Source organism: Zeus faber (genome assembly GCF_960531495.2).
Source record: "Zeus faber genome assembly, chromosome: 18".
NCBI classification, from domain to species: Eukaryota; Metazoa; Chordata; class Actinopteri; order Zeiformes; family Zeidae; genus Zeus; species Zeus faber.
Genome location: NC_137210.1, coordinates 11,477,454 through 11,621,632, shown reverse-complemented (window position 1 = coordinate 11,621,632; position 144,179 = coordinate 11,477,454). Strand labels below are relative to the sequence as shown.

The 144,179-nt window shown below is 45.4% G+C and overlaps 7 protein-coding genes across 8 annotated transcripts in view; 3 read left to right on the top strand and 4 right to left on the bottom strand.

The window, feature by feature from the left end:
• Nucleotides 1-3,262, top strand: part of dachd (dachshund d) — a gene marked incomplete at its 5' end in the record, with an annotated part of 104,846 nt that extends 101,584 nt beyond the window's left edge. Inside the window, one exon of the mRNA XM_080019054.1 lies at nt 3,033-3,262. Within this exon, the coding sequence (XP_079875180.1) occupies nt 3,033-3,070 (38 nt within the window). The 3' untranslated portion in view covers nt 3,071-3,262. The remainder of the gene's footprint in view (nt 1-3,032) is intronic.
• A 14,366-nt stretch (nt 3,263-17,628) lies between these two features.
• Nucleotides 17,629-18,645, bottom strand: gpr18 (G protein-coupled receptor 18; the record flags this gene model as incomplete). The annotated part of the gene is made up of 1 exon (XM_080019551.1): nt 17,629-18,645. The coding sequence occupies one exon, from the start codon at nt 18,643-18,645 to the stop codon at nt 17,629-17,631; it is 1,017 nt and encodes a 338-aa protein (XP_079875677.1).
• Nucleotides 18,646-22,193: 3,548 nt separating this feature from the next.
• gpr183a (G protein-coupled receptor 183a) lies at nt 22,194-27,545 on the bottom strand. 2 transcript variants are annotated; one of them, XM_080019058.1, is made up of 2 exons: nt 27,429-27,545; nt 22,194-23,780 (listed from the first exon to the last, which is right to left on the bottom strand). In XM_080019058.1, exon 2 carries the CDS (start codon nt 23,776-23,778, stop codon nt 22,672-22,674), a length of 1,107 nt encoding a protein of 368 aa, XP_079875184.1. In that variant the 5' UTR covers nt 23,779-23,780; nt 27,429-27,545; the 3' UTR covers nt 22,194-22,671. The 2 variants fall into 2 exon arrangements, with proteins under 2 accessions (XP_079875184.1, XP_079875185.1); XM_080019059.1 differs by lacking the exon at nt 27,429-27,545 and adding an exon at nt 26,151-26,269.
• Nucleotides 27,546-35,142: 7,597 nt separating this feature from the next.
• LOC307244402 (G-protein coupled receptor 183) lies at nt 35,143-36,997 on the bottom strand (the record flags this gene model as incomplete). The annotated part of the gene is made up of 3 exons (XM_080019550.1): nt 35,143-35,370; nt 35,467-35,981; nt 36,643-36,997. The coding sequence occupies 3 exons, from the start codon at nt 36,995-36,997 to the stop codon at nt 35,143-35,145; spliced, it is 1,098 nt and encodes a 365-aa protein (XP_079875676.1).
• A 16,564-nt stretch (nt 36,998-53,561) lies between these two features.
• clybl (citrate lyase beta like) lies at nt 53,562-118,306 on the top strand. Its single transcript, XM_080019061.1, has 8 exons — nt 53,562-53,621; nt 91,049-91,262; nt 102,377-102,565; nt 108,850-108,951; nt 110,962-111,055; nt 111,329-111,496; nt 115,421-115,545; nt 117,141-118,306. The coding sequence occupies exons 1-8, from the start codon at nt 53,578-53,580 to the stop codon at nt 117,234-117,236; spliced, it is 1,032 nt and encodes a 343-aa protein (XP_079875187.1). The 5' UTR covers nt 53,562-53,577; the 3' UTR covers nt 117,237-118,306.
• A 15,686-nt stretch (nt 118,307-133,992) lies between these two features.
• zic5 (zic family member 5 (odd-paired homolog, Drosophila)) lies at nt 133,993-137,028 on the bottom strand (the record flags this gene model as incomplete). Its single annotated transcript, XM_080019055.1, has 2 exons — nt 133,993-134,435; nt 135,921-137,028. The coding sequence occupies 2 exons, from the start codon at nt 137,026-137,028 to the stop codon at nt 133,993-133,995; spliced, it is 1,551 nt and encodes a 516-aa protein (XP_079875181.1).
• Nucleotides 137,029-142,210: 5,182 nt separating this feature from the next.
• zic2a (zic family member 2 (odd-paired homolog, Drosophila), a) overlaps nt 142,211-144,179 on the top strand; it is a gene marked incomplete at its 5' end in the record, with an annotated part of 2,928 nt that continues 959 nt past the window's right edge. Inside the window, one exon of the mRNA XM_080018635.1 lies at nt 142,211-143,186. Coding sequence (XP_079874761.1) covers nt 142,211-143,186 — 976 coding nt within the window. The remainder of the gene's footprint in view (nt 143,187-144,179) is intronic.

Sequence of the window (144,179 nt, the reverse complement as noted above, 5' to 3'; positions counted from 1 at the left end):
CCTCCGCCCAAATCCCCTCTTCCTTTCCTGGTAATTTTATCTCTTCTGAGTACTCGCATCCGGTATCTCACCTCCTCTCGACAAACCGATAACGTCTCGTCAGCGCCCCCCACCCTCAACAGGCGTAAACGGGCGGCCATCTTTAAATCTCCCGGAGGTGGTGTGTGTGTGTGTGTGTGTGTGTGTGTGTGTGTGTGTGTGTGTGTGTCAACATTTCGCACCCCATCCCCTCCCTCCCTGGGTTTATTTTTACTGTTAGCGTAGCGTTGGTGCTGCGGTGACTTTTAGCCACAGCTCTGCGGTGCAGCCTGGGAAGAGGCAGCCGGAGTGCGACGCCTCAGAGACCTGCGGCGGCGCCGGCTAATTAGCCCGTGTGTGTTTGTCGAAAAGCTGCCCCCCCCCCTCCCCCCCATCCCCCAACCCCCCTCCATAAACAAGCCTTTGTTCTCTTCCCGCTGCCAGCGTGACACTACGGAAGCCCTGAAAGGCCCCGTGTCCGTATGTTTTATTTGCTCCTTTTTGCCATGATCATTATTCCTTTAATTTTGGTATTAAAATTTATTTAATTTAATTTTATTTTATTTAACTTTCTTTTATTAGATGTTATTCAACATTGTTTATTTGATTCGTTTTATTTTATTTTATTTTATTCATTTTATTTTATTTTGTCATTATCGCACTAGAACAGATATATGAGATAGAGATAATTCCACAAGATCATTTCATCAACGTCTTCAGAGAACCAAACTTTGTTATCATCAAGATAGCAAGAGGATTGGGTTGTTTTTTTTTGTTGTTTTTTTTGAATTTATTTATTTATTTAAAAAAAAAAAAACACATTTGAAAACCTCTCATTCTACGTAGCCACGTCAGGGTGGAGTCAGAGGAGACGGATACTGATCTCAACCCAATTTCAATCCTGGCCTACAGGGCTAATCCTCGCCTAGCCCATTAACTGCATGAAAATGTAATAACTGTGGTTTATTTAACTAACCCATCGCCACCATAACTACCACACATATAAATATTTATGTTAGACGCGCAACCGCTGGTCCACAGGACCCGCCCACTATTCATCCATCTTAAAAAGAAACAGTGGAAAGTACTGGCCCCGGAACCCAAAAAAAAAGGAACATATTTTGGCGGCTTTTGTCTGACCGAGCGATCGCTGACAGTTGTAAATGAAAAGCACGAACCCAATTTCAAAGGTAAAAAAAAATACCGCTCTAGCGCGGCCACAAGCAGCTCTTTCTCGGCCGTGTCCTGCGCCTCTGGAGGATTCAGAGGTTCCTCGCTGACGTTGCGACACCCCAAAACCGCTGGGACTTTCCCGCGTTACGCTTTCCTTCGCGGAGAAAGAGGCGCGGCACCGGCAAACGGTGGCAGGCATGGCAGAGGAATGTCTGCATTTTGGGGCTGGGACCACAATGCGTTATCTTCCGATTCCATACTATCACCGTACTATCACCGCGCCGATTGAATATTTATTGTGATTCTTATGTCATGCCGTTCAGAGTATTGCGATCCGATATTACCATTTATTGCATAATTATTTTTGGCGACTTTTTTAACACAAGACCACGGGAAAAATTTCGACCATCCACTTCGAGAGACTATCATGAGGCTTATTTCCAAAAATCACGCACACCCCAGCCAGTCAGTCTTTCTCACTTTGGTTTGTGCAGCATCATATACTACATTTGGAAAGTGGTAAATAAAATGTACATGTACAATAGAATGAATTAAAAAGAAGTGGTAGACTAGTCTATTGTAGTGGGTGTACTGTGATACTGGGGGTGGATCTTCTGGTCATTCGATTTTCCTTCCAGAAACGGGTTTTAAAGAACATCGAGCACCCACGGGAAAAATGCAGAGGGAGCGGGAGACAGGGAGAGGGAGACAGGGAGAGGGAGACAGGGGCGCCCCGTGGGTGCTCCACCTTGTCTCAGGTGCCCGAGCACCCACGGGATCGGTGCCTCTGGTGCAGGTCGTATCCCCTCCGGGCCTCAGACCCCTTTTCTTGAAACGGACAAGACGTCACTTTACTCACAGGTTACAACAAAAAACGCGGTAACTTCTTTCCACCTCCGTCTAGACTGAAATGAGGCAAACTGAATTTTGAATCATATCGATTCAGGCGTTAAAAGATCGGCCCACCCCTACTGCTCCTCTTGCTTCTTTTTCTTCTGTTTGTCCCGATACACTGCCACAGCGGGGATGCATACAGGGCGTACGCGCCGCTTCACGGCACCGGTGCGCTATCCGGTCGGAAATGTTGTGTTGTGTTGTGTTGACGATCAAATATGCATGCGTTTGTCCGTTCGTATTTGTAGAATTTGTGGTCAAACAAAATGGCCCAACACCCTCCCTGACTCCTTTCAGGACGCCTCCTTGTCTTTGGTTCAGTTCCTCAGTTCCTCTCCCACTTCTCCCATGCAAATACTAATTCTAACACAACCTAGTGGTGATGCTACTTAGAAACTACAATGGAGTATTTAAAGAGGTGAACGCAGAATGTGTCCAATAATAATAATAATAATAATGATGATAATGATAATCAGTAATAATAATAATAATCATAATTATGATCATAATCACAACAATAATAATAAATATATAATAACATTAGTAACAGTGAATAGGTTTGTTATATGTAGGGAATAGGGGTTTGTTTTTGGAGAGAGAATAGTTGACTACGTTGTGGGCTAAGTAAGTAGACGTGTAATAATCGGGATAACGTGCAGCGTGCCGCTCGTTACCGTTAAATTATCCCCTTCAGAGTGATACTGTCAGGGGTTATTTTGCGATAATGGCCAGCCAGCTGCACATTATCCCTGTTGTATTTTCATAGTTAGTACCATCTCGCTTCACAATAATGTCACCGTCGGTATCGCAACTTCAAAATGGACGGCCAGGGGGCAGCGTCGCGAGCAACGGCTCACAAACAGCCGCATCCGCCACGGCGCCTCGGCGTCAGCAGGATGTTGGCTGTCGGCTAATCCCGCGCTGCTCGCTTGTGTTCTCTGTTGCAGATGGCAGACTGTTCCTGAAAACCACGGTGATGTACTGATAAGGACCGCGGAGAAAGAAAGCCGGGGGATAGGATGCGATGAGAAGGAAAAAAGAAGAGGAACGGGGAAAAAAAAGAAAAGCCCGCGAAGATTCCTGGGAGCCCGTAACCGAGCGTCCGATTTAGTGCTTGGGAGCGGAGCTGCTTTGCGGGAGTTTCAACGGAAGTCGCTGCGTTCAGCCAAACGCTGTCTGAATGTACAACACGAAATTCCTTCTTTTTTTTATTTTTTATTTTTTTCTTCCTTTTTTTTTTTTTTTCTTTTTTCTCACAGACGCCGACGTAAAAGTAGGTTTGGTAACAGAGAGTTAAAGCTGAAGGATTAAAAAAAAAACGAAAACAAAAAAAAGTATTGAGCACAGGAAAAAAAAAAAAATAGCGTGTACGTTTCGCTGACACGTACACGTCGGTAATAACTCACATTAATTCACAGCACTGAAGATTTTTTTTATACTGTATCTCAACCAGCGAGAAAAGCTCTGAAAAAAACCATTCGACCCCGAAGTCGCTTTCACATTTCAATTCAATTGAATTTTCCGAAGATGACAAAAACAAAACGACACCTGGAGGTGAACCTTGTGTGTGTGTGTGTGTGTGTGTGTGTGTGTGTGTGTGTGTGTGTGTGTGTGTGTGTCTGTGTGTGTGTGTGTGTGTGTGCGTGTGTGTGTGTGCGTGCGTGTGCGCGTGTGCGCGTGCGTGTGGGTGGGTGGGTGGAAAAATGTGAATCTCTCCACGTGTTGGGTCAAAAGACGAGACTGCTGTTTGATTTTAATGTTTTCTAAATTAGATGAGAATACAATCAATTTTTTTTCCCCCTTTTTACCATTGTTGTGTATATATACAAACGATAATGATAAGGGAAACTATGGGGGAGCTGGCCCTGTCGACAAGCCGAGTGGATTGAAAGGTGTGTGTATATAAAGTTAAGAGGTATTGTGTATGCAGTAGAGCTATTAGGCAAACAATACCACCATTTATATAAACTTATAGTTTTGTTTTTGTTCTATTTCTGAGCCATCATCCTTTCAAATAGCTGCCATTTTGGTGAGAAAGCATGCAGGCATGTAAATGTTTGTCCTGGAATTATGATATTTAATAAATCCTATATTGTGCTCAAAGAAATACGAAAGGGGTTGACTCACTCGAGCCCGGGGGTAAATTTTGGAAAAATCACCAGAAAAATGTCACTTTCCAATAAAGATTTTTGCTGTCAATAGTACTGTAATCTTTGTAACAGAGGTAAATATTCCTTTTTCTTTTTTTTTCTTTTTTTTTTTTTTGCTGTGCGTACATTTTACTTTTATCATGCTCAAAATCGACGTGTCCCCCCCCCCCCCCCCCCCTTAAATGAAAAAAAATCCAGTATATTAATAATCACGTGTCATTTTCAAGAAGCAGAAACAATCAAATCGTGGCACAACTTTTACACGAACCCAGCGCCGTTTGATTGCTTTGCTCCGAAACCTCCAGACGCACACGGACGCGGATGAACTTTTCTTACAAGTGTGTTTCATTCATCTTCAAGAGAAGAAAAAAAAAAACTCACCATAGATAACCATTTGCTTGTGACTTTCCCTGAAGACCCTTTTTATTACTATTTTTTTTTTCCCCCCTCCACAATTCCCAGTGTAAACGTATACTCTCTACTAGACATGGGCTGATGTCGCAAAACCCTTTTTAGCCGCAGCTTTTTTGACCTGATATGTGTTTTGGATCGGGGGAGGAAGGAAGCCTGTCCCATGTCCACGATGTATCTGTTCCTTTTGTTTTTTAATGGAAGTATCTAGGTCTGTTGTCAACCTGTCACTGATAACTTATATAGCTTCTCAAAATCATCTCTTCATTGTACTTCAAATTGAAAATAAAGTTAATGTTGATGATAAACGATGTGAGTTAACTGTGTTGACGCAGGTCTCGGGACGCTTTGTTTGAAACTTGGATGAAAGAAAGTTCAAATATGCTGATGACATCTGCTTCCACCTTAATAAATGGTTCAATTTTATCTGATGATTATTAGAATTATTACTATTATCATTGTTATTATTATTATTACTTTTTATTATTATTAATAATGTTATTATTGGTGTTGTTTCATATTATTATTACTATTATTATTGTTACTATATTTATTATTATTATTATTATTATTATTATAATAAAATGATGATATATTTGTTTTTTAACCATGCCAGGGCCCCCATGTTCAGCTTGATCTCATATTCTGTAAATGTCAGATTTAGATAAAAAGGAAAATCTGACCCGCTACTTTTGAAAAACCTTTCAACCCGAAACCCCAGCGTACTTTACTCTCTATTCGCTGCGGCGAATAAAACCATTTATGGAGCAGTAAAAGAAAACAAAAATAAAAATAAATAGTATGGGGAATCGATTCAAGATAGGGAGAAGTACGAGTAGCAACGCGAGATACGAGATGAGGACGTCATGTGGAGGCCTTGCTGGAGATTTGTTTGTGTGTGTAAAAAAAAAAAAAAAAAAAAAAAGAGATCTGTAAATAACAATAGTAAGACTAAGCTCATTGTACAAAAAAAAAGATAAATTGTGTGTATATTGAACTGCGATTGCATGACACCGATTCAACAAATCGGTGTGTTGCTTTTGTTTTTGTAAAAACTTGTTTATCTCCATCGCCAGGCCCTTTGAGGATTCACGTCGACATGAAGATCTTCCTTCAACGCTATTATCCACAATTTATTTGTGCTGTGTTTTGCAATTGTAATACTGTCCCTGTTTGTGGCACTCCTCTGTCATGAATACTGACCTTGTTTTCATACAGACTTCTTCCCTATTTCCCCCCTTGTGTTTGTAATGATTATTGGGTACCGACGGTGTTGCTTCGATTTTCCACCAAAGGGTACGAATGGAAATCCGAGGCGGTCGCATCACATCTCCCCGGAACCACTACACGCCTTTAAAAAATACATAAGCGAAGAAAATACATATACAGTACAGAGAATCGACATTGAGGAGACAAATGTCCGTAGTAAGCGATTCCGAGCGAAATGTGTTGACGCAGCCCGACCCGGTCGGCTCCCGGTTTGCATGCTTTTTAAAGCGTGGCCGTAACACGGGCGCAGGGATGAATAATTGACCGATTGCTACATAATTCAACACAGCATTGTAAGAAAGAGAAGAAGAAAAAAAATCCCAAGGTCTGAAATATCTCATGCTTTTCTTCTTCTTTATATATATGTATAAAAAACAAAAAACGAGGTTAAACTTTCAATCAACCTTGAAAGAACAACATGACACGACAATGGGCAATCAATCACGCCGCGGTACTTCTCGCTGACTTCATTCACCGGACCCCGCGACCTCGACTCCGAACCTTAAATCTCAAACGAGGGGAAACTCTGACGGCGGCTCCAACGTTTCCTCCTCGTTTTCTCACCATCTTCTGTTTATTTTTCTCGATCTGACGCCTCTGGTGCTGCATGGTCGCCGTCGGGGCCCGCCCCGTAACGCATTTAATTCGGTACATATACGACCACGTGGCACAGGAAACGCCGAAAGAGCCGGACGCGCCGTGGCGGCGAAGCGGAGCGACCGGGGCCCGCGTCCGCTCGGCTCGGCGCCGAGACGCGCCTCGCGGAGACGTGGTCCAGAGGTGATTATTCCGCCTGATCCCGTCCAGATTGGGCAATGTGAAGTTGGGCAAGAGAGCAGCCTAACGACACATTTCCCAATTTGCCGCCGCTCGGCGCTCACTCGGCTCGCTCGGAGATCAGTTTAAAAAGTGCCACGGTCAGTGATGCACGACTCGCAAGCGATTCTTTCGGAGCCAGCAAATCCCCGCAATGACTCCTGAGTCGGGAGTCACTGCCGAGATTCGCAGAGATCCGATGAAAAAGAGGATTAAATGAACGTGAAAATGGTGTTTTTTTGGTATATTTAATAGTGAACGCGGTTCACGCCTGCCATTTCGATTCACAACTCAGAGCCGACCCTTCTGACCCTCGTTCCACCGACTGAATCAAACTTTCCGTCTGAAGTGACGTTCAGACATCCAGGCCGATTTTAGCCGACCTTGAAAAAAAAAACAAAAAAAAAAAACACTGAAAGAAAAGTTTGCCCCGGATGAAAATGAGCTTTTATTTATCCGGGACTATCGTGTCAACTGCGTCGTTAACCTCCTTGATCTCGGGAAATTGCCTTTTTTTTTTTTTTTCCGTCTTACTTGATAAACTTGGTGCCCCGAGTCCGTGGAGAAGGGTTCCGAACATTACCGAGGTCCTCCCTGATCTGCAGAAAAATGGAGGCTAATGTCTCCTAATCAGATAGGACCATTATGTATTAGCGGAACTACTACAAAACAGTTCTATCTTGACAAGGGCCGGGCCACATTACCTAAATTAACATTTCACCGGCGTTGAGCGGCGAGGACCGCGGCGGCGCTATAGGAGGGCTGCGGGAACGCGGCCTTGCGCTTAGACATTTGCCGGTAATTATTAATTTATGATTGTCTCTGGTCTTAATGAAAATGAAAGCCAGGGAAAGAGAACAGGGAGGGATAATGTGGCGTGAAATTGAGTTTCATTTGTACAGGGGCCACCTTTTAACTCCACGCTTCTTAGGCGGAAATGGAGCTGAGCGCTCCTCTGCCGGTCCGTCTGACTCTCCCTCTCTCTCTCTCTCTCTCTGCCTCCCTCCCTCTCCCCGGAGAATGTATTTCAGTGTTTTTTTTTTTTTTTTTTCACGTCGTTTCCTCCTTCCTTTCAGTCTTTCAGTCAAGACGTGTTCATATCCTCTGATCCTGTTGTGATATTTAGAGCCAGCGCGGCCTTTAACATCTCCATTACCGTCGCGGGGCCCTTTTCAAAATGACACAAGGCTCTCTGATGTGCGATAACTATGTCAACAATTTTCCTTGAATGGAAATGTTTCCCCCGCCGCCGCCGCCGCCGCCGCCACCGCCACAGCTCCTTTAATGTCAGCGACGGGAACCCGGAAAGGTCTTTGCTGAAGTATTGGAGGAACGGGGTCTTAAGGAAGAGAGGAGGAGGGCAGAAAGACACGTAACAGTCATTTGTGCGAGATTGTGCAGCGCGCCGTAATAACGCCTTATTGTTACCGCAAAAAGAAAAGACGGGGCCCCGGCGGCTGCCGCTGTTTTTCTTATACCGTGACACGTGTCATTTCAGATCCTATACGCTGAGATGATAATGGGGATGCAAAGCGGGAGCGGCGGCGCTGAAAGAAGTGTGACATTAACCTAAATAATGAACACCACAGGTGAGATGTTTACCGTGATATAAACAGTATATTCTATTAGTGGGAAATAATAATGAAACTTTATACACCAAACTAGGATTTGACATGATTTTGATCATACTTCAAGCAGTTGGGGTCACATGCAGCTAGTCCGTCATTATCGCTAAATAATCCCCACCAGTGTGGTCAGGACTTCTGAGTGAAGGATATCGAGTAAAAATAAATCGTCGTGCGTCATCCTGAAGGGGGTTATTTTACGATAATGGCCGGCTGGCTGTTCATTATCCTGCTTATTACACGACCACTTACTACAGAGAAGAATACATGGAGAGGGAACATTTCAAATGATTTACAATTAACATGGCTAGTTTAAATTGCCCTCAACAACTTTGCAAACTATTAAACCTCAAGAAGAAAGCAGTCAAACCAAATCCCTGCTATCCACAATTGTCTCTTCAAGCCTCCCATTGTAATTTCTAGATATCATATCATCATTTCCATCCAAGGGCCCTGAAACAACGGACATGAATCCAGGTAGAGAAGTGGTCGCCCATAGCAACGATCATAATTCAGAAATAACTGACCGCTGATGGCTGCTATTGTCACAATAAAGTATTTTGCAGAGCCGTGTGATGGACAGCAATACTGTATCCGCTGTTGTTTTGTTGTGCTTGTTGCTTTTGTTTTTGTGTTTTAGGAAGCGTTCCATTTGTTCCGAGCATAAAGCCTGTTGAATGGCAGTTGAATGAATTAACAAACGTAGCGCCATTTTCTGGGTCGGCCCGCGGGCCGTCGCCAAAAGGTCTCAAAACACATCTCCTGAAACAGGTGGTTTTGACCAAAAAACAAGACAGTGGATGAATTGATCACAGACTTAAAGCGCGAGTACGGCGAGTAGGATTTTTTTTCTTTGCGATTGGCCCCCAGAGTGTCGCGATCTCGGGTGTGTGGTTGTATTAGCCAATTACATTTCTACAACTGTGAGCGAGGGATGGTTAATTTGGTTTGACCCCAGAGCCCCCCCACCACCCCCACCACCACCACCTTCCCCACCCCACCCCCGACACTCCCCCGGACGGCAGATGGATGAGTCCGGCGGCCGCGGGCGTGAGGGAGTGTTTGTGAGCCCACAGGATTAGTCTTCATTTGGTTCCTCTGTCATAAAGGAGGGAGGACCCAACGCCGCATGGCGGAGCAAAGCAAACACACACACACACACACACACACACACACATAGATACATACATGTACACACACACACACACACACACACACACACACACACACACACACACACACACACGTACACACACTATTAACCTCCCCCCCAGCTCATCAACTTTATTTTGCAATCTTCCCTCAGAACCATTAGAATACCCTGAAGAAATGACTTTCCAATTAAAGGGGATCTAGGAGAAGAAGGTCCTTTTTATCTCTGGCTCCTGGAGTTCTTTATTCCAATAATTTAAATTGGAATTGATTTTTCAATTTAGCCGCTGACTGCTACGGACACAGCGCACGGGGCCCCAAATAGAGCTCCCGCGTTTCCCGGGATGTGTCGCCACTACGCGCTAACATTGCCGGCGACCTCCCACAAGCTAATGCCTTTCCCTCCTGTCGGAACAATTAAAGCAGGACAACAGATTTTGGCCTGTGTGCGTGCGTGTGTGTCTGTGTGTGCGTGCGTGTTTGTGCGTTGTCTTGGTTTTTTTTGGCCTTGTTAGTTGAGAAAACACGCTCATACACTTAGACTGCGGAAGAAAAATGATCACTTGCCACTTTCTAATTCCACTCTTATCAGCTAATTATTTCGACGGCGCGTGTTGCATTTTAATGCAGGTTTTCGGTCTGATCAGACGCGTCTAATCCCAGACAGCCAATTATCTCGTGTGTGGTCCAATCGACGGAGACGATTCGGAGGCCGGCGTCCGATAGAGGCGGCGGCGGCGGCGGCGGCGGGCGGAGGTTGACTCCTGCGTGATAACCGTCCAAACCCCACCGGAGCCTGTGGTTTGGACTGTTCCAGAGGCGGGAAACAGTAGTCGCACTGCGAGGGCCTCACATGTGTGAGTTTGATCAACTGGGCCTATGAACCCCCGCAAAAAAAAAAAAACCAAGAAAAAAAAAAACCCCGAAAGAAACATCAGTTCCAGCTGCTTTCTAATGAGCACTTATTGTATCCGCTCGGCGGGACGGCCTTTATGGGGCCCGGTTCAAAGCCGAGTCGACCCGCTTTACAGATGCGTCGCAAAATCCAAGGCTTTTTCTGTTTCTGAGGACGAATGGCTGTGTCTGGGGCTGGTGACAGCTGCGCGGGCTTGTTGTGCGCGCTCTCCTGAGTTGTTTTAATAAAGTTGTGCTGCAGGAATAGTGGGAGAAGATTAATGGACGCGCAGGAAGTGTGGCAGTTGTGAGAGGATGCAGGACAGAGCGGGCCAGCTGCCATCTGTTCCCCTGCTTTACAGCTCTCTTAATGGAGGAGCAAACCAAACAACACAGAGCGGGGCCCGCCACATACACACTCACATACACACACACACACACACACACACACACAACGCACGCACACACACGCGCACCGGCGTGCACGGACACACACACACGCAGTCACGACTCAAGTCACAACACATACACGCCTGTAAAAAAGACAGGCACACATTAATATACACACCCAGACTCACTTTCAAATGTTTAACACACACATGCACGCACATAGAGTGCACATGCACATAAAGAATACACAACGTAGGTACACACAAACACATTGATATACACACACCCCAACGAACTTTCAAATACATGCACATTCGCACAGTCTCACACACACACACACACACACATAAAAATGTGCACGCAGAAGCACATCCACACACACACACACAACATAGCCACAAACACACACGCACACACACATAAACGTGCACATACCCAGGAGCACATTCGCACATACACACACACAGAGTGAGAGCACACACACTCGCACGTAACACACAACATAGGCACAGACAAGCATGAATATGCACGCACCCAGAAGCCCTTTCACACACACACATTTAAACACGAAACATCACTTAACTTGACAGACACGAGAGCTAAGCTTTTGTCATTGTATTCCCTCCCCTGTGTGTGTGTGTGTGTGTGTGTGTGTGCGTGCGTGTGTGTGTGTGTGTGTGTGCGTGTGTGTGAGCGTGCGTGTGCGTATGTGCTCTTTTTTCTTTTTCCTCCCTCCTTCTACCTTTCAGCGAAATAAAGTTGGGTGCTGGCCACGGCGCGGAGAGCGGGATGAAAGACGGCGCCTGGATGGAACGTGATTAAGAGACGTGTTCTCCAGGCAGGAACAGGACTTGGCGTTTGTTGAGACGGAGCCTAATCGAATGAAAGCAAAACGCCGCCATTGTTGTGGAGTGCGAAACCGAGCGGTGTACAATTGATATTGGGAGTGGAGGGGGGGGGGGGGGTGGGGGTTGTCCATACCGTGGGATAGCGGAGGGGGTCCTAATGATGATGCCTGAAGGCCTTTATGAGGCTGTTCATATTGTAGGCATGGAGCTGGAGCTAATTATTATTATTATTATTATTATTATTATTATTATTATTATTATCATTAACGTTTTATTAAAAAATATATATTTAACAAATATGGGTGTTAAAAATCTCCATACAAGCCAATTCTTCTGTCAGAGAAAATGGCGGCTGCAAACGCCACGCTCTCACAAATTGCAACATCTTCTGGCACCTATGTATTTATAATTATGGCCACATAATGAGATCGATAGTCAAACGGTTTGTTTTGAATAAATGAACGTGGACCATGTCACGTTAAATGACAACATACACCCTCTCTTTCTCTTTCTCTCTCTCTCTCTCTCTCGCTCTCGTCCAGTGAAGACATCTGTACGACATGATGAAGTTTCCTCTCCGAGTATCATTCCTGTAATTGAGCTCTGGGAGCGGCGACGTGATTAGCACACAGAGGCCACTCTCGCTGCACTCATCCCCCACTCCGCTCCCTCTCTCCCTCTCTCTCTCTCTCTCTCTCTCTCTCTCTCTCTCTCTCTCTCGCTCGCTCTCTTTCCCCCTCTCCTACTCTTTCTCCCTCCCTCCCTTCCATCCATCCTGCCTCATCCTCTGCTCGCCTCTCTGCTTCTCTCCCGCTGCCCCGCCCTCGCTCTCTCTACAGAAGTCAGTCACTCTCTCTCCCTCTCTCTGTATGTCTCTCGTCTACACACACACACACGCGCGCGCGCACACACACGCACACACACACACACACGCGCACACACCTCGTAGTTCTGTGTTTGCCAATCAACCCTGTCTTTGCTGGAAGCCGGGCAATCGGGGAGTTAGTGTTATAGCGTCTCCTGCACTCGCCCTCCTCCGCCGAGGCCCGAGCCGAGGTGGCGACGGAGCGACGCGCCCGCTGCACTTCCTCTCGACAAGTTGTTCACGATGTTCTACAACTGCGTGGCCCACGTCTCTTTTAGCGCTCTTATTTCCGGCCGTTGCAGCGCCGCGCGGATCATGGGAGAACCGAAGTGAAGCCGGATTAAATATTAACCCCGTCTGATACGGAGACCCCTGACGGAGACCCCCTCGCCCCCACCCTCACCCCACCCATCCACTCCCACCTCCCACTCCCTTCCCCGTCACGTGATACAATTAGAAACATTCCCACGCGCGCCCATCGCGTCCCCTCCGTGCTCCGTCCAGAACACCCCTCCTCGCTCTCTTTAAGCGCCTCAATCTCGTACCCCTCTACGGAGGAACCTGAGCAAGGAGGAGTCCAAGGTTTGCAGCCACTTAGCGGAGTGTGGAGGAGGACGAGAACAGTCCTCTACATTATTTATACGCGCTAATGGTGGCGCGCGCGGATCGTGTGTGGATGCAGAACAATCTGCTAAAACAGACACGCAGCTGTAATCAAGGCCGTGCGTTTTCCTCTCCCTTCCCCGCCGACGGTGGGGTCGATTACAGTCGCCCGGGTTGTGTTTGCCCTCCTAATGGAGACAAAACGCAGCGGCGGTCGGTGGATTCCTGAACACCCGAAGAGAAAGGATGGAGTCCACCCAGCCGCCGCACAATAGGTTGGTGTACGAGCGGCGTAACACGTGTATACATCACACCGTCGCTGTGAGACACAGCGGCGTAACCTACTTTGCTCCACAAAAGGCTTCCATTAGTCTCAATGCCGTCACGGGGGGGTAGTGGGGGGTTGTTGCACCGCCAGATACACGCACATGTGCCTCTCATTTCCGATGGTAGTCCCGAAGTATTCTTCAACATCCTATTGTAAAGTTTACCAGGGGAGAGGTTGTGTGTATTAAAGCGCCCGGAGAGGAAAACGCTAAATGATGTAAATGCAGGCAGCTGCTCGTGCTAATGCCCTTCTGTAGGTAGGGAGGCCCAGGCAAGCAGCGTGTGTGTGTGTATATACGTACATATATATATATATATATATATATATATATATATATATATATATATATATATATATATATATATATATATATATATATATATATATATATATATATATACAGTTTATTTATATGTGTATTTACGTGTATATGTATGTTGATGTACATATACAGTATATGTGTGTGTATATTTGTGTGTATATATGTGTATATATGTGTCTATATGTGTGTGTGTGTGTGTGTGTGCGTGCGTGCGCGCTGTATATATATATATATATATATATATATGCGCTGTCTTGGATCTCTTTCATGTCTCAATATGCTCTAATGGGAACAAGATGAAGACTAATGGCATTGTAAAAGTGTAGGAACAGTCCCTGCAACTACACCGTTATGCTGTGGTTCCACCTAACAGCACGATTTGTGGCACCAAAAAAAGGTTTAAGTGGAGTGGGGTTTTTTTTTTTTTGTTTTTTTTGGGGGGGGGTTTTTGTAGCAATGGCACAGTTTGTTTAACATTCAAAGTGGTAATCCCTAAGAATATTTTGTAAAACAACCCTCATATTTGATACTCTTTTTTTTTTTACGAAACTGCCATCCGATGTATTTGCGTTATGCTCTGCTCTGTGCTGTTTGCAATGCTGGCGGTGGGGTCCGCCTTCCCCGCCTGGATACCTAGTCTGGTCTGGTCTGGTCTACCTTGTTTATTATTATGTCAATAGAAGAAGGCAATAATTCACCCAACATCTAGTATTTCGTAAATGCAGTTTAGCTTCGGGGGGAGTAATTGTTTTCACTGTAGCTGTTTCATCAAGGCTCCACCACTAATATTAAAGTGGTAATCTGTAAGAACATTTTATAAAGAAAAAAATCCCATCGTTGATATTGATACCATATTTATTTAGTCAGTACTGATTAAGAAACAGCAATTCAATGTATTTTGCGTTATTTGCTGTTTGTGCTGTTTGTGCCGATGGTGGCGGGGTCCGCCAATGTAAAGATCAGGCACGCGCAAGATGTAAAAGGCAGCTGCAGTGAACTCGATGAACCAGCGTAGTTAGCTGTGGTCAGTTAACCGTTAAACATTAAACAAAGTGACCAAGAAAAAAAAAAAAAAAAAAAAGACCAAATCAATTGATCACGACAAGGCCAAACCCCTGACGCCTTTCAAGAGTTTGACAGTCAAACGGAATTCTGGGACTCGAGGCGCAATCCATCAAACGCAGACGGTCTGGCGGATTCCCACTTTAATCTTGATGACGGCGCGGTGGTGATAATGAAAATGGTGTAAATTTGGGGTAAAACTCTCCAAAGCGTATTCTTTGAGCCCCGGAAGACTGATAGCCCAATAAAGCGCTGTTTGGGAAGCAGATCCGTGGGTCTCTGATCATCATTTGATAGCGCGCTGACACACAAAACTCTATTAAGCTGTCTTCAAATATGCAAAAATGATATGATTTTACAATGATTACATATTCACTTCCCCAGCTGGCTGGCTCCGAGCATCTCCATTTGTCATCGACTATTGTGTCCAATTATATGATTAGCTTTGAACACTCCAGCACTTCGAGAGCTCTCGTGTGCTCCGCCGCGCCGCGCGACTCACAAACAAAGTCATTACAACATGTATTCACACATATCAAATAACAAAACAGATGGCCGCTGCGCTCGCGGCCTGATTTGTTTTTCCACGCGAGCGGCGGAAGGAGAGAGGGGAGGGAGAGAGAAAAAAAAACAAAAAAAACAACAACTATTTTCTCTGAGCTTTGTTTAATGCTGACTGTTTTATTTTTTGTTTTTTTTGGTTTTTTTTTTATTCCCAAAGAAGAGCAGCTGGCTGTCGCGCTGTTAGATCAGCGCCTATGAAAGACAATCTTGTTTTCATTAATTTTTCTACAACAAAGGCACTTGTTGTGAAGATTTAGAATTACAGGCGGGTAAGCTTCCGGATAATTCATCACAGGGGCTTGACAGGAAACTTAATTGTTTTAAATGCCAGTTGCTGACTGGAGCGTGGTCGGCTTCTTCTTTGATGTCTAACAGGTGGGACAGATAGACGACCCTCTAATGTTTCATTTGACCTCCGACCCCGCCGCTTATAAATCCCCCCTCATAGTCCGGCGGCCAATAAACCTATCATTATGTGATGAACTGCGGTACCCAGAGTTCCATGTAAGATGAGAATATTCCACTGGATCCTCGCTGCCCGCGACCAGAAACAACCAAGCGGACGGAGGAAACACCGTCGTAGCCTTTATTTGGGACCAACAGTGATAAGAGGACACAGAACACCTTATTTACAACTGTTAAGGACAATTATAACGGGGAAGGCATGGGGGGAGAACCTTTATACATCATATATTGTACACAGCCCATGATGACTGGTCATCCCACGCCTTAACAGTCCATCGACTATGGAGCGCCCTAGACCCAATGTCGGTGACGGTCCACGGTCTTTGAGATAGTTGCCGGGCACCCAAGGACCCTCCTTCAGCTCCTACAAACTCACTTCTCGCAGCCTTGGGGGGGGGGGGGGGGTTCTTTCGGGCATTTCCACCAACGAGGCCGTCTTCTCCCGCCAGAGATTAAGCGCGGTGATTTCGTCGCGGAACAGCCATCCCAGAGCTCCGGCCCCGCATAACCGCTGGACAGGAGCCCTCCCAACCCCACCCCACCCTCCCCCACCCTCCCCCAACCCCCCTCGCTCTTCGTTTGACTATGAACAGCCCCGCTCTTTCTTCTGAAGAGTCGCCGGGCTGTTACGCGCTTAATATATCATTTGTCTCTCACCCCAGGAAATTACACTTCAAGATCCCACATCTTAGATTCTGCTCTCTGGGCTCCATTTATACAAGGGAGGGAAAAAAGAAAGAAAAAAAAAACGTTGACAGCCTGAGCCTGTATGGGAAGGGCCTTTCTCCCGAGCTGAACGGCCCTCTCCGACGTCTCGGGGCTGACGTTACGGTAAAAGCACTTCGGGCGAGCGCTAAAATCAATACTGTTTGTGTCATCTGCATGGTATATTTCCACCGGTGTCGCCGGTGTACGCCGGCGTAGGAAACAACGCTGTGAGCGAAACGGCGTCCCGGCGTTTCCACCGGACGAGCGGCTTCGAAAGGGGCGCAGTTGATGAGGCTTGTAAACGGGGGGGGGGGGGGGGGGGGAGTTAATGAAATACAAATGCGTGGCGCCGCCGCACTTCATTCCACGCTTCCACTTTCAAAACTATTCCCCCGCAGAAACTTTCCCAGCTCTCTTGACCTGTGTTTTCTGTTATATGCTGCCATCACATGGTGTGGATGTGAACTCCATCGCGCCCAGCTGCTGGAGCCATCCTCCCGACAGCCACCGGCGCTGCAGATGTGCAGAATCAAACTGTATAGAAAGTATGTTGAATATAATGATATACCACATCACTTCAACATCCCTGCTTGGGCTGTGCAGTGTGTTCTAAAGCTTTTATGTTTTTTTTTGGTTTTTTTTTTAGTACATCCACCCTATGAAGCCTTTTGCTTTTTCGTCCCAGATGTGCGTGGGACACGGAATAAATTGTGTCGCGAAATGAAATGCTAAGTCTGGTAACATGGCTAATTGTTTTTTTACCCGCTTGAACATGCACGAGATGCCGCCGCTTTGCCTTTAAGCAACGTTAAAATCACTCCTGCTGCAAGTCTCGTGGGTGAGTCAATCAACGCGGAGAGCAGATGTTTCCGCCGACAACACAGGTAGTCCCATACTGTGAGCGTGGATTATTATTTTTTTGTTTTTATCTCCGATGTGAATTGCAGATACCTATCCGTTCAATAATGAAAAAATTATACATTGTTATACGTCTATAGCCGAAGGGGGCATTGGTGCGTCGCAGAAAACCGTCTCACACACGGGTGGCACCTATCGCGCGGGATTCGCGGCTCAGATCATGGCGCTTGTGAAGTTGCTCGATCGGAGGCTGCCCGTGTTTGTGTGTCGGCTCTTCCTCCTCACGCTGCGCAGGTAGTTCCTGTACAGGATCACGCTGATCACCCGGGCCTGGAACTGCTTGGAGACGATGTAGTACAGAATGACGTCCAGCACCGTGCTCAGGTTCATCAGAAAGGTGGTGAAGACCGCCCAGGTGCTGTAGCCGCCGCCGTCGCCTCCCCTCAGGAGGAGGGCCACCTGACACAGGTGGAAGGGCACGAAGCACACCAGCACCTGGACGATGAGCGTGATGATTATGCGGATGGACTTCTGCTTCGTTTTGGGCTTGAGTTTGGACGTGCGCCCGTGGACCAGGTTGTCCACGATGACGACGTAGCAGCCGATCATGATGCAGATGGGCACCAGGAAGAAGAACACCAGGCGCACGTAATTGATGGGACTGTCGTGGTGGAGGTACGGTATGTCGTCCATCTTGACGCAGGTGGTGAAGTTGGAGACGCGGTCGGGGTCGGGGTCTCCCTGGGGGACGAGCAGGGGCAAGGTGCCGCCCAGCGTCATGACCCACACCCCGACGCAGGCGACCAGGGCCTTGGGGATGTTCTTGAGCTCCTTGAAGTGCTTGGGCTGGACGATGGCGACGTAGCGGTCGGCGCTGATCAGGGCGAACAGCCACACGGCCATGCAGGGGTACAAGACGGAGAGGGCGGTGCTGATCCGGCAGAACAGGTCCCCGAAGTGCCAGTGGTCGTGGTGGTGGTAGACCATCCTGAAGGGCAGCAGGGCGATGAAGATGAGGTCTATCACCGCCACGTTGATCATGTAGATGCTGATGGAGTTCTTCCTCTTGGTGGTCAGGGTGAAGACCCACAGAGCCGTGAGATTGACCGCCACGCCGATGGCGAAGATGACGCCGTAGAAGACCAGGCCGGCGACATGGTACTCCCTGGGGGGCTGCGCGGCGGAGGCCGCTGCGGCCATGTTGGAAAGGTTGTAAAGATCCGAATCCATGCTGTGGCTTTCACAAGACAGCAGAGAGAAGGTTCTGTTAACAACCGTGGTCAAGGAAACACAAACACTATTACATTTTTCGCTACGTGCCATTAGTTGTTTAGATGTTGTGGTGAGGTCCTCTAGTCAGGGTAGTTAAAATACACCCTCCTAATTTCATCGATAAAACTCATGAACAAACGAAAAACTCTCGACGGAGAGGAAAAACAAGGAATAGTTCATTTAAAGTGGAAATCCATAAAATGGTCTGACTTGGGTGGATTACACTACAAGTCCCAGAATACCGTTCAAAACTCCAACGGCTGTTTTCAACATCCGGCTCGTCGGCCATTTCATTTTCTAAAAAGGTTTGCCTCCTACTGATCAATCGATTAGTTTAGTATTTTCTCGGGGCTGGGGAAGGGGGACCCCGCCACCAACCATGGAAACAGCACCAAGAGGAGCCCATACATAAGGAAGTACATTGAATATCTGTTTCTTAAAAAGTGACGGCTAAATTGTGTAATTTTGCACCTGAACTAGTAATAGAACCGTGTTGTACTCATCATATTATGGGAAGCCAGTTTGCTCATTGAGTGCCGGAGGAATCACAAAGACGTGAACCGCCTCCTTGTGTTGATGTTATTTAAGGAAAGACAGAAAGACCCATCCGCGTTTGCACGGAGAAAATCTTTTTCAATATTTTGAAACAAACAAGTTGCCGGAGTTAAGTGTGGAGGGTGAGACGGCCGGGGGCGCGTTCCCCAGCGCGTCTGTAATTCACCTGCATGCGAGATGATTTGAATAGTTATATTTAAACGGCGGTGCAGCTGCGGTGTGAAAGCTGGAGGAAGGCGCGTTCCACACCGCGCATAGTTTTTCGTGTCATATGCAAAAAAAAAAAAAAATGTATAATAATAAACAAGTAAACTGATGTACATTTAGTTTTACTTTGAAGAAAAGGGAAGGCGCGATACAGGGGGGGGGAAGAAAAAGGAGATTAAATCACTGTTTCACTCTTCGCCATCTGGATGGGAAATCATGTGACACGGGGTTAAGATAGAAAACAATTGAAAACGATATGAAGGCAACAACAAAACGTATGCGGTGCGGTTACAGCGTCCTCCGTCAGTCAGCACGGCGGGATAAACGGCCTAAAATTAGATTTGAGAAATTGTGGGTTTTCTCATTAAAATCTGAAGCATTTGAAGAGAAAAAAAAATTAAAAATAAAGGAGAAGAACAAAAAAAAAAAAAGAAAAAAAAAAATGGAGCTCCGACTCCTCCATTCCGCTGTAAACGACTTCACTTACCGTGGCGGAAACTCTTTATAAAACCATCCCTGGCCGCCGAGCCGCCGTCGACAACGCCAGAAGGTTTATGAAATGGCGTGGCCGCCTGCCATCGCTCCGGGTTCACGCTTCTGACGGCCAGAAGGAGGAAGCGAACACTTTCATCTTGTTTCAGGGGGTTAGGAGTAGCGAAAATAGTGCGGTGACACCAAACACAGGCTCCTGTAGCTTCCTGTGTCGGCTCTGCAGCCGCACAGTACCTACGGTGGAAACGCTAAAGGTTAAAGTTTGGTTTATTTTTTATTTTTTTGCATGCTGCAATTACACCCCCTTAAAGAAAATGATGTACCATTAGAAGTGGGAGTGTGTTTGGCAGGCAGAGCGATGGCAGATTTAGGGCGAGTTATTGATTGGAAAAGTGGGGTCTGTCACAGCACATTAGTTCTCAGGGGAGTAATCCACAGCAGGTTGCTGCGAGAAGCATCTGCTGCCGGAGAGAAGTAATTAAAAACAGGATGTTGATGCAGTTGCCATATAAACAGGAAATAAGATGGCGGTAATAGACACTTCACGCTGATACTGCGACATGCTTTTTACACCACGTCGACTTAATGGATGCGGCGCGCATACCTCAGGTGAAAAGCACAAAGTCAAATCTGGACACTCATTGAATACAGATTAATGTGTCTGTAGGTCTGTGTCTCTAGATTGTGTGTGTGTGTGTGGGGGGGGGGGGGGGGGTGGGGGTGGGTGTCTGCATAAATAGTATAAAAGGACAACACACCTGAATACCCACCAGCATTATGAGGCCTTTCGGATTGTCTAATAATGCTGTTTCTTTCAAGCATTCATAAGTCGTTTAAGATATTTAATATGCATCTCATGATTTACTATAATGGTTCAAAAATGTTATAGTGCTGTCTACATAATCCCATGTCATTCTGTTTTTGAAGGTTTTTAGATGTGTGTGTGTGTGTGTGTGTGTGTGTGTGTGTATGTGTGTGTGTGTGTGTGCGTGCGTATGTGTGTGTGCATGCGTGCGTGTGTAATACGATTGGTTGGTTACAATCATGCATTGATAAGGAGATAGGCTTGCTAAAGTGCCTAACATAAGGTAAGGATACGTGTGTGTGCGTGTGCGTGTGCGTGTGTGTGTGATACAATTGGTTGGTTCCAACTAGAAGGAAGGGGTGCCTCTTTCCCCTACCGACCGCAGCCTGTGCCCTACAAACGTATTAAAACCGAAACTCTTCCCCCTCGCCATGATGACATTTTCGCCCCAGCCGCGCCCACTTGACGACCCTCCACACTCCATTCGATCTCTGCAAAAGGTTACGTCGAATCGTCACACAAATTTTCCTTTGATGAGTCGGGTTCAATGGCCGACCCGCCCGGCCGCCCCCTTTGACACCGGGGGACCCGCTGCTCCGAGAGCTCCCGGAACCCACGGTTTAGGGGGGTGACCCCCTGGCTCTCGGTGTGTTCAATCTCGTTCCTATTCCGGTGAAATAATCATCTGTCTGCTCGTCCTCTCAGTGCGTCTTGAAAGTCTCCAAACAGATGGCACTTTGTGTTCATTGCAATATGTTGTTATGACAACCGTCTGTGTGTTCCTCTCTCTCTGATACCGATCACGCGGCTGTTGTTCAGATGCCTTCTCTCCATCATGAACGCCTCGTCTCAATTAATCAAATCATTGTATGGCTAAACACCACGGACGAGTCGGTGATTTTTTTTTTTGTTTTGTTTTTCTGCACAAGCGAGGCTGTGGAAAAACTCCAGAAAACTTCAATTTATGACTCCCCAGTTTCCCTCCAACCGCTTTCCATTGCTTGCCTGATAATTCCATTGCATTATTTTTCATCATCCGTCCAGGTGATGAATATTCTATGCATTTTTTGTATTGCTGATTGGTGATGAATGTTTTTGCTTTTGATTTGTTCCGGAGTCCATCAGTTCAATTCAATAAAAAGTCCAACTGATAAAATTGATATTGATGGATGGATTTTAGAGTTTTACAGCTTTACCCCTTCAGCACAATGCTGCCCTCTAGCGGTTGAAATATATCAGTGCAAGGTCTTTCAGGGTTTATGCAGTTATACAATGTGTTCCGTGCAGCTCAACAAATCCCAGACAACTAAATAGCAAACAAGTACTTTTAGTTTATTTATAAACATATACTAAAAATGGTTACTCACAATGGATTCATTTTCATTTGTAAGAAAAAAGTTTAATGTCATCCCTTCACAAAAAAGGGAAATAACTTTTTTAGCACGAAAGCGATGGTAGAACTGGAACACGCTGTGAAATATTCCAAGTTGTCTGCTCTGTAACCACAGTTATTAGTTTCAAAGCAGCTAAACTCTGTTCCTATTCTTTATTTCCTCTTTTCGAGGCAAGGTCACATCCGTGAGTTCATACTAACACGAGTATGAGCAACTGCCCCCGTAGCAGCGAGCAGTGAACAGCGACACAATAGAACGTTATAATAACAGAAAGTCTGACAGCAGAACAGAGAACTCCAGCTGGAGACTCATTGTAAAACCTCTGGATTTGGTGATCTCCTTCATCTGCTTTATTCGGATTCTCGGAGATGTAAATAGAAAGACAAAAGCAAGCAAGGAACCTCCCGCCATTTCGATAACGGTCGATTCCGTTCCAAATCGAGATCGTGTTTTTTCAAAGTGGCGCGCCTCCACAGTCCTGGTTTGGAGGAGGCCCGGAGCGTCCGCACGCAACCGCGTCGCGCGCACCTTTCAATCCCCGTCCCTGGAATTGAGGTGGATCTTGTTGCTGTCGATGACCTCCCTGGAGGAGCCCTCGGGCGAGGTCCTCACGGCGCTGGAGAAGGACACGCTGGCCTGCCACCTCAGCAGCTTCAGGACCTTCCTCTTGTAGCCCTTGCACGCAAAGAAGTAGATGAAGGGGTCCAAGCAGGCGTTGAGGTTCATGAGGCAGACGGTGAAGTGCAGGGACACCTGGAAGGCCGTGAGGTCGGCGCAGTCCTGGCTGGACACCAGCTTGCGGACCATGTACTGCAGGATGTCGATGTGGTAGGGGCTGTAGCAGACCACAAACACCAGCGTGACGCAGCAGATCACGCCGATGGCCTTGCGGCTCCTGCCAGACTTCTCCGTCAGGTGGTTGTTCTTGGCGCTGCGGCGGAGCTTGGAGCACAGGATGGTGTAGCACACCAGGATCGTCACCACGGGGATGACGTAGCCCAGTAAGACGGCGCCGATCAGGATGACGGCGATGTTGTCCACCTTGTCAAAGCTGGGGTACTCCATGCAGGTGACGTAGCCGTCAGGCTGCCGCTGGGTCATGGGCATGCCGATCAGGGGGAGGGTCTGGGCCAGGACCAGCAGCCACACGCCGCCGCAGATGTAGCGCACGTTGCGGACCTTGCGGAAGCGGCCGAAGCGCAGCGGGAGGACGAAGGCCACGAAGCGGTCCACGCTGAGGCAGGTCATGAAGTTGACGCCGGCGTAGGTGTTGATGTAGAAGATCAGGCCACTCACCTTGCAGAGCACATCGCCCAGGGGCCAGTGGAAGCCCATGGCGTAGTAAAAAAGCCGAAACGGCACTATAATTGTGAAGAGGATGTCGGAGATGACCAGGTTGAGGGAGTACATGGTGGTGGGGTTCATCTTCTTCAGGTTCGGGCGGATGACGTGTAGGGCCAGGACGTTCCCAACCAGCCCCACGGAGAATATGACGGAGTAGCACAGGGGGATGAGGACCCTGGCGTATTTTCGGTGGGAGTATAGGTTGCTGCACGAGTCGTTGCCCCTGGGCGAGTAGGTCGTCGTTGGTGGGAAAGTGAAATGCGCAAAATGCAACGTGACGTTTGGAGAAGCCATAGCTGCAAAAAAGAGAAATAAAATGTTTTAATGCTTTGTCTTAGCTCCCACTTTTTACTCTTTTCATTTCATTAGAGGCATTAAAGGACTGGCTCATCAAGGCTTGTCACCTGAGAAACGCACATTATGTCTTACCCAATAGGATACCCAATTTTTGTTGTTCTAAGGGCAAAACATCTGGGTTTTCTTTTGTTTTTGTTTTTAATAAGAGCTTTGCTCTCAAAAGGGAAGTAAAACAACAGTTCCTTCTCAATACCACTTTCCTGTCTGCACAGAATGTTGAAAGGTGTTTCACGTCAAGCACAACAATAGTGTTTACAGTGATGACACAACACAATGCACTTGATGATGGTTCATATATATGGAGTAGAGCGGGATAAATTAGATATTTTTATGATAAATCATTTGGTTGGCTAAAATGACTATTGACAGAGATTATTAAACCATTATGTGGTTTATTAGTGAAGAGGGAAGATGTTTATTATTTTTCATTTCTTCATTTCATTCCTCTATCATTGTGGTACCATAGCGGATAAATAGGATGCAATGAGGATAGTCAGGGAATGACCACCTGTAAATCAAATGGATGTGTTCAGATCACCCAGCTCCTACAGTACACATGTGCTGTGTGTGGCGCAGCGCCACCTTGTGGTAACTGTTTGTCATGAGCAAAGCAGCGCGCCAAACAAACCACGTGCACTCTTGAATTGTATATGAAATATTATTATTATTATTATTATTAATATTGAGACCAGTGGTTCCCTCCAGCTGTGTACCCCTTCTTGCACCCCCCCCCCCACACACACACTATACAATTATTATCCAGCTTATATAAGTGCAAGTTATCAGTTTTTTCTCTTTATTTAGCCATCTCACGTATAAAACCCCATGTGCCCACCAGATCACACATATTTGAAATTGTGAATTGTGAGGTTTCAGTCTGAAATTGTTTTCTATTCAGTCCAGATTCAGTTGATTCAAGCGAGAGAGACATCACCCCAATGTTTGAATGTATGGCCGGTTTGAAAGGCCCTGAAATAGCCTTGGAGCAGCTCCAGACTTATTATATTCATCACCGCCCCGAAAAAAACCATTTTAATATGGACAGTCCCAAATTTAAAATGTTGTTTCCTCACATGGTGATGACTTCATAAGTACATTGTAATTAGTTAAAAGCCATCTTGACATAAATGCAAGACAATTTAAAGGATTAGGAAATAAACAACTGCATTTTATGTATATGTGGTTTCATGCTGCATGTTGACTGAAAGTAAACTTTCTTTTACCTGTATAGATCAACAATTAGTCATTTGCCACTTGATGGGAAAATTGTTTTATTTTAAAATTTGAAATGTAATTTAATTATTTATTTTTAAATCTGATCCCGGTCACAAGTAAGTCTCGAGCCCTAGATTGTTCGAAAATGTAAATCGCATTTTTTTGCCGTGCCCCGTCACATCACGACACGTACCCCCTATTTGAAATAGTATTCAGAGAAATATTTGGAATAATATTTTTAAATATATATTTGGAATAGTATTTAGAAAGATATTTGGAATAATATTTTAAAATATTTTTGTAATAATATATTTTTTAAATTAATTAAAAATATTCTCATGATTTTATTTATATTTTGAATATATGTATGTATGTATGTATGTATGTATTTATTATTATTATTATTTATTATATATTAAGTGTTTTCTATTCACTAACGAGGTGATTTGACTTGCTCAAATTAGTCATTCATCCGTGTCCTTGTTTTTAGCACCGTGACGGAAGTCTGTGGAACAATTCCAGAGCTGTAGTTTGATTGTAAATACATCTGTGTTGCTCACAATCACGGTCCCAAAAAAACCCTGGTGTTGAGAGACAACATTGTATATGAGGAAGTGTGTTTCCTCGGGGCCCCTCTGCCCTGGAACCTGTAGGAAAAGTCATATTTTCTGAGCCAGAGTCTCACCCGGCCTGGACGCAGCTATCTGCAGGAGCACATTGAGCACCGAAAAAAGCAGGTTTCCTGTGGCGTTGGCACGACTGATTGAGCGGCTCAGTCTTATTACCTGGACATACTTTCTTATTTCTAGGCTGGAGGTGCTATGAATATGCTGTGAAATGTATTTCAGCGTTTCAATTCTAATGAGAATAAAAGCCACCGTAGCACTTTACACCGTATTATAGACTGTGTTATAGCAGAGACACTGGCTGTGACCAGGAGGTCTACTTCTACCCTTGTCATATTTTAAACACCACGTGCGTCCCTCACTGCACCTCAGCTGTCACCCATATAACCTCCTGGGTTCCGATGTATTTTCTAACAGTCAAGCCAATAAGCCATAAATCACGAATTGTGATTAGTAGAGGGTACTCACCCGATGGATGTTATATTGTCAAATTCAAAGAGTGCTGCTGCCGTATCCTCATCTGTTGCATCTGCTGGCACCTCGACCGCACACACCAGGCGCTCAGGTCTGACAAAATATCCTGTTCTAGTCATCTCTCTCGCTCTCTCTCTCTCTCTCTCTCTCTCTCTCTCTCTCTCGCTCTGCCTTCTCTATCTCTTCCATCTCTCTCTGCTTCCTTTACCCCACTCTTTCTCTAGCTGGAATTGAACTTATTTTGAGTATAATATCTAATTACTTTCATGAAATGCTTTGCTTTTGCTTGTTTGTTGTTACCTTTAATATTAATAATAATATTTGATGGCCTTCTATTAATGTAAAGCACTTTGAATTGCATGTTGTGTATGAAGGTTGTTGTTGTTGTTGTTGTTGTTGTTGTTGTTGTTGTTGTTGTTGTTGTTGTTGTCGTCGGTTATTTAAAAGTTCCAATTACAAAACACTCCATTTTAATTTGCTGATAGCCCTCTTTTTTGGAGTTTGTACAGTTTATACTCTTCGCCTCAAAACAAAAATAATCCCAAATGAATGTTGTGCGTCATTTTGTGTGCACGGTGGAAGGATGTTCCTTCATGCGGTAAGAAGAGTGCAAATTTGTCATTCTGTTGGTGAAGTTGTTTCGATGGTGGTCATGTATCTGGGTACGATGCCCTGCAATTGCAAACTAGTTATATCAATTACATTTTGAGTAATTTTTCAAGGTGTTTTTTTTCTGTGAACAAAGTGTGTCAATAACAATTGAGGAAGTTCTCTTTCGGTCTTGAAAAACGTATGATTTATTTTGGTCGTTTTCCACTCGGGCTGCTACAACTTTCACACCAGTGAAAAGCCAGTGTTAGTTTGAAGTCTTGGCGCTTTCATCCGTTTTTTTTAACTGACATTACATTTTCTGTCACGTATCTCTGGCGGTGTGTGAGACAATCGGCTTTTCACGAATGATCAAAGTTAATAAACAAATGAAAACTCTGTGTTAAAAGGAGAAGCTTTGTTCAGATCCCCTCCGATCGGGGTCCGTGTGGTTTTCACACCTTTGAGACACTCCCGCCAATATGTACGAGTACACACCAAGGTTTAAAAATTATGGTGTGGGATACAACTGAAAGATAATCATTTGGAAAATGTGCAAACGACACCATTCGTGTTCTTAGTATGTAATATTTTAAATCAGTATTATTAAGATGACTCCATCTATCAATTCATTCAACGCTCGAGAATAAACGAAAATAAATACTGAGAAATTAAGTCGCTTACCAGGAAATTACTGTCGGTGCAAACCGCAATGAAACTCACTGTCTTTTCCAGTTACCCTCAAGATAACAGAGCGCCTTGCAAAAGAACTGCGAGAAAAAACAATTCTCGAGACGAAGGAATAAGTGTCAAACCGGACATTTCACAGATTTCACTACAGAGAATCACAGAAAAATGGCCTGCATGCAAACAGACCCTGGTGTCTGTATGAAAATCCTCCCTCCTTTTGGAGCCCCGTTGCTGGGTTTGGAGCAGTGTGGCCAGTGGGGGATTTGAAGCAGGGGAAGGAGCTGAACTTCCTCGTGCCCCGACCTTGTGGCGCTGACTCACCGGACCTCAGAGCCGGCACTGGCGAGCTCTCTTCCAACTCTATTCATAGCAGAAGGACGAGCAGCTGCAATCAAAAATAGAGGGTTTTGTGACCAACTCTCGTCTTTTTATATGGATCCTACCTCAATGCAAGCCCCGGCCCTGGCATTCATCTTTGCCAGAAGATCCAAAAAGAAACGCTTTTTCAACCGTATAAAAAGATCAGTGTATTCTGGAATTGAAAAAGGGAGCATTTTTCTCTTCCACAATGACATAGGTACTTTCTTGCCAACTTGCTTTGCTTACAGCAAACCTCACTCCAACCATAGTATTGATTATATAGTAAAACTATTTGCTATTAAATGTACTTAAAGTATTAAAAGTAAAAGTACTCTACATATCCAGGGTCCTCTCACTTTGGCTTCCTTTTGATTTATACAAATATGAATCCAGATTTTTTTGGATTAGAGTCCCCTTTTATCATAAACTTGTATGCAAAGTAGCAACCTGGTTCCCTTTCGATGCGTGCTTTAGAGACTAGTGATTCTGAGTAAGCGGTGGAAGTTAATGGAGCGTGGCCTGGCCTGTGAGCTGGGCCCTGGGTGCTGTTCATATATCGCCACACCTTGTGCACAAAATAGGAAGTTATGAAGGAGCAACTTAAAAAAAAGGACATCCTCTCGATCTGTCTCTGATCAAATCAGCCACTTGTGAAGAAAACATAAGCATACGATTACAGCACTATCGTTTGTCTGCTATTTAACGATTTAGATGCTCACTCAGTGATGTGTGCAACGTGTTTGAGTAATTCAGGCTTATGTTTCTTTATTTTTCTACTGATCCACGAAGGTGAAAATGTGCCTTTCATCCAACACCACCCAGTACACAAGCCACATGCTGAAGTGGAAGATAGACCCTTTATCAATAATACACTACATTGTATTATGTTGTCATTTTAGATGTTGACGTTGGAATTTCATGGGAGATCCCAGTACACTACCCAAAGTACCGCAGAGGTACCCAGTACAGTACCCAGAGGTACCCTATACATTGCCCAGAGGTACCCAGTACAGTACCCAGAGGTACCCTATACAGTGCCCAGAGGTACCCCATACAGTGCCCAGAGGTACCCAGAACGGTACCCAGAGGTTCCCTGTACTGTTCCCAGTACAGTAGCAAGAAGTACCCTGTAAAGTACCCATAGGTACCCCGTACAGTAACCAGAGGTACCCTGTACAGAAACCAGAGGTACAGAACCTAGAGGTTCCCTATACACTACCTATAGGTACCCCATACAGTACCAAGAAGTGCCCTGTACAGGACCCAGGGGTATCCAGTACAGTAGCCAGATCTACCCATTACAGTACCCAGAGGTACCCTGCACAGTGCCCAGGGGCATCGGTACAGTACCCAGATCTACTCATTACAGTACCCCAGAATAATATCGCCCCATCAAGAAACCACTGAAACATGAAAACTTGGTCCTTGATAATTAAAAAATGTCCAACACCCCTTTCCCAGCTGCACTGAAAGTCGTAAATATACAATGCAATGTTCCGTTTGTGTGGCGTAATGTGGGAAAAGGAGTAAGTGTCGATGTTCCTCAGTGGGTTAGTAGTGAGTATTTGCGAATATTTATTTTGTACAAATATTTCCAAAGTTATTTGTTTTCGGGAAGAAAAACAACCATTCGGAAAAATGGCGAATCCAATCCGTGGCATTTGGCTGCAAAGACGAGAAACTGACACATGTCCAGTCTCTACGGAGACCGATGTTTTTATTCTCAAATATTATTTGTCTTCTTCTTAAAAATGCCACCCAGACCCTGGACGTGCATTGGCATCAGGCTCAAGTACTTCGCTTGCCCCCCGGCTGCTCCGGAGCACGGAGCCAGAGAGGGGGCGAGCGGACAGGGAGAGGTGGAACGGGTGGAGAACATTCTTTGTCCGGGGCAGAGAGTGTAGCACAGGTTGAAAATGATTACACCGATTGGGTTAGGGTTAGGGTTATTGCGTGTGGGAATGGGGGCTCTGTCCTTGGTCCGTCAGTGGAGGGAACAGAGCCCGTCCGGGACGGGCGGGGAGACCCGGAGGTGGAAACCGAAGGGTTGCTCTCTGAGAGCCAGGATAAATGGAAACCGATTCAGATTGTACATCCATGCCCGACAGACTGTCCAAACGATCGCATCTACACTGGACTTCACGTACTGACCCAAACCCACTACGTACTGGATCCATGAAAGTCATCTAATGTGGGAACATTAGATGACTTTCAGACAACTAGACTTTAGACTTAGACAACTTTGATGATCCAAGCTGAAACCAAATCTATGGCGCAATACCCGTACTTTTAATTTATTACTGTACACTCCACTCCAGGATGCTGTTATTACTACTTTATTATTACATTGCATTTAGCAGACGCTTTTATCCAAAGCGACTTACAATTATTCAAACACCGACGGACGCAGCCATCAGGAGCAATTAGGGGTTAAGTGTCTTGCTCAAGGACACTACAGCATGCTAGCAGGAGGAGCCTGGGATCGCACCAGCAACCTCGCTGTAATGTGCTACAACCAATAATGCAGCATGGCCTTTTGAATATGTCACCTTGTTGTGCCACACATGGTGAGATTGCAACAGTTGCACAGGAAATCTCTCTGCGGTTGTTGTCGCTGACAAAAAAAAATTAATCATAAGCCGTCTTCATGGAAAAAGTAATTCATGATTTAAAATGTTCACATTTTTTCACATATTTCGAATGTTTTTGCATTTTGCTAATTAAATACTGTTTTGGGACTCATCAATGCTGACATATACTGAGTAGATCACTGTTATTTATGGCTGAATATGTTCACAAATATTGGAAGCTGCAGTATGCGAATGGAAACATATAATTAAATAAAAGAACTTGAACTATGAACTATGTATTTAATGGCAGATAACATCAATTGCAAGGGTATTTTTTTTACAGTATACATCTGCAGCAAATGGACACTTCGCCACCAGAATTTTGATAATGCCACGCTATGGCATAATCATTAATTGGGTTCATGGGGATGTTTTATATGAATCTGAGGAGGATTTCGAGGAGATGAAACTGAGAACAATTCTGCTTCCAGAAGCCAAATCACCTGTGATTATTAACCCAAAGCCCTGATGTGAGTAACAGCTCTTCCCTGTGAGTAAGAGAAGAGTGGTTGGACTTATGCTGTGACTTCAAGAAGACACAGGATGGCAGCAGTGTATTTACTGAACAGCGAGGGCTCCTTTTCCTTCACATTGAAAACAATGGCCCGGATAGTGGGAGAATAAAGTACACAGGTGTGTTTGAATAGAATTCTGGATAAAATGTATGACATTTCTTATGACGCAGCTATGGTAACACCCATCAATAACCTACATATGTTTTCCCTGAAGGCGCCCATGTTACATAACCCTAACCCTTACCAGCAAAATGTGTGTTAGATAACGGTTCTTCATATCCTGCGACCCACATCGTCTACGTGCTGTGGTTCTCCAGCAGCCCTGTCTTTAGATTAGAGCTGATCTAGTTTTCGTTGCAACTTGCGAGGTAACGTTTTTGCAACACCTGTGGTTGCGGGAGCCATCGGTCTCTATCTATCTTAAATGGACTTGAGTATTAAAATTTTAAGTACCTGTTCAACATCACGACCCCATATTTCCGTCTGAAGACATCTTCCGACCTTAATGCATTCCCATCTATTGGTTAAACTTAACAAGATACCGGCCCCGGTTTCCCTGCGTTGTGGACCCGCACAAACTCAAGCGGGGCCGCATGACAAAATTGCCGTCTTGGAGGAGCGCGAATCAAAATCTGCAGAACAGACGGACAGAGTTTTGTGGTACTCCAGCACTCGGGGGACAATGCGTCTTCCAGCGAGAGGAACGTCTTTCAGAAGCCCGCCCTCGCCGACGCGTTGCTCTCTTTGGCTTTTCCGTCGTGCAGGCGCGTGATCTCATTAGTTGTTTGAAAAAATTGCCGTTGCGATTTGAGTCTTCGACGCACACTCAAATCGTTGCCAAGTAGGGTAGGGTAGTAGGGTAGGGTAGTAGGGTTACCCCCCGTTGGGATCATGTGGTCAGAGTACCAGAGAAGCGGTGACGTTAAAAATGGCTGGAGGTCACACACAGAGGGTGGAGGGCAAAAATCAACTAATTTATTTACAAAATAAATGTGTCCAAAAACCCTTGTCAGATTTGCCCTTTAAGTTGGCGCCGCAACAATAACAGAAAACCAACCTGAAACAGCCTCGCAGCAAGCTGTACACACAATTATCGCTCTCTGGCCGCCGCCCTTCATTGGAACGACCCATTCTTGAATGAGAGTAGGGGGGAAGCCACAAAACGATGATCCAATCACACATAATCATTCAAATGTAAAATAAATAAATCGATAAAGATGAAGAATAAATATATATTATATATGTCAGTTATTATGTTTGAGCACAACTCTTCTGCCCTCCCCACGTGAACTATGCCGCGAGCTAAACACTCTTCCAATAAGTGCCTGGAGACGTGATCTCACTTTGGTGTTTTTAATGAAAGCGGTGTAGAACTGTGGAACAATACAGAAATATGCAGATAAACGACCAGTCCCCATGCAGATGAAGATAACAATACGTCGTCGTTGTCGACGTATGACAGATTGCGCTTTCTCAAGGGCAGTGCTGAGGCTGATGGGAGCGATGGGAATCCTGGGACGTGATCAGATTGACTGCGTGCGTCTCCGTCTGCCGAGGCCTGCTGTGATGACAGTGTCGTCACAGTGCCCCGATGTCGCAACACAGACTGGGGGAGGGGCTTCTGGGGGCAGATTTAAATAACTAAGTATTGAATCCATGAATCTGAAAACAATTCTCCCTTTGCACTTATTACCGTGAACCGGTATGACATGATTATTGTATGGTTTGGTTTGTGAGTTAGATAAGGCCTGTTTATGGAAAATTTGAATTGTGTATGTTCCCAGTCATTAATACAGTAACTTTGAAAATATATGATGTGCTCATTTTATTATTGGGGAATGTGTCAAGTGGAAAGCTATGGAGAACCTTTTAAGATACTGAAAGCCGTGAATTTTCAAGGCAATGTTCGGTATTGGCGTCGTGTGGTAAAGGGATCGGGCGTCTACGTTCCGTAAAAGTCGTCATATCCGGGAAAATGCCGGTACGACTGTGATTGGAAGTGTGTCAATGGAAGCAGTAACACTGCTGGCCCAAGCTGGTAAATTAGGGGTGGAGCCAAATCCTAAATACCGTGGGGTTTTTTTTAAACAAATACTCATTTCGTACAAATATTTCAAGCCTTATTTGTTTGCGGGAAGGAAAAACAACAAAACATTTTGGAAAAATGGTGAGCAAGAACCGTTGCGCTCGGCTGCAAAGACCAGAAACACCTCCGGTCTCCACGGAGACAGGTCCTTTTATTCTTTTTCCTCTTAGAAATGCCGCTCAGACCCCGGACCTGTCTTTTAGAGTTAGGGAGTAAGGGGTGCGATGGAACGGTTGGAGAACATCTCTCATGCCTCCTTCTCCGGAGGCAGAGACTATAGGACAGGTTGAAAATGGTCACACTTGAGTCGCCCTGCTCCGTCAGCTGAGGGAGCCGATTGCGTCCGGGAGGGGCGGGGAGGCGGGGAGGTGGAAACCGATGCGCTGCTCTCTGACAGCCAGGAAAAAAAAACGAAACAGATTCAGATTAAACGTCTGTGCCGACAGACTGTCCAAACACTACACTGAACATACTGATCCAAACCCACTACGTACTGGATCCATGAAAGTCATCTAATGTGGGAACAGACTCCGTACGGAACTTCTCCGTAAAGGAGGCCAATGTGTGAATGACTACCTACTGCCTTTCCCAGGTATTTATTATCCAGCGAGGTTATGGATTCCATGTGGGAAAGGGGCTCAAAAGTAATGTCATATTTCCCACCTAATAATTTTGGTGATCCAAGCTGCGAAATGTGAAATTGGACATATGGCACCTCTTGGAGTCTTCCACTGTAGCTTCTATGTTGCATCACAGGTTGTCAGCGCTAGTTTTTGCATCCGCAGGTCGGCTGTGTGATACCACAAAGTAAACGAAACTCGTGTACGTTCAAGGTTCAATTTAGAGAACCAACCTCTATGCACCTTCTCAAAGAAGGCGCCGGGGCCATGAAGCCAGAACGGATGCCTTTCAGTGGTGGTCGCGTTGGGGGTGGTGGTTGGAGGATGTGGTGGCGGCATCACATCCACCAACGCTCGCTGAGAGATTGTGATGGAGAACCACGTATGTCGCGAGAAGCCGCCTGGATAGGCGCCGACGGAGAGCCCGGACGGGCGTGTGCTGGCTCTTGCGTCCCGTGCGGTGTTTAATGCGGTGGTGACGGTGGTGGCGGTGGTGGTGGTGGTGGCGGTGGCGGCGGTGGTGGAAGTGAAGCGGTGGGGTGGCTGGGGGGTGAGGGTAAGATCAATGGCGTTTGACAATTGCGGCGTTGCCGACGTAATATCAGTCACTTCATCTGGAGACGCTAGGTTTAGCGTCCGAGCGCTCGGTGTCTCGGCCTCGCGGGACGAAAGAGCGGGAGATGGGTGAGGGGGGCGGGGGAGTCGGGGACGGGGAGGCCGAGAAGAAACTGATGACATCCAATTACACGCTTTGCTAGATACTAATTGTTTCCACTCGACTTGAACCACATATTTATTTCTTGCCAGACGGAGAGTAAATCAGCTCATTATTGTACCCCGTTTAATGACCACAGAACTTTCACAGATCGACAGTTGACAAAACAAGCCTCCCCGCCGGCGCCCATTCCCCAGTCTAGCTCGCTTTTGTGTGGTTTGCCGAATCCGACCCTCTCTCTCTCTCTCTCTCTCTCGCGCGCGCGCGCAAAAGGTGTCGTTCGGCAAAATCCAACGGCTCTAAAACGTTGTTTTTTTAAATTTTTGTAATAACAGTGTTGCAGCGGCTGTACGATCCGCGTGGGCGTCCATCAAAAGACTCTGAACCCGAGCAGCTCCAGCATACGTCCTCGTCCCGTCGACACACACATCCTGCTCACACGCAGGATGAGGGCGGGCGCACACGCACACACACACGCACACACACACACACACACACACACACACACACACACACACACACACACACACACACACACACACACACACACACACACACCACAACTGCCACAACATTTCTTTCATGTATTTCAAAAACGTTGCACATTTGCTCTCGCTATTTTTAGAAATAGCGAGACATGGTCGCCATCATAATGTAGTATGATGGTAACTGAACAGGGTACTACAAACGCGTGGGTGGGTTGGAGACCAAACCCGGTCTTTCAGGAGCTCTTATACAAACAAAGTGAAAAGTCCAAACAAATCTCTCACAAGGTAGCCGCGTCAGTTTCCGGATGACTGGTTGCAGCTTTCGGATTTCTCCCCGTGGGGTCGTGGGCTTTTCTCTCCGCCGTTGCCGCTGCTCTCCCTCCTTGACGTCTTGGAACGAAAATCGGAGGCGGACAGACGACCCCGAAACAGGCTCATCACCTTCTGCTTGTACTTCTTTATGGCGAAAAAGTAGATAACCGGATCCAAGGCGCAGTTGAGGTTCATCAGCGAGACGGTAACCTGCCGGGATAACATTGGAGGGGTGAGCGTCAAGTCAGAGCTGAAGGCATTGCCGCGGTTCTGAGGTGTGGGAAACGACGGCAGGACCTACTGTACCCGTAAGGACACCTTGAACGCTCTCTGCTCCCGGCACGTCGGCATCTGGAGGATCGTCCTCACCATGAACTGCATGACGTTGACGTGGTACGGGCTGAAGCACAGCACAAACGTGAGGAGGATGAGGATGGTGATGGCGTTGGCCCTGTGCTTCCTCCTCGAGCCTCCGTTCAGAGGGTTCCGCGCGGCCGCCGCTCTGAGCTTCAGGTTGATCTTGGCGTAGCAGCCCACGATGACCACGAGCGGGCAGCAGAAGGAGAGGACGCACGCCAGGAGGACGACGTGGGGCGTGGCCCGGAAGCCCTCGATGTTGAAGAACTCCATGCAGGTGTGTCTGCCCAGGAGGTGCTGGCGCGTGATCAGGAAGAGCAGCGGCGCTGTCTCCGCCGTCACCAGGGCCCAGACCAGGCAGCAGACCCGCCGGACCACCCTCACGCTCCGCAGGCTCTGCAGGTGCTGGGGATGCATCACGGCCAGGTAGCGGTCCAGACTGATGCAGGTCATAAAGGCGATGCCTGTTAATCAAGGAGGGCAGAGAGCAGAATACCTTGAATCTTTTCGTTCTATACTCACCTCTCATGTAATGCTTAGGTAGCTTCTGACCTTTCCTCCATACCGGCCTGTCCCTCCATTAGGAGTTCAATGTAAGTAATAGGGGACAAATCCACAATTTCCATTCAGTGTGAAAACTCTGCATTTCAGGCAAAGCTACCACGATACCACGGCGTCATGCGTATTCGCTGCACATCTCAAATATTTTTGTCCACAAAGATGAGAAAACGGTAGCTTGCCACAAGAAAATTGAGAAATGCAATAAATACGCAAGCGAAACAGCGTCACACAATTCGACAGGTCGCCCATTTGGATGTGACACCTTTAACAACGCTGTGGCACGGCAATGGAAGTAGTGCCACCAAACAGTGACTACAACTGCATGTCATTTAAAAAAAAGAACTACTGAAATTTGCAAAGTCAGACTTTTTTTTTTTTTTTTTTTTAGCATTGACTGCAGATTATGGATTTGCCCCCTATTACTTGCATTGAGGGACAGAGCCGAGGCCCAGTTTGGAGAAAAGTCTGAAACCTACCTAACGTACTACATGAGGGTTGAGTATAAAACAAGTTTTGACGCTGTTGGAGGCTAATCTCCTTTCATCGCAGACACAATTATATTACCTGCGTATGTGTTTGCGAAGAAGAAAATGGAGGTTATTCTGCACAGGAGATCACCGAAAGGCCAGTTGAAGTTGAGGCTGTAGTAGATGATCCTTGCCGGCAGTGCCAGCGTGAACAGGCTGTCAGACAGCGCCAGGTTGAGCATGTAGATGGAGGTGGAGTTGCATTTGTGCTTCCTCTGGCAGATCACGTAGAGAATCAAGCCGTTGCCGCAGACGCTGATCAGGAACAACAGCGAGAGGAAAACCGGAAAGATGACGGCGGTGGCACTCTGGTCGACAAAGGTGTCGCAGCGGCTCAGGTTGGCGCCGCCATGGAAATACGGCGGCTCCAGAGCGGGGTTGTCGGCAGCCATCCGACCTCTCGTGAAACAAGACAAAAAAGTCCTCTGTAAATACTTCACTCTCCTCTATGAAATCCACTGTAAGGGACAAAACGAGATAGGAAACAGTGAAAGGTAATGTAGAATTAACCAGAACCACCGGTACTCTCGGAAACCGCTGGTGGAACTCTTTACCTCAACGTGTTGCAGCGCCTTGACAGGCTGATGCTGATATGAGGCTGGTTGCTGCGAACACCTCAAAAATGTTTGTTCCAGGGTGTCAAACCCCACCCCTGCAGGTGGAGATCAGATCTTTGTCACAGTTTATCAAAACTGTGTACTTAAACAGAGGCATACCTCCTCGCCAGCATATCTCATTTTACCCGGTAGTATTAGAAAAATATTAATCTTGCAACAGCGTTATCTATCATGTGTTTGAGTTGATTTGATCATGCAACAGCTAAGGAAACATTTCAGTAGGTAACTGTGTATTGTCACTCTATCATGCACATACAGTTTATTTAAAGAAAAACAGTTTTAAAGTGATTGTGACGTTATCAATCCAACCTTTAAAATATTTTTTAATAAGACACTGATAAATACAATCCAACCAAATGCGAAGGCACCTTTTTCCCCCACATTTTTGTCCATAAACAGTGTTTGTGTGTGTGTGAACAGTTTGTCTATCTGCCTTAAATGCCTCTGGTAACTGCCTTGTGTTAGATGCCGTGAAGTTAGCTGAATTTGATTTGCATTTGAAGGTATCCTCAATGGGAGGTAAGTGTCTGGTGGTACACTACATAGCACAAAAGCACGTGAACACCCCTTCTAAGGAATGGCTTTGGCTCTTTTAGCCTCACCCGTTACTAACAGGTGCATAAAATGAAGCATAAAGCCGTGCTCCTTAGACAAACATCTGCAGTAGAATGTGTCGTTACGAAAGAGCTCAGTGACTTTCAAGGTCAATGTGTGTTTCAAACGCCTCGGAGCAACATCGTGAAGCGGTACGCTACACAAGCTCATAGACCGGGACCGCCGAGTGCTGGTGTGTGGTGGGTGTGAAAATGGTCGCGTCCTCGGTTGCAACACGCGCTACCGGGTTCCGATCGGCCTCTGGAGGCGATGTCGGCAGGAGAACCGTTCCTCGTGAGCGTCACAAACTGGGTTTCTGTGGCCGAGCAGCTGCACACGAGCCCAAGATCACCGTGCGTAATCCCATGCGGCGGCTGGAGTGGTGTAAAGTACGGCGCCATTGTACTCTGTGGCAGTGGAAACGCGTTCTCTGGAGTGATGATTCACACTTCACAATCGTCTGGCATCTGATTGATGAATCTGGGTTTGGCAGACACCAGGAGAACGCCGGTTTTCTGCGACCGCGAGCCAGGCCCCATCGCCCGACAACAGTGCTTGACCTCACTGGTGCTCTTGTGTCTGAATGGAAGAAATTCCCCGCAGCCGTGTTCCAAAGGCCAGTGGAAAGCCTTCCCAGAAGAGCGGAGGCTGTTATAGCAGCAAAGGGGGGGACTGACTCCACATTAATGCCCATGGTTTTGAAATTAAATCTTTGGTGTCTGGGTGTCCGCATACTTTTGGCCTTATAGTGTACGTGGTATTTGTCGACGTCCGATTGAAATATTGGCTTTGATATTACCTAACACACGCACGCACACACATGCACACACACACACACACACACACACACACACACACACACACACGCACGCACGCCCGCGCGCACAACCACACACACATTGACTTTTCTTCTATCTGTTTCAGAAGTGATTGCAGTTGCTCTGAATGGCGGCCTATGTCCCTGCAGATGCCATTTTGATGACACTAACTGATAATAGTGCAGGAATAAGTGTTCAGCAACAGATTTTCTCTCAACAACAGATTACACAGAAAGACCCAGCGATATAATCTTAGCTCTGCTATTGTACACCCCGCCCGCAGGCTTTGACGACGCGCTGTGAACTGGAGATGGAGCTCGCTTTCCGCAACCCCGAAATGTCACGGCCCTGTGATGTGCAGATGAGCCGGGGAAGAAGAAGACACCAGGCTCTACAACCCGCCTCAACCACCTGCCAACGATGACAAAAAAAACAACTTTCTAGGAAATAAAAAAAGCTTTTCTGAGAAGTCAGTTTTTATTTTTTATTTCTTGGAGGAGGGGTGTGTGTGTGTGTGTGTGTGTGTGTGTGGGGGGGGGGGGTCGTGGTCGGGGGTAGATATCTTTTATATTTAGGTTTTTACTGCAGAGCGGTTTGGCAGCGCTGTAGCAGCGCCAGAGCAGACTCAGTATATAGAACACAGGGGAAAATGTCAATGTTAGTTGATTGAGTTTAGTTTATTTATTCATATTATTAAACAGCTTCGTTAGAAAAGCCCAAAATACATACAATTAAAAATTCAGGATAACACAAAGCCAAGAATCGTATTTCAACTAAATTTGTATTTCTCTACACTATGTTCGACACTACCTATTACTATTATTCACCATGTACAGAAATATCCACTATATTGATATTTATATGCCCACTCAACCCCTGCTATAGCCATTTTTGAAATGTATCTGGTGCATACAGCACATGGTATATCCTGTATATATTGTATATATCGTGTTGTTTATTTTATACAGTTAAGGATTATTTTTCTGCTCCTCGTCTGTCTGCGCTGCAGTGCAACGACTATTACAAAGACAAATTCTCTGTATATGAAAAGACAACTCCGAATGCGATTCTGACTGTGAACGACGCAACTGTGCGGTTGCCACCACATCCTCTTCCATGTCACCTGTAGGAAGATGGGGCCTCCGTTCCAGAGCTCCACGGCCAGATCCGGATCTCCACCCGGCTCCCAGATCGGTGTCTCGTCCTTCCCGTAATCCAAATGGATGGCTGCTGTATGGACCAAAAGGTCACTAATCGTCACCAGTCAAATGCAGTTATGATACAGCTCACTAAGGTCACAGTACGAGTAGCATGCAGTCAGTGTCACCTGCAGTTTAGGGGGAACGGCCGCAGTTCAGCGCCGCATTTTCTGCTCCATTAATTTGATTCGGCGAGTTAAACATCTCAGGGGCGATCGGGAAACACGGAAAGACAAGTCGATTTTCCGACGTCTCTATGCCGGGGGTGTCCCGAGGGTTTCCTCAGACTTGGGAGCAGAGAACGGGGAGGACTGTGTGTGTGTCTACTCACTACGTGCTCCTCTCGCTTCTTATTCCTCCAAAAACCCCAACCAGCATCATAGGGATGTGTGTGAATTTCAGCGCTGCATTTCCCCCCCCCCCATTCATTATTCGGGTCTATGTTTGTGGAATTAAGTATGTATTGTATTAAATTAGAACAACATGGGAGGAATTCCGGCTACGCGCGAAACACAGTTCTTTGGTTTGACTGGTGTGTGACAGGGAGGGTCTTGGGAAATTGAAAGTGACGACCCAGCATGGAACATGCATGGAAGTCACTTCTCAGAAATGTGACCTTTTTCTGGTTGTTAAGTCAGGGAGGGAAGGGGGGGATGAAGTGGAGTGAGGGGTGGGGGGGTGAGGGATGGGGGGGTCAAACTGATTTGAAGGGAATTATACAATAGTCGTTGGTGCAACCGCAGCCCATAAAAGAAACACCCCAGAAGGCATATCGTTTTAAAGGCACCCTCTTGGTGGAGGGGTGGGGGTGGGGGTGGGGGGGGTTAGGGGGACCAGTGGAGTGTTGGTGAGCCAAACTGGGTATGACTTCTGGTGTCCGCAACATGCGTGGAGCGACCAGCATGGTTCCTAACCAAATTTAACATTTTTTTTTTTTTATCTCTCCCATAATAGATTTTTTGCATAAAGTTTCAATTTGAGCTCTGGTTTCTCAAATTCTCCAGAATGTATTGTTTGGCCTTTAGATGAATGCAATAAAGTACCATCTATTGTTGTCGTGTTGTGAGATTTAAGCATTATTTTATGGGATATCCATGGGATATTTCCTTTATACATGTAACTTACAGTTAAACCACCAGTGTTGCTATTACATATCTGACCACTAGGGGGAGGTACAATCATTAAGTATGGCAAAGGAACGACAGCAGAAAAAAGGTTGTTAGACCACTAAAGGACAATTCAGTATAAGAATGTAATTTAAAAAATAGCAAAAAATGTATCTCTCTATCCATCTATCCATCTATCTATTATCCATCCATCTATCTATGTGTAAGCATCTGTGTGAAGTCTATGTGTGTGCACAAACTGTAAATTTGTATTTCCCGACACTATGTTCTTAATGTTGAGAGATAGAGAGAGAGAGTGTGTGCAGGTGTGTGTGTGCTTGTATGTGTGTGTGTGTGTGTGTGTGTGTGCGTGTGTGTGCGCGTGTGTGCGCATGTGTGTGCGTGTGCGTGCGTGTGCATGCGTGTGTGTGTGCGTCTCCTGGACATACCACGGGGTACTCCAGCTTGGTCGGAGGGCCTCATGTGGCTCGTGTCCGTTCTCATCATCACCACTTCCCCCCCGTGGATCAGCCGCCGCCACCGCCGCCCGCCCGGCCAGGACCCCCCTGTCCCCCCACGCTCCACTACGCTCGCGTGAAGACTGGCCCGTTCACACTTCAGCCGCTCCCGTGTCACCACGGAGAGTTTTTTTTTTCTTTTTTTAATATGTACTGTAATGATTTTAAAGATGGAGCCCTGTGATCGCCGTCGTTACAGGTGTGCGGCATCTCCAACCAGATCCTCAGCGCACGGTGTTTATTTCCCCTTAATCCGACATGTCAGAGTGTTGACAGTGCTTTAGCCGGTTGAGAGACGCACACTGGCCCCTTTGAACTGCTCGTGACTTCACAACCACCAGTGGTCTGTGAATCCCAGGCCGGCATCCCAGTCCGCGCTTGGAGAACGCCTCAACGTGAACGTAATCACCACTTTAAAGAGTGTAACGTCCTTCTCAGAATTACCACTTCCACTTCCTGCGATTGGGCAACTGGTGAGAAACGTGTGCATGGTAAGCCATCGGTTCGATTGGCTTTAAGGAATTGGATCACAGCGTCAGTGTCTGGAGCCCCCTTCTCCCACCGCATTGGCCATTTTAGGAACGGGGAATGTAGCTCCCGGGACTCATGCTGCGTTCCTTTGAAACTCTGAGAATCGGTAATTCCGAGTCGGTGGTCGCCATTTCCGAGCTAAATGGCTCTGCTCGGGAAAACATGGGGGCCCGGAGTCATGTGTACGCCCAGGAATGCCCAACTTAAAGGGTCGTTCCCTTCCGTGCACTTTTTCAAGTAGGAGGTCAAATTTTTCCCGATTTCCGACTCCAATGGAAGACAGCATCAGGAACTTAGGCCTTTCTCTTGGGGGGGGCTTTCCGTCTCTGGCATTTTTAAGGTACATGCATGATGCTGAGATTGTTTTCCTCACTTTGGTTGGTTTCACCACTGATTGTCTCCTTTTTTTTTCTTTTTTTACCAGTTTTTCTGCATTGTGCGGTTGAGTTGCGATGTGACATCATCGGCACTTTTCACTTGTGGACATGTGGAAGTTCAGGTCATTTAAGTTGACAATATTTTTTGATAATTGTTCTGCCAACTGACCTGTGTCATTTTCTAACTCCTGCATCAGTTTTTGCACGGAGAGCGAGGTTGTGAAAGCAAAATTCTACATTCAATCGAAATCGATGCGGTTATTCCTGAATGGACATCTGAAACACATTTTTAAAAACAAGTCATTTTAATGACCATTAATATCTGCAGTTTCTAATACACTGACTTCTCACGCTTCTACTATGAATAAACGTACTCAGACTGAACATGGGAATAAACGCGGGATTTGATTTTGATTTACAATGTCACTGCATCACGCGACTCGCTCAGAGATGATCTAAAGCTGTCGTCTCTCAGTGCTTTGTCTCTATGTGACTGAACAAATGTCAACCTGCCAAACAAACGACACATTCATATACAATTATATTATTTTTTAACCTTAAAAGACGTCATATTTGATTGATAAGCATCTCTAGGGCTGTCGTCCCTGTCGACGTGGGGTGTAGCTCCCCGTCTGAACACTCGTGTATCCTCTTCAAGAACTCGTAGATTGGATTTACGAGGAGAGGGAACAGGTGTGCGATCTCTCCCCCTCGATGTAAATGGAGGCGCCGTCGACGGCAAAACGACAAGAAGATCAAACCTGAGTCATACGGATTCCTGTGGAAAGCGCGGCTGAACATTTGATTTCCACATCTCAATGAGTGATTTGCTGTTTGGGTGATTTGAGTTGCTCCGGCGTGAGGGATACCTCCACTTCCGCTTCGCTCACACACACACACACACACACACACACACACACACACACGCACACACACACAAAGTCAGACAAAAGACGGGACCTTGCGGCCGCGGTCCGTGCTGGGTGCTTTTCGGGGTCACCCGAGGAGACGTGCATATTTTCGGACGTCGTCTCGGCTGCCGCATTACTGTTTTAATCACACGGGCCCGGACTAATTATTTCAACAGCCCTCCCCATCAGGGCGCAGACTGACAGTTGCCGTCATTGAAGTGATCAGTCTGTTTTCTCGGACTTGGGCTAAGGCTATTTGATGTATATTAACAATAATTGGTGCCGCAGCCACAATGATGTTTAGTAAACCTTTGTGCCATTTTCCACAAGGATGCCCGTGAGGAATTTTTTTCTCTCCTCCTCCTCCTCCTCCTCCTCCGAGGAGCTTGGTCCGTCTGCGGAGACGCCTTCGCAGTCGGGACGATGGGAGCGCCGCTGTCCCCGTCTGTCCTCCCGCGGATGAGAGGGAAGCGCGCTCTCATCGTCATTACCGTCATCCTACAGGACACACCGTCTCTCTCCCTGTCGCTTCCCATGAGATCTGCGCCCCCCGTCTGCGGACGGACAAATATATGGCACACGTGCCTTCAGCTTTCATTACGGGGATGCTTTCCTAACGCCAGGCACACGTACACAACGTGAGGGATAACGTCTGATACTGTATTGTACAAGATATTTTGATACAGCTGGACAATTATGCATTATGCGGCCACTTTTATAACTAAGACATGTCAATACGAAAGGTGATTGCGAGATTCATATTATAGTGGATGAAAATGAAAAAAAAATTTTGTAAGTACCTCACATAACCCATTGATTCATGGGAATTTTCACAATTGCAGAGCAGCGTTTGACAGATATTCGAGAAGGCCTGGACAGTTGAGAAATCAAATAACGGCAAATAAAGGAAAGGGTGATTGCTTTTATCTAATCATATATCCCGGTGGTGAATTGGTGGAGGATAATGCGTCTCTGCCGTTTGAATTGCACTTTACTCACATGTTTATAGTGTTAACGGCTGCCTGTTTTCTGGAAAACCGGTATTGACACCGCAAGGTGGCGGCGCATGAAGTTCCAGCCACTGAGCAGTGGCTCCAGCAGGTTAGGAGGTTGCCAGATTCTACAAGTGAACGAGGGGCAGATGTGCGGTGACAGCGCTGTGCTCGTTAGGCCGAATCAGTGTCACGCCGTGACAACCGGGCAACTTGAGGCTTCTCTCGTCACTTGAGGACCCGCTCCGTTCAGCTTAGAGACCAGAACCCGAGTCTCCCAGACGCTTTGGTTGAAGCCTTGAACCTGAGCCACCGCCAATTCCGTCGGTCACGTCCTCGCCCGTGCCTCGATTTCGGCCCCCTCGACTCGGACCTCGCCTCTAGCCTTACCTTCTCCGTCCCTCAAGCGTGTATCTTTCGTCAACAACACAACCCGCCCCCACACCCTGCTCCCGGCCCCAGCCTCAGCCCTCGTTCCCACACCTTTTCCCAGTGGCCGTTGCTATCCCCGTCCCCCTGACCGCCGGGTCCATCCCCTCCTCCGTAACCCCAGCTGTGCGGTCAGCTCTGACCCCTGAGGGTCCCCAGTCCTCCTGAGCCGGAGTTGTGATATCTATTTCAGTCGGCCGGCGACCAGACAGCCGCCGCTGCCGCCGTGGCTCCAGAGAATTCCCTGTCCGGTGATTACGGAGAGCGGCGACCCACTCATACGCTCCAGCATCTCCCGTGTCCAAACCGCTTAGTGTCCGACGGGTCGCTCAGAGCCATTAAAGCCACGCTAGCAATTATTAGATGTGTGGCTACTGGTCACAGAAACAGATGTGCTTTGATCTATTTACGGTAGGACGGGTGTGTGTGTGTGTGTATATGTGTGTGTGTGTGTGTGTGTGTGTGTGTGTGGAGGGGTGGGGGTCGGGTCATAACGGCTTACTTCCATGCGTGGGTCAGATCACGCACCTCTGACATCCCCTGTCATTTGGCGGGCTTGTCACGCAGTGGCCACTGTTTTCTCAGCCATGAAAAAGTCACGTAATAAATGCCCACGTTACCCTAATTGGTCTTCCTTGGAACTTCCACAATAACGCGTCGGCATGCCGAGAGCCGTTTATGTCCGCACGCACGTGCGCGCGTGGGAGCGTGCGCGCAGATTTATGCATTTGTCATTTACTTGCCGACCACAACCGAGCGTGTGCGAAGGTGAGAGCGCGTCGAGCGAAATGTCAGACAATAGTGTTACACCAATAAAAAAAAGGGGGGGGGGGCAATTTCAAACCCCATCTGTTAAGCCGCGAAAACTCACCAAAGGGCAAAATTCTAAGTGTTGTGTTGTGTTTTTAACGCCCTGTCTCCTTTTTCCCCCCTCAGCTTGAACTGCTTCGGGTGGTGAAAAATGGAAAACAAATGTTCTGCTGACAGCTTTCTTATGCCCAGGGTGTGTGAGTATTTATATCATAAAGGTGCCAACACAGCCTGGTTTTACAGGCTGACCGTCGGTCAGGGGGGAGGAGGAGGAGAGGGAAGGACAGGGTTGTCCTCCAGCTCGCTGCGCTGCTGCATTAGAAACCAATAGGCCTCACTAGACCAATGTCGCTCGTGGCATTGAATCGTATTCACTATAAAAAAAATAATAATGCACGGTTTGTGATGTGATGTAATCATAAAAATACATCAGCTGGTATGGCTTTTTGCTGTGGCATCGTGAGACCCCAGTGCACCCTAGACATCGGAGGAGGGGGCCGAGGCTAAACGGTGGTGTGTTGTGCCGCCGTTGCCGTGAGAGTTGTGATGAGTGAGGTTTCTGAACCGGGCCTTGAGCTGTGAGCACGGCACGCCTCAGTAACACTCCCTGTCGCTTGTTTGACTGTCACCACTTTGCGAGTATTAAAAATTCACGGGTCAGTTGTATGGCATTTAGTGCTTGTCTCCAGCGTACGCCGTTGCCCTCCCTAACTAGTCAATTGTGACCACTTTGCACAGCGGCAGCGACGCCTTGGGCGAAGTCTGATTTCATAATGTTTATAGTGTCAGTGGCAGGCCTGGAAAAAAATGATAATAACCCAGTCGCCGGTATGAATAATGAATGAACTCATATCATTTCATAAATCAAATGGGATGTACTACATATGGCAGTAAGAAGGAATTATTCCTGCCTATTATTCCTTTCTTTATGAAAAAAGGCCGTTCCGTATTCCGCCAGCGCCGTAGCCTACAGGGCTATAGCATGGGGGACACTGTCGACCGCACCGTCGCGGACTTGCATTCTACAGCGTGCACAGGGGGAGCGCCGCATCGACATTGTGCCGCGCGCAGGTCTATCCTGAAGTGAACCACATGTACTCAGCTTTAGATCCTTTCTGATGTTCTAGGTGTCTCGCCGGTGTCATGTTGTGAGGCCACCATCCCAACTGCGGCGCTGCGAGTGACGCACTACAGGGCCCGCGCGGCTCCGGAGCGACTACTATGGGAGACCGCACGGGTTCATTCATAAAATCCAGGGCAGCAATTTACGCCGAGGCAGCCACACGCCGTCTGGCGTTTTTGTAAAGAAAAAGTCCCGCACTCAGATTTTTATCCTTGAGCGTCTTCTAATTTCTCCATCTGCCGTATATAATAAAAAAATTATTTACAGCAGTTCAATGTAACCCCACGTTCCCTGTGACCCACCATGCAATGCAAATGCATTACCTTCAATAGATTTCTGGTGCGTCAGATAGTGAGTTTTCGAGGCTCTGACCGGACCTGCTCATTAATTCAGTTAAATGAAGTGAGAGAGGGGGAATCAGAGTGAACCCAACGGGAAAAAAAAAGCTCTTAAAACTATTTCCTGTGATTTGGCTAATGTGCACAGAAGCCAGAAGCTACGGCTTCAAGTCTTTACCTCTCCCTTCTCCTCCGCCGCTGCCTCTTCTCGCACCCGTGCGTATCTCACCTCAGTTCTCTGCGACTGTCTCTTTCCCTGTTCTGCATGGCAGTCCTCTCTCTCTCTCTCTCTCTCTCTCTCTCTCTCTCGTTCTCTTTCGTTCTTCCCATCCATTGCTGGGTCAGTGAGCTGGTGGCAGATTGGGTCAGGGGGCTCAGTCTGGCCCGGTTTCCTGCTCCAGCTTTGGTCCAGGAGGATTTAATGCCTCCTGACACTCTCAGCTCCATCAGTCCCAGAAGCATCATTCCAGTAATGCAGGGCCCGGGATTGCGTGAGGGCTCTCATCTGGAAACCCAAACAACCTTAACCTTTTTCAATTTCCTGTTGAAGAATGCAACATTTAATGAAGGGGATTTGATTCGCTGCTCGTTGGGTTCCTCAAAATTGTACTTACTTTTTTTCTGTGCAATTCCCAAGACATTTTTATTTGGAGGACTAGATTTTGTACAAACCTAATGTCGTTGCATGTTTTTCAAACGAATAGTACAAAATTAAGAAATAGCATTTCTCAACGAAGGCCAAAGTTGAAGCTGGAACCTATTTTGAGGTTTTCCCTGGCTGCTACGCTGGACCCATCCCGGCCATTCCGCCCGTCCTTTAAAAGCATTCATCTGAATTGTTGCTTAACCTGCGCAGTGACCCTGCCACAATCTGTCACCATCCTTCTATCCTAGATCTGCTCCAACGCTATTTCCCTCCTGGGCAAGGGGTTTTCTACACATCTACCAGGGCTGGAGAATTGCAAAGGGAAATCCACATAACCCGCGTTAGGGGGAAGGAAAAAAAAAAAAAGCCAACGCCAGTGCTTACTCATCTGTTAAAAACGGAGTGATCTGGAAAGTTTGTATGGGAGGGTTTTTGACAGTGCCCTGCTGCTTTGTCAGTGCAGCACATGCTGCAGGCACTGGCATCCCCTATTGCCTTCCGGGTCATTGGCCAGGCACGGCGGGAGGCGGGCTTCTAGCCCCATGACACATCCCTGATTCGCAGCTGGATCCGTAACAAGGTATCATAGTAAATGAGTCGGTAAAACATCACTGGTTTGAAGAGCGTGAAAAATTGTCATGATATCATTTGTAATTCCTGATCTGAACTGCCGGTGGTAGGGGAGGGTGGAGAGCAAGAACGAGGAAGACGGAGAGAAAGAGACGGAGCGAGCGCTCTGGTAATGAGATGGTTTATTCCTCTTCACCATCTCCACCAGTCTCGCTCCCCTTTCTGATGCGTCCCCCAACCCCACCCCTCACCACCACCAACACCCCACAAAAAAAAAAACCAATGCCTCTGGGGGGGGGGGATCCACGATAATGTAAGTAGGCAATTATTAAAAATCTCGTGCTTCTTGGCCATGCGGCTCATAGGTGTCGTGGTCTTAACACGACGGCTTCGTGACACATTGTCCTGCTTGTGAAGGCTCTTCATTCCACATGGCGGCGTTTCAAAATGGGCCTGTTCTTCGAGGCCTGCACGGAAGTTTTGAAGAACATTTGACTGTTCCTGTGAATGTTCCTGGCCTGGATCGAAGTCCGTTTGCTGCTTCTCACGACGACCAGCAGCTTGTGTCCATCTGCGTGGAACAAGATTTTATTTTTTTCTGCTCCCCATTGATTTCATGCGTTTTTTATTTTCAAACTCAGTGTCAACAACGTACTTATGAGCAAAATATGAAGCAGCTCAAAACAGAACATGAAGGGATATCAAAAAAAGGAGTCCGTGGTTGATTCGCTTTAGGACATAACTGATGTGAGTAAATCCCTCACAGTGTATTCATGCGTCACAGAGAAATGACACAATTCATTCAAGAGTTTCAAGAGGTTTATTTGTCACATTCATATACATACGTTCATACATATATGCAGTGAAATGCCTTTACAAGATTATGCACAATAGTTACGAAACCGAGCATAATAGCTAACCCAACTCCTACCTAGCTAACTAACTGAAACTAACTGTTTCCTAAAACGTAATGCAGTTAGTGAATAGAATAATAGAAATAAAATAAAATTAAAATTAAATAAGACTCAAAAAGATAATACAAAGTGGGGGTACAAAATAGATGGGAATAGAGTTATGTATATCATATCCTATCATATCAATCAAATTTTAGGCACTAGGCGCACAACCTATATTAAGCTTCCCAGTGGCTTTCTCAATAATGGTACCATAAATATAACTTTTATTCGCTCGTTCCGCAAATTGACCATGATATAGCGGCATGGGATTCGCAAATGTAAGTCTTTTCGTCCAACTCTTGGCCGTCAACCTGCTTTTGTGTGGCTTTCTGTAGTAATCATAGTGGTGTGTTCTCCGATGGAGGAAGGCAACCTATCACAACAAGCACAAATCTTGATGGTTAACTGGCAAGCGATGGAAAATAAAAATGAGATATGGGGATGAGAAAGTCATATCTCATATAAATCACGTACACCATTTTCAGAAAAAGCAAAGAAGCCTTGTTTCATTTCTCAAATGGACCTCCAGGGAAGGAAGTGGTGCTGTTGCTCAGAGTTGCGAAGCTGCCATAAACAGTCAGCACTTATCAAAAGCTGAATCTTACACCAACTAAACCACTAGTGTGGTTTAGTTGGTGTCCTTCCCTGCTCCTTTTTGACCTGCTTCATATTTTTCTGAGAGGTATGTTTCTGAGACTCGTTATGTGACAGCAATACACATCAATGGAGAGGGGAAAAAATATTTGTTTTCCATTGTGCTGGCCGCCACTAGGCAGCATGGGGACTTACATTGAGGATCGGAACGTGGTGAAACCCACGCAACACGTCTTTTATAGCTGACAAAGCCTTCAAGTCTGTTACCGTGCTCAGCTTTTGGTTGCACATTTTTTGTTAAAGAAATGTTTCGCGGTCATTTCAAAGTTGAATAAAAAATAATAAAATTCAATGAACAAAAATCCCTATCAGTGAACTAGCTTTGGTCATTTTTGTACAAAAAGTAACTGGAGCTTATTTGGTTAACTCATATTCAGATATCTATATCTAAAATGACAGACCATAACATTTAAAGTGGAAAGGGTGAAAAAGGTATTTACTGTCAATTATAATACACATTTGCCTTTTCCATCCTCTAAATTACAGAATTCCTTTTCACCATTTCACTAAATTGCATGTTTCATTGCAAAATTGATTTAAAATAGCCTTTTCAAGCCTTTACTTTGCAGAGAAAGTTATAAATAATCCATGAATGCGGTGCTGTACGACACGGTGGAAAACTTGACGAAAGGGAATTTGTAAAAAAAGAATAATATCAGGGATAATAACTCAAGAGAAATTGAAATATTTTACACGAAGCACGGTTCACAGTCGACAGTGTTATGTAATAAAATATAAATTTAATAATTTCTTAACCTCCTTCTTGTGATGTTTTGGTCTTTGCAGCGTGGTAAGCCGGGCGGCTGTGCGTGGGCTGGGCGGATGTGGAGAATGGACAAACATCAGCTCCATCTAAAACCACAATGGAGACCTTGGATCTAAATGTCATGGTTTCATAACGGATACACTGACATTTGTGTGATGGGATTTAGCCATGGGTTAATGTAGCCAGGGCTGGCACGCCGCATTGATGTCCATCTCACCCGGGCTGTGATGTCTATCTCACCCGCTTTTTTTTTTTTTTTTGTTGGGGGGGTGGGGGGGCTTTAAAGAAGTGTCTTTCAAGGAGATGAAGTGGATTCTATGCTGCTTATAAGCAATTAATTCATCAAGAAAGGCTTTTTTCATACGTCGGGTTTTATACGGCGCTAACGTGCCTCAGGAGCTTTTTTTCTTTTTAGATTTTTTCCGTTTATGTTTTTCATTTTGGAGCAGTTGGGTGTGTGTGTGTGTGTGTGTGTGAGGCGGGGGGGTGGCTGTGGGGGTTTCGGGGAGGGGGGTTGGGTGTGCAGGCAATCAGCATTAAAATCAGAGCCATGTAAGTCTAATCAATTATACAGTTTTTCTGATAAAATATTGGTAAATCAAAACACATTTTCCAAAAGTCACAGTATAATGAGAAATTTAAATTGGAAACAGAAACCATGTGTTTATTATAAATGCCAGGGTGAGGTGGTGGCTTGCCATCCATAAATTTTTTGTTATGCTTTCATATCCCTCCTTTTTTTTATCTCTGACTCCAGCTCTGGCACTTATTCAAGATTTTTAATGAACCCGGATATCTGAGGCATCGAGCTTAGTGATGCATTGTCCAGGATCAGGGAGTCCGGAGGATGAAGGCAAACAGGGTTCGCTTTTGCCATTATCGTTGTTTTATTTGAGTGCTTTAAAAAAAAAGGGGGGGGGGGGGGGGGGTCATTACTGAGATATTTTCAACATTTTACAAAATAACTGATTGACAGCGCACAAAAACAACACATAATCAATAGACATTAACAGGCAATTTGTGTCCCCACCATTTCAGGGTGTGTGTGTGTTGGTGTGTGTGTTTGCATACAAAGGATGAGCGGGGTCATGTGTGTGCACAGGGGTGCATGTGTGTTTGGGGTAACAGATAACTCGAATCCCCAAAATAATTCAGTGTGCTTTACGGGGGCACAGAGAGCCCCGCCCTGGCGCGACCCGGTGTCGGTGGCTTTCGCGGGCTCAGAGGTTCCTAGGGGAGAGCAGAATGGAAGTCGAGCATCTCGCTGTGATCCAAAGAAAGTGTGCCAAATGCTATCAAAACTGGATTAGCAGACAGCAATTGTGTTTGGTGAACGGAAGGAGGAGGGAGGAGGAAAAAAAAAGTGTTCCTAAGAAACCATGGGATGGAATATTTTCGAAATGCATCACATTTTTTTTTTTAATCTGGATGCAGCACAAAAGTTCCCCTTGTGCTTGGGAAAATATCACGAAAGAGAATAGTTACTGAAATTCCAATATTCTCTTTGTGTTATGAGAAGATAATCTGTTCTGTTTATCTTGAATATCGCGTTTGATTGGTGTTAAACAATATTGGCGATAATTGCTTTTACAGCTGGGTGATATACAGTATAGTTATAATATTGGTATTATGAAATAAAACTAGATATAATTTGGGAATTTTGGTAATTCGTAATATTGTTATCTTATTAAATGTTGTCAAAAGTAATGCATATTTGTTTAACTTCATAGACTGTTCCTGCGGTTCTAATCCATGTCTACCTGTTTGATTCTAATACCCACATCGCTATTTAGTGTTACACAAATATTTCTTGTGTGGAAATATGTAATGAAAAAATAGTGATCGCCAAAATGTTGTGAATTTATCAACATTGAGGTATTCATCAAAAAATATTCTATTTCATGTTAGATTTTATCAATATCGCCCGAATACACGGCATACAATGTCTATACAGCACTGAACCTGTACACATGGACACATCCACTGCATCTAAAAAAAAGTGTAATCGTTTCACATAGTACCCTAAACTATATAAAAACTGGAGGCTTTTAGGCTTTTCCTGCTATTTTTCTTAGTTATTAGAGGCTGTAATGTCCACCCAAGACAGTCCCTCGAGGTATATAAAATGGGATAGATAGACTGTGCTTTTCCCCTACTACAATAATAAACACCAAATATGTCTATAGGCCTATGTTTTTAGCTGCTTGTAAACTCGTGAAGTACAGTAGGTCAAGCGCCCCCCACACACACACACACACACACACAGACACATACACACACGCACAGCCCAATGGCTGTCCTCTGAATGCTGACATTTGGAGCGACTCCCCTGCTGACTTAATCATGGCAAATATTGCGTGTCATTTGAGCTCCACACTCGGACCTGGCTGACGGTAGTGCTAGTAATTCACCACTGCTGGGAGAGGGGCCTCCTGGGGCGGCCTGCCGTGCTGCCGCTCTAATCTCTCTGTCTTTCTCTTTCTCTATTCCATTCCACGCATGTACTGTTTTCCCTTTTCTTTTTCCTGTGTGCAAAGCAATTTCTCTTGTTTCTGTTCTGTCTTTTTTATATATTTTTTTTCACAGTTTTATTTGAAAGTTGAAGGGCATGTTGGCTGAATTTGTAAAAACAACCAAAAAAAAAACCAAAACGTTTTTGCTGTAATAAACAGAATGAATAATCTTGCAAGCGACATTTTTACGTAAAATGACAAAATAAAACAATTACCAAAACAAATGTAATATTAAAATGTTGTATTCACTTATTTCTAATTTGCTATTATTACTTTTATGAAGATGAGTGATATTAACTGCGTTGATTATTAGTAAGTTGGATTTTTCAACATATATTCAACATCCATCCGTTCTGCAGGGAAACGTTATTTACCAAGCCATGTGCCGGTAGATTTTATGGTCCCGCCCCTTTCCGTATCTTCAGCCAATCAGAGGCCGCGGGCTGTATGACTGTTCGCCCCTCCGGCCAATCACCGCTCACCCTGTCTGAACGCAGGAAGAACATGGCGCTGCACTTCAACAGACTTGTCAGTCGACTTGCGCAACAGTAAGTCTGCATTTCCTCCCGCGTTTCGGCTTCGGCGCGATGTCTTGTCGAAGCGATCGTGAAGTGAAACGCTGGCGCCGTCACTCGTGTCCGGCAGACATTGTGATTCGCCCCGATGCAAGACCGCCCTTGCGTTGCGCTGCCAGCCGCCCTGCCGTGTCAACAAAGGGACGCACAAGGGCGATTGGTGAAAGGACAGACGTTCACTTTCAGATTCGGTCCTTGACGAGTCGCTCAGTGAAATGAGCCGGTCGAGCCTCCCGAATTTTGCCGAGGGTGTTTATTCTGGTGGAAGAACGCAAACAGCTCATCCCGAAATGTCGTCTTGAAATTCTGCCAAAACCAATTGTCTCGTCGGAGAAATTGTTTGTCGTTTGTTTGTTGATTGATTGTTTGTGCGACCGTTTATGATCAAAGTAGGCCGGAGGGTTGCGTCATCAAAATACAATACAAATCCATGTCATCTCTGCTTATTTATTGAGGTCATGGTTCGGTTACTTGGTTAATCGGTAGAAATCATCCATGCGAGGGTTCCGTCATGCATTACGGATGCAACCTGCTTTCGTGGGACATTTAATGCATACGGCAAACCCTGTCTCATCTCCAGTACTTATTTAGGTACTGTAAATCAACTTAATCTGTAGATCAGTATGCACAGAAAGGAGATGAGGGGTGTGTGTGTGTGTGTGTGTGTGTGTGTGTGTGTGTGTGTGTGTGTGTGTGTGTGTGTGTGTGTGTGTGTGTGTGTGTGTGTGTGTGTGTGTGTGTGTGCGCGGATCCAGGTTTGTGCATGTTCATATAACCCATAGCACTACATATTATGTAAAACATTTCATTATCAGTTATATGCATTGTGGAAGCTAACACTATAGGCCTACATTTTAGCATGTCTGTGCTGTGTGATCAAGTGCTGTGACTTGAAACAAAAAATAGATGTTAATTTAATTGTATTAAAAGCCAAGAATGCGAGCAACCCCTGAAAGTAGGGCTATTTTAGTTGGTGATTCATTGCCTTACATATCATTTCTATTACCGTATTTTCGCGACTATAAGGCGCATATAAACGTCTATTTTTTTCCTCAAAATGTGCGGCGCGCCCTATAGTGCGGTGCGCCCTATGTGTGTTCCGCGGACATAAGGCGAGGTGGCCCGAGTTGGAGGAAAGACTCGAGCGGTGGATCATCGAGCAAAGAACGAGTGGGGCGAGCGTTTCGACGGTCACTGTTCGACTAAAAGCAGTAACGCTAGCGGAAGAAATTAAAATTGAACATTTTCAAGGAGGTCCGTCGTGGTGCTTTCGTTTTATGAAACGGTGCCATTTTTCCATCCGGACCAGGACTACAGTAGCGCAGCAACGTCCGGCGGATTATAATGAAAAGCTGGCGAGCTTCCACTCCTACTGCAGCAAACACATCGCCGACAAACGCATCCAGCCAAGCCACATCACCAACATGGACGAGGTGCCGCTCACTTTCGACGTCCCGGTGAATCACACGGTGGAGAAGAAGGGGACCAGCACGGTAGCGATACGCACAACGGGGTATGAAAAGGCGTCGTTTACTGTTGTGCTTGGCTGCCACGCAAATGGACAGAAACTGCCGCCTATGGTGATTTTTAAGAGAAAGACTTTGCCTAAAGAGACTTTTCCAGCTGGAGTCGTTATTAAGGCAAATGAAAAGGGCTGGATGGATGAGGAGATGATGAAAGAGTGGCTGAGGGAGGTGTATGTAAGGAGACCAGGTGGTTTTTTCCACGCATCACCATCGCTGTTAATCTGTGACTCCATGCGTGCCCATCTCACAGCCGATGTGAAAAACAAGGTGAAACAAATGAACGCTGTGCTTGCTGTTATTCCGGGAGGTCTGACAAAGGAACTTCAACCGCTCGACATCGGTGGGAACCGGCCGTTCAAAGTAAGGCTGCGAGCGGCGTGGGAGCGATGGATGACCGACGGAGACCACAGTTTCACGAAAAGTGGAAGGCAGCGCCGGGCAAGTTACGCCACAGTTTGCGGATGGATTGTAGATGCTTGGGCTAACGTGTCTGCTGGCACTGTTGTTCGAGCTTTCGCAAAAGCCGGCATCATTTCCGAGGAGCCGCACGGCACGGAAAGCGACTCTGACAGCGAAGAAGGGGAAACTGGCATGTCTGATTTAGCGCAGCTGTTTAATTCAGAAACAGAGGATGATGACTTCGATGGGTTTGATTAATACTTTGTAATAAATACATGAATAAAGCACAAACATACTCAGTTTTGCTCCCGCTCTATTTTTAAATACGCAGTAGAGGTATTTAAACGTAGTAGAGGATATGTGCCGGTATATAAAACCCGCGCCCTATAATCCGGTGCGCCTTATGTGTGTGTTAAATACAGTAATGGCACACATAACTGAGACTGCGCCTTTTAGTACGGTGCGCCTTATGGTCGTGAAAATACGGTAATTGAATTGTGGGTTTTTTTTATGCCACTATCATAACGGCATGAATAGAACTTCAAATAATAACACATGTCAACCTCTTGTAGAAGAGACATTTATTGGCATTGAACATTGTGGTGTTAATACACGACATAATTATTGAAATCTACACAAATAATTGTGATCAAGCGACTATCTCGTAATTATGCTCTACCTCAAAGCAGAAAAAGCTATTGAAATGATAATATGAGAATAATAATGTGAAAGCTCCGGTGCTCCTTGTAGTGCCGTCTCCAACATCCACGGGTAAGGATATTGAGTTGAATGCACACAGAAATGTCGTTTTAAGAAATAACAATGCAATAAAAACGCTGAGTTTTCTTTTGCAGTCATACAAAGTCAACCAGTCAAGTCTATTTCAAGTAAATTGGACTGGATTTAACTTAAGGCCAACAAAATCTTCACCTCTGCTTGGAAGCAATATTTAATGTCCTTAAAGGATGCTTAGAAATCGACGCACACAATTAACAGATTGTGTTGAATAAGAGCCTGTTCCCAAACTACCTCCGTTAGTCTGTTTGCAATTAGGGACATAATACCAATTTTGGTGTAGGATATTAGTGGGATATCAGGTTCATAGGTTTTCTGTATCAGAGAATATATCCAGTACATAAATCTAATGCCAACACTCATATTCTATGTCAGGTATTAGAGAAATGTTTTGTATATTTTACTTTTTTGGCGTATAGCATCTTAAGCTGCTTTCACACGTCACAAATTATCTGGACATTACCCGGATGAGCTGTATGTGTGAACGCAAGTGTCCGAATCAGTTGGACCGGACATTAACAGGACTCTACCCAGCCAGTACCCTCGTACAAAGTCTGCGTAATGACCGATTGAGCGGTGTGTGTGAACAGAGCAGGCGTTTGTCCGGATCATTCACAACGAGTGAGTGGGCGTGTCGCGTGTTGATGACGTCTCTATCATGAGCCAGTTATTTTCCTTTGTGCTGATCTTCGTGCACGGAGCGTAGCATTTTATACTTGCAATTATTAATAAACAGCAGGTCTGAAATTAAACTTCTGAAAATAAATGAGGGTGAGTATTACCATAGTGCTGATATTTTGCCCTTCTGGCACTTTGGTATAGTTATTTTCCAAATTGTCATTTCAAACAAGTAAACAAACAGGTGGTAACCTGTAATTTCTGCCCCCCTATCTTTCCTAAATTTGAACTTTACGTATTCTATGGACGTCGGTATAATGACAAATTTCAGTTAGTTTCAGCTTAAACACCAGTTACAGACAAGACAGTGATTGTAGCTGCTTTAAAGTTTCAGTTACATGTCTGTACTGGTCAGTAACACGATGACACGTGGCTCTAATTCAGGGTACATGAATTTCCAGAGGCACAATTCTCATGATCCTGCTAATGTGGAGTGTGAAGTGACTGTCACGCCAATTTCCTGTTTTGTATTTTGAGTGTTTGTGTGTGTGCGTGTGTGTGTACGCAAATGTTGTCTGTGTGTGTTTCCAATTACAAGCATTTGTGAATTTATTTACATTCAGCCTGAACAGATATAAATCCAAATTGTGGTATATCTCTAATCCCTATTCACACCAGTAATGAGACATTTACAATGTTTTGTGAGTGGGTTTGTTTTATTCAACAATTACCACTGAAAAAGTACTTTACAAGCATATGGTTTATTACTTCTATAACATGCTTTGGAATAGCATTCACATAAAAAACAACACATCAGTTTTTATGTTTTTGTTTCGGTCCTCGTTACTTTGTAGGGGAACTGCTTCTATGGTTAAATGCAAGCATTTTCAGATGGCTGGGACCAGGAAAGGAATGCATGTACTTGTTTTATGGACAGCCTAGAGCCCTAGAGCTCCGGCCTTGGCGGCAGACTGCTCTTTGTCACACACACCCTCTTGTCAAAGATGCAACAGCATCCTGGAGGAAACATTGACTGCCACTATGAAGTCGACAAGTGATGAAAGTAGCCTAGAGGTTGTCAATTAGAGAGCCAGGGCCTGCACCCTATAAGTTAATGGGCAGTTTCCCCTCGCAGGGACTGCCAGGGCTTTATAGCACAGCTTATAAAAACCCCAAGAGTAATGCACCCCTATAAGGTTTTCAATTAAGAGAAAGGGCATAAAGCAGTACAGACGCTTAGCAATCATTCTAGACTGGTCCTAAAGTGGCATTTTGCATAAATTGGGAGGTGAATTTTCGATTGGCCCAGTTGCTTAAATGCACCAGCTACTGTGCATAATTTTATTTTGATGGTGCATCATGCTGACTCGGAGCACTAACGACTTCCTGGTGTCTGCCTATTACTGGGCCTTTGAGCTTTATCGTAAGGATGAACAGCCTGAAAATTAAAAGGTCTGGCTTTCCAGTTACTCAAGAAATTGGAAACAACGTGTTTTATCTATTTATTTTCCTGATTTGCATTTGTTCTGCGGTTGGTTTATCTGACTCAATCGTATCATTAACTTTCCAATTAGTTTGGTCATTCTACAAAATACAACTTGCACATGAAAGCAAAAGTAACAGTGAATTCACTGCAAACATTGCTTAACCTGTTAAGCTCGGAGTACATTTCTGGGGGCGTGTGGGTCAGCAGTTGGTGCCACATACAAGAGCCTTTCACCATCAGAAAGGTGAGACCCGAAGAAATCATTTGAGATGCAGCTTGACACTGTATGTCACTCTTTGCTATTCATTAAACACTATATTTTTTAATGGCGCCTGGTAAGATCATTAATATTTTGAATGTAAAGAGGCTTTGAACATGATACTCACGCCTAATGATGGCCATTCCCATGATCAATTATGTGTGATTAGTTGCTGCACTAAGTTGTGGGTTGATAACATTCATTACACAGCTTTGATACGCTTTCTTGCCATTTTTTACCACTCGAGAATGAGGGGAGAAAGGGTAAGAAAATTCCCCTAAAAGACCTCATGACCTTGGGAAAAACACTTTATAAAACTTAATTTCATGATGCAGTATCAATAACGAAAATTGGAGATTTGTGGGATTTTGACGATTGTGTGACAAAACCCACTTATCTTCAATGGACATCCCATACATTTCCCAATGGTCTAGGTGTCTATTGGGCTGCTCCATTATGGCAAAAATCATTTTACATGATTACTCATTGACTTTGGAAGCATCATGCATTTCTTGAACTTTAAATACACTTCAGCCGAAAAACAAATATAAAAAAAAAAAAATGTAAAGATAGAGATAAATAAATAATAAACAACAAAAAAATATATATTATATACATTTAAATAAATAATATAATCATCATTGTCAGCTGAGGACAGTCTGAAAAGTTCCCGAATCTGCGCTCTGTGATAACATGCGGTGACGTTGGGAGCGGACGGAGGCACTACCTCCAACCGTGTCAGACAAAACGTCACTGAAAATCGCGGATTCTTTCTTTAATCGCTCTCCTTTTGCGGAGATGGGGGCCGCGCCGGGCTCGGGTTGGGAGGAGGGTGACTTCGAGTTCAAGTTGGTGTTAGAGGATGACCCGCCACGTCAGCACCGGGGGGGGCTTCATCCCTGCTGCGCGCTGCCCGGCTGGAAAGCGCCGGGACCGGGGAGAGAGCGGAGGAAGCCCCGGCGCACCTGGACCGCGACACTGGTCAGACTTCATGTTTGATGACAACATGTGTAATTGAATTATGTGCATAACGGATCGGCGCGATGACTCTTCATGGGATTCCGACATCGAAACCCCTGGTGAAGTGTCCTTTGGTTCAACTGAACATGTCACATGGTACGGTCACACCGGCGGTGCACAACAAGTCGTGAGAGTGAGTTTGGGGAGGGGCGAAATCACACTGCTGTGAAGGAAAGGGGTGCGCCGGATTCATAACACAAGACAAAATTGTCATCGAATATGGAACCATCGCTTGACAGCACTAGTTTACAGTAAGGGATTCGTCTGGAAGTCTAGTTTCCGCTTATACCGGAGGCTTAAACCCAGCTTGAAAAACTGAGCTGGCGAGAGCTTGTCAAACACAGACTGCATCATGGACCCTCCGGCAGGTCCGTCGGGCTTAACAGGTTAAATATGCCCGGAAAGCTGCATTCATCATGGATAAAATTAGCAGTTTTTTAGTTTTACTATGCCTATAGCACAGACATGCTGACAAACAGAGAGATGATTTTAAATGCTCCGAGTAGCGCCGCCTCTGCTCATCTGGCATCTGAGCTGAGTTTGGCTTCCGGTACAAAAATAAAAAATAAATGAGTGCTGAATAAACACCAGCGTGTTGACACCTCATTTCCTCATTTATTGTCGGTGGAAGCCAGGCCAGAGGTGTGTGGCCATAATCCAATCAAGCAAGAAAACAACCTTAGTGACTGTGTAACCAAATGCCCGAGCCGGGGAGGGCGAGCGGGCCGGCCGAGGGCAGCCAGGCCCCACGCGCTGCGCCCTTCCCGGACCCTCTAATGGCCGGTCTTATCCGTGCTCTGGCCACGTGCGTGGTCTGTAAACAGACGAATAAATACATTTGGTGGGTCAATCAATTGTTAGTGCAGAATTTCTGTTATTAACCTCGATCAAGCATGTCTTACATCAAAATTTCATGAACATTATGCACTGTTAATCCCCAGCAATTTTTTTTTCATAGCTGCCTTTATTCCCCAAGTGAAACAAACTCATTCATTTCCTCCCGGGGATTAATACAGGGATCTTACATTAAAAGTAGAAAAACTAAGCACTGTGCATTCTAGGGCTGTGCGTAAAACAAATCTTAAAGCATCTTAAAAATCTTAAAAAAAATGTGTCTCCACATAAACTAACAAAAGTCAACTATGTGCAAGATTTGTGAGCAAGTTTGGTGAAATAATTAGGCCGTGACAAACAGGACACCAGAGGGAGTCAGAGGTCAGCAGATAAATAAATAAATAATTCCTGACCTTCCTGTCAGTTTTAGGGCGCTCAGACTGCTACCGCGAACTTAAGGTTGTTAGGCTTAATGAAGGCCTTTTTTATAGTCAGTGATAGATCATAGATCATTTTCATAGATCACTTTGATCTATGTGTGTATCAATTTCCTAACGGCTTTAGCCTCTATTACCCGAATACGCTATTGCAAGACAAAGTGATGTGCCAATGCTGGCAGTAGTCGGCTAGTCAGTGCACCTACAAAATAATAAGTTCCAAATTAGGGAGGCTGCATGTATGTGTCATCATGGGCAAAACCTGCTAGAAACACCCAACTTACTGTTCTCAAGTGAGTTTCATGTTTGATGATGTCTAACTATAACAAGAACATTGGTATATGGTTAATTTCGCATTCTGCGTTATTGGCTCATTGTGTAATATTGTGAAGTTCTCCCATTACGCAGACCCTCATCATGGATATTTATCTTAAAATTTGGAAAGGTTGATGTTTGGCATATTTTAACAATGCAGCTAACAATGCAATTTGGGAAGTGCATTGTTAGCTGCGTGGAGAGATTTGCAGGTCAGACAGGCCCAACATGCACATTGAAAAGAAAAATTGTCTCCAACAGCCTAGCATCCAAAAGTTGCTCAAGGGGATTTATTGGGGTCAGCCCGAATGCCTTTCGTTTATTGCTGTCTGGTGCCAACTCATGTCAGTGCCTTGAACGCTGCCGTGCTTGGCTCTCACATGATCATTTTGTATTGAAGCGTTACCTTATAAGTTCAATAATACATGAGTTTGCCGGCGCACCGATTTCCCACAACATTCAAGGAAGCGGAGGTTTTGTGGCAAAGATGTTTGGTTGATTTGGTACAGGGGGGTGTTGTTTGGCCTCAGGAGACTATCCCTTTGCAAAGAAGCCACAAAAGGCGCAAATATATCACCATCCTTTTTTTTTTTTTAACAAATTTGTTGCCATAACATGCTTTGAAGGCCCTAAAATAAATACACGTGAGCTTTTTTTTTTTTTTTTTTTCAAAGCCTATCTCCCTCCTTCCCCCTGTTCCCCATAAAACATATTATATGTTGGCCCCAAAGGTCCAGAAGGACATTTGTTTGTTTTGTCTACTTGTATTTAACTGCAGTTGGTAAGAACATGATATGGGAGGGGAGGGGGTAAGAAAGACTGAACTTACGTCACTGCAACATGCACCACATACATAGTGTGTGCCTGTGTGTGTGTGTGTGTGTGTGTGCGCACACACGCAAAAGAGACTTTACAAGTGTGCACGGACCAGCGCAATGCACACAGACACCCTCCCCACCCTCCGCCCAAACTTTTCTCTTTTCCCAAGCCAGTACAACAATAAATCGCTCTATTACCTGTTGTTGACCCGGCTAAGCTCACCTTTTGAAATTTGTTACAGAGCATTAAGTTAACACGTGTTGCTGTATGAAAACAAAGCTTTGGTGGTTGGGGAAAAGGGTGGGGTAGGGGGACCAGCTGAATAAATGGGGCAGAGGGAGAGAGGGAGAGGGAGAGGGGGAGAGGGAGAGAGAGAGAGAGAGACTCACACTTGTCCCGGCGCAGACCAAGGTGGATCCATACGGAGAACAGATGGTTCTGTTAGAGCAGGTCCCCGCAGACAAAAACAACCAGCACTAAAACAAGTGCCTTTACTCTCTGGCACCGAAAGCCTTTGATCAACGGAACATCTCTTGGCTTTGGGAGCCGTTCCTCCTCCTCAGAACCCCCGCGAGTGCGCATGGGATCGCATCTGTACAAACACGGCCCGGGAGGAATGTGTGAACAATGCAACAAAAGAATTTTGTTCTCAGATATACTTGGGTGGGGGTGGAGGCCTCGGCTAATGGGTGGTTTGCGTGGTTTAGAGAACGAGTGCGGCGGTCGGATTGAATGAGGAGCGAGGGGTTGGGGAAATAGGCAATGTTTTTAATGATAACAGGAGAGCGAGGCGAGGTTGTTTTATATTCAGTGTCATGTGAAAATGGAGCTCAGAGTGCCAAAGACATTTGACCAAAAAACAAAACGTATATTTCTTTATCTATCAGCTAACAGAGGTATCAGTAACTATTTGACACAATGTACTGAAAACCTTTTTGTTTTTGTTTTGTGGACCAAAACATGCACTCGTAACCAGTGGTTATTTGTCTGTAGTTGTAAGCTGTCGTTTTCCCGAAACTAATGGAAACAGTATGCCTACAGAGGTGGAACCCACTGAGGTCTTCGTTTTTAGACGTTGGACATCGTGTCTACAGCGCCCCGGCCTCATCATCAGCGACCACCCAGTTTTCTGTCGCCAGGCTACATTGGCCCTGTTTTGCAAACTGTATTGGAACATTCACTTTGGGCATGAGTAACAATGTCTAACAACCCCCCGCTACAGAGCATTGGCATGACATAGCATAGCCAACTTAGCATTAATTGGGTAGCGGTCGGAGTTGTGTGTGGGCAGGATATTACTTCCAGGTTGGGAGTCTGCCCCTCTGTCAGCCCTCCACAAGGGGTCCCAGTGTCTGCTAAATCAACACAGATCCAGATTTGGTTTACGTGTTCCCTAAACAATAGGTGTGTTTTTCGATTGCTGACTCCAGATAAGTGAGTGAGGTTATTTGTATCCTTGCTTTTTTCCTTCTCACGGCACCTATGTTGGCCCATTGCCATGGTGACGGCTGGCTAGTTCCAGGGCAATTTACCCAATATTTCCTGGTACATGCCTAAGAGGCATCCCTTTTTTAAAAGGGTGTGTGACCATGTTTGCATGTATGTCCCAGCGCTTGAGTGGATGAATGTGTGTTTGTATGGTGGTGTGTTTACCTTTATACAGCTGGGGTCTGCAGCAGTTCTTCTTCTGACCTCTTGGTGGCAGCGTTGACAGTGTACTGTCTGAGGAGCTCTCCTCTGGGGGGGAAGTCTGTGGAGACTGTGGCTCATATTGGATTTGCTTTCATTAAATAGGTCCAAATTTCCATTGATTGACAATGGGAGACAATGTACCTGGAATATCAGCAAGGGGCTCCGGTGCATCTTGATTATTGTAAATAAACACATAAATAAATAAACAAATAATACATTAAAATAATTTAAAAAAATAAAATATTCGAACAATGTTCTAAACATTATTGCTTTGCAACTCAACCTAATGAAAAAAGCCTACAGTGAAAACGATCTAGTATAAAATGTAATTTATTCCTTTAAAGTCACATACTGTACAGGATTGTGATTTGATAGCATCCAGTGTGTTGAAGCTTCATGTGTCTTATTTAATATTCTTATTTAAATCAGGGATACATACGCAATACAGCTTCAGCTAATAACAGGAGCAGATTTCCTGAGGGCAGCGACCCCTGCGGACTGGTAAATATTAATAGATATTGTGTGTGTAGTGTGGAGTTATGAGTATGTGTGTCTGTCAGAGTCATGAAGGGACCTGGTTGGGTGACGGTGCTACTGACCTTTGCAGGCATATTATTGATCATGTAAGATGAATAAAATAAGATGACACTTCATTAAACCCCAGGGGGAAATTCAGCGATGCAGTGTATAGGCCACTGAAAATCTCAATCTGTAGGCCTATACCACTTATATCACTTATATTCTCTCCTGTGTACCGTATTTTCTTTTTTAATGAAGAAAGTTATGGAAATCGAGATCCCCAGTTTTCCCTGTTAATGCACTAAACGCATCCGCGGCGGTGGAATCAACGTGTACTGACGGAGTCAAATGGCTGCAGTCACTATTTTCCCCTCATTTGGCGGCGGCTTATATGGCTTCTCGTCACATCAGTGGCACAGGTTGCAGACAGGCGGCCTCCTGTTAGCACTACACTTCATTAGAACCAGGTTGCGCCGCTACCACACACACTTTCAAACAGCGCGGCTGATGCACCATCTCCCCGCCATCAAAGGAACCTTTACACAAAGGACAGGGGTGTCTCTCTGTCTGTCTCCCCATCAGCCTCTGCTAATGATGCGCACTGTACACGTGTTTTTAACATCAACAAGCCTCCGCTTCCTGTCATTCATCCACGCTTTCAGTCTCTCACTGTCCGTCGCCTGCCTCTCCCTCTCTCGCTCATTACCCCTTGGATACTCTCTCTCTCTCTCTCTCTCCCTCTCGTGGTGTTTGTTTGGCTGCTGGGTTTTGTTTGTTTATTGTTTCCAGATGGCAGACGCAGACTTCATTTGTGTGGCTTTCAAGTTCCCAGAGAGCTTTTTACTGCCTTGGCTCAAGCGCTTATCCTGTTTCCTCTAGCCGGGCTTTATGATGGGTCTTTTTATACCTAGCAACTGGAAGCAGCTATCACTGCCAGTCTGTGAAGGGGAGATCGAGAGAGAGAGAGAGCGAAAGACAGAGATTGTTCCCTCTCTCCATCGGAACATCTTCATTAGAGTCTATACCAGCCGCTGATCCGCAGATGAAAAAGATGTTTCTATTCCCCGAGGATGAACTTTACACGCTGTATAGACTAGAGTAAGGGAGAGTGCCCTTGATCTTTTTCCACTGCTCACACAGTGTTTCGACCGCCACGTCAGAAGTCCCGTGCCGCAATTCACTTCCATTGCCTATGTTGATTCATAGCTGACGTGACTGCTGATGAAACTGGTAGTTTCCTCTTTTTTATTCTCTTTCCCAGGGCCCGACTGGGCCTGGTCTGGGCATCATTAGCGGCCGTGACGTCACTTATTTACAGGAAGACAGGAGGGCGACTCGGCCTGTAAATGTGGGGGAGGACCAGGGCACGTCTTTACTCATCGGATGTGGTTTAAAGACAGGGCAGTAATCAAAGCACCCAGCTATATAACCCCCCCCCCCCCTTTTCTTAAGAGGGCCTTTTCTCCTGGCTGCCGCTGAATGAGTGATTACTCTAGCATTCCAAACTGCATAATCCCATTTCTAGCAGCGATTTAACCTGGAGCAACAGTGGCCGAGGAGGCCCTGCCTCCACTGGCTTACCCCGCAAAGAAATGCTCGCTGAGGGAAAAAGTTGTGGTGTTTCAGGTGAAGCCCTTATACCACATTTCTGTGGCATATCAACACTTGGTCAGCAGCGCACATTTTTCACTCAGGGCAAAAGTCTTTCAGATGGAAAATACCGAACTGGTTACTTTTAAACAGCAAAAGTCCAAGCATGGGGTTCTACTGGTGTCAGCTGTAATGCCTACATGCCCACCCCCCCCCCCCCCCCCCCCGTCAAGTGTTTGGCAAGGTCAATGTGGATCCTGAGCTGGAGGTAGTAGTGGCGCAGTCATCACACTAGCTGAGCTCAAGTGTCACTCCAACTTTACATGCCCACGTAATCGGTGGTGTTTGTGTTTTTATCGCCGCCAAGCGCCTGGCTGGCTGGCTAATCTCATCAGGGCTTTGGCTGTGGTACCGGGGTGAGGCAGAGGACAGCCTGACGTGACCCATATCTCCGTGCCAGGATGGCTAAAACATCCAAGGCTTTCCTGTACAGTTCCACCGCAGTTTACTACAAGGGCCCTTTGCCAGGTTGTTTACCAGTGAGCTGTCTGGCACAACATGTTAATGCGTGTACTCATGTTCTTTAAGGATGCCGCTACTCTCGCTTGGGAAAGCCCTCTCCGTCAAGCCGGAGTCTTTGGAACGCCCTGGCACGAGTAAGCCGGCTGTTTCAAAGTAGTTCATAAAAACAAAATCACATTTCTAATCTAAATGAGCGAAATCATTTGAAATAACTGGGGTCTAGTGAGGTCATGTAGTCTTTCTGAAGAGTTGTCAAAACAGGGCTAGTGGCGCATCGCGGACACAAGAGAGAACAGTTTGACCCAGCCCACTGAGGTGTTGTTTTTTTTTTATCGGCTGGTTCAGTATGATGTGATGGAAAAAAATTCCAGAACTGGAAGTCAGTTCCAAACCGTTCTTTGTTCCAACATATATAATCAACGTATAATCACGTATTTTCCCTTTTCGTATCGAATCTTCTTCTCCTCTGACATTTCCACCTCGCCCTGCTCTATGATCATATCACGGACTCGAAAAGGTTTGACAGGTTTGATACTTATCGCAGCCACGTATGCAACCCAATATGAGAGTGAAGTACTTTAGCCAACTCACCCGGTTCTACAAGTCGCACATCTCTACTTTTTTCTCCCCAAAGGTTATTGTCGCGGGTGTTTCATTTCCTACCGTACAAACTTGCTAATAAATGCCACAACATTAATCTACATTTTGATTTCACTGTCACAAAGATTGGGGCCGTGGATAAAGATGACTATTATCTATCTAGATGGATATTCCTTGGATCACCCGGCACGAGCCAGTGTTTGCGTTGTTCAGCCGAGTGCCCAAAGGCTCGGAGTGAAGCGTCACAACGCAAGAATCAATGTTTGTGCTTTCATATCGATGGCGAAAAACAGGCCCTGACATTTTGTGTTTTGGGGTTTTTTTTTTAAATGAACGGGGATTTTCCGATAGATTTCAGGTTAACCCTTACAAATACTTGTGAAAGTGCCCCCTGTCAAAATGATTGATGTTTACCTAGAGCTTTGCACTCACTCGGCAGTGCCCATGGGAGGTCAGAAACACGCTCACTCTACCCTAAACCCGCGTGTGTGTGTGTGCTACACACACACACACACACACACACACACACACACACACACACACACACACACACACACACACACAAACTCAGGAAATGTGTCAGCAGTGTAGCGTTTGATAGTCTAATTAAAACCAGTGGATATTTTTGATCCATTTCTGCCTTGACGTGTGTGTGTGTGTGTGTGTGTGTGTGTGTGTGTGTGTGTGTGTGTGTGTGTGTGTGTGTGTGTGTGTGTGTGTGTGTGTGTGTGTGTGTGTGTGTGTGTGTGTGTGTGTGTGTGTGTGTGTGTGTGTGTGTGTGTACACGCTGGAACATAATAAAGGGAGTTCCTCTGTGTGATAGTGATTGTTTCCCTCTTTTGCCGTTGGGTATGAACTCCAAATGTTTAGCTTTCCATTTTGTCATAAAGCTTTGTCATTGATACGAATGCCTGGAATGACCGCACCGCCCCTTTTTGTGAGTACCCCTCGTGCTACAGTTCAAATTCGCTGGTGTTTCACCTGCTTCAGTGGGCTCCAAGTAAAGCACACAGGGGTCCTGTTAGACTGTTAGACTGTCACAACTCTTGAGTGTCTCTGCGACGTTCCTGAAACCATCTAAAGAAAAGGCTGTGCCACAATTTTTGAGTCTTACAATGAACAATACTAAAGACATGTCTGTTCGCAAATCCAGATGTTGTTATCTGTCGTATTATACCCTCAAATTGTGTACAGTTGTGTACACTTATACTGCATAATGTCAACATGAATTTCACAGATCCGGTTCACAACGGCTTGGTGGGTCTTTAATTTGGAATGGCAATTAATTCTGGAAATCCATCCATCCATCTGGGAACACTGTGTTCAGATCAAACAAACCTTTTAAAAGAGTTAAAATCCATCTAGGCCTAATTATCACCTAATAGCTGATAGTGTAGCAAACAACTCATTATCTCTTCTGGCTCGTATCAACCCATAAAATAAATGCCTGCACCTCTGCACATCGCACTAATGGATTTGCGTGTTTGAAAATAGGCCCCAGCTGCTAAATGCTTATAGACCTAAATTGATTCTAGCCTGTTCATAGCTATTTTCAAAAATATTAGTCTAGCACTTGTAATTGCTGTTGTTTATCCCCCAGATTTACTTAACACATGCATTTGTGCCAGAGGGAAAGCTAGTGAGAGGGTGTAATTAGACCTCAACACGTGTTACTTGATATTTGCACTTATGTTCATCAGTGTTTTGCTCGGCACTTTAATAGGCATGGTGCATATTCCACTGCCGACTTCCATCAGATATTTGTCAAGAAATTGCTGATAGAATTATACGGCTGCCGGAGTTGAAACGGAGCGACTGTTTTTGCAAAAACCTGCTGTCAAAGGCCTAATCCTGTGCTCAAACCCTTGTTTTTCGCTCCAAAAGCGAGCTCATAATTGGAGTGTGTGTATGTGTGCCGAGATCTGATACTTACCACTTTGGCAAGTTCGTTTATCGAGCCTACAGCCTGATAACTATAAGCCTATTAAAGCAATGGACTAAAAACCTGTCGCCTCAGTGTGTTATTAAAAGACCACAGTATATACATGCTTGCATAGACACACAAACACAAGCAGTGTGGTAAGCTGCTCTGTCTTTGATCTGCCTCGATTGAAAAAGCGACTCCCCCTATCAAAGGATTACAAATAAATTCCAAAGAAAAGACTGGTGCACAAAAGGTGGTCCGCATATTTCTTTTCTTTCTTTTCGATTTAGAATAAAGTCGGTGTGAGTTTAGTAGTGTTCCTGCCTTTGATTTAAATGTACCATTTGATGCGCGGCCCCATGATATTGATTCAGGTTTTTAATTTTTTTTTTAAGATGGAGGCCTCGGCTCAGGCCCTGCCGAGAACAATGGTGTGGACGCAGATCTCTGGTCTCTCCGGAAAATATTCCACTCCGCGGCTTTCCTTTCACTCGTTGTGTCCGTGCGGCCTGTCTGTCCATATTCACCATGAAAAGTGACCCAATGCAGTGAATCGGAGGGCCGTATAGGCCAGGGAACAAGCAAATTGCCATGGCTTTTAGTCTCATCTTCAGTGATGCGCTACTTCCTGAGGCTTTTGTCTCCAGTTTGGGGGCCACAGCTGTCAGGGAAGGTGCTATCCACGCTCCCCTCCCAAAAACCTGCGGCCACGCGCCGCTGCACCCAAACACTAAATAGGCGCATTAGACACACCATGTTTAAGGCCGCTGGTGCTCGAGCTGTGGCTGTAGGTGCATGTCCCGTCCCGAGGCGGGGACGTGTGGGTGAATATGTTGACGCTCACCCAGACACACAAGCGCACTCTTCACACTATTACACACCAGCGCCACGCCATTGTCCTTCCCTCTCTGTGTCCTTCCACATGACCCATAAATGTAGATATATTCCTTTGTGTCAAAATTACGCCTGTTATTTCTGAGCGTCTCAGTGTTTGTGTCTGCTGTGTTTGGTCACTCTGCCGCTTGATGTGTGATTGCGCTGCCTAAGAGCGGTCGCCATGTCCAAGTATTCCTGCTCCCGCCGGCGGCCCCCTCTGCCTTCGGTTTGCCCCCGCCCAGCGACGGAGCTGCGCTGTGAAAATACCCACAAGGCCTATCTGCCCATATGTAGTGTTACAGATTTTGATTATGCACCAGCAGCATTGCACCCCAGCAGGGTATATCCAAACATGAAAATTAATTCACAGCTAAATGCTGCTATATGCAGTTTGAGAGGGAGAGGAGAAATCAAATACAGGTTTACACTAGTGAGCATGAGAGGGGAGGGGGGTAAGGGAGAGAGAGAGAGAGAGAGAGCCTTAAGGCAGACAGAACTGTGTTCATTAATGTGCAAAGCCAATGGAATACAATTTTTTTTTTAATAAAAACATATATATTATACTGTATGTATTTATGTATTTATGTGTGTGTGTGTGTGTGTGTGTGTATATATATATATATATATATATATATATATATATATATATATACTGTATATAATATACATATTATATATATAAATACAGTATAATGTCAATAGAAAGAAAAAAATTTGATTGGTGGGAATTGAAATGGCTATAAAAAAATGTTCCCAAATAAAAATAGATGTAAAATGTTTCTTGAGCTGATTTAAGAAATGGAGTTAATGGAAGGGACTGAAATCAGCGTAATGAGCTAAACTGAACCAGCGCAGCCCCTGTAGTACTACATCGACCAGACTGTAAACGGTTGCACACGTGTTACAAACTCGTGACCTTAGAGTTGCGGAGGCAGTCGCTGCCCACGGAGTCACCTTTAAGTTCAACATTCCTGCCATGCCTCGTTCCCCTTCCACTACACTGGGAGTGATGGCGGAGCGGCGGCGAGCGTCCCTTCCACTATGGCCGTAATGAACTTTAGCGTGAAAGTAGTTCGGCGTGACTTTGTCTCAGAGCAATGCAAATGGAATTGCCCCCCGACAGCTTGGAATGCGCCCAGCTGGCCTTTAAAAGGTGATAATTGGAAAATACAGGATGCAGTCGAAGTCGGAGGAGGGACCTTGTGTTCCACCTAGTTAGCCGTAGCCTTAGATGGAGGGAGGAGACGGGAACCGATGGAGGGATTTGAAATGATAGAAAAAAAAGATCATAATCGCGGATATTTAAAAAAAATATTCTTTACAGTGAATGCATCACTTTTCCAGGAAGGCATTGAAAGAAATGACCTGCTTCATGTTCTCTCCCTGAAAACCTGCAGTGTTTTTGTGATTTTTCAAGGTGGTCAAAGATGTGACACGCTAATCTTGAAATGTGAAATGCAATCAATGTTTTGCATTGTTGACCTTTGTTTGGACACCCTCCTTATTCGTGTGTGGGTTGTTATTTTATTGTTACAACTATTTACTGTAACTGTAATTATTTTATGAAATATCTAATTCTGACATTTTAGTTTAAAAAACAAAACAACCAGCCCCTTGATAGTTTAAAATACATCTTCATCATGTTTTTTTTTTTTGTATTGCCCGGCTGTATCCTCTGATGGTGACACTCTCATTAAAATGTATTTTATTTTATGCAAAATATGCCTGTCGTATATATTCTGGTGTAACCGGGGCCCTACTTGGCTTGCGCCCATTCTTTAGTGAACCAATGTTGCAGATGAAGGTAAATATTTAGCAAAATGTGAGAGCTTGCAGAATAGGATGTGAGAACCTGTAGAACAAAAATCTGAACCTGTATATTGAATCTGAACTTGTGTATTGAATTTTTCACTCACGTAAAATATTCACGCACCTACGATCTCGTTGGTTCTATATTCAGATACTCAACAGACATTCCTCTGGACCTCACAGGGGAGGGCGGCTGACCACATCCCCGGAATGAGGTGCAGCTTCACGGACAGCGGCGGCGCTGAGAGTCGGTCGCTGTTTCAAAGGCTTAGGGACGGTCTAGTTACATGACACAATTTGGGGGACCAAAGGGGACCTATTATGCAAATTCACTTTTCCCAGTGCTTGTGCACATACATTTGGGTCTCTGCTGGGCCTATGAACACACAAACTGTGAAAAAATACTGTTATGGCAAACATCTCCTAAAACGAGCCGTTCAGCTTTGCTGACCTAATATACGTCATCACAGTAATATACGTCACATCAGTAGAATTAGAACCGTCCTCCATTTGAGTAACTCCACCCGCGCCTGGAGTGTGGCCGGACCAGCTAGCATCAGAGCTAATCATGGGAAGTGCTCTGTTGACTCTTTCAAGAGAAAGAGTATATTCATATAGGGAGTATATTCATCCAAATATCAGATTGCACATTTGTGAACACAGCTGCGTGAATATGTTATGTGAGTGAAAATTTCAATATACAAGTTCAGATTCAATATACAGGTTCAGATTTTTGTTCTACGGGTTCTCCTGTGATATCCTATTCTGCAAGCTCTCGCATTTTCCCAGTCCCAAAGCTGCTGCCCGCGCACTCCGACATGCCACCACGTTACCGGGAGCGACAGTTACCACTGCCACTTCCACACCGACGACCGACAGCGATGGCGATCAAAAAATAGGTGCGTGCGCGTTCATTGCAGAACATGATCTGTCCTAAACAAAACGACCTGTTTCAAATCAACATGCCAGCTATTTAAATACCCATGGCATTGCCCCAGAATTCAGGCGTTTAATAGTAATTTAAAAGTAGTTTGACAGTAACGTTTCATAGTGACATTAATGTTACTGTATTTTTTTTCGTTCTTCAATATTAATTTTCCATTAATTATCTGTTATTCAGAAGGAAACACTTCAAAGTTGCTCATTGTCAACTTGTCACTTTAAAGTTACAGTATTGCAGTAGTGTATACAGTTTCCATTCAGTATGCAATGCACATACTGTTATAGAGAAATAAATCTGTGCAATTCCTCGTCATTCGACAACCCCCCCCCCCCCCCACGTCAATAACATTTCAGGCTCAGGATTTATATATTTTTTTATTTAATCCCTGTGTAAGTATTTGCTGTGTGTGTGTGTGTGTGTGTGTGTGTGTGTGTGTGTGTGTGTGTGTGTGTGTGTGTGTGTGTGTGTGTGTGTGTGTGTGTGTGTGTGTGTGTGTGTGTGTGTGTGTGTGTGTGTGTGTGTCTGTGTCCACATACAGTTGACTGTACTGTATTGGCTGCGGCGTGCGAGCCACTCTGCGTTTCCTCAAACAAAACCGTAGATGTATTTATTTTATTTTATTTTCCGACATTTCCGTAATTGAATGAAACTAAAAAAGCCCCAAGCCCCGGCGTATCTCGCTGTATCCCGCCGTGCTCCAACCTCCGCGCCGCTCCGGACACCGCGGTGAAAGTCGGAACTAACTTTTAAATTAGGCCTTGATCTGAGTTAAGATTCAGCGGCTAGATTGCTTATTTCTCGCCTCAAACTGGGTATATATTGTGTTATGACCTAGACCACATGTTGCACAGACTTTCAATTTCGAAATAAAAGTTCCTGTTTTTATATATGGATAAATAAATAAATTTTAAAGTTCAATATGTAGTCTGTGAAATTGAAAGGCTGTGCAATAATTAGTCTGCATCCTAGTACTATATAGACCTAATTTGGGTGTCCTTAGTCACATGGCAGAAAAGCTATTGAACTTTGAAATAAAAAAAAACAAAAAAAAACTATAAAAACAGGAACTTTGATTTTGTAATTGAAAGGCTGCACAACATGTAGTCTAGGTCATAGCACTATATCCATCTTGTTTGGGTGTCCTCAGTTACATGACAGAAAAGCTATTTCAATTTTAAAATGGTGTCATGTACAATGCACAAGCACTGAAAAAGTGAGTTTTGCATCGTATGACCACGTTAAAATTGTGTCTTGTAACTTGTAGACGGCCCCTAAAAAGCCATAGAAACAGCGACCGACTCTCAGCACTCCCACGCTGTCCGTGAAGCTGCACCTCATTCCGGGTACGCGATCAGCCGCTCTCCCCTGTGAGGTCCGGATGAATTCTGTTGAGTATCTGAATATCGAACCAACTTTACCACGGTTAATTACCCTGACAAGAAAACCCTAACCCTAACCCAGCACTTAAACATAAAACCACCTCCCTTGTGATTGGTCAGGATTTACTGCACCCTCCCCTATGGGCGGCGACAGTTGCAGGAAGACGAAGTTAGTTTTGCAAGGAGCGTTGCAAAAGTCAAGGATCGCCTGGCTCAAAGTAAAAGAAACAATTATGTATAAGTATATTCATCCAAATATCAAATAACACATTTGGTAATTTTTTCTGTCACTTCAAATTCTCAACACAGGTGGGTGAATATTTTATGTGAGTGGAAATTTCAATAGACATTTTCAGATTTTTGTCTCACATTCCGTTCTACAAGCTCTCGCATTTTGCAAAATATTTACCTTCATGGTTACCTCCTGGGTCGTGGAGGGAGTCCAAAATGATCCTGCAGTGCCGCAGGGAGTCGTGCACTCTGGTGGCTGGGCTAATGCACAAAGCCTGACACAGCATTCCTCAACTTATGGGGAGGGAAACAGGGTGGCTTTGAATGGGCTGGGGTAGGGGTGAAGGAGGCGCATTCCTGACTTTCTCCCCTTTACAAGGCCGAATTCAAAGCATTTCTCCACTCCTTTCCTTGTGTTAGCTTAACCTATCGTAGGATCCTGTGCATCCGGTCTACATTATCGTGTTGTCCTCAGAGGAAAAACTTTGAAGTCCAGCTTTAGAGAGAGAGAGAGAGAGAGAGGGAGCGCTTCTGAACCGATGGTTAAACACCGCTATTCATACTCTTATAAAGTTCAAAGTGGTGTTGCTAAAGAGTCCACTATAATAGAGCATGTCAGTTTACAGCCCTGAAACCCGGAAGTGAGGCGTCCCTCGCTTTAAACCCACGGAACGAGCTAAGTTCCGAAAGAGGTACGAGAGCACATCTTATGAAGCTTATTTCGTGACCCTTGTCAAAAAGTACTATCTGAAGCAAACCTAATAAAAGCTATAAAAGCCCATTGGTTGCAGGGCCCATTTCCAATCAAAACAATGCAGCGCAGGCCCATGTAGCCTGTGTCAATCACCAGGCATTTCCAGTATCAATACGTCAACGCCCATTTCACACTTTGTTCAGGAAACACTTTAATAACTTCAAATGGAATCCTCCTCATGGCTTCCTGTAGCCGAGGCTCACTAACGCTATCGGGATACCGGTCGTCGCCCTCTTTTACTGCGCCCCGAACACCTCTGACCTCGAGCGAGCGTAACTGCTGTTGTTTTGGAAAGATCGTTGATACTTTGGTTGGCGGCTCTGGAGCGTCTCAGGTGTCTTGTTCCTATGCAGCTCGACGTGAAACAAGTCACGTTGGCGTCTACACCGCTACTCTCTGTGCTACCGAGACACACATTCAATAAAGGAAATCATGGCATTACCTTCATCAGCCCAGGACCAGATGTTCATACTTTTAAATGGACAACACGTTTCTCAGTACTTCATTATTTTTCCACAGCTGTGCAACTGGCCGTCGGTTATCCCGTTTGTAGGAACCTACGATCATTTGACAAAAATATGACATCGACTTTCCATTGTCCACCCTGTACGGAAGGAAGGGGGCACTGGTTACTGCCTACCCCCTCGGTGTACCACACCCTGACGGAGAAACGGGCCGTGGCAGGGTCCTGCGCTTTGCCTTTTGACTTTCCACACTGTTTATGCGTCTGTGTTTATGGAGCTGAGTCGTTCACCTGCTTTTTGCATCCCCCTTCCTAATTTGCCGCAGTGCTGTGAGGCTTCTGTGTTCACCACCGTGTTAACGGGTCAGAACACGTGTCTCCAGGCTGCGTGTGGAAAACAGTGTTAAATGGGTAATTTATACCAAAGACACCAAAGTTTTAGTTAAAATTGATGACAGACAAGGAGCTCTCTCAGGACTTTAAGAGTTTTCACTTTAAGAGTTCAACTTAACTCTGTTCACATTTATTTGAGTTTAACTTGCCAGTTACTCATAGTAGACCAAACACTGTACGGTGAGGCCAACAGCTTGGCTGGTTGCATTTGTCCTCCAGCTGAAGGTCAAGGACAAGGACAGCACTTTAAATCCCCCTCCTCATTACATCCATGAACTTTAGGACGTCACCGTGAACCACTCTCACAGTCACAAGTTGAAGCACAGTTCTCAGGAAATGTGCATTCAAGTGGAATAGTGCAAACAATTCAGCCTCTAATGACAGCTAAGAACTATTATGAGTCAATCAAGTTCAAAATAAATCAACCCCCTGCAGCCCCCTCCCCCGTTCTCTCATTTGCCAATCCAATATTGCCGTTCACATTTGAACTGGCATTTTGGTGATTCGCTAAATCCAGCAGTATAACACTGCGCAAAAAGAAAGGGAAGATTGCGTGGTCTGCCTCATTTAAGGGGCCACGTATGCGGTTTCCTTTCCCTAAACCTTCTTATTCCAAGCACAATATCGTGACATCATTACATTTGTATGTTCCACTTCTGCACGTTTTGTTTTTTTTTGCGGTTAAAACACCAATGACTGGCACAATTTCCACTCCCAAAATAACACCCAATTTCTGCAAGTGTGTTTATCATCTCATCTCATGAAATAACGATGACAAATAGTTTGCGTTTGCCATGCCCTTTCACTCTCACAAGGCCTGCTGAATAATCAGTGGTTCCAGTTAAATCCAACACAAGTATTCCTTGCATGTGGCATATGGCGCCCACATGATACGGAGATGTGACAGTTCCCCTTTCCTTGTTAGATCACAGCTTTGGCGGTAGGAAACGTGTTATAATTATGTTGCGATGGCTATGGTCTGGATGGTGAGCGATTTCACTCTCACTGTTTTCACACTTGTGTTCTTTCCCCCTAGCTATTGGTAATCCAAAATCTTTGACTTGAAACATGGGAAAATAAGGGTGTGAAAGAACGAGTGATAAATTAAAGTGGTAATCCGTAAGATTTTTATTTTTTGTATACAGAATCCCCAAAAAAATGTGCCGCTTTTTTCAGCTGGCACTTTATAAGAAACAGCCACCCCATGAATTTGCGTTATACATGTGCTTCTCTATATGCATTGTTGGTGGCGGGATCCACCTTTCCCAGAGTGCAGAGGGGAAAATGATAGGAGTGTTGGTGAAATGCTGGTAAGGAATAGTGACTGCATTTAAATATCTACAGTACGCTGTTGCTTTTTACTTTATAATTGTATTGTTTTCTATCCAAATTTGAATGATAATGATGGCATTTATAAGAGCATTAACATTAATCTACAGGTGACGGATCAACACACACAAATGTTTTTGACTTTGAATTTGCACCGATGGCATAACAATTCATTTTAAATTGTGAAGCAATAAGGGCTGTTTGTAACTGTTGGGGAATCGTCTCCGATTACACGGTTAGATTAAATGGAAAGGCGACCTAAACGCCTCACCTTGTGTGTGCAGTGACGTGGGGGGTTGGGGAGATTTGGCGGGAGGGTTTTAGGAAACTTCCTGGTGTGTCAGGATCAATTGGGCCTAAGTCAGTCTTAATTAAATGCTCTGCTTTGAGCAGGACTTGGGGCCAAAAGCCATCCCTGTTGGTTAAAAGGATGAATAAAAAGGTCTCGCCAGTGAATTAAATCACAAGTTATGCTCAAATAAAATTAGCCTCTAATGTAATTTGGCGAGTAATCTAGTGAAACAGCTGAACTAGAACAAAATTAAAGATGTTCATTCATATTCAGGAGGAATTTAATTTTTATAATTTATAAAGCCTGGGTTCAGATTTTTTTTCCTTCAGTGTTGCTTTCACCTGAGGCAGTAATCTTATATTTAGGGCCATAACATAATCAGGAAATAAAGCAATTAACCCACTCCTTTGACAGAGGAAAATGGAATCTTCACCAAGCTTACCACTCGGTCGCTCCTCAAGTGTTGAATTTCTCTAAGCAGTTTGACTCACTGAGACCGTGATTCATGTAACACGTCATACGCGATAAGTCATGCCTCCTCAGTTTTCCTCACACTCTCTCTCTCTCTCTCCCTTTGAGAAATAGAAGTGGCCTGGGCTGCCCACGCTTTAAATATGCCGTAAATCTGTCAATTTGAACGTTCTCAGCTCTAACCGGCGCAGGTTTTTTCCTGTTGTATGGAAAACGCTTGCAGTTAACATGGATTGCCACTTGGGGGCACAGGCATCTTACAGGGAAGAGAATTGGAAGTTGAGGATTGTGCTGGGGTGTGAACAGTGAGCAGAGAGGGTTGGGGGAGTGGGGGGCCGATTGGGTGATTTCATAAATTAAAAATAATATCATCCAAAAGACAGTATACTCAGTCGTGACACATCAGCCTCCCAGAAGAGAAGTACTAAGAACAAATGTCACAGATGCCCCTTTTTTTCCCCCTTGTCTGCTGTTGCTTGTTTTTTCCCTCCAAATCTAAAAGTCAGACAGAAAGCGCCAGAGTTTGTTTTGGTCTCCAGTGGATCTTCCCAAGCCATCCATCTGTCAGATTGAGGAGGGGTATGTGGGTGTGTCTGGGTCTGCGGAGGGTGGGGAGGAGACGTCAGCCAATGTAGATGTGGATACAACGGCTTAGTCCTTCCTTGTGTCCAAACATCATTCTTGTGTATCATCATCCCAACGGCGCTTATCTCCAGGGCTGGCCGAGGACCATGTCCTCCCAGACTGGTCCACAAAGGGAACACCGTCTCGCCGAAGGGGAATAACATCATCACCACTTGGTAGCACTCTGTATTGACTTAGTAACCAGGCTCCTGTTTGCTGCCTCTATTTCCTTTTTTGCGTTTGCATTTTAAACTAGTCTTTTTTTTTTTGTCTCAAGCATAACTGTCCTACTGTCCTTTTTATTCCTCACTCTTCATGTTTTTCTTCCACCAGACGTCCTCGGCCACCTGTGGAGCTACTAGTGTGCCCATATTGCGCTTCTTCGCTTTTACTGCATCCCTTCCTCATTTATCGACTAGTGCCAAAAGTGAAAAAAAAAATTGCTCTGTGTGTCTTATTTGGGCATTTCACAATTTGTCAGTTAGCTCTTAGGAGCAGCAGCAGGTGTGTGATAATATAGAGTTTTCATTTGACGTGAACAGGCTTTGGCCTCCAGCTTTGGCTATGTAAATGTGACTTGGTATCATATCATTTGTGAGCAGGCTTTTCATTTGGTGAGGCGGCAGATGCCCAAAGCTGTTAATGCATTCACATCGCTGAGGGGGTTATTTAGCTGAGAGTACACTGAGAGCCAGTTGCTGAAATAGAAAATGTAGCCGCCGCCTTGTCAGGTAGGTTCCACGGTGCCAGGTAGCTTAGGTGATCAGCAGTCTGTCTCGGTGCATTTCTGCATGTGTGTCTGTATCTGTGTGTTCTTTTTTTGTAAGATTACACTCAGAGGGCTGGGCAATATATCAATATTGTGATATGAGACTAGTTCATCATCTGGGAATTTGGTAATGGCAGTATAACAATAGCTCAATGTTGTTTTTAAGGTTGCGTTAGAGTAAAGTAATGCCATTTTCTGAACCTCATAGACTGTTGAGGTGTTAATCAATGCCTCTACCTGCTTGGTCATGATATCCACAATTCTAACGATTGTTTCTCAGATGTTTCTTATTATTTTAAGAAAGCACTAACTGTCGCCCCTAAAATATTGTCAAATTATTGATATTGAGATATTTCTCCAAAAATATTGTGATATTTGATTTTGTCTAAATTCTCCTGGCTCTCTTTAAATAAAGTGTAACAGAAAACTCAGTGCATGCATGTGTGCATGCAGTGTGTCTGTCACTGCTGATGTGCGCAGAGCTGTAAAAGCATAACACTGTGTGTGTGTGTGTGTGTGTGTGTGTGTGTGTGTGTGTGTGTGTGTGTGTGTGTGTGTGTGTGTGTGTGTGTGTGTGTGTGTGTGTGTGTGTGTGTGTGTGTGTGTGTGTGTGTGTGTGTTTTTGACGTGAGGTTTGTTTACCAGCGGCCCCATGTCGGTCATGTGCCTGCTTACTGTATATATTAAGGGTACTTGTGAAGGAGTGCGAGGTGTGGGATGGGGTGGTAGTGGTGCTGGCGTTGACGATGGGGGGGCGGGTTGGAGGGGTGGGGGTGGGGGGGGGTATGGATTATCTCTCCCACAGCAGTGTCGACAGAAGACAGTCCCAGTGCATGCTGGTCTCCCTGCCTTCCCATTGGCTGAAGGGCTGCTTAAAAGCAAACACCAATCAATCTCCCCTCTCTCCCTCCCTCCCTCCCGTCTCTCTGTCTTCCACTCTTTCTGCTGCCTTTACGACGGACCCGACGACAAGTTGGAGAAAAGCTTTCCCCCTCCTCCCCCTCGCCTCCTTCTCTTTTCACCGCCTCACTGTAATCCTGACTCGAAAAAAAAAAAACGTCCCTCAGACAACAAGTGTCACACTCAGAATGGAGCACAGAGTCAACTCCCCTGTCCAACCCCCCTCCTTGTGGTTGGCATGTTAGAAAGTGCTAATGTTGATGGAAGTGACAATTCACAATGGAATGATCACAGTGATGTGCTTGCACTGTTGCCTCAAAGCCTCGCTAAAGAGATAAGTGACTGATCCCAATGGTGCTGGGACTGGCCAGATGACAGATAAGCATGAATAAAGGCACAGTGACTTTGTAAGAAATGGCACAGGCTTAGCACTGCAAGCCTTTTGGACTTGCTCTTAGAATTAAACTATTTAGAAGCATTTTCTTGGAGAACCACCTTCATGAATTGAGTCTCCTCCTGTCTGCTGTAATGGTAACTTGTTTAAAAAAAAGGCGATACAGAATAACTTGGCCACAGTCTGGTAGTGTTTTGCACACATGCGCATATGGTACATTAACACATGCACATTACTGTTGCCACTGTTGTATACTACTGTGCCATGCACCCATGACTGCCTCTGACAAACGGGAAATGTTTTGGAGACACAACCTGAGATATTGACCACCTTGCAGCCCCTGCTGTCAGATTGTGAAACGGCCCAAAGATATTTGCATGAAATAAATGAGAATCTCTCTCACGTCCAGCCCTGCCGCGGCCAAAGGTTTACTGTCCCAGATGCGAGCTCCATCTGGCCTCGCTCTCCTCTTCCCTAGCCTTTAACTGTTCCCATACTCCGTCATTGCCAGTGCTTGACAGTGAGATAATATTGAGTAAATGGTCCAACATATGTTCACATACACACTTGCTTATTGCACATCACTCTAAACATTTTATCTCACCGATCCCATTAAAATAAACATGTAAACAAATTCAATATTCTGTCCTTAATATTTTCATGTTCCATTTAGACCTTGTACATTAATCTTGTGTCGTAACGTTTTTCTGTATGTAGTGCTAAATATAAAATAATATGACTTAAACAGTAGTGAGGGTTCGGCAAAATGCAGTTAATAGGGAAAACCCACTTGACCTGAACTGTCACACTGACAGTTGAGCCAGTTGCGCGCTTTTGTCTGTTGTGAATGGGATTTAGGGGGATATTGGTTTTAAGGGGGTCAAGCAGTTCTCCATCAACAGCAAACATGGACATGGTGACAGCCCTTAGGACAACAAACCTTCGCGAGAAACTGTCCCACCAACCTGCCCCACCACCCCCTTACTTACCCCCTCAACCCGGGGCTGTGATCCTGCATGGCCGGCGTAATGAAGCCGTATAAGCCTGTTATTGGCCGCTTTATGGCTTGTTTTATGAAGGTGAGCCGACAAGCAGCTCCCATAGCGGTTCCTGTCACTTTAACGGACAGCATTTCCAAGAGAAAGGGAGCAATGGGGAGGGAGGGCAGGGCAGGAGCTGGAGAAAAATCCTGGGCCTTTATGTTGGGCCTGCCGCTGCTTTGATGGGTAGAGGTCTGGCTGCAGGCTATCACTGTTACATTTTATGTCTACCACCTATTGTCAGGACATTATTGACGTTTGACCTGTGTTCTTATTCCCACCTCCTCTTCACTAATCAATTACCACATCGATCCATTAATCAGACAGGGCGACGGTTGGTGAAAAGGCCCGTGGGTATGTGTGAAACATTGTGAGATAGGCCTCAGGCTAACGTGGAGGAGGGCATTCACCTGTGGAGTGCACTGTTCTGTGACCTGAGCATTGCCATAATAAGTGGTCCCAGTCCTTACAACCATCTACAGTTTATTCTTGACGCTGAAGATCCTGCACTGCAAGCCAATGTTCATGGAATATCGCTCGGTCCTTAGCTTCAATATATATATATAATCCACACGTGCATGTTTATTATTTATATTTATTATTATGTCTAGCAGATCCCTTTTGATTCAAAATTGACCGAAAATAATGGAAATAATGTCGATTGTGTAAATGCATAAAGAATATGGTACTGCCTAAATTATAGTCCAAGTCAGTGGTTCTTAACTGGTGGTTCCCCAATCCAAAACTTGGTTGTGGGTCAATTTCTAGTGTATACAAATACATTTTGTAACACTGTTTCAAAATTGGTTGTCACAACCTCATATCGCTAACATTTCACACTATCATACACCCATTGTTGGCCAGGTCAAATTAAATCACAGCAAATACTATCAGACTGTCACTTCCTATACTCAACCTTTCCACAAAAGCATAATGAATTACTGCCCTATTCATTTTGTGAAATAAATTTGAATGGTTCAAATGTTAAATTATGTTCGGCCGATGAATTAATGACTCAGGACAAATGTGGATCCTGAGCCTAGACCAGTTGAGAACCACTGGTCTAAGTGAAGTTGACTCAAGATTGGCGGAAACCAGTTTGTTATGAACTTTATGAGCTTTATTGTCACATTGTTCAGACATTGTTGTTGGTTTTTAAAACTCAGAGGAAGGAAAGGGGCCCTGAAGACAATTGAATGATATTTGGTAACGAGCATTGTTTTTATTCAGTACAGCCTCTGAAGTGATCGGAGGTTGGCTTCCGCTAATATTACTAACCATTAGCGTGGTACTAAAAACATAGATGCTTTCGGGATGAGAGTGAGTGTTTTTGTTGCTCTCGCTGTTTCCATGGAGGTTAGGCAGTATCCTAATTGTGTTTAGGGTGCAAAGAGAAACAGATCAGACACAGAGACGGCCAACAGATCAAAATGGAAGCCGCGGGAGCGGAACCCACAACGCTTTGATTAGGTTTGGTTTTGGTGTTGGTTTGGTGTGTGTGGATTATTGCCATCACCCCAGTCCTCCCTGCCCTTGCCAAGTTGTTTGCCAGAACAAAGACTTTTGTTGGGGGGTGTGGGGCGGCGGGGGGGTTACAGAGGGAGACAGAGGGAGACAGAGGGAGAAGCTGTAGGCTGATTATAGTCCACCCCCTTTAGGCTGATCAGGGTCCTGGCGACAGTAAGTCAGCCCTTGTGGGTTTAGTGAAGTGGGGAGACACTTCTTGTGTGGATTTTTCAATTCTTCAGCATGTCATTTGGCTGGGAGTGCTATTGTCCCCTGTCCCTTTTCTCCCTGCTCCTTCTGCTGAGACGAGTCGTGTCATCCCCTCGTGATCGGCACTTTTGTTGCCTTTGTTTTTGGCCCTACCTCAGAAGTCCATCTTGTCTTTTATCTCCCTGCCTTTCATGCATAAGGGAACAGTTGTGGCCTGTTGTGGGGCTGTTCCACTGCATTTCCACCAGTGGGGTTTCCTTTCATACTCTTCAAAGTGCTACAATGGGGCTCCCAAGGCCTGAATGGCCAATGCAGAGTGCACAATCTTAGAGAGCCCGCTCATTTTGTTTTGGCGGAGTCAATAAAAATGCTAAGTTGAAAAGCTAACCCCCTTGTGCCCTCCTCAAACGCAGTCACTTGTGTGACCTTTTTGAGGCACTCTCCTCAATTATATTTTAATGATCAATTAATTCACTATGATACACTATGATTCATTTCCACTACTGTTAAGACTCAGATGACAAGTAGTGATGTGCTGTTGTGATCCATTGTTCAAAAGTGATTAATGGAATTAGTTAGTCAAACTGCTCGATCAGCTGAGTGCATGTTTACAATAAGGATGCAGAGCAGGGTCTGCACAGCTGTCTGTGGAGCTAGAAAACTCAGATCTATAGCCAGCAACTCCCTTGTCAGTGTTAACGGCTCTCATGTCCTTCTCAGTTCCATTTCTCAGATGAAGACGTCTCCCTTCCTGCTAATAGAATCAGGATTTGATCGGTTCTGTGCGGAGGGATGAGGAGAGAAAGAGGTTGCCGCTGTCGTCTTTGTGCATTAAAGCAGAGGCCTTGCACAAAGGCATTGTGTGCAGATTTGTGATCCGGGAGAAAGCGGGGGACTTTGAGAGGGATTACAGGTAGACAGGCATTGGCTGCTGTAGATAACCGCCATGACTTCATCCTCATTGTGCAGATTAAGGCATAAAACCTGCACTAATGAGAGCGGAGAGGGGGAGAAGACATGGATGGGAGGAGCAGAAAGGGGCATTGTTGATGGCAAGCGAAATGGAGACGGGAACGAGTTTGGGCATAGGAAAGTGAGTTGAGGTTGGATAAAAGGGTAAAATGGAACCTACCAGAATTATTGTGGTAAAAATCCAAAGAAATTAAAAGAGGATTGAATCAACACCATTCTTTCTCAAACCAACTGATTCGTAAAAAAACCTCATGACTACACTGGGGTATTGTCGGGCATCTGCCGCCATCATCAAGGTATTTTTTCCCCACAACACAACTGCAGTAGCATCTCTGTTTCTCGCTGTTCCTACTGGTTAAAGACGGGGCTACCAATAGTCCTGCTCGGGTCCCATGGTGAGGCTAGCCACCAGCTGATACACTGAGAATGAATGAACCCCTCTACCCTGGGTTAGACCCGCTTGAGGGCAAGCAAAGAAAGCAGGATGGAAAAAAAAGAGAGAATGAAAAGAACAGAGTGTTTGATTCCACCTCTGCCTGTCCTGTGTGTCTCTGGTTAATTTTTCAGGGTTTCCCGGCCATCCAGTCGCCTCTTCAGACCTGAGGCAATGTGAAAACACTGTTGTGCACGCAAACACACACACAAACACATGTGGCGTCATGCTGGGTGGAGCTCCAGCACGGGGATTGTTTTAGTTTTCTATTTTGTGCTCAAAAGATGTGTGAGACAGGAAGGCGGGCACAAAATGGGATAAATATTGATGACTTTTTGGCCATTTTATTTGACACGTTCAGTCAACTTTCTGGGGACGCAGCGTCGGTTTATGCATCGCAACATTGATTTGCTCCCTCCCTCTTTATTCATCATTTTTTATTTTGCGGTAAAATTCAATCTGGAACCTAAATGCTGCAGACTCCAGAATGTAGTTTGCATATTAAAAAGCGGCTGATTATCGTGGGGGAGAAACACAGATCTTTAATTTAGTGCATTTTAGACACAGCTTCTGCCTGCATGGCCATGCTGGAGATAATTGTGGAAATCTACATATTGAGAGGGAGGCTGTCGTCAGGGTCCGTTTGGGTGTGGGGCTCTGTTATCAGCTCCAATGCATGTGGTAGGATGACAGCTACCACCTGAATTGGGCTATTAGGCTGCCAGGTGGACGCCAACATAGTTACATGAAGTAGTTATCATCGCACAATAATAATGAACAAATTATTAATGGATATTCAAGGCACAATATTGACTGCTAAACCACAACCAGCAGTGCTATGACAATATAACAAATTAAGCATTAATTCAGGACTGGCAATCTCTCCTATTTGCTTTGTTATGGCAAAAACAAAGCAACTCGAGTGTACGTGCAATACACTGAGGCTTCAAAGGGCTTTTCCTTTTGAGCACCAGGGGCACACTATTGCTGGTTGAGCGTGACAAAGAGCTTTCCTTTCAGGGACAAAGACAGAACAAGATATGATAAGATAAGATACGATTATCCTTTTATTAATCACCTGAGGGGATATTCACGTGTCATAGCAGCAACAGCAATTAGAATGAAACACAGGAGAGGTACAGGTAAGAGTCCAGAACCAAACCTAGATGACAAGAATAAAAACTATTAACATGTAAGTGCAGTAATAGGGATGCAACGGTACACGATATGTTATCGAACCGTTTGATCCGCCCCCTACCGTTCAATACGCACACCTGAACCGTGGTATTACGACTGTTGAAGTCCACCTGACACGTTGGCGGAGCGTTGGGGCACGGCGTGCCGTAAGTGCGCGCTTCCTCAATCCTTTGTTGCAGCTCCACTGGAGCCGCGTGGAATTTCCCAATTGCCCAAAAACCGTGAACCATACCGAACCATGGGCCCACTCTACTCTACCTCTAGCGAACACTAACTGCAGTAGAAAGTTAGAAGTCACGAAAAAGAGAAAGAAAGTAGAAACACAGGAGAGCGCCGAAAACAAGCACCCACTCGCAGCAGCGCCATCTTAACCTTTGGATACCATACAGGTGTGTCGCCGGTTGTAGTCAAAGATAGTGGTGAAGAAACCGTGTGCAATTCATGGGGGTGTGGTTCAAGAACTTCAAGGTGTTTGTATTGTGGTTGGGGACTACAGAGGCCCAGGAGACAGGTGTCACATCTTCAGAGACTATTCTGTCTGATTGAAGATCACTTGTTAGTTTTGTACTTTTAAAGCACTTTGTCCAAGACAATAAAGCTCTCTTGTGCTTAAGGAAAGCAAACCCTAATTTGTATGTAAATTGTTACTCAGAGCCATTTGGAAGAGTTTATCTAAGAGTTTGCACTAGCAGTCACGTTGGCTTATATAAGCCTCATCTCATCAGCTAGTCTCATTTACATCAAAATCTCATTTGCAGGAGACCTGAGCTGACCTTGCATGTATAAGATCGCAAACAATACAATTCAGAAATAGTTTGGCAAATCAATGTTCACACAGTGTAGACATGCAATAGTTAAAACGGTCACAAGTGTTGTTAAGAATACTATCAACTACCTGACCTACAGCGCATCAGGTTGCGGCGGCCACTTCAAGAGAGCTTTCTGTGCTGTTGGGGTCGTCCAACCTGGGTCTCGCCATATTCCATGTCTCCCTCATCCTCCTCCTTCCAGTGCCACCGGTCCGGACCCTCTGCCGTCTCCCATGCTAATTAGAACCAGTCCAACCTCGCAGCAAATAAACTTGCAAACACACACTCGCCTCTGATCTCAGACCAGTAAAGTTAGTTGCGGCGGCAGGTTCCCCCCACAACTTAACAACCGCTAACATAGCGCCTCGTGTTTTCATAATCTTTCATGATAAAGGAGAAAAACACAGAAAAGGAAAACAGCTTTGGTAACGTGGTCGGATACAGTTCTGTGGGGGCTGTTAAATGTATGAAACATGTCAGGAATTTACTTTGGTAAAATATCCACCAGATGTAGAATGGTGTTAATAAAAGGAGCCAGATTCCACGTCGTTTATGGAAGTAATATTTGGTACATTTGGTGGTGGAACTTAGATCTCCATTGGTAAGAATGCTACTGTAATGTACCAATAATGTTTATGGCTGCCAGCCTGGAAAAGGAATTCCTCTGGGAACTTTTACAGGAATATTGCATTGTTAATGTTAACCACTTGTCCTGCCGTTTTGCCCATTAAGTTTCCCAGTTTACTGAGCTAAGAGTAGCACCAGATAGGAATTACAGCACTGGAACAGGGCCAAATGCTGTCAAATTAATTACTTCAAGATCAGATCACGTGTATTGCACTGAAAGGGCCCATGCACTGCTTCTGTTATATTTTAAAAAGCGTGCTTCTCTATGCAACACAACTTTTTGTATAAATAATTATTCTGTACATCACTCAGACAATGACTCGTCTTAATCACTTTAAATGCTTGATTGAACACCAAAAACATTAAACGTGGATGAATATTGAATGTTTGTTTACATATTTGATACAAATTTACAAAAATGCTAATTACATGTACAGGCTTGTCTATTGTAAGACACAAGTTTCCCTCTGAACACTGTGGTTGGAGTCGCTATGTTGGAAAGTCACAAACATTTATCAACAGTTGTGTTGGGGTGGGGCAAAGATTAACTTTGAGTTAACCTACTTTGTTAGAAAGGGAATATTGACAGGTGCATGTAGACAATCACAAGTTATTCAGTTACTGAGTAGTAACGCTGGTGGGAGTCCGAGACGGTTATTACGTCACCAATAGATGGACCATGTGGAAGCACAGCTGATGAGACCATTGTTATTCAAACTGCGGTTCGATTGCAGGCAGCTGCAAATGAGTCCTCTCCTTTCAAATGTCGCCTACATCTGGTGTGTTCGCGAAGAAAAAACAACAGATTCAGATTCAGATTCAACAGATTCTCGCTCGTTTTAAGCCTCGAATGCCTCTTAATTCTAGGAATATTGCCTGGAAAGGCAATCTACGTTCTGTTGCTGTTTCCTACAAGAATGAGTCTTGTGCCAACTTTAAACATATGGAATCGCTTTAAAAATGAACACGAATCCTTTATTTAGCCGGCACTTACAAGAAAAGTCCATTTAATGCAAGATCACAGAAAGGAATCTGAGCGTCTCGGCGCTAAGGCGAGGGTAAGTGCAGGGTAAACCCAAACCTGTTGCTGTTTTGAAAGGAATCCAGTGTAATCTTGCGGATTTTCGCTTCGAGCAATCTTTAGCGCCAGTTGTAGCACATCCCAAAGCATTTTTCTTGTTGTCCGTTATTGATGTAATACTGTAATGGAATCTTAAGATTCGGTAGGAACTACAGCCCGCCATTTACGTAACCTGCAGCACGTGCTGGAGAGACAAGCCAAGGTGACCTCCTTTTCCCACTTTTCCTCCCGTAGACACCAGTTTACTGTAATGTGTTGTTCCCAGCTGAGCTGAGGGAGTCGGGGGGGGAAAAAGAAGTATAAAGGTAAAATGAAAGGAGAGAGGCTGATTGTGGTCTCTGTGGCTGACCTCTACTTTTTGGTGTCAGCTGATTTGCTGATTTGCTCTTGTCCCTCTCCTGCTGAGTCTGGCCGTCATCACAGTCCCTACACCCTCTCCCCCCCCCCCCTTTTTAAATGAAATCTATTCTTTAATTACAGCCGCCATCTTCTTGTAAGCGTACCCCACTTACATTATAATTTATTTGCCTTTCAAGTGGGCACTTAAAATGCCTTTTTAACATTCACCCTGGAGCGGTATGCATTGAATAGAGAGGACTTCATTTGGGTCTCAACAGCCCCCTCTTGCCCCCCTACCACTCGGTGCTCCCGCCTCCCTCCTCCAACCGACTATTTTCCTTTCTAATTTTGCTGTTTGCTTTTTTGTCTCCCCCATCAATGTGGGCCCTGTAGCTTTTTGTCCCTCAATGACGGCAAGATCCTCCCCTCTTTCAGTGTTTCCCAATCCGCACGGCCGAGACCCCCCCTCTTTTGCATATTCCCCCTCCGACCCTCTTTGTGCCACATTGCTACTGTGCCCCCAACCGAACACCGCAGCGTTTGGGTGCCCTGCGGAGGTTCTGTGTACCTGGAAGCGCTAAAGTGCTCGGGGCCGCCGCCACCTGAATTGGCTTTAATTAGCTGTTACCGCCACATCATCTCCAGGTCCAGATTAAGACCGTGCCGAGACTCGAGGGCGTTTTGGAAGCGTAGTTGACAGGATTAAGTGGCTATTGAAGTGACTTCAGCTCCTTCAGGAAACAAAAGGGAATACTCCTAGTCCCTTCTTTTAACAAGGACCATAGCCCCCCGCCTCTTCCTTCTCCCTTTCCCTCTCTTGTGCTCTTCAGGCAAACTGGAACACCATCTACACACATGATCCCTCTAAGGGCGGCTGAAGCCTAGTGAGGCTCTGTGGCGAGAGAGAGCTGCTCCCCAATGTAATTAGATATATCTGATCCTAATCGTTTAGCCTATTCATTAGGGCTAATTGTTTTAGCAGCCAGTCCGACAGAACAAATAATTAAGACGTGTGCCATGACGGTGATTATTGGTGTGTGGTTACACGGTGCGTATGTAATTCGCCGTGTGTCTGTGTGTCTGTGTGTCTGTGTCTGTGTCTGTGTGTGTGCGTGCGCGCGCGCGTGTGTGTGTGTGTGTGTGTAGGTACGCTTGGATAGGCTCATTTGAAAATGTCTGTATGTATATGTGCATCCATTGTGTCATCACGCCTATAACAGAGTAACTAGACGCACCTCGGCTGAGAGAGCGATTAGATGAAAAATGATGCACGCACGAGTACGTCCAATGAAAAGGTTTAATTTGAATTGTGAGAAACTGTTGCTTAAACGATTTAATTTGCCAAGATCTCCCCGCCACTACCTACCTTCTGCCCTACACGCAGATTGAGGGGAATATGCTTATCAGCAGAGGCATTTGCATATGTGTGTCTCCTTGTTTGGGTGAGTTTGTTCCTGACAGTGGGAGCCAAAGCAAAGGTCAGCGAGCCTCATCCACTTCAATGGAGGGCTCAAAGGCAAACGGAACTCTGTAAATGAAATGTTTCCAGACTTTCACTCCTCTGCTGCTCACCTTCCAAACGTCCTCCCAATGTAAACACTGGTTTTAAAGTGGAAATCCATAAGATCATCTGTGTTTGGGTGGATTACACTCCAAATCCCTCTCGAAAGTATGTGTTACTCTGATCAATTGATTTTGTTCTTCCTTGTCACTTGAGTTGGTTGGAATATTTTTTCATCCGGGAGGTGCTGCTAGCCCTCTTGTGAATGTTCATCCCAATTTACAGTGTACCGACCACAACTAGCTACGCTGGTTTATTAAATTCACTACAGCTTCCTTTCACTTCTTGCGCGTGCCTGATCAGGGCATTTTTGCCGGTAAAGGCGGACCCTGCCACCAACAAATTAAACATCATATTAAGAAGGACATGCATAACACCAAAACATTTATTGGCTGTTTCTAATAAATGTTGGCTATATACATTTTAGATTAATATAAAAAAAAATAATCACAGGGACTTACACTTTAATTAAGATCAGTGCAGTAATTCCCTTGTTGGGTTTATTTAGTGCCCACGGTCTTTAATTTACACTATGAGATACACTCTGTGTGTGTGTATCGGTTTGTACCTGTGCGTGCCTCTATTTGCTTGGGAACCAAGCACCTCTGTGTTCATGCGGTCTACTGTATGTGTGCGTTGACAGGGCCAGGGGATCGTGGCTGCCTGCAGCTTGGGAGCGGCGTACCAGGGGATGTCGGGGTCATCATCACTCGACAGGCCCCTCGCTGCGCTACGTTCCCCGCAGGGCGGTCCTCTACTGCCCCGGCAACGACAGGCGGAAGCTGAGGAAACTGGCCTCGCTGGATGTCGACTGCGCCGTCCTGGACTGCGAGGACGGGGTTGCCCTCAGCAAAAAGGTATTTAAAAAGACCCTCTGAAAAACACATGCCTATACAATAGTGTGATAATAATTTTCTTTTGAACAGGGTAGAAAGACAGTCACAAGCAGGACACCAACAAACAAACTAACATGCAGCCCATTCAGGGCCTATGTGATTTTAATTTTCCTTTGGCTGTTCCAGGTGCTAGGTCTTAATCACTGAAAGGCAAACTACCTAAGTGAGATGTTTAAAACAAGCACATTTCACCCTATTATGCCGTTGTAAAGGCAGCGGCGCCCCCCTGTCAGAGTCCTTTAAAACAAGGTGACCACGTCCCACTGGGCGAGCAGCAGGCAGGCAGCAGATGCAGCAGGTTAAAAGCATTCTCCTCCCACCCACACCCCCTCCCCATTGGCCCTGGCGAACTGCCCATGAAATTGTGATTGGAGAGCCGGATAAAGAACTGGCCGGGTTTGAAAAAAAAAAAAGTCAAATAACAAAGGTTTTAAGTCATGATAATAAAGATGATTGATATGGCTGGAGGCCATTCCTGTTGGAAAGCCAAGACAATGGGGTTGGGGGGGCGGCTTGTGTGACTGATGTGTGTCCCGAAACGGTGACCCTCCGAAGGAGTCAGTGGATGTCAGTGCTTCTGTCTTTATTATCTGCGAGAGTGGAAATGCGGTGTGGAATGTGGCATTGTAGCGGCCATTCAGGCTTGAGAAGAATACACACTCAAGGCTTCTGGAGCTGTCAGCAGCTGACAGGTTCATGTCTTCATTTTCCTCCCAGTAAAGTGTCCGGTGCCAGCCCACGTATGTTGCATGGACTTTACATCACAAGGCACATAAGGCTAGCAATGACTTGGTCAACCCTTTTTATTTGTATTATTTATGGTCCACATTTTGCTTTATAGAGGACAAAACAACAATAGCTAAAAGCATGAATTCAACATGCAGATTATTGTCCGAGATTGAGCTGGCAATGACTGCACATACGGTTTGTGAATGGTGCCCTTTCAAACCACCAGTTAAAGAAGGAAAATAGCTTTGTGCACCAAGAAGAATCCTCCTCATAATTAGTCCATTACTTTCCCAGCGTCCGATCAAGATCTTCCCTGCATAGCACAATGCACAGCATCAGCACAGAATTTAGTCAATTTTCAAGACCATATGTTAACTTTAGAAGCGTGTGGCACGCCAATTCCAAATAACCCGCGATCCATTACATATTTGCTGGGTCATACTGTGTAATATAAAAATGAGTTATTAACTCAATAATAAAAATACACTTTCTGCTGGCACCCTCTCCACACTTCCTCCACTCTCAGCTGCTTACTCCATTGTGGCAATTGGAAATCCATGGGGGTTGATGTGTATATTTCGCGTTAAGGTGGTGGATGATATATATTTTTTGATAAGCTGTGTGTGTGTGTGTGTGTGTGTGTGTGTGTGTGTGTGTGTGTGTGTGTGTGTGTGTGTGTGTGTGTGTGTGTGTGTGTGTGTGTGTGTGTGTGTGTGTGTGTGTGTGTGTGTGCGCGCGCGCGCACACGCACGCGTGTGCGTATGCGAGTGTGTGCCTGAATTGGCACATCAATGAATAAACCTCGTTGTGCTTTTTTCCGATAAATACTTACCGATTGATGAAATAATAACAATTATAATAATAATAAGGCTCTGTATCTATATTTAAAGACATTTAGAAATAAATCATTTTCCTGTTTCATGTGCGTGAATGCTTTTAAGGTTTTGGACCAATCTGTCCCCCAAACTGCAAGCTGCTAATGGGCATAGTTATCCGGTTTGGGACCGTCTTAAATTTGGTATTTATTGGACGAGCCTGAGCACACAACTCAACTAGACAACAAGCGGTACATGCTTGTTGCCATGTTGTTTGCCATGACAACGACACATCGGGCCTTTCACCCCGCCAGGCGAGTGCCAGGCCTCTTCACTGTCATCGCATGTTGCTGCCCGGTGCCCAGCAGAGCGAGAGACATAGGAAGACTGAGGGAGTGGAATAAGTGTTGTGATGCACTGTTCTTTCAGTCAAATGTCTCTCTCTACCAGTTTAGGCGGCAGTACGGGAGGGAACAAAGAGTTAGAAAAATAATTAAAAATCACAGAGCAATCTGAGAGGGAGGGAGGGAGCGAGGCCGGAAAGAAAATACAAATAAAATGAAGTGTGGATCTGTGGAAGTGCCCTTTGTTAATTGCTCGAGACAGACTCCTAAAATGTCTGCGTGCCATCCTGACAGTGATGCCGGCTGCTTAGAAACGGATGAGATGAGCAGGAGGGATGGAGGGGGGCAGTGCCTGCTAGCTGTCACCACAGACCTGGAGGGGAGGAGGGGGAGGAGGGGGCGGGAGGGAGGGGCAGACAAGGCTGAGTGCTCTAACACTCTTACACATATCATCATATCTGTATGATCAATGGGGTGGAGAGGGTGGTTGGGTGGGGGAGGTGGGTGGGGGCGGCAGGTTGAAAACCTCAGAGCGGAACTGACGGCTACACCTGTCCCCCCCCTGCCCAGCCCCCCCCCCCCCCCTCCGTAGCTCTCTCCTCTTTCCCGGATCCCTCGGGTTAAGATTGTTTATCTCCCTCATGTCGTCTCTCCGTCCCTGTGTTCCTCCTCGCATCCCCCCCTCTGCCTCTCTCTCTCTCTCTCTCTCTCTCCCTCTCTCTCTCTCTCTTCCTCCCTCTCGTCCCCCACGGGTGTCCGCCCTCCGTGAACCCCACCCCCCTCCCTCCCTCCCTGACTCGGAGATTTTCTCCCTCCTAATCCCTGGAAGTTTGGAACTAATGAACTAACTGCTGAGCCTCTGCCACGGAGCCTGGTCCCAAACTATACTGTACTTCACACTCGATTTCCTCTCCAGATGGCATGGTGGCGCGGCCGACCCGGCAGGGAGCGGGCTCTCAGACACATGCACGCACGCACGCACGCACGCACACACACACACACACACACACACACACACACACAAATGTGCACATGCATACAAATGCATGCCCCTCACGTACTTACATGGAAATATGTGGACACTTGGACACACACAGACACACACACACACGTTTGTGCTGGGAAGTTGGCTCTGGCCAGCAGGGAGCATCTCTCTCTCTCTCTCTGTCTCTCTGTCTCTCTCTCACTCTCTCTCTCTCTCTCTCTGGTTTAAGTGTGAAAGTGAATGTGTTTCTCGTTTCCCCCCTCCTCGTCATTTCTGCTTATTAGAGCTTCTCCGAATGGTTCTTGCTATTGTTAGATCGCCAGCAGATAACTGAATGGAGCCTGCTCAATATGTTAAATCATCTTATTCCTGTCGTCCTGCATCGGCGTCTTTAAAAAAAAAATTAATTAAATTGGGAAAAAAAAAAAAAAAAAAAAAAAAGAGAGAAAAAACAATTGGCCCGGATGGAAATATTTTTGTTGACGGCCGGTGTGAAAAGAATTAGCAGTGATATTGAAACTAACTTTGGGATGTGGAACAGGACCTCTCTGAAAATACCTTTTTTTTAACCAAGAGCCTTTCTCTTGGTAAACAAGGAGTGTTATGTTTTGTGTTCTTTTTTGTCTCATTATGTGCTCTTGCCAGGCTGTAAGACGTCCTGAAGGAACGCACCTTTTTCTACACTTCCCTTTCACATTGCCTGTAACGTAGTAGTCTCTTGTTGTCATTTTCTCCCCATTTATTTCTCTGTCTTTGTATATTTTTGCTCCTTTGGAATAACGCTTTTACTACCATTTAGGAGATACACCACTTGAACTGGACCTCAGTTCATACAGTAGAAATAAAACAAAGGATAATGGAACACTGTTTCATCCAGCTTTGCTAATAAGCCATTCATCGTATCAACCCTGATCTATGCAATGAACTATGTCTGACACCGGCTATTTTCGACTTTACATAATTTATGCTGCCAACTGTCAGCTGATATGCGACCTCCGTTAAATTTACAGAGTTTTTTTTCCCACTGATTGATCTATTTTCTTTATAAGTAGATTCAAATGACCACACAGTTGACAGATAAATGAACTCTTGGGAATCAGTGCGAGTGAGCCGAATTATGAATATTGAACATTGGTGTTTTGTTTAGTTTGTGTGTGTGTGTGTGTGTGTGTGTGTGTGTCTGTGTGTGTCTCGTGAGCATATACTGTATGCAAGTGTGTGTGTAATCTACTTGCTTGCATGCATGCCAGTGTGTACTTCCATAGTTATGTGTGGGGGCATGCATCTTTCCCTGTTTGGCTCGTGTGTGTGTGTGTGTGTGTGTGTGTGTGTGTGTGCTTGTGTGTGTGTGTGGGGGGGGACCGTTTGTACGTGCACATGCCCAGCTCCGCGGCAAACCCAGAAGAGTTGAAAGAAACTCCTGCTCATCAGGCTGCCAAAAATCACAAACAGGGATCTGAGCCGCTTAGCCAGAAAATAGATCCTTTCCCGGCCAGATCAGAAGAGGCTTCGCTGCCAAACCTTCCTGTCTATCAAAATAGCTCTGTGTGTGTGTGTGTGTGTGTGTGTGTGTGTGTGTGTGTGTGTGTGTGTGTGTGTGTGTGTGTGTGTGTGTGTGTGTGTGTGTGTGTGTGTGTGTGTGTGTGTGTGTGTGTGTGTGTGTGTGTGTGTGTGTGTGTGTGTGTGTGTGGTGTCAGATGTCAGGTGCTGGTTGGGGTCCTAAGGGAGGGGCAGATGAGCGAATGAGAGTTCAGGGTGCATCAGGAGGTGATGACAGTGCTGTGATTATCTATCTATTTATCTATCTATCTATCTGTGTATATAAATAGTATATAAAACAATCTGTTTTCATCATTTGATTGCATTGTGTAAAACGCACACACACACCCTCGCGCACGCACACACACACACACACACTCGTACGCACACACAGCAGCTGCGCATGCCTTCCGCTCGGGCCAGGGGCCAGGGGGGAGTGAGGCCGATGCAAGAGATCGGAAAACGCTGACACGTGGAGAACAGAGAGGTGCTCTCTCTCTCCTTCTCATTATCCTGTTACACTCCTGTGTTTTCACTGGCAGGGCCACGGCCCGTGAGCCGCGGCGCTACGTGGGCCGCGCAGCGCAGCCAAGGCTTGTCGGGGGGTGTTGGAAAGAGATAGAGGAAAGGGGAGGAAGATGGAAGATGGAAGAGGAAGCGTGGTTGTAGCGGTGGTTTTAATGGGCCTCATTCACTCGTACAAATCACACAAGGCCTCCGAGTCCTAGAAAATGATATATCCGAGCTTCAACTTAATGTGATTAGAACCATAAGAACTCACAAATGGGTAAATAGTATACAATATAATACAATATATTGTATAATATTGAATTTCTGTATATACAGTATATTGCATATACTAACATAATATAAGATAATAAAAAATATTTACTACTAATAATACGTCACCTCTTCATTGATTGTCCTTCAACCTCTGAAACAATCATTTATATTTCATTATGAGTAAAACTTTCCTCTTTTTTAACCATGGGTCATCCCTGTACCAGCCTCCACAAGGAACTTCCTTATATGGAGAAATTGCATCGTGACTCATGCTCATGAGATGCTGTGGGCACACGTCCATCAATATAGAATGTTTCAGATTCATCAACATACCCACGTGGGTAAGAACAAATCTGGTTCGTAAGAGCACGTTTCGAATCTGGTGTGATATGTATGCATGATTTGCATATCGACTTTCTACATCCAGTTCGTCCAATTTAGAGGGTCTAATTTTAGTTTGGTTAAAACCGCCTCTGCTGAACGTGATCGCCAGTGTTTTCCACTAAACGATACATTTTAAGACAATTACGTTTAAAGTGATTAAAAAAAAAACAAAAAAAACATTGGAAGTGGATTCATTCTTCAGGCGCACCAACATGGTGTAATGCAATCTGCAGTGAGCTGTAACCCAAGTCCCTGTAATCAGCCCTCATTGGCTAATTAGTGCGTGGTGTCTTAACTCATGACTGCTCTGCTCCGAGCTGCCAGCTTTTTTTTCTGACGCGCGTGTTTCGCGACTTACAAATTCCTCCCTATCCATCCCAGCTAGTTATGTTGTTGTCTGACCTGACAAACTGACAGATCGGAGGCCCAAGCGTCTCTCCTGCGTGTGCATTGCAGGCATTAGTCACTCATCCCCCTCCAGCTTTCTGGAGTGCCGCGTGTCACTTGTCAAAACCCATCGAGGATGACTGTGAGCCTACTTAGACACACACACACACACACACACACACACACACACACACACACACACACACACACACACATACACACACACACACACACACACACACACACACAGACAGACAGACAGACAGACAGACAGACAGACAGACAGACAGAGAGCAGACGCTAACACATACACACTTGAAGCAGGCAGCCTTCACCTGTTCTAGACTACAGCTTGTTTTAAATGGCATCGCGAGTCACACAGCAGGGGGCAAAACGCCGGCTCTCGAAACAGGGTGCAAAAAAAGAAGGGAAAATGGCTAAGCTTATTGTGTGTGTGTCTCTCTCTCTCTCCCTCTCCCCGGGGCGGGGGACGCCGGGTTTTACTTGGTATTTTTAGATTTATGTGCAGTGACTATAAAACATTTAAAAGTATGAATAAATCTATTATGATACACACTCTTCCCACACATTTCATTTATTGCATGAATAAAATGTGTATATATTCATATTTTTGCTTAAGAAATTCTAGTTCTCACTGAATCTTAGTATTACAATGTAGAAAAGATGACAGTTGATTTGATATGTTTTGCTCTACCACAAAGTTGGCTGAGGGGCCGCGGCCTGCGGAGCTGTCCATGGGCCTTTCAGGTTCGATGCCATCTGTGGTTCAATGCCAATTTTGACAACTTTATCACTATTCCCTATAACTTTTAGCGTTTTTTTTCAATATCTTTTGAGTTTAATAGGAATTATAGAACTGTTTTTGTCAACTTTTGTAACGACTTGTACAATAAATTATTCAAAGTTTCAAGAAGTTGCTTTTGGAGTGCGTTTTGAAAACTATATACTGCCCGTTTTGCTACTTACATATTTCGTGACAGTCATAATAATTATAATAATAATAATGTCTAAATATAATTGACAGATCACTGTCAATTACACAATTACCACCAGCGCTCTGCAGATGCTCATAATTTAATTCTAACTGCATGTGGCTATTAGCGCCGCTGTTTTTGAATTGGACGTAATTTGCAACAAGGGTCATTTGCATAGAAAGGGGCCAATTTTGCACCAATTGTATGAATATTACCTCATTTAAATACGTGCAAATAGCACCGGTGCACCAAGACACTATTTGTATGGCAGCGCCGTACATTGTTTAGTTATTTTTTATTTGTTATTTTGTTTAAAGGTGGTATCCATTTGTAATCCAAAGTAGTATCTATTGATTTACTCAATACATCTATATAATAATTTACTTGTTGCAGCGTCCTCCACTTCTTTGTCTTCTGAGGTTTCTTCAGCCAGAGTATATGGAAAGTACTACTGCACCGGTATCTACTTAGATTGAATGGACAGAGCGAGAGAGAGGGAAGTAGAGTGGATTAGCAGAGTCTACACACCAGAGTCCAGAGGCAGTGTTTGACGCTGCCTGTGTCCAGCTGCGTGGCGGCCGGGCCGCACATCCATGATCTGATGCAGGACGGGAGGTGGTCCCGCTGTGGACCGTACACACATCAGCTCGGACGTTCCGGTCTGATGTGGGTTGTCTGGCGAAGTGGTCGGCGTGCTGCGTAATGTATACACATCACTCGGTAGGACCCCGTACCTTCCGAGACTCGGGCAGCGTGTAAAAAGAACTGCCCTCTCGTCTGGAAGGTCAGCCCCCTTTCTGCACTTGAAAAGCCCCTCGCACGCGGCCGTGCGTTTCGGCGGGCTAACGGCACACCCTCCTGCCCACCTGCCTGCCAGCCCGCCTGCCTGTGTGTCAGCCTCTAATGATGAGGATGATGGAGGGAATCAAAGAGGAGATGGAGCCGGCGTCGGGGTGAGCGCTCCGTGGGACACAGGGTGATTGGGGAGGGAGCTTTGAAGGAACTTGTTGGATGGCTGTCCATTAATGTAAAATATTTTTCAAAGGGCTTTATTCACGCTCAGAGTAGCAGGGCCCATGCATGTCAGTGTCTTAACTGAATGTTCTCGCTCTCTGTTGCTGTAGAGAGACACGCATATTGAGTGAAAGAAAGCTGTGAAAAAGAGCGAGAAAGGAAAGAACAAACAAGGGGAGAGTGAACGGTGACCCAACCTTCTATCCAGCCTGCAATCTTGGTATCATTTTTTCAAAAGCACTCTCATAAAAGCAGAGAAATGCAGGGGGACAATCCTTGCAGTTGCCGGGTGTCTGGTTGCATGAAAGGGATTTGAAGCATTTTACACAGGCTGGCAGAGGATCAGGCCGACGCCCGAACCTGTGCTGTCTTTATTTGATCTGGGAATGTTGTGAACCACGTTTCTTTGTAAATAAGCCGCTATTTATTTAAGTGTGGTCAAGGATGGATGAGGCGGCCAGTGGTTTACATGAACCCAAGGTCCCTGTGGACAGGGGGGGGGTTTATCCACCATGTAGCAGGTTTATGTATCGTGAGTTATGGCTGCGTAAATCGCTCCGTCCGTTTCAAGTTACCGCAATACGGTTATGGGCCTACTGTTTGGGGTGTGTGTGTGTGCGTGTGTGCGTGTGTGTGTGTGTGTGTGTGTGTGTGTGTGTGTGTGTGTGTGTGTGTGTGTGTGTGTGTGTGTGTGTGTGTGTGTGTGTGTGTGTGTGTGTGTGTGTGTGTGATGTAAAGACGGGCTCACACATCACAGTGTGCTCCCCACATGGTGTAGCAAGGCGTCTGGCCCAAGGTCCGGCCCATGATCCCTTTTACCTACCTTCCCTTTATCATGTACAGTTCTACACTCTAGGTGACCAAAGCGAAGCCCCCCCACTTTGTTCCAAATAGCTCTTTACCGTACAAGGCTGAACCCCCAGAATTAATATCTGCTCTACATGCTTTCAATTGTTGCTGCGTGAGAGTGATCTATTGACTCCGACGTCCTATTTCTGTCCAGATATTTCTGTCTGGTTGGTTATTCTCCTGCATTAGTCTCGTCTACACACTAAACTTGGCGTTAATGGTAAATGGTCTGCTGGCGACTGGTCCATGGAGGTATTGCGGTGTGGTTTTGTGGAGCAGAAGATGCGATGCCTCTGCATCATCAAGTCTCCATCGAGCGTGTAATTGCATCGCATGACACGTCATACTGCCCAATGTCAGTGCGGAGGGTTCACTTTTTTGTTTTTGAATATAGTAGGCATATATTTGTAATTTATTTCATATATAGTATTTATGTTACTGATTTTATTTTCAGACAGAGTTAAAATGACAAATGAATCATGAGTTCAAGCTTATTTTGCTTTATTCAATAAGGAACGGAGTAAAATAAAATAGCCTAAATCCAAAATAAATAAACACACTGTTTTATTTGGAGGAACGAGGCAAGGGGTGGTGCGCCAATCAAGGATGCGCTGGCGCGCCCATGGGATGGGCCCCTAGTAGCCACTGGGCCCTGGTGCAGCTGCACCGGTTACTGGGGAGCTACCGTCCCCAGGCTCCTCTTGCTAGCATACTGTTGTGTCCTTGAGCAAGACACTTAACCCCCTAATTGCCTCTGATGGCTGCGTCCGTCGGTGTTTAAATAATTGTAAGTCGCTTTTGATAAAAGCGTCTGCTAAATGTAATGTAAATACTCAACAAGCTGTGATGCACTGTGTGTTCTGACACCTTTCTCCTGTGGGCGCAGATTTCCTGTCACCGGTTCACCACCGGATGTCCTTCCTTGGACCACTTTTGGTAGATAAAAACCACTGCATACCGGCAACACCCCACAAGACCTGCCGTTTTGGAGATGCTCTGACCCAGTAGTCAACCCATCAAAATTAGGCCCTTATCAAAGTCACTCAGATCCTTACGCTTGCCCATTTTTACCCATACATCCCACCCCTTGACGGGTGCCATTGGAACTAGATGATCAATGTTATTCACTTCACCTGTCAGTGGTTTTAATGTTGTGGCTGATCTGTGTATGTTTTGGTTTCCTCAAGTTATGGTGGCGAAATTAAGGTGTACATGGTGTGTTCAGGAAACCTCAATTGAATGACTCCAATCCAGTGACTTTTTTCCCGGGTATTATCTCCAGCCCCCACGTCTCTGATCCGACCCGACAACTCCCTAGCTACCATTTCCTCACGCTGCCTAACACACAACACATTTCTACCAAAGAGTTTTTCACCTCCTTATTTCCAGGCTGGACTTCTGTCATCTCCTCCCTCAATCCACCGCCCCCCTCTCTCCACCCCGCCTCCTTTCTCTCTCTCCATTCATCCAGCCCGACATCTGGTTTGAATCTACCTGCGAGTGCTAACCGTGTTACCGATAGGCATCTTGAACTGCGGACTGCTCCATCTTCCTTGTCTCTCTTCCTGCTCCGGCCACACAATGCCTGCGTTTGTTGTGGCAAGGAAAGCAGGGGTGTGCACATCTTCTCCTGGTTCTCATCGTGGAAACACTGTGAATTGATCACTGTTGGGCGAGAAGACAGACGTTATCTCTGCTGGTTGAGGGTTCTCTCGCCGCACAAGGAGATGGGAAGGACTGAAGGGGGTTTCTGAACGGCTGACTAGGATGACGCTTTCATTCCGTTTCCATTTGTATCTCAGATTGTTGTTTTCTTTCTTTTCTATTTCTTTAATTCCCCTTACCATTAGGTCAATTAGCAGACACTTTTGTCCTAAGCGACTGAGAATAAATACATTTTGTTGGTCATAACCAGCACCTAAACCTTCTCTAGGACTCTAGTACATTTATCTATTTTAGTGAAGAAGGTAAGAAAGTAACGGGGATAGAGATCCTGCGATAGACAGGTCAGTGCAAGTGGGGTCCAGGTGTAGTCTGAAGAGGTCTTCAGGCTACACCATCAGGTCTTGTCAGTGATGATTCTGTGATGAAACCCTTTCATCATTTACTTGCCACTTCTCCAACATTTACCCGCATATTCTTTGCTCTAACAATGAGGTGCCACTCTCAATACATGCCTTGACAGAGTAACGGGCATCTTAATCCACAACAACCTTCACCAACGCCTCTTTCTTCTGGTCGTGTGCCGCAGGTGGAGGCCAGGGAGACCATCCCTGAGATGTTGGCGGAGCTGGACTTGGGCCGGACGGAGAAGTGTGTGAGGGTGAACTCCGTGTCCAGCGGCCTGGCCGAGGACGACCTGTCGGTCATTCTGGGGGCTGAGGTGCTCCCTTCGGCTCTGATGCTGCCCAAAGTGGAGGACACCCAAGAGGTTCAGTGGGTAAGACATGTCCCTCTAGCCCTGTAGGACTTACCGATCAGTCGTAGGAAGAACTCCACTAAAAAACGACCCCCTAATGGTTTTTCTCCCTTAAAAAATGGAATGTCACTCACTCATCCATCATCCCAAGGGAAAAGCCAGGGAATTCTATACACTTGAAAATACCTAAATATACTGTATCTTCAGCATTTATTTGCGAGGTTTATCCCCTTGATGACTTTGAAGCACAGTAGTGTGCTCTTTAAAATGTGAAGCGCCCGGGGGACACTTCAAAGCAATCAAAACAAAAGTTTTTCACATCCAAGTGAAAAATGGGAATTGATTTCCCTGGCAGGAGAGAGAGAGAGAGAGAGAGAGAGGGAGAGAGAGAGAGGGAGAGAGAGAGGGAGAGGGAGAGGGATGGAGAGTTGTTCTTGGTTCCAGTCCAAGAAGTAGCTGAGGCTTCTTTATAATGGCTCCAGAACCCTGAAAGCGCTCTCTGTAAGAGCACAATCTCTGGCGTCCACCTGCGCTGAAATACAGAAGAAGGTAGGAATAGCAGAATACATGACAATAAGCAGCGATGCAGAGATACCGTTTCCTCGTTTAGCAATGCATTCAAACATTTTCCGTCAGGTCGGTTGTCCAAACATTTCCCCTTTTTCAAATAGCCTCTCTTCCCGAATGAATTTGGAGTTTAGCCATACGGCACAGGGCTAAAGCAGATTTTAAATGAAGGCCACATTCAATCATGATCCCTAACTGCAACAATTTAATTTTACCAAGCCACTCTTGAAAATAAACAATAGATCTATTTTGCTCCTTTCCTATAAATTGACTATTGTCAAATAAGTTGAATAACAAGAGGAGAGCAGACTTTCAATTCTCTCCACTCTGATAGATGAAATTCTCATATCGCCCACCACCCGGTCACACCCGCTCACATCTGGCATTTGTCATTAGTGGGAAGGGTAACACCAGGGTTTCAGTCCCGGGTTGAATAACCCTGCATTAGACGCAGGTCTTTATCGGCTCCAGCTCCGATCAGCTGTGATGCAAACACAACACCCAGGCAGACATGCTCATTTTCGCCGTTTTACCTGCGCGATGGGATGCACATTTAAGTTTGGAACGCTGGCGCGTTAATAGACAGGAGAATTAGAATTCAAAATCAAAATCAGACGTTAAGACTTTTTTCCCGTACGGGGGACCATGAGATCTTTTGAGTGTGGGGACCGCTCCGTGGGGACCGCTCCGTGGGGACCGCTCCGTGGGGACCGCTCCGTGGGGACCGCTCCGTGGGGACCGCTCCGTGGGGACCAGAGTGGAGAGGCCCCACCCTCCCCACCTGGCTCCGAGCCACTCCAGCACCGCCCCAAAGCAGGTCTTCCGAACCGGAGGAGCGTCTCCTCTCTCCGCCCGAAGGAGCGGTGCGCGCACCGATCCGCTATAGATGCATGAACGATCCGATTCTTTTGAATCGCTCTTTTGTAGGAAGGGTGATGAGCCGTTTTTTTGAACCAAGTTTTACAGTTTTATGCCGTTGTTTGTTTAAGTTACTGTTTCCTCTACTGTTTTTTTTTCCCAATCACACTGGAAACATGACACACCCTTTTTCCGGCGTGTTGGTGATGGTGTTGGCGATTTCCCTCCCAAGATTTTCTTTCCTGTGTGAAATAACATGAAATTATCTTGCATCACTGGCAGATAATCAAGCCTGTTTGATCATGTTTTCCTATTATTATTATTATTATTATAATTATTATTCATGTATTTATGGGTTTGTTTTACTTTTTTAGCCCAGAGTTAAGTTAGATGACCTCTGTTACGATGCGAGTGATTTTCTCCCACTGATATTTCATCTGAACCAATTAGTCTCAATAAACACGTACGGGCTCCCCGAACAAGCGGTGCTTAAATCTTAGTGAGGTGTCCAGGCGGTACCCTGTGCCATCCCTCCGGGTCCCCGTAAACGGGGTGCACCCCCCCCCCCCCCCCTTCCGGGTCAGGAGACGGTGACATCATTAAAAGCGTCCGTTCTGAGCAGCTCCATATGGGACAGTTACACCAGGAAGTACACCACCTCGCTTTGCCATCTTCCTCCCTCACCTCTCGCCTCTCTCCCTTTCCCTGCCTGTCTTCCTCGGTTTGTTCCCTCTCTGGTTTTTTTCACACAGACCAGGACAACAAGACCAGTGTAACAAATAATTCATATTTCGACCGCTGTTTCGGTGTTCAGAATGATATGTTTTGGGGTTTCTCTGTGTCCAATCCAATGGCAGGTGATGAGGAGGGAGGAGAGAGAAAGCGGTTTTGGGGGGGGTGAATGTGAAAGGAAGGCGTCCAGTCTGGACCTTCCCCTCAGTGCTTTATTTACACACATACACACTCCATCGCACACTACACACACACACACACACACACACACACACACACACACACACAAACACACACACACACACATCCAAACAGGGTCTTGGGGCCAGGAAGTTTTTAACTAGTGCTTTTAATTAGAACAGGTCTGTTTCCTGCTGCCCTTTCTTTCTTCCCAGCATAATTGTCGACAGGTGTTCGCAGATTCTCTCCCTCCACTCGCTCAGCCCATCCTCCCTTGGCCTCTTTTTCTCACTCCGGAAAATGCATTTTCCTTTTTCTTTTTTTTTTTCTTTTTTTTGAGGGGGGGGGCTATCTATGATTTATTTTTATTTTTTTGCGTTCGCCAGCATTTAACTGTGATATACTGTGTTATAGTAGCACATTTTCCTTTCAATAAATATCCTTTCAATATCCCTTAAGGCCTGTGTGTGTGTGTGTGTGTGTGTGTGTGTGTGTGTGTGTGTGTGTGTGTGTGTGTGTGTGTGTGTGTGTGTGTGTGTGTGTGTGTGTGTGTGTGTGTGTGTGTGTGTGTGTGTGTGTGTGTGTGTGTGTGCGCGCGCGCAGGTGCACGGTTTTTTTTCCCTCCTTGAAAACAACCTGTTTGTATAACAAAATATGTCATCTTAATTTATTATGATTCTATTCTGTCTATATACAGTATATATATGTGTGTGTGTATATATATATATATATATATATATATATATATATATATATATATATATATATACACACTGTATATATTACACACACACACACTTTTTTTTGTCTTTATTTGTGTGTGTGTGTGTGTGTCCACATGTTAGCATGTGTCTTTGCGAGGAGGCGCAGTAAATCCCTCTGGTGTTTATTTTCCTTCTCTCTCTCTCTCTCTCTCTCTCTCTCTCTCTCTCTTCTTTTATTGATATTAGCACAGGAACCTCCAGCGTGATTTGTTACTTAAAGATGGACTTACTTGTTTCTCTTTGTGTGGAAATCTTTAGCCGTGCCTTTCCCCCGCTCCCCCGGCCCTTGTGTGACTGACAGGCCTTATTGGGCTGTAACAGGCGTAACTCCCTCCCTTTGTCCGAGGACAATTCTCACACAAATTCGGAGCCGTGTGCATTCTTTGCTCGCCACACTATTTGGTGTGCACCGGGACTGAAAGAATCGCACCCGGCTCCGCTCCTGTTGGCCCCCCCCCCCCCCAAACCCCCCTCACCCCCGGCGCCTCCCCTTCCATCTCCTCCTCCTCGTTCCTTTCTACGCTTCCCCTCTGTGAAATGAACACTTCAGCAGGCCGGAAACATTTAATCTGGCCCCCTTTTGAAGAAAATTAATTGAAACTTGTCCCGCTATAGCTGCCCTTTTTCCTTTTTTTTTTTTTTTTCCCCCCTCTCTCTCTCTCTCTCTCTCTCTCTCTCTCTCTCTCTCTCTCTCGCTCCGTCTCTCTCGCCCTCTTTTCTTCCCTCCTTCCCGTGATGGGGCGGCCAGATCCTCGGAGGGGTGGTGGGGGCCCTCGCGTCCATGGCGCCGGGCCTTTAATGGCGAGAGATTTTTGTTTTTTCTCCCCGTGTCAATGGCGAGGAACGTCTCAAAAGGCTCCTTGGGCTGGAGTGCCCATTGAGCGGCGCGCGGCCGCATCTGGGCGTCGCGGGAAAACGGAACAAAGCCCCCGCGCCCTCAATCGGGCCCTTAAAGTCCATTACGGAACCGGCTGTAGAGTACACAAGAAGCACATAAACATGTAATCAGAGAAGGGGGCCTCGGGATCCCGGGCTGCACGGAGCTGTCGTTTTGTTTTCAGCCGGCCAGGGGGGGGGCTGCGGAGGGGGAGGGTTTTGCGCGGCGCTGGGACGCGGGGCGGCGGCGGTAATCTGCATCGCGTATTACCAAGTAGACTCTCACCCGCAATGTGTGGTATCCCCTCGCTATCTCCTGTCAGGGAAATAGGTTTATCTACAGCCACTCCCACCCTGCCCCCTTGTCCCTCCCGTCTCCCCTTCAACCCCCCCCCCCCCCCCCCCCCTTTTTTTTTTTTTTTTTTTTTTTTTTGCGTTGGAGAAGGAGGAGGGGGGTGATATTATGCTAAGCCCCCGGCGTTTTTATGTTGCCATAGCAGCCTTGCTCCTGCAGGGTTGTGACCTCAGATGATTACAGTACAAAGCCTATTGGGTCTTGAAAACCTCTTTGAAGATGAAATGTCTTTGATGGTTTGTATTTATGCAAATCTCCCAGATATGATTTATCCAACTGCGATTGAATGGGGAGATGATTAAAATTGCCCCTATTTTTTTTTTTTTTTTGAAATCCTTCAATGGAGGCCCAATCTTTTGAGTTTTGAGGACAAGTGTGTGGCGTGAGTGCGAGCGTCGGGGGTTATTTTTGGTCGCGTTTGGGGGAGAAGAAGGAAAAAATACCTGAGGTTATTTACTGTATATCTGTCTTTCCCCCCCAAGAGTGAAAGAGAGAGTGAGAAAAAAGAGAGCGGGGAGGGCCACATGGACTTAGACATTTTTACTCGGAGCCCTTCGCACCTATTCCTACTTTTTTTTTTTTTTTTCCTCCCCCCCTTTTTTTTTTTTTTTTTTTTGACCGGCTTTGAAAGGAAATATCTGACTGAGGGGGCTTTTGTGTGTTTTTCCAGATGATGGATTTTGGAATTTTGGCTACCCCACTGGTTGTCCAGGGCCGGCTGTGAACTGGTCTGTTTAAAAAAAAAAAAATCTGAATGCTTTGGTCTTCAAAGGCCCAAACTCGGTTTAAAGCCTCTTCTTAGGTGAGCTCGCATATTAGCAGGAGCCGGGCGGAATAAAGGCCTCGGCGAAGTGTCGTGTCACACTCCCGATTGTTGCTCCAATCCGCCTGTTCCCCCGCCACCGAGGGGGGACGCCAAGAAAGAAGAATGTCGGAGCAAATCTCGCTCAAAGACACCTCCAAATGTTCTTCACCATTATTAGGGTGCCCCCCCCCCCTCTTTTTTTTATCTTTCTCTCCTTCTTTATCTTTGTGTGTGTGTGTGTGTGTGTGTGTGTGTGTGTGTGTGTGTGTGTGTGTGTGTGTGTGTGTGTGTGTGTGTGTGTGTGTGTGTGTGTGTGTGTGTGTGTGTGTGTGTGTGTGTGTGTGTGAGTGAGTGAGTGATGTCTCCTAAGACCTTGCAGTTCTTCGGTGTGTCGCGAAAAGAAAGGTAAGTGCACGAGACTTCAGAGGAAGAAGTAGGGGCGGCGGAAGGGGACCCCTGACGACAATGTAAAATATTTCTCTCACCCTTTCTCCGCAATTCCACCCCTCCCACACACGCACACACACACACACGCACGCACACACACACACACACACACACACACACACACACACACACACCCACCCCCAGCATTCAAAGGTGCTGTTTCAGGAAAGACTAAAACAGGAGCCGAACGAAACGGGTAATTGAGGTGTCAAGGTTCTTCTTGAGTGAAAACGTCTCCTTATACCCACCTGACACCCCCCACCCCAACCCCCACTTTCTCCTGCAGCGCTTTTGAAAAGTAGCGTCTTATCAATTTGCATGTCGTTATAATCCCGCACCCACTTTTCACAGCTTTTCGAATTTGCTTTGACCCAAACGGCTTGATATCTGGGTTTGGTTTTCTTTCACACCTCCTTCCCGTGTCGTACGACCACAACGGTGGAGGTGGTGCTGGCTCCTCCGCCTGCGTCACGGTGGAGAGACAATCCGGCGGCCATCTTTGTCAACTTTGAGCCTTTGTTCACAATAATAATAATAATAATAATTCTTCAAGGGTTTCAAGGCATACAGGTGCGGTGTCACACAAAAGGAAGTGACAAATGCTTCCGTCCTTCAATATGCATCACAGGAGTTAGGGAGTTGAACCTGTTACCGTTGTTTAAAAATGCAGCATTTTAATGAGTTTTCTGATTCCTCCTTTGATTGTCCTGTCGCCTTTTAGTTCGTCGACAGGTTTCAGCTCCACTTGAAAGGACGGGAGCTGACAGAGCCCGTGCGCCTGGTCACCTTCGTAGAAACCGCTGTGGGTTTGCTCAATTTTAAGGTAAATTATACACACACACACACACACACACACACACACACACACAAAACTGCCGACGTAAGGTATTTTTGCTGTTGGTCCCTCGTTCGCTTCAGATTAAAGAGCGTGTCAGCTCGCGGAGCGCTCCATGTGTCCAGGGAGGAAGCGATTCAAAACACTCGGACAGTCTTTCAAAATTAGGCATTTGAGCCACATTTTTTCTCTCTCTCCCTCTCCCTCTCTCTGTCTCTCTCGCCCCCCCCTCTTCTCTCCAGACACACCGACGTGTTTTAATTAGACCTGTTTTTCAATATCTTACCGGATGATTTTTTTAATGACATTTTGGCAGGCATAAAAGCAAGCCTGGTTTTTGCTACAGCGCGACCTTCAGCTTCGCCGGGGAAAGGGCATGGTTTTTGGGGGGATTTGGGGAGGACATGCTGTCCTCTTTCTTTTGATTTGTCTTTTCATTCCCCCCTCTTGTTTTGTGACTGTGTGTGTGTGTGTGTGTGTGTGTGTGTGTGTGTGTGTGTGTGTGTGTGTGTGTGTGTGTGCGTGTGCGTGTGTGTGCGCGTGTGTGCGTGTGTGCATGCGCGCACGTGCGTGCGTGTGTGTGGCAGCTCGGTGTGTTTGTGTGCTTTCCTTGAGAACACCATGTTTCCTTGCCCAGACGGAACCCCAGGGTCTTAGCGTGGAGGGGGAAAAAAAAAAAAATCTGTGTGTCCCAGCTAGTGGTGAAATTAATTTGAAACCTGACAAAAGGAGGAGACACCTTCCTATTGTTCTTTGTTCCTTGCAATAGACAATTCACATTCCAGTCGTTCTTTTCCCCCCTCGGTTTCATAGTCATAGTGACCAGTATTTGGCGGACTGCGTCTTCAGCTGTCATCTTAGCGAGGCGGCTCAGACGGATCAACAAAGACTGGGAATTTACCAAAGGGAAACCGGCGTCTGTGGGTTTTCTTTTTTCTGCCTATATTTGATGTGTTCATAGTGGCAGGCCACATTTTGAGATCTGGAAATAACGAATAATGCTGAGTTTGGGACTAAAGACGGCGTGTAGGGTTGGGTGGAGTTAGAAATGTGTCGACACTGGCACCGCTCCCGCTATCACAGTTTAAAGGTAATGCTTGTGTTGAAGTTTTGTACCATTCATAACAGAGCTCAGGTGGCTAATGCATCTGTGTCACAACAGTTTCTTAATCTCACAACCTTATTTACGTGGTATTGAAATCACGTCGCTCCCACTGATAAATATCGCGGATTAGACTTTAAAAAGGCAGCAAAGCGTATTATCTGACAGGGAAAACTGTCAATTTGTCCAATAACACGGGCCGTTCATGTTGCCTGTTTTGACACGTCTCAGAGCTCGCTGAAGGCGGTGACACTGGCGTGCGCTCGCTAATGTGTTGATGTAATCATGACAGCTATGAACTCAGTTCCCTCCACCGTCTTCTCTGGCGGTAGCCTGTAGTCCTGGCAGCAGTGACTGGGGTACCGTGCGCGGTGTTGTGGGCGGGTGCTGCTGTTTTTTCAGCAGCCTTCGCTCCTCATGTTAAGGCCTCGTGTGAGTAAGTGTTTGATTCCATTTGAGGTATTTTAACCCAGGTTAATAGAGAAATAAAACAATTTTTATTGCATTTTTGCTACATTATTGAAGTATAATTTAAATACAACTTTCAATCGCGATCGTCTACCGCTTCTGCAGCTTTGAATTTGCACCGCAGCTTGGACATATACGTACAGGATATTGTCTCAATAAGGATGGTGGGTTGTACCTATAAGAAGCACAGTTTGTGAGGACAATAACTAGACACTGATTCAATAATGTGGGTTCATGGGCGCCTTGGCACCGATAATAACTACCGTTAGCACCGGACCATATGGGCCCGATCCGTATCTCCCGCTTTGGTACCAGTCCCTTAAAAGTGTCCATTTCACATCTCTATTTCACCTCTGTATTAGAGCAACATGCCTATTGTCCAGTGTTAACAGACCGTTTGCTTGTGTTTTTTTTTTATTTTTTTATAGGAGGTGTGTAAGGAGTTGCGCCACCTCTGTCCGAAAGCTGGTCTGCACCACGATGGCGTCGTCTTCGGCTCCGACGACTTCTGCGCCAGCATAGGTCTCCGCCAGTCTCCTGGTTCTCACCCCATCCGCTTCACCGTATCACCACAAATACAAATTGAATTCATTTGGAATCGGTTTTAAAGTCTGCTCCTTGAGGCATGCGTCGGATGTTTCCCAGATAAGTACGCCTAGATCCATGAGCTGGAGGATGGATTGAAATTGGGACTTCCTGCCTCTCTACAAAGAGATACGGGAAAATCCATATCCACTGCGTGTTCTCTCCTCCTTCCTGGCCCTCGCATCAATTCCCTGTCGCTACTACACGCAGGAGCCACGCGCACCGAGGACGCCCGGGAGCTGCTCTACGCCCGGCAGAAGGTGGTGGTGACTACCAAGGCCTTCGGGCTGCAGGCCATCGACCTGGTCCACATCGACTACAAGGACAAGGACGGGCTGAGGCGGCAGGCCAGGGAGGGGGCGCTCATGGGCTTCACAGGTACGGACCCCACCTCCATCGCCACCGCCACCATCCCCACCACCCAAATTCTCTCTCTCTCCCTCTATCTCTCTCTCTCTCTCTCTCTCTCGTTGCCCATCATGGCTTTCCCAGGGACGATAGGAATCGGGAGCCGCTCCATGAATGTTTAAAACTTGGCCAGTGAAGAACAGTAGGAGGCGGCACTTATTCTCCTATGCGTTTAACCATGCGCAGGGCACTTACTGTAGAAAGAAATACAAGGATAAAGTTTTCTCTCTAATTGTATTTACAGGCCGTGACATTGCCTGTTCTTTTCCTCGCTCCTCTCTGGGCTTGTGCTTCCGCTGTGGTGGAAGCCAGATCACATTTCTCAGTTGTTGAAAGGCAGTCTCTGGCTATGACATTTTTGTTCTGCCCACCATGAACGGAGGACTAAATGGCTTTAATTTCACAAAGCTGTGTGTGTGTGTGTGTGTGTGTGTGTGTGTGTGCGTGTGTGCGTGTGTGCCGGCGTGCGTGCGTGCGTGCGTGCGTGCGTGCGTGCGTGCGTGCGTGCGTGCGTGCGTGCGCGTGCGCGTGCTTGCGTGTGTGTTTGCATGTTTGTACATTTGTGGATGAGAAAGAGCAGCAGCTAGCAAAACCTGTTAGCTTCTAGCTCAACAGAGCTCAGTGTGTGTCTGTAGCCAGGCAACGCTTTTAGAATGTGTGTGTAGTGTGTGTGTGTGTGTGTGTGTGTGTGTGTGTGTGTGTGTGTGTGTGTGTGTGTGTGTGTGTGCGTGTGTGCGTGTGTCTATGACAGACGGTGTGTAACAGACTGCAGGAGGCAGGACACTCTGTTCCAAAGTGAATATTCTAGAGGTATTCTCCACTGATGCACTGAATATTATTTTGCCGTCAACGTGGACCAGTAATTGACTCTGAATCAGCGACATTTTGTCCTCGTCACCCGGTTCCAACTGAAATGAATCTCCGTGTCGGATCTCGAGAGCTGTTTCTTGTCTTATCGCGTGTGTTTTTTTCGGGGTTTTTGTCTTGTTTTTCTTGTGTGTCAGGGAGCGGCGCGGGTTCATTACATGGAGCAACGTAAGGTCAGCCGCTGCATTAACATCATTAGCAGGGCTTCACACTGAAAACAGAGGATGGTGGGGGAAACTCCACATGACTGGGAGCGCTGCCTGACCGGGAGAGACACATAATAATACACATAATATATTAGCATAGGCAAATATTACAAGTTCTGCGGTGAGCATTCGTTCTCTGAGGAGGCGTTTCCGGGTGTTTTGCAAACTCATTTTTGCACATATAATCTCATACACGCTCGCGTTGTGATTTTCCATCATGATTTTGGAAGCTCTCGCTGTGCCACTCAGGAACCGTGTGGTCAATTTCAACCAGTGTTTCTGGTGCTAGTGCGTCTATAACAGGCTTGGTTTTAGGCATTTACTTGGTTCAGACGAAAATCTATGGGCATGTATATAAGCAGGAAATATTTTCCTCTATTTATCTTTTTTTTTTTTAACCCTCAAATGGCAATTTTCTTCGGGCATATGCGGCGTGTTTATTTTTAACCCAAACCCTTTTCAACCTTAAAATAATTGGTACCGTGCGACAGTGCCATGCGTTCAAGGAGACACCAGTGTTTACTTCAAATAAATCACAGAGCCTGAATTAGCATCGTTTAAGTTTTTGCGTTCGATTTGCCATCTATGACGGTTTTAAAGTCCAAGACGCTCGAGAAGGAGGCGCCCGCGCCAATCGGGGCGGTCGTAAAAAATAAAAATAAAAAAGTCGTCCGGAGCCACAGACTGCCGGCGAAATTAGTGGTTTGACTGATATGGAGCAGAACCACTCAAAGGGCTGTGGATTAGTGGCTTACAAGCCCGGGCACTCTCTATAATCTTAGTTAGTGGTTATTACTGGCCACAGTGTACTTAAGCAATAATACGGCCCCAGCCAAAAGCCTTTACCTGAGCAGTAATTGACCTTGGCAGCACCTAAGCCGCGTACGGCGGCCATTAGCACGGAGCGTCGGTGGAAATGCTTCTTCCCCATGAAGAAGGGAAAGTCCAGAATCTCCCCCTGACAATTGCTGTTTTTTCTTTGAGCTGATGCGGCGGCTCTGATCGTCTCTACACTTTTTGAAGTGTGGTAGTATTTCAGGTTTGATTTACCTGTCGAGCGCCGAAACTGGAAATGTCTGGAAACAGGAGGGCAGTCTTCGCAGAACCGCAGCGGAAAGCCTTCGCTTTTTTTGGGGGGTGGGGGGACCACGTTTCTGTGCCGTCCCAGGGGCGCTGTCCATCATTCGCCTGAGAGCACTTTGCTAAATAGCGGATCCTCCAATGAAATGGAAGCAACACATGGCGGCGCGCGATTGGCTGCCGGGCGTCTGTGACGCGTTTTTGGGGCGAACCAATGGGTTGTCACCGAGGGCACCTGAGTCACCCTGTCTGCTTTTGCACTCCGTCATTCTGCTGTCATTCTTCTGCGCACACAAAAAACGCATTCAGACACACACACACACATGAATGCACACTGAATCACAGTTTGTCCCCGATGCCGAGGTGTCGAAACATACTCCTTTCTTCGAGCCGTTGCCAGAAAAAATATCAGGCGGTAAAAGGGGATTAGAGGGCACACACACACACACAAATATTTACACACATGCAGAAAAACACACTCCTCCTTTACTTTCTTTCACCCCACCCCCCTCCCCCCCCCCCCTCCTCTTGCCCTCTCCTGTGGTCCTCCTCTCCTGGGCTAAATTCGGCTACCTTCCTTGAGGGATTTGTTGTTGGGAGACAGAGCTTAAGCCCTAAAGTGATGAGATCCCGCTGGCTGCCGCTGGTGCCGGCGTTCCCACCAGACGTTTCATAACCTTAAACTTATCGCGACAAGTTTGATCCGCAAATGTACACGGGATTATGTCTGCTGCGCTCGCCCAGATTTAACTGTGAAAGAGCGGAGGGAAGCCGTGGGAGGCTGTGTCCCGAGACGGAGAAATCCTCGTTGGGCGCGGGGGTGACGTTTCGGTAACTGACTTGAGGGAAAGGTTTGCAATGACTGAAATTAAATACCTATACCTATTTTCCAGGATTGCTATTGTGTGGAAATGTATTTATTGAAAAGGACAAAGTATTACATTGGAAGCCTCATATTTTCAAGGGAAGGTTTCACAATCTGTCTTAAGTCTTTGCAACTAATCTGCCCATTTTTTCCATTTGTTGAAACTCTAGGAAGCACCATTCCACGGTAGCTTCCTTCTTAATTTGATTTGCCGTGTTTTCCTTTGCTGCCGCCACTGTGTGTGCGCGTCTGTGTGTGTGTGTGTGTGTGTGTGTGTGTGTGTGTGCGTGTGCGTGCGTGTGTGTGTGTATGTGTGTGTGTGATGTAGGTCGTATTACTATCCGTTAGGGGTCCGTGCTGGACGTCCGCTGTCGGAGATTGAAGTGTAACTAAGCGTGCAGCAAAGTTTCTACACTACAGCAGGGCTCCGGAGCACGGGGCCCGCAGGACTGACATCATCTGTGATGCATCGCATCCCATGGCCCCGCGGGGGGCCCTCAGGCCGCCGCCTCTCGCCGCTGTTTGTGCAGACGCTGACTCGGCCAACACACACACATACACCTTTGATTTGCGTAATAAATATTTAATACTATAAATAAATATGTAATACTATTTTTCCCCCAATTTTTTCAAGGTAAACAATATTAAATATACAATGAAATGTAATAATAAAAATGTACATATAAAGCTTATGTATATATTTATTTATATATATTTATTTTGTATTTTTGTAATTTTATTTTTTTATTTTAATTTTTTCCCCTGTGGTCCTGACGTTGCATTTTCTTCGGTTTTCCTGCATTTTAGGAATTGTGTGTACTGTTTGTGTCTTTAATTTCTCTTTATGTTATTGGGGCTCTCTTTTGTCGTGTGCAGGTAAGCAGGTGATCCACCCGGGGCAGGTCCAGACCGTCCAGGAGGAGTTCTCCCCCAGTCCTGAGAGGGTCCAGTGGGCAGCAGAGCTCATAGCAGCCTTTGAGCAGCACCAGAAGGAGGGAAAGGTACAGGGGGCATTTTACCTTCTTTTTGTTTATTGAGTTAAATTGTATTTGTTTGCTATTCTCACCGAGAGATGAGGACGAGGACAGCTGATTACAAGGACATTTCTTGAATTGCGGGAACATTTTTTTGCATAGGGATCTACGTCATAGATGAATTCAGGACGATAAGTAGCATGGCGTGGATAGTGGTATTGTTAAATCTTATTTTCAAGACAATCCCTGTCTAGACAGCCGCACTGCACATGGTGTAGAAAATTCAGTTCAATTTAAAAATATATAAATTCTCTCCCAATACAGAAATAGAGAAAATAGACAAAATAGAGGGATGTTCACATTGACTTGGACAAATTTGGGTCCGTAAAAAAACCACAACAAAACACGGCCCAAGTCTGTTGGGCCACAGTGACGGCCGCCATGTTGGGGTCCGTTTTGCAGGACCGATCCTTTGTGCCGCTCGGTCGCACACCTCCTGCACCTCGGGAGAACACACACCGCACACCTCCGTGGGACGCTCGGAGATGACACAGGGTGACGGGGAGGGACGGGGAGGGGGGTAGGGGAGGTGGGCCAATTAAGTGTACAATATTATTGTTCCTAATTTATTGCATGGTTGGATCCTGTGTGCAGCTCTGTGGGCTGTCTGCTGAGGTAATACACAATCTGCCCACACCTCGTCTCCCTGCCAGGCCGCTTCCACTAAGCATCGCCCGGGGGACGCACGCCCCAACCCATCCCCGTGCCATGCCGAGCGTGTGTGTGCGTGTGCTGGTGCGTGTGCTGGTGCGTGTGCGTGTGCGTGTGCGTGTGCGTGTGTGTGTGTGTGTGTGTGTGTGTGTGTGTGTGTGTGTGTGTGTGTGTGTGTATGTGTGTGCGTGCCTGCCTGTAATCATAGGGTTCTGAGCAGAGTGCTAGGTCAGTTCCTTTGTCCAACATGACAGTTGCTTGTTTCTCATAATTTTCACCTGCAGCCACTGACTGCAGCACACGGGGCGTCCTTCTAATAATTTTCTTTGTTTTTGTTTTTGTTTTTGTATTCTAAGCGCAGCAAAACTTTCCTGCACAAAAATAGAAATAAGCAACCATGACAACCTAACACAACAAACAAAAAGTTTCTCCCTTTGGTATTGGAAACGTTTTGGATATTTAACTATTGACAAACTATTCCGTGGTTTTATCAAAGCGGAAGGGGGGAATCATTATATTGAAGAAAAAGAACGTCCGGTACCAAAGAAATACAGAAAAAATAACAAAATTATTATTTCAACGATCTTGAGTTTATCCTTGTACATCCTTGTGCCGTTGATGTTCTTCTGGAAGTTCGGAATGAAATGACAACATTACAGCATCATACAAACAAATTGTGAGCACAGTGGGTGTATTACTATGTAATTACTATGTCGTTAATACATGTAAGCGTTAATGTATGAGTCATGACGAACTTGATACTCCATTCTTAGTTTCTTCCCAGAGAGGATGTACCTTGTCTTTACATTAATAAAACTCACCAGAAAGCCCTTGTTTACTTCAGCATCTCATGGACACGCTATTATTCTCTCTCTCTCGCTCTCTCTCTCTCTCTCTCTCTCTCTCTCCAGGGAGCGTTCACCTTCCGCGGCAGCATGATTGACATGCCCTCGCTGAAACAGGCCCAGAACATCATAACGCTGTCTGCCGCCGTGCCAGGGAAATAACCGCGGATGGGTGGAAGGAAGGAAGGCAGGAAGCAAGGAAGGAAGGAAGGAAGGAAGGAAGGAAGGAAGGAAGGAAGGAAAAAAGAGAAGAACAACAATAAGACCACAAAGAGAGACGCACAGATAAAGCCGAAAGAGTCCGGACGCCGTGGCAGGGCGTGGGGCAATGATCCTCTCCATTGTAAATGATTAATTGTCATTTATAATAACGTCGATATTTTGTTTGTTTTTGCTGATTAAATAACATTGTTTTGACGTTGGAAGCCGCCATATCATTTTATATTTTCCGCCCGAGTTCCACCCAATGCTCCCCGAAGTAAAACTTTGGACGCATCCAACAGTTGAAACCGTGTCTACCCAAATGTAAAGAGCGCCTCGCGCCGACCTCCACGTCTGCCAAACCGGAGCGTCTTGCATCATTCTGTCAGCCGCACACTTTTTTTGGCAAGCCATGTGACGTACGCACGTCGCGGGTCATGGGGCGGGTGTATTGTGTCCCCCTATTCAATGTGTGCGTGTGTATGTGTGTAGAAGTGTGTGTGTGTGTGTGTGTGTGTGTGTGTGTGTGTGTGTGTGTGTGTGTGTCCACGCCTCCCACCTCTCTTGGGTCAGTGACTGATGCTCCTCCATCTCCAGGGTCCGGGCGTCTGGGCGAAAGGGTAAACAAACACAACAAGCCGCTGTTGTCGCTCCATTCAGCCGGGGCCCCCGATGGCCCCCACGGAAGGGGGGAAGAAAAAAAAAAAAAAAAAAAAAAGCCAGCCCCGCCCCAACCAACCAAACAACCAAACGACGTCCTGTTTTACTACAACAGCCTCAACGAATGACGTTAAACCAACACTTTGTTTTTTGTTTGTTTCTGTCTCTTTGGGGAAGCCGCGCCGCCTCAGCTCTTGGCGTGTGTCTTTTACGACGTTTCGTCACTGGGACAAAATATATTTCCGGTATTCGGCGAAAGTTCAATCCACCTCCCTAGAGATATCGGCGTGGACACCAGCGCTGCCGTCCCCTCGCTACGTTATCTCCGGGCAACGCGCGGTTCCCCCCCCCTAACGATTGACGCCGGTCATTAACGCACTTCTCGCGGCATCTGCGTTTGGAGCGGAGCGTCAATGGGCCGCTCCTTGAAGGCGTCTTGACTTCTAGAGACAGTGGAGTGGGTGTGATGTTGGAGTGGGACAGATTAGCGGTCATGTTGCTCCAGCAGACCAAGACCAAGGCTTTGTCTCTCTTGACTGTGGATGGGAGGATAATTGGGGGGGTGTTGAATGGTTAATGGTGCCATTGGTGACCATGGTAATGAAAGGCGCTGCACCTCCCCATTCCAGCCACCCCTCTCTCTCTCTCGCTCTCTCTCTCTCTGCCTCTCTCTCTCTCCCTCTCCCTCTCTCTCTCTCCCTCTACTCAAGCTACTGTAATATCTATTGTGTCTGGGGCAGGACTGTGATTTGTGCCAGGCCAAGGCCAGACAAAAAAAAAGGGGGGGGGGGGGGAATAGAAAAGGAACGATCCAAACCCCACTCCTGTGCCCAGGCGAAGGCCCCACCAATAAGCCGTCTCCCTGGCATGAGGCCATGTATCGCTGTCCCTTCTCCCCCAAAACCCCCAGCGCCCCCCGGTTCACTTTTCTGCTCTGAATTCGTATTCAACTTGTTTGTTTGTTTTCAGCCCGGTTCCACCTACTATTTTGCCCCAAAGTGGGTGGAAGCGGGGGATCGTTTGTGCGGCATCGGCAGCAGTTAAATCCCCAAATAGGCTCTAAAAAGATACTCTTTTTTTTTTTTTTTTTACTGCTCCCGTGTCTGCACCGTGTTATGTTTTGAGGGCTAGAAGCTTCACACCAGTAACTAAAGTCAGCATTAAGGCTATTAAAATTCCTTCCTAATAAATGAAACGTCGATGAAATAAAACCCAGACGCGATGCCGGAGGTTCTCTTTCCGGGTTGGCGCTGTGTCATCGCGAATTAGCAGCAACTTTGCCGAAAGTTATATTTAAGTAATAATTCAAATCAAATATTTCCGCATGCCACCCCGAGCTCCATTCAGTCATTATGGTCTGATAGCTAAAGCTTGGCGTGCCAGCTCTTTTAAACGTTCAAGCCGAATTAAAATCTGATTTTGCACCACGACGGGGCCAAAATTCTTGCCCAATGTGAAGGGGGGGAAAAAAAGAATATCACAATTATAGCAGAGATAAAAGAAAAATTAGAAGTTAATTGTCAAAACACGTCAATAGGAATCTGTTCTTAAGAACTGTCTGGCTTATAACAAATCTCACATTTTAATTCAGCATATGATACTAATATACATTGTACGGGGGCACTGATGTTATGTTGTGAGTATCAAAGATTTGAAATGAGAAATTAAAGGGTGAATACTTGTGACAGAGCAACCTGGAAAATACATGTTGACCTCCCCTTCAACGTAGCTGATTTAAATGTGTTGATTATTGTTAAAATCATTACTATACACCAATACAAAACCGTTTAGAATCATTGTGCTTTTTATTATTGTACAATGTCTTTTTTTTAATTTTTATTTTTTTTTTTTTTTTTAATACATACTGAGGCATGTAATGAAAAGGGGAAATCCCAGAGAACACTTCCCCCCCCAAATGATGGGTTTGCTCACCATGGCAACTTTAAAGACACTGAGCCACGGCCTCCATCGAAATATTAATAAGGCTGTGAGGCTGAAGATTGCCTCCAATATGAACTCAGTCGTTCATATTTTGTAAGTCGCAAACAGCGGGTGTAGGCAAGCCCAAATCGGGCAAGGGTATCCCTCATTAAAACGCAACGTCAGACTTTTATTTTGAAATTCCGCATTGCCGTCCAATTTACATGGTTATATAATGATTTAAGAAGTGCTCCCAACGAGTACAAATGGGTAGAGATATACAGATATAGACTGTATTTATTATTTGGAAATGTATGTTAATAAGAAATCTTCTGTCAGCGTGTTTAAAAATAATAATAAGAGTAATAAAATCAACTTGTTGACATGGATGTGGGACAGCAGGAGCTCTGCTGAAGGCTCACCCTCGCCCCTCGGCTTTTACTTTGACGTTGAACGACCGGGGCGAGAGCGGTCGCTTCACCTGCGTCGGCGTCGGGCCCCCGGTGAACGTTTCCGTCGCACCGTGGCGGGGGGAGTGATCCGCGCACGGCCCCTATTTTTTTTAAACACGCCTCGTTCCCTGGGCGAGTGAATCACAATTAAAGCGATCACAACCTGGCGACGGCGGATCAATTAGGCTGCACGTCCCGCGGTATGCAAAGCACCGTCGGTGGGAGAATTACAGCCCAATGTTTTTACATATTTTTCCATTCATCTAAATGGGACCCGTGTGGCAAAGATGTTTTGTTTTTTTTCTCCCCCCCCCTTAATATTATTATTATTCTCATAATCCCCCCCCCCCCCCGCCCGGGGATCCTCCAACAACGACTTCGTTGTGTTAATAGTGGCCTAATGACAATATATGACAAGGTAATGTCACCAAAAAGATTGCTCCGCAGTCCTGTGTGATTTAAAAATGTTGGGTGATTTTAATAGCACGAGTTTTAAATGGAGATTAAAAAAAAAAACAACAACATAAAACGACGGAATGGAATAATCTTTATTTCTCTCCAGGATTTCTGTATTTTATTACTATTGTTTGCAAAACTTTTTTTTTTTTCTCAACGAGATTGGGTCGTCTGTTGTTTGATTTTATTCATTTGTGCATTATTCGTGGCTGTCTGTTTAATCAAATTGTTGTTGCAAATACATTTGCCGTTTGAAGTTTTGTTTTTATTCGTCCAGTTTGTTTAGGACAATATCTGTTCTGAAACGACTACAACGACCCATCGATATAAAAGTCCTTGAAGTAAAAAATGTATCAAAAGTTTAAAAGTATTCGTTTTAATTCACCTCCATCTGTGAAATGTTATGCTCGATTAATGACATAGGTATTATGAGAGTAGATTCGCTTCATAATAATAATAATAATTTGTAGTCGTGCGATAATACAACGGCAGTGCAGGGGGAGCAGGGTGTTTATTCTATTTATTGTGTTTATTCTATTTATTCTATTTATTCTATTTATTCTGTTTATTCTGTTTATTTTATTTATTCTATTTATCCCCCCCCCCCTTAGCGAAGATCTTCGTTTATTCTAATTCTAACGCGCAAAGTGATATTCCCCCATATGTGCAGCATGTCTTTCACTCCATTTGCATGATGTGAAATTCATCTGGCACATGTGCACCATCACTAACTCCATCTGATCTGAGAGGCCTCAGACACACGGGCCCAGTGGACCCATCTGGGAAAAAAAGATAAAAACCAAACCCGAAAACAATCTTTCAGGATATAATCATAATAATCATAATAATCATAATCACAATAATAAAAAAGATAGGTTCTTAAGTAAAAAAAAATATATATACGTGTGTGTGTGTGTATATATATATATATATATATATATATATATATATATATATATATATATATATATATATATATATATATATAGTTTTCTGAAACGACAACAACGACCCATCAAATATATATATATATTTAAAAAATATATATATTTAAATCCCTGGGAGAAAAATCGTCTCAATAAATGTCTAAATACTGGTCGCATGCAGGGTTCGGAGGGCCCGGACCTGTCCCACTCCACTGCGGACCCGGACTCCAGGCTCCTTAACGGGCATCAAAGGCTGACCCGGGACCCGGGACCCCCACTGCCCACCTCCAGCACCCCCCCCCCCCCCCCCCACCCCCACCCCCAGCTTTGTCTGCTGTTGCTAGGAGACGGTAAAGTGAGGGTGGGGGGCCGGAGGGCTGGGTGTCGGGGGGCGTCGTAATGAGAGTCGTAACAGTGTGACAAAGTTTTACCAACTTTTAATATATATACATTTATATTTATATCTATATATTTATTCATATTTATATCTATATTTTTTTAGGTTACAGTCCGAACGAGCAAAATGGGCCCGGGTTTGAGTCCTGCCATGTTTTTAGGACTATCTTTTATTTAATTTTATTTTTAATGTGTTTTTAGCTTTTTTAATTTTTTTATTTCAATGGTTACTTTATTATTTGCTTGTATATAATGTCTATAACGTCTCGTATGCCTTCTGTGTGAAGCACTGTGAATTGCCCTTGTGTATGAAATGTACTATACAAAAAAGCTTGTACGCCTTCTCAATAGTTTATTGGTACTTAATGTCCACAGGCCTCAACCCTTCTCCTTCTGTTGTGGTTTAAAATCAGGAATCAACCACAGGACATGTATGTTCAAATAAATCTGCTCATCTCCTCCTCTGCCTCTCTCGGCTTGTGTTCTACATCGACAGGCGTTTCTTATCTCATATCTGTCACAACTCTGACAATCAACCGGACCCAAAACCACTTATTTCTCCTCCACCCCCACCCCATTTCTCCATCCCTTCCATTTCGCCACCCTTCCATTTCCTCCATCCCTTCCATTTCCTCCATCTCTTCCGTTTCGCGCAGAACAGGTGCACCCACGCACCTGCCGCACGCACCATAGAATGTGACATTATTCTACAAAGTTCTGCAGTGTTTGTTAAATACCCCCCCCCCCCCCCGTGACAGTCCACGACACGGACGTGCGTGTTGTTGTATTTTTTTTTTGAGAGAGAGAGAGAGAGAAGGAGGAAGGAATTAATTGTTTGGTTCGAGTCCCATTGTTGTCTGCAAGGCCAGTCGTATTGTTGTGTGTTTATGGGGTGTGAATGCGCGTGTGCAAAAGTGTATTACTGGATATATTTGAATGCATAATAATTATTAACAAAGTGAACACATGTACTATTTTATTTTCCGGACTTCTCTTTTGTGTGTGTGTGTGCGTGCGTGTGCGTGTGTGCGTGTGTGTGTGTGTGTGTGTGTGTGTCTCGCCCGTCATGGCCTTCATCGTGACACCGTCTAATCCAATTAAACACGATGCGCAGGACGCTCATATTATTCGGCTCCTTTCTCCGTGGAGATGCTGACACACGCACTTTGCTTTCCAGTGAAAAAGGAGTCAAGAGCCTCTCCCTAATCCCGAGCAGCCGAGAGTGCGTGTTTGGAAAAGTGAAAGGACTCATTATTATTTAAAAAGAAAAAAACTTACAAAGAAAGAAAAAGGCTAGTTTATTGATGAACGACTCCACCCCCTGCCCCCCAAAAAAAGAAAGATCTGTCTATAAAATCAGTGACGGACTAAAATTATGCTTTTACACACATGATGATGATGATGATGATGATTATTATTATTATTGTTATTATTATTATTGTTATTATTATTGTTATTATTATTATTATTATTATTGTTGTTGTTTCTCTGTCGTTGTTTTTTCATAAACGAAATCAATAAAATAGCTTTTAATTTTGGGTGATTTGGGGATATTTGGGCGATGATCCTTCTGAACCTTGTGACGCTTTTAAAGGGAAATGTTATCTTTCGTTCCACTCGCTTTGCACTATTGGAACTCATGTGTAGGCCTCTACGGTCCGTCTCTGATCCCAAAAAAAAAAAGTGGATATGTTCTTTAAAGTACAACAACAACAAAAAAAAATCTTCTTTGATTGATCGGCTGATTTACTGATTGATCGATCGATCTGTTGATTTTTTTTTTTTTTAATTTCATGTAACATAACAGATAATAAATAGAATACATATACATTGAAACTGACAACAAACAAAACAAAACGAAATAAAACATTCGTCAAACTATTGACACAAAATAAATCAACAAATAAATAAACACAGCAGTCTTCATTTGTTTTCGCCCTCTCCCGAAACAGGAGCGCAGATGGTGGTTTTCGCAGAAACCTGTTGTGACGCACGGGTGCGGGTCCCCCCCCCCCCCCCCCCCCCCCCCCAATTTGTATTTGCCGCTCGTTAAATCAAGGCGGGGGTAAAACAAACAAAAAAAATGAACCGTGGGGCTATTTTGGCCATTAACAACAATATCGCCAAAGTCATTTTACGAAAAACCCTCCGCGGTCGACACGGAAAAAGCATTTCTTCCCTTTGATTCATTACGGCCCCCTATACACGCCATAGTGCGGTAGGTGTTGGGGGCTGACAGGTCACTGACATTAATCCGCTCTCTCCAGACTCGGGGGGGACCTGGAGGGACGGGGCTACACTTAATGAAGCACCACTTGCCCTTTGAAACTCGGGCACAGTGTGCAAGAGGCGAGTTTGGGGGACGCTCGATTCTGTGGCTCTGTTTTCATGTTTCCGTGCGTGCGCGTCAAGCCAGCCCCGGCGACACGCGATGGGCGTTTAATTCTATTGCACTCGCGGTGTTATCGTGCAGATCACGATCCAATCGTCACTTCAACCTGGTGATGTTCTACTCAGACATTGTTTGTGTGTGTGTGTGTGTGTGTGTGTGTGTTGGGGGGGTGACGCCCAAAAGCAGAAGAAGAAAAAAAAAATCCCAATTTTTTTTTTTTTATTCCCAGGAATGACAATATTTTTCTGAGTGAAAATGTAAAATCGTATTTCTTTTTCAAATAAAAGCTGAATGGAAAGCGTTCTGTGTATGTTGTGTGTTGTTTTGCTAATTATCTCTATAACAATGCACCAACCCAAATTCCTTGCATATGAAAATGCATTACTGCCCGAATAAACAGATTCTGATTTGGATTCAAATTCAAACATTCTGCAACACCTGGAAATAAAAACAATTAGGCAACATGACAGTGGGTTCGACTTTTAAGATTTTTTTTTTTTTTTAAACAAATACTGTCTCAGTCAAATATTAACTAACTTTGACTTTGACTTTGATTTCAGCCTCTAAGTGGGGATGACGTGACGTCGCCCCATATTTCGTTCCATTCCATTATTCCCACACACATATATTTTCAGACTTTTTTTTAATGACATCCCCCCAGTTTTTGCTAATATTAAAAGGTGTTATTGCAAGGCACTTTTTTTTTTCTTTTTTTTTTCAAATAATATATTCAGCGTTGCCGCAAACATTGACTGTCATTATAATTCCTATCAGGGATGCTCTCTATGGGAGTTGTGACAGGCAGAGTGAGACCAGGTGGGAGTTGGGGGAGACACCTCTGCTCTCCCAGGTACGCAGCTCTGCTACAGGGGGCTGGTAATGAGGGTACCTGTAGGGCCCTCCTGGATGGAGAGTTGTCCTCATCCAGCCACAGACACACACACAATTGGTGTGATGAAACCTTCACCCCCCCCCCCCCCCCCCCCCCCCCCCCCCCGGGGCAGCGCCTGCAGCAGCCCCCTTCACCAGGAGTTCATATTCAACCAAGCCTCAAATCTGACAGCAGTAATAATGTGCATGTTAATGATGAGAATGGCAGATGGGTGGCATTTGGTTTGCGGTGTGTCAGGCAATCCAAGGAATTTCTTCAAGTTCTTCTACTGAATTCAGAAAAAAAAAAAACCCCACCACATAGTTTAGTGAAGCATCCCGATTCAACTCACCGACGTCAGTGTAATCATATAATCGGAATAAATCACGCATTAAGTGCTTTTGCGTCGTCGTTTAAGATTCCTTCAGCGTCACTTGCCTCTGCGACCCATCAGTTACATTAGCAAAATATAACCATCTCTCTAGGTTTAGTGTCACTAAGATAGATTGGCCGTGATGGTTTGTGATATATGCTGTCATTTACCATTGCAAATGTCAGGGGAAGGCCAAAAGGTGGCCGTCCCCAATGGAGCCGGCCTAATTATACAATTAGTCTTGTGATTGGGACAGGCCAGAACTAAACATCCTATGGGACGCTCAGACACATTATGGCTGTCATCAGTATCTTCGGAATAACTACAACAGCCTGCACTAGTAGGTGTTCTTGTGCTAATGACTTTAAATAACAGAGCCATATTGGACACCTTGGACGGTCACATGAGGACTCGACAGCGTTCATGTAAAGGAGGAATCGTGTCTCCCGGAAAGCATTAGCAACATAGGTCATCTCGCTATTCAATCATTCATCTCTTAAGCCACATCTGAGGCCTCGGTGCACCACAAACCACATCTCTTTGAAGCCACCGGTCAGTTGGAGACCCCGTATCTCAATCTCATTGCCTATCCAGCCATATTTCCTTTCTGGCTTATCCCTGGTCAGTTGGAAACATCAAGACACTCTATTTCCTTCTGCCCATCCAGTGCCATATCAGTGATTTCCAATCCCAAGTTTGTTTGACGGAGATGGTTGCAATAAGGCTTGTGATGTTTCAGGCGACACACCAGAGCCTTCCTGGAGTCAGGGGGAGGTCTTGGCTCACCGTGGTTGGGAAGGCAATGGTGGCCCCACATTGGACGCTTTACTGCCAGTGCACTGGCTTATCACATTGGATTAGGGCTCCAATCATGCGATGGGGAGCAGAAGATGTTTGGTAGCAACACTCACCAAACTTGGCCTCGTCGAAAGATACAGAGGCTTCACAATGGGAAAGCGGTTTGGCCAGCACCAAGCCCTCACGCCTCAGAGCCGCTGTTTGCCGTGTATCTCTGTTACAGGTTCAAGGAAATGTTCTGTTGATTTTCAATCCGCGCTATCTCTATATATTGCCATCCATTCCACTCCCCTCGCTCTGTATTTTCTGAACGGCCGCGGAGCCCTGTTTAGCTGGCCTGATAGTTCCACACAAATCAGGTTGTGATACCAATCTGCCTGCAAGCAAAGGAGTCTTTGTGAGGATGAAACAAGAAAGGAATTGTACCGAATGGGCGAAAATAAACAGCTGTGTACAGCTGAAGATTTGACCGGGCCGTCGCGCCCTGAATTTTGGCCATGTGGCTCGCCCTGCAGAAAGGGTTAAGGGTACAGACAGGCGCAGAGGTAAAGTGAAGCCCTTTAGGATTTAATAATCCTACCACGAATCATCCGATCCTTATACCCCTCCTTCCACAAACCAGTAGTTTTTACATTCATGAAATTGTGGGTGACAGCCCAATTAAGTTGTCTTATAGATTCAAGGAAATATGTTTCAATTTTCTGCCAAAGCTTGGCTCTTATGTCATCTGTACGTTCCACCTTAAGTGCCTCCCATGTCAGATTACTCATGGGCACAAATGTAAAAATCCAACCTTTAAAGTCCATCTGTTTCCCCATTGGTACAATATATACCAATATTTCTCCCACCTGGCCGGCCTAGTTTCCTAGAACGTTCAAGCCTACATCCTGCATTTAGGGGCTTTTAGGAAAGCCCTGTCACTCAATAACAGACTACTGGGGCAACACACTTACGCTTATCTGCACTTTGGTTTCTACCTTCTGGCCGGTGGGCTGTACGAGGGCCAGGTAGCGGGGCCTGGTTCCTGTGGTTGTCCGTGGACGACCTTGCTCTCCTCACCTACTGGCTTGGAGTGGCTCCCAGTCCTGGGATGGGGCTTTGGACCGGCACCAAGTCTCTACCCCCACAGATGTTACTGAGCAGCCAGATATTATGTCAGTTCTTTGAGACAGGCGAGACCAGAATGATGTATCTCGCTCTTCTGTTGGGAGGTAAATGGATGAGAAGTGGCTCCGTCTACGTGACAACATGGAGCAGTCGGCCGCCCTACGGAACATTTTATAACAAAGAATATTCTTAGGTTTAGGGATGAGTTGCTTGTCCTTTAAAAGAACGTCTTTCAGTGATGGTAGTGCAGATCATCCAGGGAGCAACACAAATATAGCAAACAAAATATGTCAAGGTTCAAGAGACACAATAAACAAGTTGTTGTTTTGAATGTAATTTTAATGTATTATCCTTTACATTTGACAGAAGTATGAGTTGTCATATTCACTTTTTTATTGTGTGCAAAAAAAAAATCTCATTAAGTTATTTACAATTTTGTATGTATGTGTGTGTGTGTGTGTGTGTGTATATACCTGTTATTAAATAAGTAATCCACTTTAAAATTGATTTTGAGAAAAACAAATGCAATTTGCAATTTTATTTATTTTATGTATATGTGATTTTCATTTATTTGCATGTTTTTGTTGATAAACCTTCACTGTAAAACACAAAGTGTTACCACTTATTTTCCTTAGAATGTCATTACACATTTAGTTATATCCATTGTTAATTAGCATATTTGGAAATAAGTGAAATAAATTCAGAATCCACACTTGTGTATGTGAATAACGAAGACACAAAACAACCTTTTCATTCTTTTCTTTTTTTTTTTCTCCAGCAGTGGAGTAGTTAATGTGGTTTAACGTGTTGTCTTGAAACCAACAGCACTGCCTCACTAGTCACTCGGAAAGTTCCGCACGCACCAAAGGAAAACGCAACATTTCACAGATTATCATAATAAACGGTGACGTGCTCTCCGGGTAATTGATTTAATGAAGTTCCTATGGAAGTATTAAAACCCCGCACCGGCCGGTCGGTCCGCTGTGGGCGGTGTCATTTAAAAACACGCGGGGATGGAGGTGGAGGAAGCAGCAGCCAGCGGGTTAAATCCTTTCAAAACTTAGCGGATGTTCTCCTGACACGCACGCACATTGTTATCTGAGCAGAATAAAAAGGAGTTGCGACCGAAAATACACGTTTCCAAACCCCTACCAGAGACCCTGCAGCTCTGACTGAAGCTGCATTTCCCCTGTTAAGGAAAGCTGAGGCCTTCACATAAAACAGCTGGCAAAACGCTTGGATTTCTGCACAAAACACCAGAGAGATAGCCTATTATTACCATTATTATTATTATTAACAACCACAAATTGATTAAATTGATGTGGTGTGGAAAAGCATCGACGTGTTGTTTCCGACTCAGGCCTATTCATCGCCGAGGAATGCAAAATAATGATAAACAGAGTAATTATTTGGCATTTTTTAGAAAGCTTTATCCCCTCCCTGGACTGCATAACGCTCCACCAATAAATGAAGATAATAGCAACACATTCTGCTTCGGATGCTTAAATAAAAACCATTTCAGCCACAGCTATTTCCTCAAGGGTTCATTTCATTTTAACGCCATGAAATTGTATTTTCACTTGTAGTTCTTATTCACCAGAACGGGATAGTTTGCACCTGAACAACACCACCAATGTATTAAATAGTTTAAAAGCACAGCACAGACAAAGCGTCCAAAGATTAATTCATATGTTCCTTTATACGTCTAAATTGGGCATACCCTATTATATAATAGGGCATACCCATTTTTAAAATGTATTTTATTTATCATTTTTAACCATTGTCAAAGCTTTCACAACGCCATTGGATTTGTTGAAAGGGAGGTATTTTGACACTATGTGTTTTAAATTGTAAATTTATCTTGCATTATACCATTTTTTATTATTATTTATTTATTTGTTTGTTTGTTTGTTGGTTTGTTTGTTTGTTTGACTGTTTATTTATTTTTCACTGTATTTGTGTTCCCTGCACCTGCCCCACCACAACATAAATATAAAAAAAAATGCTTTTGTGACAAAATGAAAGAGATACCAAAAACATAAAAATAAAATAACAACCTGTCACGGGCGACGTTCTTAATGTGGTATTGTTGTATCGGCGAGGTTGAATGAATGATAAAAAAAAAAGTAAAAAATAAAATAATAATGAATAATATGAACGCCTTTTATTTGTAAAGCACCATCCGCACACAGCACGCCGCTCAGAGTGCCATCCATTAAAACAAGGCCATCGAAATGCCTCTTAAAACTCTTTAACCTTTTTATTATTTTTTTTTTTAGGGACCAGAACGATCAACCTCCCCGTAACATTTCTTTTTTTTCTTCTTCTTCTTCTTCTTCTTCTTCTTCTTCTCCTTCTTTTTTTTTCTTTTACGGGCCTAATGCTTGTAAAGTGAGAAATGATCCTTCAGCGTGAGGGAGCGCCGGGCTCCCTCACGCTTTGTCCCCTTTTCCCCCGGAAAAAAAAAACAAAAAACGAGGTGGCGTCTGCATGTCTGCCTGCCAGTCAGCGCGTTCGGAAGGTCCATGTAAGTGATTTCCACGGACATCCCTCTGAAGGAAAACCCCAATCTGTGACAAAGGAGTTCCTTTCCCCATTCACCAGGGTCGTTAGGACAACCAGGGAAGTATTCCTCAGATAATAACTTCTAACTTCAAAGAGGGTGACTGCTTCACTCCCTCCTTTTTTTTTTTTTATATGAAGTCCCCTCCTTTTCACCCCCCCCCCCCCAAAAGAAGAAGGTGTGTGTGTGTGTGTGTGTGTGTGTGTGTGTGTGTGTGTGTGTGTGTGTGTGTGTGTGTGTGTGTGTGTGTGTGTGTGTGTGTGTGTGTGTGGATGTGGGGAGGGGGGTGTTTGTCTTCATCTCTTTGCTTATTTCTCACCGTGTTTAGTTTAGTAACAGTAATGGAGCTCTTGCTTTATTTATTTTTTTCAATGGGAGCCTTACAAGAGCCGCGCGTTACACGGGAACAAACGAGTGAGGTCCTGGAACCTGGAATGACGGGACTCGGGGTCGGAGGTGGGGGTGGTGGTGGTGGGGTGGGGGGGAGGGGGGGCTGGCTTACGCTGGAAAAAAAATAAATGAATGAGTTATTTGATCCTGTAAAAAAAAAAAAAAAAAAAAAAAAAAAAAGAAAAACCTCTTAAACTTTGTCAACTTAAAATAGAGAAATCAATGGTGAAAGTTGAGAAAGATAAATGATGTATCGGTTTCACAAACTGAAGGAATTTTAATTGTTAGCTGATCCACTGATTCAAATTGAATGTTTTTCTCTTTTTTTTTTACAGTGTATGATTAAACTGATTGGATACAACAGTGGTTCTCAACATGGGGTCCGGGGACCCCCCGGGGGTCTTTCAAGAGGTTCCGGGGGTCCCCCCCTCCCCCCAGCTGAAATGATTATAGTTTAAACTTCAGCCTTGTTTGATTTGGACATCAGATAATCTGCAATACGCATGATTGCGATGACTGTTTTGATCACTGTGGTCTCCCTAACTATACGGACGTTTGGACGAAAATCTTATCCAACAATTAAAAACCGTCTGAGATTTGGGGTCCCGGAGACGAGGGTCTGATCGAATGGGATCCGTGACCCAACGCCTGTCAAAGGGAGGGTCCTTGATATGAACAAGGTTGAGAATCGCTGGGATGCAACGTCCGAGGTAACAGCCGCCGTCCTGTTGCCGCATTTTGCTGTAAGTGAACTATGTCTGACTGTCTGGACGGACGTGGCCTCACCCAAATGCTCCTGTCATTCGGGTTTTGCAGCTGAAGCACAGTCCTGTGATCGTCTCCAGTGTTCCCACGTCGTGTAACCTGTCCACAGTGCTCCTTGCATGGCAACAAACCCCACATCTGGACCGCTTTGCTTCTAGTTCATTTAGCTGCAGTTAGTGGTTTTCATCTGGACATATTCAAATGGGAGAGTCCTCGCCATAGAAATCCTAACGCACCATGAAAAGTGTCAAAGCGACCAGTGTTCCGCTCTGAGGCCGGAGCCTTTGAAGTGACGCTCAATTTTAATTCTATGGACTAGACAGGGAACACTTTGAAAGTGAGATTGGGCGTTTTAAATGGAGGAAATGAGAGGGGGGGGGGCTTGTTTTATACACTCTATACAAGGTCTGCCTTATTGTTGGATATCTTTTTATCTTTTATTTTTCCCATGAATGATTCATGCCTCGGGTGCTTTGTGCCGTCCCGCCTCTTAGAGGTAACCCTGTCGGGGGGTCTGTAAGTTCCTCCATTAGCCCGGTGATTGGTTGATACCAGAGCCCTGTTTGGGTCTGATTGGCCCATTTTGTGAGATAACAATCAGAAGTTAGCAAAAAAAAAAAAAAGATGAATTGGGGGAATTTTTGCCCCCCAAAATATTTCTCATAGCATAATATGGCAATGACAAATGCAATGCATCGGATAACTTAATAATTAACAATGAATGGAAATGCATGGGCTTATTTTCACAAATGCTACGAATGACCAAGCAATTACAAAATACATAAAATAAAGTGTTCCCTGACAGAATATCAATATTTCCTAGAAGATGATTTGCCAGTTAGAAATCTATGGGTGTTTTGAATCACCTGGTTACCCCCCATATTAGTTTGGTAAAACCAGGCAGGAACAGGCAGCTGAAATGTTAGAAAATAGGAAAATAAAAGTTGATGAATTCATCGGAAAATGTAATTTTCAACCCTTCTCCCCTGGAAATTTTTAACCCTGGAAATGGTGTACCAAACATGTTTGATGGAATGACACTTGTTTACTATTGATGTTATATTTCTGTGGTGCGTTTATTCTGTTTGAGCACGATTTCATCTTCTGTATGGTGAGCTTTTGCTTTGATTTGGGACATAAAAAGGTCTACACAGTCGACTGATTCATTATTTTTTTTATCCATCATATCCAACGGCACCATGCACCTCAATGAGAAAGACAGATCACTACAAAAGGGCATGCGAGAAAAGGGATTTGTTTTCACATTACACAGCCTATTCAAGTATTTCTTTTTCCTTTTACAGAACACAATAAAAGCATCCGCACTACATATCACCAAAACTGAAATTATTATTCTTTGGTGTCTCCGTAATTTTCAGTACAACACTTAAACCGGCAAATAAATTACAATGTACAAAACAACATTTTTTTTCAATAATTAAAACCTACAACATTCACGAGCATCGATACAATTACATATGTACAAATCCTTCAGGGACAAAGCCTGTCAGTGAAGACATTTATGGTCTCAAGGGACTTATTCATACTCTTTAACGAGCATTACAATGATCTGCGTGTGTGTGCGCGTGTGTATGTGTGCGCGTGTGTGTGTGTGTGTCTTTTGCATAAAATATAGTCTTAAATAGTTTTTTTTCTTTTAAATATTAACCTACAAAATCCCACCCAAACATACGCACGGTATAAATCTCCAAAAATATGAGCGCCCTCAAAACACCCAAATAGTAGCATGTACACGTCCTGATTTTTTTTTTTTTTTTTGTTTGTTTGTTTTTTTTGCCTTCGGGTATGTTCAAGTTGTACTACATCTCATAAAAGCCTAAATCGTCACGGAATAATTCAACATTATTTGCTGGTAACCATGAAGTACTAAGGAGTTTAAAAGTGACATTGTTGTGTCCGCCCCCCCCCCGCCCCCCCGAAAATTCCTGAATTTCACTGAGATTGATGGTTGACCACTTAATGAACTGCTGAAAAGACCGAAAACACATGATAAAGTTTGGGGCATTTTTAGGGAGTTTTATCACAGGCTGCAAATTACACCCTGCACTGTGTTGCTTTGCGAAAAGGTAGTCTTTAAAATTCCATCCTGCTCCATTCAGATTGTGGTTCCCAAGAAATGTATTGGCCCTCTCATATAGGTCTATAACCGATTAAAAAAAAATACTGAAAAGGCTTTTCTGTGCTAAGATCCACCCGTTTGAATTTCAATCTGTCCTGTAAGTGTGTGTTCCTCTCATGTGAAAAGGAGTTTTTTTGAATTTTAAAGATATGATTTCTCATGCTTTTGCCCTATTACGGGGGTGCTATGGCGAAGGCAGCTCTTCCCCGATCACGTCGGGCCCACATCCAGGTCAGCAAATTACATTATAACACGTTTAGCACAACCCTGTATCAAGTATCAAGAATTGTACAAATGATAGAAAAAAATCTCTGGCATTTCCCCCAAGCGTGTGGGCCGGAAACAGGGTCTCGAGAACAAAACAAGAACAACCGGTTGAGTTTTTTTGTTGTTGTGTGTTTTGTTTGTGTGTGTGTGTGTGTGTGTGTGTGTGTGTGTGTGTGTGTGTGTGTGTGTGTGTGTGTGTGTGTGTGTGTGTGTGTGTGTGTGCGTGTGTGTCAGTGTGCTATCAGAGTGTCGTCCTGGGGTCGGGGCTTCTGAAAGAGTCCTCGTCGTCCGAGTCCGACGTGGGCATGTCGCTGGAGGGCGTGTGGAGGTGGTTGTGCCCGCCGCTGCCCTGGCACACGTACCATTCGTTGAGGTTGGTCACCTGAGGCGAGAGGTTGGACGAGCGGTTGCGTCCCGGTTCGGAGTTGGGCGACAGGGGGTCCCCCAGGGGGTTGGTGGAGGAGGAGATGTAGCCCATGTTGTTGGACGGGGGCGGCGGGGACTTGCAGTGGACCTTCATGTGCTTCCGCAGCGAGCTGGGGTGCGTGTAGGACTTGTCGCAGCCGCGCACCTTGCAGTAGTAGGGCTTGTCGCTGGTGTGGACGTGGGAGTGCTTCTTCCGGTCGCTGCTGTTGGCGAATTTCCTGTCGCAGCCGTCAAACTCGCACTTGAAAGGTTTCTCTCCTTGAATTGGATAGAGGCACACACAAAAACACACACACACACACACACACACACACACACACACACACACACACAGACACACACACACACACACACACACAGCTTCAGTGTCATCACATCCTTCTTTGCCGCAGTGCCAATGAGCCCATCTTTGTTTTGTAGAGGGGTCATTCAATGGAGTTCGACCTCTCTCCGAAACACTTGAGTGGATGCCACAGAGCCACATCGCCCTTGCACATTATTCCCTCTGAACTTGAGCTCTAGCCGCTGCTCTCGCCTGCCGCTCAGCATATCATTTCATGTACTTCATGGAGGGTCAACTGGACCATAACCAGGTGGTGGGGCAGCTCATGTGTCCACTGGGGGCTTCCTCTCTGGCTCTTTAGCATAACTTATTCAGTGAAATTTAAAGAGCACATGTTTTCCACACCCACATGCACTAAAACATGGGTTAGACATGCCACAAGGCCTCTGGGCTGCATGTGCAGCAGAGTGTCTCCTGACCACAAGGAGCCCCCCCCCCCCCCCCCACACACACACACACAAAAAAAAACAGACAAAATTGGTCAAGGCTGAGATCATATATACAAGGTAGAAAAATCCCAGACGTTACACAAATACGATTAAAAAATACTAATAGCGTCTACATCACACTACATTTGTTCTGCATATGTAAATAAAAATTGTTAAAGGAATTAAAACACATTGGTTCGGATGCAAAATGCAATTAAAAGACACGTGGGTGTATTTTTCTCCAGGGGTTTCAAGAATCAGCTTTTGCCTTTTTGGGAGAGGGGGGGGGGGGGGGGGGGATGTTGAATCATGAAGACCACCTCTTGATCAAATATTGGTATATTTATTATTAAAGAATTGAAATGCATGAGATTTACGGACTCCTAAATCGATTTGAACGGCTCATCATAATTGAGCTGCTCTGACTCCAGCTCAGTACTTTTTTCAAAATATGTACTTTATGCCTTGGGGAAAGGGCGCGCGTGCACACGCACACACACACGCACACACACACACACACACACACACACACACACACACACACACACACACACACACACACACAACTGTCCGATTACGATGAGGAATTGCTATTAATACGAGGTTACTCATATTTATTTTAGCTTGAGTATTTTGAATTTAGATTTGTATTGCCATATGCTTAAAATCATACGCGGACTTCTTGTAAATTGTTTTTGAGAAATTAGTAAAAAAAACTATTATTTCTAAAGACACATTTACTAAAATAACTTCATCCATATGAAGCGTTGGTATAGTACGATACCCCCACTACGTCAACAGCAAGCGCGACTAAACCGATCCTACAAATTAAGGGCTCGATCCGCGATTTGAACGCACGCTCGGGATAAGTTGTTATTACGAATCGGGGTCGTTTTTTTTTTTGTTTTTTTTTTTGGCGGGGGCGGGGGAGTGGGGTGGGGGGGGGGGTGTTTTCTCCATTTCGCCACTGACCTGTGTGCGTCCTCTTGTGGATCTTGAGGTTTTCCGACCGCGCGAACACCTTCCCGCAGCCGGGGAACGGGCACGGGAAGGGCTTCTCCCCGGTGTGCACCCTGATGTGGTTGATCAGCTTGTACTTCGCCTTGAACGCCTTGCCCTCGCGCGGGCACTCCTCCCAGAAGCAGACGTGCGTGCTCTGCTCGGGTCCGCCGACGTGCTCCACCGTGACGTGGTTCACCAGCTCGTGCATGGTGCTGTAGGTTTTGGAGCAGGGCTTCTTGGAACTTTGCTCCGGCTCGATCCACTTGCAGATCAGCTCCTGCTTGATGGGCTGCCGCATGTAGCGCAGGAACGCCGCCGCCCCCGCCGCCGCCGCCGCCGCTCCGTGCGGGGCGGAGGACGCGATGTTGACGCTTAAGTTCATGGAGTTGTAGCCGTGGAGGGAGGACGGTCCATAGTGGTCCGGCCTGTGACCGAAGTGCTCCGGCCTGCCGTAGATGTCCCCCGGTATGCCCAGGCGCATCTGCCCGTTCAGGGCATGGTGGTGGTGGTGGTGGTGGTGGGCGCCCGGGGACGTCTGGTCGTGGAGTCCGGTGAAGAGCGGATGGGCCCCGCTTTCCGTGTGCCCGTACGCACCTGTTGGGGAGATGAACACGCCGTGGTGATGGGGGGAGGAGGCGGAGGAGCTGTGCTGGTCGCCAAGTGCGTGCATGGCAGAGGCCGAGAGCTCTCTCCTGAGGATGAAGTCCCTGCTGCTCGAGTAGCCCGAGTGGGGGTGGTGGTGGTGGTGGTGGTGGTGGGCCACGGGGAAGCCCGCCGACGCGGTCTGCGTGGAGGAGGTGAAGGACGCCGCGGTCTGGGCTTCGGGGTGGCTCTGGATCGGCTGAGACGGGCTGGGTTTGGGCGCGTTGGTCTGCGCCATGTGCTCGGGTCCGAATGGAGTGAGCGCCACTCCGGGGTCGTTGCCCAGCTCCCCGGGGTGGAGGTGGGCATGGTGGGAGAGAGGGTGATGCCCCCCCAGCCCCGGGAAGCCTGTCATATTCTGATGGGGAAGGGGCTGAGTGGCTGCCAAATCCGCTAATCTGATCGCTGGGTTCCTCTTGCTTAAAGGGGGCTCCATAACTACTCTGCCAAGTCCATCCACACTCACCACACCACCATCATCTAAAACATTAGGAAATAAGAATATGACGCTCTCTAACTTGTTTTTTTTTTTTTTTTTGTTGTTGTTGTTTTTTTGTTTTTTTTTTGTCCCGCTTCTAACTCCGCTTGCTCCTTTTCCCACTTCTGTCCTCAAGCGATTGGCAGAACATACAACAGTTGGAGGACACAGTGGGGAATACAGTTTAGAAATGGCGCTGCGGGTATTGGACGGATCGCTGTGACTGGCAGTTAAGAGGACGAGGCGATTGGCTGCGGTTCAGCAGGGGCTCAGCAGGGTTCCGCCCCCTCACCCGCTCCAGCGCCGTGGACTCCAAAAAAAGTTGGACTCACAAAGTTACCAGCAGATCTGTTTGTTCGGCCACACTGTTTACCGGTGTCGGTGCGTGTGCGTGAGACGTCATTATATCCTAAATTGCTTTTCTTTTTCGTTTGCTTTTCACTCACTATTGTTTACAAGCTTATCCCCGAAAAATTAACCCTCGAGATATTGGTTGTGTAAACAAATGGTTAAAAATTTGAAATGGAAATACTCGATTTTCTTTCGTCTAATATTCATTAAACTAATTGTGTTGTTTTAATTCATACAGGTTTTATTAGCATACGTAATTTCAACAAAACTTTGAATTAATTGTCAGGTAAACAGTTAACCAAGTGTGTGCTACTAATAGTTTCAATATGACCCATACAGTTTTTTTGTCAGTTACATTTATAGATATTTGATATTTTATAATTCCTTGTTGTATAAGTAATTCTAACGGTTCTCAATTACACATTTGTTCTTGATCCCTAATGTTAATTTATACGGACGCCATTCTGTTGAAGTATATGATATACACAAATAGTTAGAATTTGTTCATTTGGGCTATAGCTATAGCTTCACACAAATAATAGTCCAATATTTGAATTGTAAAAGCAAAAAATAATTGATTTATAAATGTATTTTCAATTCATTTTATGACTGAACAAAAAAGCCTCCAAAAAAAAAACCTTGCCAGCTTTCCAGCGTGGAAATGAAGAACGCGGAATTTCTCTGTGCAATAACAAAACCGACCGTGCTGAAGACATGCGTGGGGCAAAACGCAGTCTTATCATGTGCATTGTTATACACTGAATTGTTTGTAGAAGATTGCGCGATTTTGTCACTCTTTACGTGTGAAAAACAAATTTGAACAATAAATATATATTTTTTACTTCAAATTACAAATTAAATCCTACCAACAAAAAACGTTCGGACTTTAATGTGGCGGATCCCGCCCCTCCCAATGGCCCCTGTTCTCAGCAGGACTTGTATCTGTCATTGCTTTCATATGTCTTATTTCAAAGGCACCTTTGAAATCAATTTGTGTAGCCTGTCTGAAAGAAAAAAAAAAAAAACCACATTAATTAAAGACTTGTAACTTTACACGACTCTGCGAAAGCAAAAATGCAGACAGAAATGTGTGACCTGAAGTACTCTTCGCTTTATTGGACAATCCAGTCAAGGTTCACCCGGTCCTGTTTCATTCTAAAATGTACGCGGAGCTGTGTAGACGCCATGAGCCAATAAAACTCTTTACCCGACCCCAACACTGGGTGACATGTTTCGGCCGAATTAAATAAATTAATTGTTGGCCTACACTTCTCCAATGACGGCCTTGCCTTCCCTACATTAAATAACCCTTTAAATCCTGGAAGAATAGGCGACGCTGCTTTGCTTGTAGTTTGGAGACCAAGCGGACATAAAAAAAAAATAATTCAAATTATGATTTTATATATATATATATATATATATATATATATATATATATATATATATATATATATATATATATATATATATATATATATATCTCAGCATCTCAGTCTGCCTGTTTGTGTTTCCGTCCGTCCGTCCGTCCGTCCTCAGTCCTGTCTGCCTGTCTACCCGTCTGTCTGTCTGTCCGTCTGTCTAATAATTCTGCGTACGTACATACAGATAGATATAGACAAATACAGTAGAGTAGTACATACATAGTAGATCTCGACATATATTCAACCACCATTTAACTTATTTTAATTTATTTTTGTTTTCTTATTTCTCCCTTTCGAAATTTCTCATCGGCTGGGGCGATGTCTCTCGTGTTAGATTTTTATTTTTTATTTTTTTGTGTGTAATTTATTGATTTATTTTCAGAATGCCTTGTCATAAAAGGGATTATTTTACCAAAAGAGTCAGGAGGGCAACATATGTGGTCTTAACGGGTCAGAGGTCAGACATCCGTGAAACGCAAGGTCACGGAAAGCAGGCAAGTAAAGTTCCAACGTGTCAACATATTGATATTGTCAAACGATAATGAAGTGAAAAACGGTCTCACCTCACCCTGTTGGCCTCGGTTCAGGAATTTATGGACTGTAGTTACACACACACACACACACACACACACACACGCATTCATCATATCCCCTCACTTAACACGCTTACAGGGCAGTATTTTGGCATTCCCTTGCTATTAAAAAAGAAAACTATTATTTTGCCATTTTTTTCATTCTCTGTATTTTTTCATTGTTTATGCATGTGATATCTCATTGTGTGCGTCGGTCCCTGCGTGTAAAACCTGTTGAAACGCTGCTCTTTGGGTCTTTCTTCAAGGAGCAGAAGGGGAATTCAGAGCCATATGCCCCTCTGGACGATTGCGTTTTCTCTCCTTTATACTTTCCTTTTACTTTTTCTCCCTATCTCGGAAAGGGATCTATCTCTTTTTTTGGGGGGGTGGGGTGGGGGTGGGGGGGGGGGGTTGGGGTTGGGAGAAATAATAGAACTTCTTATGAGAGCCGGCAGACGTGACTTTGAACTTGGATCAGCTCCTGCGCGTCCTGCGGTGCGAGTTGAAATAGACTGGGAAGAATGGCTTCCCCACTTTGAGCGGACACGGACAGGCGAAGAAAACTCCAAAAACTTCTGCGCACGTCCAGCGGCCCAACTTCCCGCGTGCCTCCCGTCTGGGTCGCCGCACCGGAGAGAGCCGAGGCGGACGCGGGGAGGTCGGTTGGGACCGGCGGAGCTTGTGGGGCGGAGGAAAGTGTAAGTTAAACCTCCATTCACTTGGAATAAGACTCTGGGGTGACTTCCTGCACCTCCTTTTGAAATGGATTCATTTTTTTTATTTTATTATGTGAGCGTTGGATTAGCAGGAGGCGGCGCCAAACGTGTTCCTGTGCAGACAGATGACTTTTGTGTTATACTGTTTGGCTTTTTCCTTGCGTTTGGCTGACTGTAGTGCATGGATTTCAAAGATGTGGCCCCGTATGTATCAAATCCACTATCAGATAGCGCGCTTTTGGCTTGGAGCCATGGGGCAGTGGGCTTTTTCTATGGTAGGCCTATAGGACCTCTTAAAAAAATGAAATCCAAATGGTTGTTATTAATCGTATTTTTTTTTGTTATATTATATTCAAACATAAGTGTGGATTGACGAGATGGCTACTGATGGTGTATGATGTGTACATTGCTCTAGGCAATTTAGTCTTGAACAATAATATTCCAGTGTAGGATCAGGCGGAACCACATATTTTACTATGAAACCAGTACATAACAGATCATTTGTGGAGCCACAAGATGGTACCAATACCAAGAGAACGCATGTGTGGTTATTTCCAGTTCGATTTCCTTTCGGTGTGTTCTATTAGCCAATTCACCCAAATAACTATCAGGGGGAAACTTTTATTTTTAGTGTAAAAATCTTGTGCCTGGGTCGATGTGTTAAAGACGCTGGTCATGTCATTGCCATCATTGCATATCTCCCTGGTGTATACACACACACACACACACACACACGCACACGCACACGCACGCACACACACACACATATATACACACACAGTAGATATGCTGCGTAACCTCGATTCTCTCTTTTTTTTTTGCTGTCTCTGTAAAAGTGAATGCCCAGTTAAATATGGTTTTGTGAAATGGAACCTCTTGACCACAGGCTGTTCTGCCTATCCTAAATATCTGCCATGCGTAAAAGTGGTGGACACGTGCTTTGTGCCACTTCAGATGATTTATTTATCTACGTCGGAGAACAGATTTCACCTCCTGAGGTTTGCGTGTGGGGTCAAAATAAAGCGGCGTGCGCCGGGATTTTGCCATCTCCAGGTTTGGCCAAAACACAAAAAAGAAACGGGCCCCGCGGTGTTTCACTGCGGCCAACACCCCGGTTTTCAAACGCCGGACACAGGTCTCCAATTGGTATTTTGACTGATATTTTTGACGTATCACCTACAAAAAATGTGTGTTTTTTATCAGCTCTGGTCCTCCCAAAAAAAAAAAAAAAAAAGCCCCCCGAAAATAAATCCCTGCTCTGTGGGGAAAAAAAAAAAAAAAAAAAAAAGGAGGCGGTAATAATTATTAGTGGAAAATGGCGATCCGCTATTAGGCGCCAAAGCGGCGAGCGCCATTGGAGGGGCGCGTGGGATTGATGAGGCGCGGCGGCCAATGGGAGCGCGCCGAACGAGCGCACGGGCTCCAGTTAAAGGGGGCGGAAGAGGAGGGAGCGCCAGTCCACGGAGGAACGGGGACCCTCCGCGATAAAAACACAGAGAAATAAAACCACTCCGCGGCGACAGCAACGCCGGGACGATCCTCGGACGCGAAGGACACCCAGAAAGATAATTGTCCGACTGTTATTCGCGTGACTCTCAAAGCAAAGACAACAACAAAAAAAAAAAAAAAAAAGAGAGAGAAAAGAGAAAAGAGAAAGAAAGAACCACAACAATTAAAGTCACGGTTTCCAAGAGGAAAAGGGAAGAAGAAGCAAAAAGAGGGAAACTCTCCGTTACGTTTGGGATTTTTCAGTCCTAACTCACCACAGCGAGCGGTTTCGGGTCGCTGCTGTGTTATTATTTTTTATTTTTTATTTTATTATTATAATTTTTTTTTTTTTTTTTTGCGTGAGCGGATCGCCGTGGTGACCACGTGTCTGGTATGGTGTTTCCAAGGTTTGGAAGTTGAATCTGTGCGTGGCAGAATTAACATTTTATTTTTTTATTTTTTTTTTATTATTGTCCTTCGTATTCTCTGCTATTGCCTTAAAGCGAACGAACGAAGATAAAAAAAAAATCAACAACAACAAAACCAAACAAACAAAAAAAAACAAAAAACAGCAATAACTCGCTCGTTCGAAATGTTACTGGACGCTGGTCACCAGTTCCCCGGGCTGGGGGTCGGCTCGTTCGCCCGGCACCACTCGGCGACCGACATGCAGGACAGAGACTTGAGTTTGGCGCAGAACAGCTTCGTGGACTCCGCGCACATGGGCGCGTTTAAGTTGAACCACGACCTGTCCCCGGGACAGAGCTCAGCCTTCAGCGCCCAGGCGCCGGGCTACCCCGCCGCGGCTCTGGCGGGCCACGCCGCCCACGTCACCTCGTACGCCAGCTCCCCGTTCAACTCCACCAGGGACTTTCTCTTTCGCAGCCGCGGCTTCGGAGAGTCCTCCCCGGCGAGTGGCCAGCACACTATTTTCGGCCCCACGACGGGGTCCCTCCATCACTCCCACTCAGACAGCCAGGGCCACATTCTGTTCCCCGGGATCCACGACCAGCATGGCTCCCACGGATCCCCGAACGTGCTCAACGGGCAAATGCGGCTCGGACTACCGGGGGAGGTGTTCGGACGGTCCGACCAGTACCACCAGGTCTCCAGCCCGAGGACCGACCCGTACTCCGCGGCGCAGCTCCACAACCAGTACGGCTCCATGAACATGAACATGGGGATGAACATGGCAGCGCACCACCACCACCCGGGCGCCTTCTTCCGATACATGCGGCAGCAGTGCATCAAGCAGGAGCTGATCTGCAAGTGGGTCGACCCCGAGCAGCTGAACAACCCCAAAAAGTGCTGCAACAAAACTTTCAGCACCATGCACGAGTTGGTCACGCACGTCTCCGTGGAGCACGTCGGCGGCCCCGAGCAGAGCAACCACGTCTGCTTCTGGGAGGAGTGCACCCGGGAGAGCAAGCCGTTCAAGGCCAAATACAAGCTGGTCAACCACATCAGGGTGCACACCGGGGAGAAGCCCTTCCCGTGCCCGTTCCCCGGCTGCGGGAAGGTGTTCGCGCGGTCGGAAAACCTCAAGATCCACAAGAGGACGCACACAGGTAATAACGTCCCTCCGGCCGGTCCCCGCCACTGCTTTTACATGCGGACGAAGCGGTTTATGCCCGAATGCATGCGCGTTTATTGCATGCGCCGTTATTTTCCAGAGTACAAGGGGGGCTGTTGATGCTGTGAAGCTAGATTTGAGTAAAAAAAAAAAAGAAACAAAGAGTTTGTACCCTGCAAGACCATAGCGGGTTCTTAAAAGTACACTCAGTTGTGCGGGCGCTCGTTTCACCCGCGACAACATGTTTTGTTTAATTCGCGGGAGCCGCGGCGCTTTGCGTGTTTGTGCAACATTATGTAACGCAGTGTGTGGAGGTTCTGTGTTCCGCAAACTTAAAAAAAAATGGGTCAAAGGCGACATGAGGGCTCCCCTGCTCTAGTAGTAAATCTCATCAATTGGTTTAATGTTTACGCGACACTGCGCTTTTAGAATCCATGCCGCTCCCTCTTTTTTAAACATCGATTTTACCACTTTGGCCATTGAGAAATGCTCTACATTTATTTTATTTATCGATTGCATTTTTTTTTTTCTGTGCGTGTTGTTTGGAAGTTTCTCTCATGTTGCCTTGTTTTGTTCCTGCCTGCACGCATTTAACAGCAGCACTACAGCCTCTGCGTGTGGAGTTACCTTTTGTTGTTTTCCTGTGATAGTGACAAAAGGTGCTCCTGGGCCTTTTGCATTTGAATTATTTTGTGGGGATATTGTGCCATCAACCTGGGCAGATGCTAATTCGATTTTTATTGTTTTCCAGCAAATGGTGCGCCTTTTGTAGGCCTGCTGCCAAGGGGCCTTGTTACTTGTCTCTTAAAAAAAACGATCTAGTGAGTCAAGGAGAAGCAGTTATTTTATTTTAGTTATAACATCTTTTAATGTTAAACCAAACAAATATTTGAAATCACCGATACAAATAAAAATGGGGGTATTTATTATTCAAGTCGTACTACTCAGCCAGGAATAATTTAAAAAAAAAGTGTTTGACCTGACTTGA

Excerpts from the sequence above, each read along its gene's own strand:
- clybl (XM_080019061.1), top strand. The coding sequence starts at position 53,578 with ATGGCGCTGCACTTCAACAGACTTGTCAGTCGACTTGCGCAACA. Across the intron at positions 108,952-110,961 it reads TGGGTTTGCTCAATTTTAAG|GAGGTGTGTAAGGAGTTGCG; the intron begins GTAAATTATACA and ends ATTTTTTTATAG. Across the intron at positions 111,497-115,420 it reads GGCGCTCATGGGCTTCACAG|GTAAGCAGGTGATCCACCCG; the intron begins GTACGGACCCCA and ends TGTCGTGTGCAG.
- gpr183a (XM_080019058.1), bottom strand. The coding sequence starts at position 23,778 with ATGGCTTCTCCAAACGTCACGTTGCATTTTGCGCATTTCACTTTCCCA.